At 41.8% G+C, this 143601-nt stretch overlaps 2 protein-coding genes and 1 long non-coding RNA gene across 14 annotated transcripts in view; 2 read left to right on the forward strand and 1 right to left on the reverse strand.

Annotated features, from left to right (window-relative positions):
* Positions 1-8374: 8374 nt before the first annotated feature.
* On the forward strand, positions 8375-114360 carry RBM20 (RNA binding motif protein 20). 6 transcript variants are annotated; one of them, XM_082054287.1, is made up of 15 exons: positions 76334-76439; positions 80791-81370; positions 87347-88499; positions 90114-90175; positions 90332-90423; positions 90778-90869; positions 95150-95293; positions 96101-96232; positions 98047-98126; positions 98944-99631; positions 101500-101598; positions 103045-103714; positions 106083-106202; positions 106943-107064; positions 110295-114360. In XM_082054287.1, exons 2-15 carry the CDS (start codon positions 81264-81266, stop codon positions 110403-110405), a joined length of 3672 nt encoding a protein of 1223 aa, XP_081910413.1. In that variant the 5' UTR covers positions 76334-76439; positions 80791-81263; the 3' UTR covers positions 110406-114360. The 6 variants fall into 6 exon arrangements, with proteins under 6 accessions (XP_081910415.1, XP_081910412.1, XP_081910414.1 ...); XM_082054289.1 differs by lacking the exons at positions 76334-76439; positions 80791-81370 and adding an exon at positions 8375-8923 and having other exon boundaries at positions 98947-99631; XM_082054286.1 differs by lacking the exons at positions 76334-76439; positions 80791-81370 and adding an exon at positions 8376-8923.
* Positions 26952-41013, reverse strand: LOC309440551. 2 transcript variants are annotated; one of them, XR_014184218.1, is made up of 4 exons: positions 40732-41013; positions 40490-40535; positions 34245-34417; positions 26952-28581 (listed from the first exon to the last, which is right to left on the reverse strand). It is a non-coding gene; the product is annotated as an uncharacterized lncRNA (long non-coding RNA). The 2 variants fall into 2 exon arrangements; XR_014184219.1 differs by lacking the exon at positions 26952-28581 and having other exon boundaries at positions 33764-34417.
* A 10504-nt stretch (positions 114361-124864) lies between the features above and the next one.
* PDCD4 (programmed cell death 4) overlaps positions 124865-143601 on the forward strand; it is a 19442-nt gene continuing 705 nt past the window's right edge. For 2 of the 6 annotated variants that reach the window (XM_082053535.1, XM_082053536.1), the window contains exons 1-12: positions 130251-130409; positions 130495-130591; positions 133918-134214; positions 134737-134831; positions 137047-137160; positions 137427-137648; positions 137920-138017; positions 139546-139660; positions 140276-140383; positions 141441-141551; positions 142179-142318; positions 143577-143601. The exon at positions 143577-143601 is cut by the window's right edge and continues 38 nt beyond it. In XM_082053535.1, coding sequence (XP_081909661.1) covers positions 130552-130591; positions 133918-134214; positions 134737-134831; positions 137047-137160; positions 137427-137648; positions 137920-138017; positions 139546-139660; positions 140276-140383; positions 141441-141551; positions 142179-142318; positions 143577-143601 — 1365 coding nt within the window. In that variant the 5' untranslated portion in view covers positions 130251-130409; positions 130495-130551. Of the gene's footprint in view, positions 125005-127781; positions 127922-129173; positions 129326-130250; positions 130410-130494; positions 130592-133917; positions 134215-134736; positions 134832-137046; positions 137161-137426; positions 137649-137919; positions 138018-139545; positions 139661-140275; positions 140384-141440; positions 141552-142178; positions 142319-143576 lie in introns of those variants that run through there. The other 4 variants (XM_082053532.1, XM_082053534.1, XM_082053533.1 and 1 more) reach the window with 4 other exon arrangements.

Consider the following 143601-nt stretch of genomic DNA (forward strand, 5'->3'; position numbering starts at 1 on the left):
AATGAGACACCTAGGAGTGATCTAATCCCTCCTCCTGCCCAAAAGGTGGATCATGTTTAAATCATTCCTGACAGATGTTTTGTGCAACCTATTTTTAAAACTGCTAGTGTCAGAGGTTTCAAAATTTGGCATACTCTCTCATTTGCCATTAAGAGGTTTAATCTGAACTTCTGTTGCTGTGATTTAAGCCTAATTTCTTCCATCTTTTCCACCCTGGGTATCTAAAACACTTTATTCCATTCTTCTTTAAAGGTTATTTTCTGCTTCTCCCTTCTGGACTGAACAATTGGCTTTTGACTAGCCCTTGCCTTTCTTCTGAATTGCTCAATCCACTTCCTACTTAAAGTCCAACTGCCAGACTGGATGTCGTTTCTTACTGAGGCCTTATCACCACCAAGAGAAATAAGGGCATTACATCAGATGAAATTCCTATTTGTAAAGCTCAGGTTGATGGACGCCTACTTTGCGACAGCATGATATTGTTGACTCATGTTCAGCTCTGATCCTCTGTAATACTCCCCAGGTCCTATTGAGAACAAGTGTTATCTGTCTAGTCATTTCTCATCCTGTACTTTCCCAGACAATACTTTACCTTCCTAAGCACAGGACTTAGCACCTGTCCTTGCTCAGCTGAATCCTGTGTTTTTCAGACTGTTTCTCTGATCTCTCAAAATCATTCTAAAATCTCTTTCTCTGCTCCAGCTTACCCCTCACGCAGATTTCGTATGTGTGATCTGTTCTGTTACTCAGACTGCCAAATAATAATATAGAAAAAGGACTTAACCCTTACAGATTCCCAAATCACACACCTTTCCCGTTTGACAGCAAACCGCTTACACCAGCTGAGTGAAGTTTTCCAAGAAGATGTGCATCCATGTTCTTGTAGCCTCATCTACAGTGTGTCACTAGTTTTCTTTTAAGAATTATTTTCTGAGGCAGTGAAGCTTTTGCTGTGTTACATGTGACCATGAGCTTCTGGTCTTCATGGTTTTTATCCCAACATTTGTGCTTGCTGTTCCTTTTCTATGTCCTTTCTCACAAGACACGGATAAAGAAAGAGGGAAACTTGCTCCTAAAGTGGGAAGAAAGGAGAAGCGCCCATAGTTCAAGTCAAAGTTCTGTTTATTCTTGTATTTTCCCTATTCTAGATGTCATATGTTTCAATAAACTGATCTCTTGTCACAGATAATACTGGTTATTTTTCTTCTGTGGTTACAATAAAAGGGTTTTTTTTTTTTCCCCTCCACAATCATCTGTCTCTCAAGACTGCTTTGCCGTTTTTCAGTCCATGTGATAAATATTTTCAAAATCTATTTCTACAATCCAAAGGAGATTCTTCAGATTCCTGGTAGGAATATGACTTAAAAAACCCTTTTAGCTTTTCTAAAGGGAAAAGACCTGGAGAAAGATTAGTAGCTGTGATAGTTCAGGAACCGTAGGTTCTGAACCGAAAGGCTCATTTTAGAAGACGACCTCCACAGGTGAGCAGATCATTTCGGGTAACTTCAGTGTCTTTTGCTCCTCTGCATTAAATGTCAATGTGAATTTGTCTGTTGACTCTTACCCTGAATATATAGGTCGCAGGAGCTGAGTTAGATTCCAGGTCAGCAAGATCATGTTTTCCACTGGCAGTGTTCCAGATGATGATAAACATCATCAAATAACTTCAGGCTCTGCATGAATGTCGATGAAAGCATACCTCAGACTCCAGGGACGTAGAGTCTCACCTACCTTATCTGAATGCCATGCGAGTTGTTTGAAATCAGTGTAGTATCTGTGTAGCAAAGGCCTTGTGGATTTAGCACTTTTTTGCAAGGTATCTTCTCTTTCAGCTGTAGACCTGGCCTCACTGCAGTAGTCTGCCTCTCCTTACAGGGCTGCGGGTCAGAACGTGAGAGGATTCCCCGCTCTTCTTGTTCACCCAGGGCCCATGGTTCCCTCAAGAAGGTTGTCTTAATGTAATGGCTCAGCGCCACTGTCTGGCATGCAGAACATTCCTGGTTTGTCTCTGGAGATCCGCAATGCAAGTGCTGACATGTAACACCACAGCTGTGCAATTTGTCAGCAGAGGAGGGGAAGGAGCCCTCCCCGGGTCCGGTCCCTGGGGAGGCGGCGCGGCGTCGGCGTCACGAGCCGTGCACCTTCCCCGAGTCCAGCACCGTGGCAGGTCACCCCGGCAGACGGGCCTCGGGACAAGTGGCTGTCAAAAACTCAGTCCTGCAGAACGTCTTTTGCAAGTGAGAGGTCCCAGGAATAGATCTGTTTGCCATAGGCCTGACCAGTGTGTGTCAGTCATTTTAGTCCAGACCAGCCTTCCTGACTGGGATATGTCTCATCCCTGGCTGCTTTCAGTTGTATTTGTCTTTTCCTACTGTCTGTCACAGGCTGGGCTCTAAGGACACCAAAGCAGAACTTAGGTTTCGTAACTCCATCAGTCACCAGGTTTTAACGATACGTGCATCTGAGAAAATTTCCATCAGAAAAATAATAGTAAAAAAATAAATCTGAATTTGTTTGTGTTGGGGACAGCATGCCAAGCACAAAACCCACAATGACCATACTTCATAAGGAAATGGGAGATTTTCTTGACAGCTATCCACTCTTCTTTCTTGTTTTAAACCCCAGATGCATTAAATGCTCAGCTTAGTCCCTGCTGGTGTTCAGCATCAGTAGAAGTGTACAAGAACTATCAGCAATCAAGTGCATCTCTAAGTGAAGAGGGGTTTGGTTTGGATATGAAAATGACTTGCAGCAAAATTAATGCAGGATTTTTACAATAAAATTAATATTTTGTTCGGTTAATAAGGACCCAGCTCTACATGATGATAAAATCACCATGGCCAAACACCAGTTACAGGCACATAAGGTGTGCAGTCTTTGGTACTGAACTACTCAGGTGTACTTCTAGAAATCAATTGTCTTCATATAATATTGAAATAGGCCCTACTTTGCATTCATGCATTTGCATTATGTTCAGTTTGTCCTTGAGCATCAGTAGTATTCATCCCTATCAAATGGTACTCAGCAGCTTGGCAAAAATCAATGTTTTTCCATGGAGAAATAAACCATTAAGGTTTAGACTTTGCCTCCAGCTCTGCATATATCCATCCAACTTGCATGCACGTAAAGAAGAATTTGTACTTAAAGGCTTGAAAAAATAAGCTTTGTAAGGGTTGGATACTATTTCAAATCTAATATGCTGAAAAATTAAAAGTGACTGAAGTAAAATCTGTACTAAGTATATTAATTATGGCTATATTCACTAATAGCAAAAGATTATTAGTTAATACCCACAGCTTTAGGCATGAGAGGGAAAAGTCCCCAATTTAAGTACATATGCATTAGAAAGGACTGGGGTAAACAAATAAATAAGCAATTATTTTAAATTATCTTGCACTTCTAGGGTCATGAAGGATGAGAACCAGAAGTGAGGATGACTGGAAACAGACCAGTTATGCCATGATAAGAATTCAAGTATGTAACAGTGAAGGCGTGGAAAGATAAGTTGGGTCATTAACATGCATATTTTGGTTATCTCAAGAGCTGAAAGTAACATCAAGTTTTATATTTAAAGTACAGTTGTTCTTCGCAGTAATATAACATTCATCTTTTACTGTGCCCTTTATGCTTTTTTTGGCTTCATTTTTGCTTTTATTCAAGCAGTTCACTAATGTAATTAAAACAGTAAACTTTCACCACTTTTGGAGCTAGAAAGGAGCATGACACAAGCCATTAATGACATAAGCCAGTATTTTGGGATCAAACAGCATGTGTAAACATCCAAGGTATGATCAGTTGCACATTCCAATCTTTTCTAAATTTACAGTTTGTGAATTGAGGATTACACTGTCACCGGCTTGAGGTGCTGAGGGGGTATACAGCTTTTTGCAGTAAATGGAAAGGGGCAACATTAATTTAATCCACATTGTTCCGCATCAGGAATACAATTCTGCAGTGTTTGCCCTTCATTAGCTGGCTGCCCCAGCATATTTGAAAGTCTCAGCTATCCATGGTTGAGTGTTACTAGCTTGTCTCCAAAGATTGTTCTTTTGCATCTTGATCTGATTAAATTTTGAAGGCACACGATCATCAGTGCAGCGGTCAGCCCAGCTCCTGAGTTTTGTCTTTCTCTATTCACAGATCCGGAAGCAGGCTGTCTTTCTCGGTGTGTTATTCATAAACTTGATTTTCTGGCTGTTTGTGGGATGATTATTCTGCTTCCAATCTAATGTGTTCAGTCAAATTCTTCAAATGATGCCGTTCCCCTATAAAAACATTAACTCTGTAACCAAATACTTTCAAAGCACTAGATCTCCCCTGTATTTTCCTTTCAAACCATTAGGAAAATTTATCGCACTTTCAAATGTCAGCCAATTTTTTGTTGGCTTTTTCCTTATAAAGAAACCTGCAGCCCTGAGTTAAATTTTACCTGGTCCTTTGTAAGTGTACCCTGGTTATTTCTGAACATCACCATCCCACTGACACACAGTTATGGGCAGTGCAGCCCGTGCAGGGACAGAAAAAGCAAAGCCAGAGTGACCACAAAAGAACCTGCCAGTTGTGACCACCTGTTTCCATTCACATCCAGTGAAAAGAAAGTCACCAAAGAGGAACGAGTGAAAAGTGGTGCTGACTGAAGTATTTTTTTCAGGAGAAGCTGATAGCAAAAGCTCATAGAAGTGAATAGAGACCTACCCAGAAGGCAGGTTTTGTATACCCAGGCACTGGAAAATTCTGCTTCAGTCTTCAGCTTCTCTATCCAAACAACGACCGGGGAGAACAAGAAGCAAACGTGCAGAGTGAGCTCTGGAAACAGGCTCCAGCATAACCTGGGGAAAGCTGATGTGTTAATAATCATAATTTACCAGGCCTGAAGTGTTTTTCATCCTTTTCCTGGAATTTGTAGGTATTTTTCTTCGTTAGTTTTGGAAGTTGAGAGTGCTTTCCCGCCTCCCTCCACAGTGTGTTGAGGAGTACGATGTTGCCATTCTCCCTAGATGAAGTCTTTCATTCCTGCAACTGGATACTTATGTTACTTCGATTCTATTTAAGAGCTGACATCTTATTCTTCATGAAATTATTTTTGTATTTTAATGACTATTTTATTGGTGCTTGCAAAACCATCACAACTCTCTCTAGATCACTACATCACACTTTACAAACATGAATTAAAATTCCTGCGCACTGTAGTAACAGTAAAAACCAGAGTTTATTCGCCATTATTTCTGGATGCCTGACTCAGTTTGGGAATAAGCCATGTTACACTTGCAGTGATGTCTAAACTGGTTCTGCACTTTGCAGCTTAACTGAGCAGGATGTTTACACTGGGGCACAGTGTTTATAAACACGACAACTCTAGCCCAGAAGTTCTTCTATTATCCAGGTTTTCCATCTTTCAGTTTTTTCAACCCCCTGTCTCCCCTGATAATGGAGGGTTGATTACATATTAATTTCACAGAGGATTACATCTAGGGTATTTAATTCACAAAAGATTAAATTTCAGGTCACAGAGCAAAAGACAGGTTCAGGCATGGACCAAAGAAAGGCCTTAGCTGGACATATCGACTTGATATAATCTTTTATTCTTAGATGTGTCTCCTTGCTACTGTGTAACTCCATGGTTAATTGAGCTCTTAAAGCAATGAAGTTATAGTTATTTTTGTTATTTGACGCTGAACTATTTGGGGACACAGTATCCTCTGTGTCCCTGGCTCCATCACTTTTCTATTTTACGATCCCTTTCTTTTTCCTGGGTTCTGCCTGTGCTTTTGCTAATCTGCCCTCCTAAAAATTAAACGTTCTGGCTGCGAGTTCATGTACACCAGACAGCTGCTCCTGATTTATACTCATGCAAATTAGAGCAGCAGTCAGATCAGGATTTCAGTGTTAGCATGCAGACTCCTACACTGGAAACCAAAAAAGGCATTTTAAAAGGTGGGTGTTGTTTTTAATAATATTTGGAGATGCAAGTAAGCAAATTAACTGAAATTATTAGTTAGGAGTGGGTTTTGCATGAGTGCTCATTAACACCCATGGCATAGATACACTGAAAAAATCAACAGTTTAAATCTAGAATCATAGACATTCAGTAAATTGGACATCAGCAACAGGGAAGTCAGTGTTTTGGCAAGTTCGTTGCCAAAATCACCATTTGCTGACAGTTACACTAACAGAGAATGAAGCTCCAGCCAGGGGAAAACCCTACAGATACAATTTCTCCACGGTGGCATAAGAAATCACCTTCTGTATTAGGAGAATAGGAAGCACTCGTGCAGCCGTTTGTGCTTTTTCAGTTCTGTTGCAAAATCCAGACCCTAAAACTACATTGTCTGGCCCACCTGCTGTTCTTCCTCTCTCTCATGGAAGAGTTCCAGAAATATCATAAGGCTTGGACAGCAAACTGTGTTAATGTCTTGAATAAGAAAGTCCATGAAGCTTGTGGTCAGTCTGTGCTCGTTCACAAGCAGTAATACACCTACTCATTTATTTCCACGTAGGACAGCCAGTGAAATACCTTGGCATCCAAGGGAGCCTTGTGTTAGTGTGTTCTGGTAAAACAGGGACAAGCTCAGGGTGGGGGCCATGGGGCAGCACTGGGTTGTGCCAAGTCAAACACTGTGGGATGCAGAAAGAGAGAAAAATCCTGGATGAAAAAGCAGACGTGGGGATGAGGACTGTGGCTTTAAAGAGAGTGAATGGACAAATCTTTGCAGATTTTCAAGATGCCATGCTGAGTCTGAATTATACACTGAGTGCGTTAAATGGAGAAATAGTAGTGCCTAGTAAAACACACTCGATCCATTTTTACAAGTGATGTAATGTAACTGTCTGCGCAAAGTAACACGTTCTTGTGAGTATCCACCTCCTAATCCAGGGCCAGGCGGTGGTGTCATAGCTGTGCTCCTGCTGCCCCTGAGCCATGAGTCACCATCTCTCACATCCTCACATAATTACAGGCAGCAGAAAGTGGCTGTCGCTTGGTCTCTCCAGGGCTTCCTCTGCTGCTGTAATGAGAAGGAACTTCAAGCAGAGCCACTTTTTCTGTGGATGATCAGTGGACACCTGAGACTCATTTTGAACCTCAGGCTAAGTTAGAGCCACATGCTAAACTCATTTCCCTGCATTGCCTCACCTGCCTGCCAGACCTTACCTTTCCTTGAAGATCAGCCATCTATCAGCTCCACAGCTCTGACCACCCCTTGGCTCTTGCTGAACCAGAAAACAAGCAATATTGCAAACTTTTCTTCCCCGGGGGAAAGGATGTAAGGCTCTGGTCTTTGTATTTCTCAGAATATTGTGTAAGTCAATGTGTATTAACAAGTAGTGACTGCTATTTGTTTTTAAAAGGTGCATTTGGTGTTACACTTGCTACTAAGTAACAGTGCAACCAACATAGGACCTGATTCTCGACTTCCCTGCATCTGGTTACTGTTATCCATCTGCAAAGTACGTGATAAATGCAAATAACTTAAAATTTTCCAGTCACTGATTGTAGTAATTTGTACCCATTTACGAGGCTACATACTTGTAAATGACTATACCAGGTGCACAGGGGAGGAGAACCTGACCCCCTTCAAAATTTATCTTTCCCCTGAATTAGGATTAATTGTTCAAAGAAGCCAGGATGTTTCTGCTTTCCTCGGTGCGTGTGTTGGGGAGAGGGTGCATGGCAGACAGAGGCAGCACAGGATCAAACACTGAAATGGTCTTTGACTCAGTTCTCTCTGACAGAGCACATTACGAAGAAAGCAACAAGACCTGGAAGGAATGTTTTCAGTGCTCCTTATTTGGTATGAGCAGTGCAACTTCTGCTCCATCGGTCATCTGAAATGTCCTCCCAAAACATGCGCAGGTAACACCTTTTTGTCGCACTGTATCATCATCCTGTAATTCTAGTCCTTAATCCTGTGTCATTACAGCAGTGGGTAAAGCCTTGTTGGGTAGGTCTTGATCCCGCTAATGTACGTGTTTGGAAGGAGGGAGCCTAAGACTGACAATCCTTTATTAAAAGCAGGTTCTTTGGTTGCGCCTAGACTGGGGATTTGCTTTAGGGATGACTCTGTTACCCGAGAAGGTTTATATTGTTGTCTGGGCCATACTCCTCGCTGGTTTTGTATCAGCTGACAGAGCCTATGTCTGATAAATGACTAATAGCATTTCTGCAGAGGTGTTACTGGTGAGGGATTAAAATAATATGCACACTTTTTCCCCCTGCCCTTGGGGAAAGGGGAAAGATTTGATGGTTGTAAATCACTGCCGGAGCCACTCACTCTTTACCGTACTGCCCTTTCTGTCCCAAGGGCGAGCCCCGGGCACGGCCAGGTGCACTCCGGCCGGGACACGGAGCGAAACCGCTCGTTCCGGCGGCCGGGCTGCCTGCGGCCGGGACCGGGCTGCCCGGGACCGGGGTCCGTCCCGCGGGGCAGGTGCCGCCGGAGGGAGGGAGCGGGGCCGGCGCCCAGGTGGGGCCGGCGGGTGCGGCCCGCGGGGGGGCCGGGCTGGGGGCACCGCCCGCCCCTCCGGCCCCGCCAGCGAAGCTCCCGTGCGGCGCCGGCCGCCCCCGGCCGGTAGCGGCTGCCCTCCCGCAGGGCGGGCTCAGCCACGGCGGCAGCCGCAGGGGGTTGCCTGTCCCGTCGTCGCCAGCCCGGTCGCAGCCCGGCGGGGGGGGCGGCGGGGGGAGCGCGGTTGCCTCCAGGGCTGGTCCTGTGCCCTCTCCCTCCCGCCGCCGCGGCGGAGGGCTGCACGGTCACCCGCGCCTCCCGCCGCAGGGGCCTCCCCGCATGGTCCCCGCCGCTGCCATGAGCCAGGCCCCGGCCCCCCGCGGCGCTGACCCGCCGGAGAGCGATGCCCGCAGCGGGGCCCCCAGCCGCGGCCCCGGCCGAGGGATGCCGCCGCCGTCCAGCCTGCCCCAGCTCCTCCACAAGTAAGAGCCGCCCCGCGTTCCGCCGGGCCGGGAGGGCGGGCGGGCAGGCGCGGGTCGCTTCCCCTCCCCGGCGGCGGTGCCCCCCTTCCCTCCCCCGCGCCCAGACTGACAGCCGGGCGGGCGGAGGGTCGGCCCGGCACCGGCCCTGGCCGAGCGCTGCTCCACGGGGCTGAGTCTCCCCTTCGGCGCAGCGGCCGTCCCCGCTGATGCGGGGCGCGTATCCCACTAAAGACCGGCACCGGTCCCGTATCCCAGCAGAAATTTACTGCCCGAAAAGCCGCTTGTGTCGGTCCTCCGGAGGTTCGCCCCGGCACCCCGTCTCCTCCAGGCAGCGGGTCGCTCGGTCGCGAAAGTTTTTCTTCTCCTTTCCGTGGTCGCCGCCGTGTGCCGGGCCCGGCAGCCGCTCCTCTGCTTGCGGGCTCGGGGGTCGCCTGGGGAGAGGGGTCGTGTTGTGTCCGGAGCGATCCCATCTCTGCAAAACTGTCACAGAAAAAGTAGACTGTGCATGCGTGGAAGGCTTATTAACGGGAGCAGTGATGCTAACGGCATTTTGCTGTTTTCGTTTTCTACCTGGAAAGGGAGAGGGAAAAGTACTTTTGCCGCACAGATACAGTAGTGTGAGCGATACTTTTCTGGCTGAGAAGCTTGAAGACAAACCGAATACTCCATAGTTAGTACGTGAAGCCTGAGTAACACATAAGTTGTTCCGTGCTGATTCAAGATGGTTGCATGCACTATATCTGCTTTTTCACAAATCGTAATAGGTTAAAAGAGAATAGAGGCTTTTCACAGAGCAGTGAATCTACTAACGAACGCCCCGTTATGGAGCCGTTAGAATTTGCCTTCTATTACTTTAAGGTTTACTGCTTGGCTTGACGAGCAGGACGCTGCGCAGTGGCGCAGGTTGAGAAACGCTTTTGTCATGATGTCCCAGGCCACCAACCGGCCTGAGCCTGTGTCCGGCCGCCGAGCAGGGCGACAGTGTGACAAAGCAGGGCCGGGCTGCGGCGGGCTCGCTGCGGGCCTTGCGCCGCTTCCCTGCGACAACCCCTTGGGAAAGGCGCTGCCTGAGGCTTCGCCTTTACCAGTTTGTCAACAAAACCCAGCAATGTGACTAACGGAGGACGTTATTCCAATCCTCTCACTTGTATTTTCAAAATACATACGTACATGTATACAAATATATATATATATATATGCATGTGCGCTTTAACTTTACGACAAACTTAGAGTATGACTTATTTTAAGTTAGGAATTGCGTTATCTTATTTATAAATATGTATGAAACTAGACTTTAACACTTCCTGTGGAATGTGGCCCATATATATATTGATACCTGGTTTTCTTTTTGTATATTTGCTTTTAAATGGTGTTTTTGTAACTTAATTATGAAAATATTAGCGGTTCTTGTTACCCACGTTTTTGTTCCTAACTGGAAATACAGACTTGGAAGTTTGCATTGAAACTGAAACATTAATGGTTGTTTCCTTAGCTTGCTGGGCTCCCACAGGGCTACATATGAATTATTGTGCAGCAGAAGGTAATTTACACTGACTCAAAATCAGTCTTAAACTGTAGTCTCTAAAGATGGCCATTTTTTTACGTTTCAAGACTTTAGGCGGATGTATATTGCAAGTCAGACGGGCAAAGCTGTCAAGACGGCTTCACGATTTTATTTCTATAATAACACGGCGCATGTTACATACAAAGGCGTCACATTTTTGCTGGTCACGCCTGCTAGCAAATTATATGTAGGAAAACTTGAAATTAGTTTCCTTTTGAGCCTATCTTTACTGGAAGGAGAGAGGTGCCATGTTTTAACCATTCTTTATCAGGGTAACGTGGCGCAGAATGGCAAATGTCGAATGTCTCCATCTAAGCTTCTGTAACTTGATCGTTTGGTTTTGTAACTGTGCGCCGCAATTTGGTGTGCGTCTCTTTGTTTACCTGATAATTAATACACTTCCACCTTGAATTTAATTTGAACCACGGGCAAATTATGTTTTGCTTTACTGGTAATAACGTGGTGTTTTATTATCTGAATTGGATATTCAGTAATTGTTAGAAACGGAGATGTTAGGAAATATCTTAAAATGCTCTTCAGAATATATTTCTAATATGTTAGAACAGGTATTATGATGGGGAAAATAGGATGGGAAAGAAAGCAGTGATTCTTCTACAAAACAAAGTCATGGTCTCATTACTAGGAAAGAAAACATTGACCTTTTTTCCCAAGCATTTTGATTTTCTTTACTTTTTTTTTTTTTTGCCATGTTTTTGCTTTGTGAGCTGCAGTAAACAAGTGTGCAGTTGCAGGATGCTAATTCAGAGCAGCGTAGGCCAGAATATTGTGTGGCGTTTAACTGTTTCAACACTTCTATTTTTCATTATACCATTGAAACTTTAAAAGCTCTCTGCGTTCCTTCTTTCTTCCCTCAGCGCTTTTGTTAGAAATATTTGCAGATATTAGGTGAGGGCCAATATAATTTTGAAAAATGACTTCCTACACGGGCAGCTGGTAAATGTCCACTGTGAACACTGAGCATTGAACAAGGATAAAAATTTAGTGAAACTGGAGATCTGAGATGTTTTTGGTAGCAGCTACATTGGCTGCACTCATTCACTGCAGGTAGCATGTACTGTACTGTTTAAATGTCTCTCTGCTTTAACATTTATAATGTAATTTTAGTATTAAAATATAACCGAATACCTAGTTTGAAATTCCTTGCTATTAGTTCCAAAATACAAGAAGATACAAATTGAAATACACTGCGTACATGTTGTATTTTTCACCCCGAGTGACAACGTCATTTCTGTTGATAATAAAGGTCCAATCATAAGATTTACAGAGCAGTTAAAGCTTTCTATCTATGCAAGTTGTTGTGATGTTGGGTGGGAAAAATACTTGTTATTTTCCGAAAGGACAAGCCTTATTGCAGTCACAGCCCTCAGGTTGCAAAGCTGAGAATGAAAAGTGGACGGGGAAGGCAAACTTGAATTTACACCCTACAAGGATGACTTACAAAAATATCCATTTGCATATGTAATAAAGCAGAAGACTGAGAAGAAGGAGAAGAACAGTTGTAATGGTGTTGTTTGGTGTTTGTAACTGGTTTCTACTGCGGTTTTGTGGAAGGAGTGGAAATGCGGGGTAGGGTCTGCAGTACCAGCAAGTGAGACACGTGTGGGAAATCTCTGAGAAGACCTCAAATACCTGTTCTACACAGAAAGGTTTTAACGTGTGGTTGGAACTGCTGGTTTGTTGGGTTTTTCCCCTCTCGGTAAGTTTGCTCTTATGAGAAAATGTTTGTTGATAGTTTGGAGGTTTTGTTTATAATTTGCAATTACACTGCAAAATGTAATTTTCAGCTGACAGCTCAGTGTGTGATGAGTTTTAGCACCTGCTATTGGATTGACTGGAGTGTCTAAGCAGCGTGAGAGAGTGGAGGGTTCTATTAATAATTCCAGGTGTGTGGTTCATTGCAGTCGGATGGAGCAACTAGCTGGAAATAAGTGAGACGAAGGACCGAGTGGTGGCTGTGGACTGACTGTAAAGATGTTGCATGAAGAGTGATTTCTGTGAAGGCTGTTGCTTAAAACATGCCACAAGTAAACCCCATAATTATAGGAGACCTAATGATGTTGAAATGCAGTCTCTTTGTATGTTTTAATGGCTGGTTGCATGCTTTCAGTTCTAAGGATTTGTCATGGCTAATATCTGTCCAGTGGACATGGAACTGTTTTTAACTCTCTGTGTTTGATATAGGGGCATACATTTGTTTTACAAATTGAATAAAGGTGTTTTAAAACAACAGAGAGAAAACCAAAGTGGGCTGCTTTTTTTAATTTCTTCCCTCTTTTTCCTCCTGAGTGGTTGTGTCCTGGAGATTTTCAGTTCCTCTGGAAGGAAGATGGAATTTCCAACATCTGTGCCTGAGTCGTCATCAGCTTGTGCCAGTTTTGGGGCAGACAGGAGTAAGCAGGCTGGTGCTGAGTGCTCTCTGTCCTTCATTTCTATAGCAGTGAGGAGGAAACTTGTCAGGAAATAATAAACAAAATGACCTCCAACTTTTTTTTAGGCTTAAACCTGTTTTGTTTAAGCATGTGCTTTTAAATTTTTTTCTTTGTGTAAAGTGTGGGGTTTTCTTTTCTCTTTTTATTTCTCTCCCCCCGCAACTCAAGGTCTCTCAGGAGAGATAAAATATGAAATGTACTCCCATTATATACATTAGTCATGGCAAATAGTTTGGCATATATGGCAAAGGCTAAACTGATACTTAACAAGGCGACATTAGGAGAAACACTGGTTTTACTGTTTCTTGTCTTACTGTTACTGATCCAGGCTTTCCATATTTATTTGCCTTTTAAAGTGCATCTCCAGAATCTGAGTTGTTTCTCTACCCAACAGAGCCCTCAAAACGCATCGAGTTTGTGTTGTAACAGCTGTAACAGCCCTGAACGGCGATGAAAATAAAACAGAAAGCGCTGTAGCTGTTTTAGCGGAGCAGCCTTAGCAAAACAAGGGACAGGAGCTGACAAAGCCAACTGCGTGGTGTGGGACGCGCCAGGGAACGTGGGAACCAAACCCGCCTTATTAAACTCCTCCTTGCGTTTCCCGCTCGTCGTCTCTGTATGTTATGAAACACACAGCGAGGGAATCTCGGTTTTCTCTGAATTGTCTGGCTCCTTGTTGTGTGGTTATGGAGACTTGTCAGACCTCACCTGACATTAAAATCAGAACTTTAAATCTGAGTACCAAATGTGTCTCTGCACAGGGGACAGGGATGCCTGGGGGTGCCTCACTTTTAAGTTTAGTTGCTTACAAAAAGTAGAATCAGTGATGATAACTACCTTCAAGGCAGGTAGTTGAAATTTCTCTTTTCTCTTAATATTTTCTTTTCTTATCATTTCTCATTTAAAATACTTGGTTTTTTATTGGCTTTTTTAAGTGGAAGTCAGCGACTCCTCCTGTATACCGGGTGTGACCCATAGCTTAAAGATGAATTCATCATATGAATGTTCTCTGTGTTAAACAAAAATGACTGAAAGTGTGGGCTTCTTTGTTCTGAAATCTTTTGTTTGTGTCTGTTTTGGTGTTGTGTTACTGCCCCCCGCCCAGTATTTTTTGTTTGTTTTGTGTGTGTGTGTTTGTTTGAAACTCTCATTTAAAACCCAGCATCTTATTGGGAGAAAAACACAACAAAATTGAATTTAAGGCTTGAAGAGGGAGCACAGATGTACAAAGTGGAAAGGGATCCGAAAAAAAGAATTTAGAAGGAATGCCTTGCATGCAAATATCTGCATGTAATCTGGCTTGTATTATTAGTTATCAATCAATTCTTAGTTGCTCAGAAATGTCAAAATTATTTCATATATTTTAGTGGAGAGAGAGATAACAGCAGTGATATCAAGTTTAGCAAAATGTTAAATAATACATACCTTATAAGAAGCAACACAAGTGGTTTTTGGACCACAACACATGGCAATGGAGTCTTCTTTACTGTAACTAAGTTGCTTGGAGGTTGCTCATTTATTGGAAATTTTTTACTCCTATTCCCATCAATGGGAAGACTGGGAAATGTGTTCTTTTGGTTTTCCTCTTAATTCAGCCCGTGTCCATTCAAAGCTACATGTACCTAACAGTGAGTAGTTCCGTGTGACCTGCTGCGCTACTGCTGCTCTGCAGATGATGCTAAAACCTTTCCGACCTCATTTGGAGGAAAGGAAAATGGAGATGGGTAAAAACCTCAATACATTTTAGTTCTGATCCTTTCCGGGGACTGTCAGAATGGGAGGAACTATGTCTTCAAAGATAGATTTATACTTCATAGAGGACTTCAGAAATTTATTTAGGAGGGTAAAAAAAATGGCTTATTTGCATGAAATAATAGTTTTAGTCACTTTAAAGTACTCCTTCAAATAGAATCTGCTTTTTCTGAAGAGTAAGCTGTCTTGATTTTTTTTTTTTTAATTTAAATGAACTGCTTTGATCTGATTTGCAGCTAGACACTTTATCAGATCGACTTTATTCCCCTGAATATACTCCCCCTGCTTTTTCCTCCTCTTCATGCTTTGTAACATTTTATAGTTGATTTAAGGATGTAATCGCTCTGTTAGCCTCTGCCCCTCTATGTCCAGCTGCTTTCTCTTTGTCACACTAATGACCCGTCACAGTGAAGCTGTCACTTGGCACACTGGGGAAACCAGAAAACCTGCCCTTTTGGGTTTTAGAAACCTTTAATATCTGTCTTGTTCTGACAACTCCAGCTCAGCCTGTTTTACAAATGCCTCTTGCCTATTTAGAAAAAAATGCCAAATAAAAGCACTGGGTATTCTGTTGCAGGAAGGGGCTCAGGCTTGTTTTCTTAAAGGATCAGTGTTTGTGAGTGCACAGGCAGTTATTTTCTTGCAGGCTTACTGCCTTTTTTTTTTTTGATGTGTGTATGTACACTTGTGAAATGTGAGTTTGACTGATGTTAACTGTACCAGAAGCTGCATATTTATCCCATGCATACAAAGAACTACAAGGAATAGGGATTTGTTGTTGGTTTTCTGCATGTCTGTGCTGGGAGATGAGCTGAACCAGCAGGTGTGTGGCGCTGGGGCGGAGTTGTGCTGAGTGACTGTAGCACTAAATGATGCTGTTCAGATCTGTCCTCCATCACCTCCATCATTTAAAGACGTGCTGGTGTCTCAGCAGCCTTTGCAGAGTGCTCCAGAGATGCCATGATTCTGCCTGTCTTGGGGGTTGATAGGAATCTGTAGCTACATGGGTTGTGAACTGTAGTCCATCTCCTGTGCTGTTGTAACTCTAAAGCCTGTGTTACGGCAAGTGTTAGTGATGATGACTGCTTGAAGAGGGATGGAGTAATTAATAGTTTGCTTCATCACTTCTGGATATACTTCTTACTAGGAGAAGGCAGGGACAGGATACAGAAGGGTTTAGCTGCTGTTACCTTGGGTAGTGAGTTCTGCTGGCCAGGATGGACACAGAAAACAGTGTTGTGGGCAGGTTCCGAGCCAGCTCCCCGGCTGACTGTGGGTCACCTGCTCCCTTCCCAGGCTTACTGGCTTTTGTGATACTAAAAGCATCTGATGTTGTCTAGTCTTAGCTTTCCTCAACTTGCCATCATTCTTGCGATTCTCTGTACTGCGGGCTGCAGAGTATTAGAATTCAGACAATGTAGAATGTCTTGAGTTTGGTAGTGTCGAAAGCTAAAGTTTTGTGTGTTGTGTGTTTTCTCCTGGAGGGAAGAGATTGAGTTGATGGTATCTGGGAGTTAGGGCCGCTTCTTTGGGGACAGGCAGGTGTTGCTCTTGCATTTTTACTTACGTTTGAATCTTTGTTTTAAGAAGTAGGTTTTATGTATCTCTGAAACAAGTGATTTGGTGGCTGACGTTTCCTTCACTTAGATAACAAATAAACTTCTGTGGGCAAAGCAGCAGTAAATTGACCACAGTCTGTTTCTGCAGTAAGAAATATTATTTGTCCCTGTTGATTAATGTGTTCTCCTCTTAGGGGAAGATGTGCTAAGTAATTTTATTAGGATGATTAAACACACAATTCATTACACTGACCAACTTTCATTGTTCTCTTTCTGGCCTCATTTTTAAAAAAAAAACTGTAAAATAAAATTCCGAAATACTTATTGAGAACAAAATGCCGTATAATGCTTTAATAATGTCTTGTTTTACCCTGTTTTCTGCTGTGCCTGGAACTGGAGTGAGAGCAGATTAACTTCTGGTGCAGAGAAGTTTGCTCCAGTCCCCGCAGAGCTGTGTGTGTTTGTGTTGTTTGCAGTCTGAATGCCACTCCAGAGGTTGTCAGAGATTTCCTCTGCTCTCCCCGCCATAAAATTCTTTGTCAGTGATTACGCACAGTTCAGTCTGAGGATGGGATTTGGAGAAAAGATGACACTTGTCTCCTAAAACTGTGGAGAGAAATATTAGCAAACTAGGGTGAGATTATTTTTTTTTTTTTTTTTTTTTCAGCCCTAGGCTCCTCTTATCTTCCAAACTCTTCTATTAACACATCTTAACATTCACACCCCTGCTATCCATGTGCTCTACACCATCCATTTGTGCCCCACTCATGGCACATTCTTGTAAGGTCACCTACAGCTTTCCACTGTCCTGCCAACCAACAACCAAACATTGGGCTCTTTTCTTTATTTACCATTTATTCAAGGTCACTGTTCTACCCTGTGGCAAGACCTTCTCCTCATGGTACAGGCAGGGCTCACCCTGCTGCTGGCATCTTTTTGTTGACCATCGGAGATGGCCCAAGAGGTTGGCCTCGGGTTACTCTGAGGTGCCTCATGCCGAAAAGAGAGTCATTGATGTGTCTGGAGGTGAACGCGTTTGGGAGTAACACAGAAGAATAGTGGGTGACTGTGATGGTGTTTATAGATACCTCTATTGGCAGCATGGGCAAACAGCAAACAGCAGCATGGTTCTACAAAAGTGATGTGAATAAAAGTTCTGTGGAACTCGAATCCAAGTCAATCTAGTCTTTCTGCACTGTTTTGGATTTTATTTGAACAGGTCTGTTCTCATTCCTGGAGAAGTAAAAAGCACTAGCTACTTCAAATTCGACAAAATTTAAGTTATTTACAAATCAGTGTATATTTTGTAGATCAGACTTCTAAAAGATATGGGATTGTTACTGTTCAACCTAGGTTTTGTAGGTTTTCTGTATTGCAAAGTGTTAAAGGATTGAATTTCCTTAAAAAAAAAAGAGGAGTAAAATGGAAATTTGCAAGGGCTAGATGTGATTTATTTGGGGGTTTTTTTGGGTGATTAAAGTATATCTTTGCAAAGTAAACCCAACATACCTTGTACATTACATAAATATGTTAGGTGGCCAAGCCCATTCACTTGTCAGTGTTAAATAAGACTTAAATTCCTCCTTGGATATAGTGTATATACTATGAGACTGATCTTGCAAAGCCTTATCCATGCACGTGAGGATTATTTATGTGTGTAAGGCTTTAGAGGATCAGATCCTATCACCTAAGTCTGCAAGACTTCATGACTATTGCTTATCTTTGCCAGGTCACTAGGAATCCTGCACAGAAATGTAGAGAACAGTAATTGCAGATAGCAGAAATCTGATACAGGAGAAGCCAAAGAAAAGAATAGAAAGTTACCTTGTGTTCTAGCATTGAAATGTCACTTTTTTAAAAGAGAGCATGAAGCTGTGCAAGGAGGAGTACGGATCCATGCTCCTTTGTGCTTCTTAATAGCGTACTAATAGTCTGACATGTTTTAAGACCAATACTCTGGAGTGTTAAAGCCTTACCAGCTGTAGGGATTTGTAGAGTCGGAGGTGGAGAGGGTACAAAGAGCCCATCGTGTCCTCTGCACAGCGTGGCACTCAGAGCGGCCATCACTGCTTCCTTCCAGTTTGCGCGGAGCATCTGGGAGAAAAAAGGCGCTGACTTGCATCTGGCATCTAAGTTGGCTACTTGCTTTGTTTTCTGTGTAGGTTCCCCGGATTTTTGTTGTTGTTGCTATGTTTGCTGCTGTTTTTTAATGTAATACCGTGAAAATAACAGATACAATTTTGTGGTGTTTCCCATTTTACTAAAAGGAGATTTTATAAGTTTTATGAAGATTCCATCCATATGGCAAGGAAATAAAATATCAACAACTAAGATAACTTTCTGGATTGCTGGCATAATTTAGGGGGGCAATCTGCTCTAGAGAGCCATTTGTAGCCTTTTCTGTACAACATATTGTCTCTTACTGTGCATTTCAGCAGCACTTGGCACTGGTCTGTTTGTAATCTTCCCCCTCTGTAGAATCTAAGACTCTTTTACACAAAGGTACAAACACAGAGAAGCAAGACTCCCCCCACATTTCTTAATGATCTGTTTAATATGATAGATTTTTCTTTTGTGTGTCCCTCCTTGAAGCATTAAAATCAACTATTTTGCTTTGGCGGTTCTTTAATTTCCAGCTGTATTACATGAAAGTTGGTAGCTGTGTTCCAAAGCTGAGGACTTGATTGGCAAGTTTTAGCTGTGAGTAAATTTTCACAGCTGATCCATAAATCCCCGACAGACCATTAGGAGCTTCAGAGCAGCTCTGGCAAGCTCCCCTACAATAATTGTAGTTTTAAGTTTGTTATATTTAGTTTTCTCACCTCCTAGCTAGATGCCAGAGGGACCTCACTAGCAGTGAATCACTATATCAGGTCTGTATCTACTTTTTCCTCCCAAGTTGGTGGTTTGTATAAACAGCGCAGTGTGGGAGGAGGGCTCATTGCTTGGCTCCCTGTGGACAAGGCAGAGACTGTCCAAGGGTGTCACTTGTGACACATGGACCCTAGATCTGGGCTTAGACATTTCAGTAATTCGAGGAGACCTGGAGTACATCACTTCTCACCCCCCATCTCCAGCCCCTGCTTTTAAGAAATAACCGAATCACCAAGGGAGGCAGAAAAAATGCTTAAACATGACAGAGTCATATATAACTCTGTGAGACAGAGAGATGGCTCTTAATTTAAATTCCCTGAGGTAATTTTACTTATTTATCTGTAGCGAAGCTGGCAGAGTGACCACGGCTCTAAGAACAGAACTGCACGGTTGGCCACGGTGAGAGCAGCTTCTTTTGGGTGCCAGGGTTTGATGGTGACGATGCTGCTGGAACAGCTGGAATCCTGGCTTGGAGAACACATCCCTTTCAGGCTCATTGCTCTATACATATGCAGTAGAGCCAGTGCTGTAGCAACTATATTGCATGCCCTGGAGAATGCTTCATATAGACGAGACCCCCACCTGGCTGCCTGATAAAGCTACAGGTGAAGTTCCTGTCGTTCCCCTGGATTTGGATCGTGTTGGATGGGCTCTGGGAGAAAACTCAGACTTGGCTGTTTTTTTGAGCAATTAATGAATATTTTGTACGTTTCCTTCTGAAATCTGAGCTGCTTTGCCAAAGATGTACTTACTGGCCACTTGGTGGAGTCTGGTGTGTTACCCTGCTGAAAGGACAAGGGGACTGTAGAAGAAAAGGCTGTGTCTGCATGGTGGACTCTTCCAAAGGCATATTTTTTCCCTTTCTATAAGAGGCAAAGATAAATTGAATCTCTATCTCCTGCTACACAAAACCAGCCTCTCATACCTACAGCTCATGAATGATTTCTTTACACAGGAGGGTGACAGAGAAGCACTATTTGAAATATTTATGAAATGGAAAGGAAGAAGAATTGGTGGTCTATTAATTGAATTTTCAGATAGTTTGTTTTTTTTTTTTAGAGCAAGAAAAGCAAGAAATTTCACTCATTAAAAGCTCCTTCAAATACAAATTCCTTCATGTTAAAATTTGAATTTGGGAGGGTCAGAAGCTTTGTTGATTAGGGTCTTGTTAGGATAAGGATAGAGTAAGTAACTATAAATAGTGATACAGTGAGTGATGATCTTGCCCTACAGACTTTGTGTTGAACTTAAGCAGGAGAAGGTGAAAATATCAGCTGACAACCTTCTTGCAAGGAGACATCTGATTAAAATAGAGGGATCTTTGGTAAAAGAAGTGGAATTGGTCACCTCTTCCATCCTTAGTTTCAAGTGCTTTAACTTCATTTGATGCAAGAAGTCAAGTGGAAGATGTCATTCCTGTGGTGGGAGAGAGTGTTGTTGGTGCCAGGGTCGGTTTTGGTATCTGACACTTAAACTAGAAATGCTAGGAGTGATAAGAGTGAATGCGCTAATTACATGTGTGCAAATGAAATGCAGAGCATCCTTCAGCTGGAAGAAAAGACGATGCCCTTCAGCTGTATATCATAGTGGAAAAAGGTTTTCAGGACAATAAGAAACTTCTAACATGATTTGGGATCAAGGTAGGATTGGAAAAAATAAAAAAGCAAAATATTTTGAAGATTAAAAACAAAATGTATGAGGTAAATAGCTGTAAGCAAACTGCTTCCTAGGTTCACCTGCATAAGTGTTGTGCTTTGCTTTATTTCCTTAAAAACTGAATGGATGGGAAGCAGATCACTGAGAGGATAGCATGGACTACTTACGCTTTTTGGCCAACAGTTCACCAAGATAGTGGGGCTATAGATCAGAATGGCTGGGCATCCTCGCCTGATACTTGCTGACCAGCAGGATGTTAATGCAAACTTGCACTAGCTCACGTCGTATGTCCCTGGCAAATAAAATTTGCAAATGCTTGTTCACAGAAGTAGCTGGAGTGAATCACTGACCAGTATTCAGGTGGAGCCTGCGATGGATCAATAATTACAGGCTAAACATAAGAGGGGGCGGATGGATCCAGAGTCTTGCTGCTGACTGTTGCTCTAAAATACAAGTGAGGGAATGCAGCTGTGGACCACAAGGGGAGAGTTTAGTCGTCTTGTTTTCACCACAGGGTTAACTCAGACTCCTGCCTAGACTTTAACTGTTACCATCTATCAAGCAAAATTAGTCTTTGTTAAAAAGGCACTTTTGATACAGTAGAGGATTTTGAGAAGAATCTCACCTTCACTTGGGTAGCTATCACTTCGGGAAGAATATATTGGAAAAATGATCTGCATGCTGGTTATCCTCCATTTCCACCATTCCCTGAAGGACAGAAGAGTTCTCCGTGTGATGCTATGGACCAGGAAGGGTTTCGGTCCTGCCCTGCTGCAAGAATCTCCCAGAGTGAAACAGTGTTAGCTGAGCTGGGATCTGCTCTGGGGAAGCTTGTGTTTGGGTCAGGTTAATCAGAGATGTGTCATGATGGTAAAATGTGTGAGGGAGGCGTACCCAGAAGAACCACCAATCTTTATGCAGAGAAAAGCCCATGTATTTCTCCCCAGCTGCTTTGGGAAAACCCAGACATCATGTTAGCATTACATCAAACAACTCTAATTTTTTTTTCCTATCTGCAATGTAGTCTTGATCTAGCTGGTATCAACATTTTCTTTTCCAGCTATTAATCAAAATAAGAATGAAATTAAATGTATCTCAAGGTGCAAACTCAGTTACTTGCATTTTCCTCCTTGTGAGAGAAGTGACACACTTACAGCTTTAGTAATTGCAAGAGGTGACTGATGGGAAAAATAAATGAGTGTCTTGTCCTGTGTGGGTTATTTACCGTGAAGTGGCCAGGGCAGTCGGGAGGTTCTCCAACTCTTATGTATGTCTTTGAGAGTACAAGTGATTTGGAGAAACGAACCAGAACTTTTTCCTGATTGTAAGAGTGCCTAGACTTATCTAGGGCTACAGCAGGTTATTAATAGAACATACTGCATTTCCTTCACATAAAAATACGAAGGGCACTTTGCTGAGAAAAAAATCCTGCTGTGCCTTTCTGTCTTTGGGACCAGCTCATCACCCAGCTAAAATTAAAAGGTGAAGTCAGGCAGTTCTTGCTCTCTATTTTTAAACTGCTTCAGCATATGAATGTGAGTGTGAAATCTTTCTTTAGCCTCTCTTAACTTAATTACCTACTTATTCAAAATATTCTCTTCTCCAATTGCTGAGCTATAATTATATTCATCTTTTCTGTAGACACCCTGTAGCTACTTGGTGTTTGTTTAATTAGTTTTATGCTTAATTTGTAGTTCCGTAGTTATTTACAGTGATGGCAGGCTCGTGGCATTTAAAATATATTTTGATCTATTAAAAAATTAGCAAGTAGATGATGTTTTTGTATATCTGTTCCATGTTTTTCTTCTGGAAAATATTGTGAGGAAGTCTGCTTAAAAACAAGCAAACAAGACCAGTAAAAAGTTCAAACAAGTAATTTTTCATTTGACCTTAGTAATAGAAAATGGCATAATAAATGAAAATGTTTTGTTACACTTTTGTTTCTTCAAATCTGTTGTTCTGTGCAAGCTTATTCCTATTTTATTTTGTTTATGCCTGTTCTTTTGTTTTTATGGAAGGCGTGGTGTGGCCCCAATCCAGGAATTGCAGTGGAACTGTTTATAAACTCTCTTTTTTTCTGCTGACTTGGATATGCTGAATCTTCTTCCTGCATTTGAGTGCATCTGTGAAAAACCCCTGTCAAGCACCTTTGAAATGAAATTGCGTGCTCTTTGCTTGCACAGAGAAGTAATGTTCTCCAGTCTCTTGGTTTCAGCCTGCAGAGGGTGTGCTTTCCTCCTGCAAACCATCACCTCCCAGCAGTGTCCCCAACACACCATCCCACCGACACTGTGCTGAGAACCTGGCATTGCACCCAGAGGTGTGAAGGGAAAAGGCCGTCTGTCTGTCCTCAGTGACATCTGTCCCTCGATTTCGTTGACTCTCAGCTGCTTGAAGCAGAGGCTGTGGGACCTCTTCCCAGCTGAGCCCTTTCACAGCGGCAAGGACACTCCTGAGGGAACACAGTGTTTCCTCTTTCGGGAATGGCTGTTGATCCTAAGCACAGTACAAAATGGAGATTTGTGCTCTTTCCTCCTCGGGGTTTTCCTGGTTCCTTTGCTTTTGCCACTGGGAGCAGCTGTGGTGTGGGGGATATTGAGAGTCGTCCCTGCAGTTTCCTGTGCCTGGTCAAGCAGCGATCAGGCTCTTCTATGCCAGGTCCTTTGTGTCTTGCCAGGTACCTGAAGCTGGGTGAGGTGCTGAGTTTTGAAAGGTGCTTCCTTCAGCATCCACATCCTCCTGGAGCATGCACATGGGAGTCTAGATGTAGTCCTACCTTTGACAGCTATATGAGTGAACCGCCTGCTGCAAACTGTCTTAGGGTGGCTGGGACCTGGGGATTTAAGTGTGGTTTCATCTCCCCAGGCAAATCCCACATGCTGTTGATCTTACTGGTAAACTTCCACATACCTCCCTCTCCCGCTTACCAGAAATACTAGAGATTTCACAGGCTTGGGTGTTAGATGACAGCGCATTTATATTGCTGGTGAGAAACATGTTGCTATTCACGGTGTTTGGTGGAAGTGTAGCTGGATAGCTAGACAGTGATGTGAAGTAACACAAACCTGGAGCTGTAGTCTTTTGGACACGTCTTCCCATGCCAGTCTTGGTGCCTGGAACAGTTTGCCCATTAATTTGCTCCAAGCTTCCACCCCCTCCCTGCCCTCCCCAGAAAACCCTTGGCAAACCTTCTCTTCTGTAAATCCTCCTGCCTGGGCTGGCCACTGCCCCTCTGCTCCTGCTGTCCTGTTGCCCATTTTTCACTTCAGATAGAAAATTTGTCAGCACAGAGATTTATGTGAGCATTTTATGTCCCATAAAGAAATACACAGACCCCGTATTCCTTTAGAAATGAAGAGTTGCATTTTAAGACTGAAGTGTGTGGACATGGTGTTTACCTAGACAGTGGGGTTTTTATAAGGCTAGTTATAGATTTTATTTTCTCCAACTGGAGACTGCAGTCCAATATTAGAAAAATTACACTAACAGTACCCACAAAACTTCTGCTGCTGTCATCTTTGCTTTATCTGCTAATGTTTAGCTTTCAAAACGGATCTTTTTGACGTGTGTTTTCATAAATGAACACAGTTATTATGCATTAGTGAAACATATGCTTGACAAAAGCATAGTGACAAAATCAGCGGGTTTTAATGGTGTTAACATACCTCTGTGCTTGAAATGGAGCCTGAAAAATTTGTCCTCTGGAATGTTACATTATGTTTTGGCCATTGGAAATGGAGCACCTGACAGCATTAAGCTATCAGAAGGATTTTCAGTCATGGGCAAGCAGCCATCGTGTATATGTTAATCCACAGTAGGAGATTTGGACAGCTTTTGATTTATGAGATCTCATCTGTTCAATATAAGCTGGAGATCAGCAGAGCAGTTACCTTTAAAATTCATTGAAAAGCTCTGAAAGGGAAAGGAGAATTTTATGGGTATGATGCAAATCTAGTGGAATTGCTAATTGTGCTTCTAGATAATTTGAACAGTGCATTTCTCAAGGTGGCTAAATGAACTATTTTGTAATTGCTGTTCGTCTTTAAAAATATCTTACCAGCTTTGTCTCATTTTAAAGCAGACACTAAATTCTCTAATGTTCTTTTCAATAGATTGGATTAAATAAGTGGAGAACTAGAATCTGTATCTGGTTTTTAGCAGCTTGAACCTTTCTACATCTGTTTGAATGTTGCAGAATTTACATGAACAGATTTATTAGCTGAGTTGAACATATGGTTTTAAAACTAGCCTATAAAAATTCTGAAGTTTTCTTCATATTGTGGCTTTAAATAGTTTTAATAGTAGTTTTTATTTGAAGAATTCGAAACATCCTCATTTTTATTTCCAAAAATGGCCCATGGAATGTATTTATTTAAGTGGGTGATAAAACTAAAGAACCAAGTCATAAAGTGGTGTTCACTAAAATGTACTAAATAATACAAAGATTCCTGTCATGGGACCTGATAATGAAACCAGAGAAAATATCTTTCTTGTGTAGCATATCATGCAGGTGGAATAGAAAACATCTCAACATTAGGAATAAATATGTAGGTAATGTATCAACATTTTTATGTGCACATGTGTTTTTTTGTATGTGTTTGTGCATTTATATACAGTTACACTTATTTAAGGAACTCCTATTATAGAGATCATTGACAATTTTAGTTATTAATATTGCGAACCTTTCCCAACTTATAAATACCCCGTTGTGGTCTCCCACACATCTGTTGCGTCCTCTAAAAAGACCTGTGCTCCTTTAACCAGGGTATTGTGTAGAAACAGTGTCAGGACGATTATGTGAATTATAAACTGTGTTGTCCAAGAGGTCTGTTGGTTTCTTACTACATTTCTGGGGCAGTCTGGGTCAAAGCATTGGTATGATGGAAACTGTCTTTATATTTTCAAGGCATAATTTTAAAAATAAACCAACCTCAGCAGTTCCAAATTCCCACCAGCACTTTGGCTTTTCTGTCAGCTGAGATTTCAGATAATTGCATGGCCTGTGGCATGACCTAACTTTTACAGCACCTTCTATGAGGTACTCCTTCTGTAGGTTTTACCACATTGATATTAAATCTGTGATGAGGTTAGCTTGACCTGACTGTTTGGAGGGCTGGGGGTTGCATGGCTTTGTATAGAGAGCGTGTGTGTATGTATGTATACGTATTTATGCATATATACACATACATAAATATGTTTTCTTGAGCTGTGGATAACAACCCTGTTGCATATCTCCTTAGGGATACCGAAGTCTTGAAAGTAAGATGTGAATGGCTGCCTGGGAAAGCCAGCTCAGAGGCTTCATTTGTTGAGCTCTCTGCTGGTTGCCCTTTCAAGGGCTTGACTTTGTCTTCCTGAACAAAATATCTCCAGGAACACAGTGGGATGTGTCAGCCCAGGGTTATCTGTGAAGAGGATCCACCGTGAAACTAAGCTGCTGCATGTTGGCCCTTGTTGGCTTTCAGCCATGGAGTAAATTTTACAGAAATGGATCTAAGTGCGGTTGTATAAACTTTGCTTCGCATATTGGAAGTGGTGCTGGATCCTCGCTGGCAAGGAGTGTGTCTGGCCTCTCTGGCAGCACGAGTGAGCCCTGCAGGACGTGCGTCACGGGCCAGAAGTAACACAGGTTGCTGGGCATTCCCGATGGGAGAAGTCGGTGATGCCAGAGGCAACTGTGACTACACAAAACACAATGCTTGGCTGCTGAGTTGCTCTCCGGTGCATTCTTCAGGGAACATTTCTCTTCAGCAGCTGTGAGCGCTGCCCCTACCAGCACAGGAATAATGTATAGCACAGGAATAACCTGTGGCCCCATGACTGCGGTGGCTCTGTCTGCTGCCAGCCTGTCCCACCCACTCACTGAGCTGTTTGGGGCAGTGACCTTAAATTTCTGTGTTACTGTCAAATGCCATCATACTTTTTGATCTCGCTGCATAACTAATAGAAGTTGCTAACCAGTTACTGGGGAGTCTTCAAATCATCTTGCTGGTCGTGGGGAGCTGTATCCCAGTATGGCTTTGCTGAGCTAACTATACTGCAGGAATGGATTTGAAGAGAATTTATTAGTGAAGATTTGTATCAGTATATAATTGGTTAAGGATATAAGCTGAAATTCAAATTTGTACTTAGATATGGTTTTTATTTAAAACAATATTGTAGTTAAGATTTCAGTAACATATTTTACAAATCATTCTTCAGATGCTCTTTCTGGAGCTCAAGTGGTTGTGTTATAAATGAAGAATGGATTCAGGATACTTCACAGTATTAGTGGTTATCTTATAATGTTTTCCAGATGGCAGAACATGATGTAATCCATACTGCTCAGTTTGTTTCACTGCACTGTGTACTCTGTCATACCCAATAAGTAACCAAGAGACTTTAAGAAGCTCATCAGTCTGTTACGACGATAGCTGGTTAATCCAACTGTTCTTTATTACATTATGAAAACTGCAGATTAACAAATCACTTGTTGGTGAATGTAGGAAGATTGATTGCTACTCAAAGCTCTGCAAAAACTAGATACACAACTCGGATTAGCGTAGCTCAAGCTACACTTTGGTGAATGAATTCAATTTTACTCAGGGCTATGAAGTAGTTCACATCTGTTCAATTGTAAATTTCTCTAGCAGAACCAGGTAATGGTGATTCCTCTCTGGAGAAGTGAGTGTAACTTTTGATAGTTGTTGTTTGCATTGGTCTGAAATAAAACCACAGCACTAGCATCACTGGTTGTGTGGGCATGGTGACTAAGGTCAAAGTAATTGCAGCTTGCAGTTGCTCATAATTCTGCCAGTGTTTGTGCAATAATGTTGTTTACTAACTAGTGCTTTTATTAGGCTGACAGACCATCTTTTAAATGGCAAACCCATCAAATTTAAGTAGGTACTTTGCTCAAGATTTTCTCAGCATTAATTGAAGGCGCCAGGCATCCTGCATTGGGACAGGTGCAGTCGTGCTGTGCAGAGGCAGGATTTGAGGAGTACATGGGGCGCAGCAGCTCCCCGTGCATCCCTACATCCAGCTGTGTTGGGTTTCTCATTTGAACCCATGTCCAAGAAGTCTTCAGGGGACATTAAGGCTGGTGTAGTAAATCTATTGACAGTTATCCTGTAGGGTGGGGTTTGTACACACTTTTTTAGGCTATCCTGCCCTTTCGCAAAACCCAGAAAAATGGGACGGAGATAAGAATAATAAGAAGCATAAATACGTGGCATTAACTAGCTTCCGAAAAGGAGGTGAAAATTTCCTGAAGTGGGTTTAGTATCTTGTGGTTGTCTCACCATCCATGGAGCAGCTGCCTTTGGTAGGACACACATCTCTGGGCTGGCTGATCTGATCTGGCATGGCGCTTTCTACCCTGTCTGTATGTGTTCAGGCAAGGAGGGTTGAGCAGGAGCTGAGAAACTCTGGGAAGAGCAGCAGTTTCCAACACAATCGTCATTTTGACAGCTTGTCATGTTTACTTGTCTTACTGTTTTAACCAGTGACTTCCTCATCTGGTTTTTATCATGCCTGGTGTTGCTTGGCTGGAAGCTGTTTTTATTTTTCCTTTACCCTGTCTCTGGGGAATTCCCCAGTTCAGTGTCAAAACACCCCCACGCAGGGGAGGTGGGAAAGAAGAGAGGTTTACGTTATGCACATGTCTCTCTTTACAGTTTCCTGATGATCTTCAGCTGCTTTTAAGGAGCATTTGTTGTTTATAGTCAGTCCACGCATGTTTGTTTGACTCAAGTTGTCTTTGCTCACTGCAGTGTTGCTGGTGGTTAATGGGCTTTGCTGTTCTGATTTCTATGGCTTGCCCTGTGAAACAAAATAAATGATAGTGGCTTTAGGAAATTGAAGAGTAGCAGAGAGATAATTACATTTTTCATTAAATATTCCTCCAAGTCCAGGGGACTCAGTTCTGCAGAGCCTCTTCGCCTCTTTCTCCACATCTTTTGCAAAGAGTATGTGAACATGGGCTCTCCAGTGAAATAAGGGCTGGGAAAGGGGACAGAGAAGGGGAAAGAGTCCTGAAAGGGTGATGTTTCCATGCCCTTCTTCCACAGCTCTTCTCCCTTTCCTCCCCTACTCCTCAGTAACTTTTCCTTCATGTTTTCTGCCACACAATATTTTTCTAGTATTCCTGATGCGCTGTTGTGCCCTGATCTGCCTGATCCCTAGTTTCTCCTCTACTAAGCCTTTGGTTTTAATGTTTTATGTAAGAATTGTCTGCTTCTTCCTCAGCAGTTTGACCTTGTGTATAAAGCACAAAGAAGAAATATCCATCACTTTTTTCTGTTTGGAAGAAACACCATAGAGAATCACAGCAGATTTGACACCTGGAGAGGTTTCTGCTCAGGAATCCAGACCACTGACTTGCTTTAAGGTGGTGGGAATGGGAAGTCAATATTTGTTTGTCTGAGAGAAGCCAGAGTTTTTCAGAGCTGATAGAAAGACAAAACTTTATGTACTGGAATTGTAACGTTAATAAAAGGCCTGAAAACGCTCTATTAAAGGTGTTTTTCTGGCACTATATGGTCTCTACTCCAAGAAAATTGGACTTTGATGAAGGAGGGAACGACTATAAAGGACATTGCCTTCCTGGGAGGAGTGGGGAGCCCTTTCCTGTGTTTTAAAGAGCCTGTATAAAACAAGTTGAAATCCTGCCTGGAAGGATTTTTGGCGTGCAGAGCGCTGCTGTAAGCGTAGACTTTGTGTTGGCTCAGCGCACAGACCGCGGGTCTCGGAGCCGTTAAGCGCAAAAGGTCAGGATTGCATTTAGCCCATAACTATCAACTCTGTGATACACTATTAGTCATAGAAACTTGAGAAATTTGTTAAGATGTTCCGAGTTTGGTTTCGATATGTTGGGACAGCTTTTTAAATTCCTCTGCAGTTTAAAGCGTCACTGCCAGTAGGAAAGTCAGTCGATCGAAATACAGCGTTTTTAAAAGATTATACCCCCTTTATGCTTTTTGTGATTTTTACAGTCTTCTTCTCATTTTAAGAGAAAGAAGTTGTCTGTAAGTGTAAAGGCTGTCTGGTTAGAAGTAAATTCTTTATGCATAATATGGTTACAACACTTCCATGCAGCTTTTCAGTTGCAGAAGTAGTACAAGATCATTTTAGCAGCAATTGGATAAAATAATATTCAGATGCAAGTAGGATTTTTTTAACATTGCAGACATTCCTTTGACATTCTTAATTATGTTTTTCTTCCTATCTCAGCCCCCAAGTTCTATTTAATTCAATTAGGCAATTTTTGTTAGTCAGTAATGCGGTACCATACTTTGTCATTGTTTCCTAGGAGCTATGTTTATCTAAATCAACTATGTCAAACCTTAACTTTTATAGGAAAGCGACAGAGTAAACCATAAGCCACTTCTGCATAAATCACTTATTTTAGTCTTTAAACGTCATGTTGTACATATTAACCTTGCCCTTTTTCCGTTGAAAGGTGGAGGTCTTTATGAAGTGACGGGGTCTATTCAGTCTTTTGTTCTACATACAGAAAAAGAATATTTTTTGCAAAAATCATAGAACATGATATCAGACTCCATTACTTATTTATCCCCATTGATAATAGATAAGAGTAAACTGATAACCATGCAGAAGTCTTGTTCTATGCAGAAACTCCTTTGAGTAGGTTATGGTGGAGTGATGGGACAAGCAAAATGGACAATCACCCATGTTTATCCATCGATCAACAATAACATACTGTGGCACATCAGACAATTCTACTGTAATTAAATATTTTCTATTTAGAGATCATTCAGTGAAATAGTGTCTCACATTTGTTCATACTATAGCTTTTTCTTGCTTACCATATCAGTGTATTCTGTTCTTGAAGGTGATTGCAAAAATTTCCCATTTTTGTGCTTAATCTCTAGGTATGTTGAGCACAGAAATTGAAGTCATGAGCTCAAGAAGCTATTACCTTCTGAGAGATACTGGCTTACTTTTGGTTTAAATTGTTTCACATTCTTGCATATACGTATAGGTAGTACAGAAGGAAAATACATGTTTTTGCCTGTATCCCATTGAAAGGATTGTGTATCATTGAAAAAGCTCCCTATGTTCCAAAAGCAGTTTACTTTTCTGGCAAAGGGAAGTCCCTTCAGGGTTAGAATCTGAGATTGGAGTCTGGCAGGTGAAATTATTTATCACTTCTAAACTAAAAATATATCATGTGAAAGAGATTTAGGGGTCTCTGAACCTTCATAACCTCGCTCTTTTTTTTTTTTTTTTAATATTCAATGGTTGTGGTTTGTTGATGTTGTTTGCGGGGGGGTGTGTGTGTGTGTTTGGTTTGTTTTGCTTTTGTTTAAATCAGGCTTGGAAATAACTACGTTATTTAAATTTGTGAATACTAATCTTTTAAATAAGAGGATACACACATTCAAGAATAAATTTCATGGAATAATGCTAATTTCATCTGGTGTCATAGGGATCCTGTTCTATATGCTGATACTTTGTTAATTGAGACTAGTGACGTATGACTGAATAATACCCGTCATTTCATTTACTATATACAGATGATTTTGCCCCTTGATGTAATGAAATTTTTGTTCTGTCTACAACTGTTCAGTACATCATAATCCCACTGTACCTGAAGGTATTGAAACTCAAATGTTAGTTATTTTCTAAACCTTTCTGTTTAACATCAAGGTTATTGGTAGAATTCTATTTTACTAAAAATTCTGAGTAAAATGCGAATATAAATTTTTTCTTGTACAGTTTAAAAAAAATCATCTTTCAATACTTCTTATAGTGAAAATGTCTCCATGCAACAATGGGATCTAGTAATGATGCAGAATTCTTAAGCTATTACAACTTTGTAAGGTGTTTTTAAAACTTGGTTTCTGACCTTGAATTTAAAAAACATTACAGAAATTGGTTATTGTATAGTCTTCGAGAAAAACCTATCAGTGCTCACTTTATAGAATCTAGAACAACCTATTTTTAAACAAAAGCAAAGGACTTTTCTCAAAAGAGAAAGAAAAAGGTTTCTTATGGAAGACAATCTTGCAATGGAAAAAGCTTTGTTCTGCTGTTTTGCAAAGAAATCTGCATGTTTCAGCTAAAAAGCACACCATCTTTTTATTAGTTAAATTGCATCTCTCAGAAATTAGCTTGTTTAATTTTGTTATGAAATTATAAAACACTGTGGTGAAGAAAATGCGGGCCCAATAACTGCCTGTTCGAAATAGATCAAACGAACTGATTAGTAATTGGTAACATCTAGTGGAACCTGGCATATCATCTCGTAAATGTATTTACTTGATCGTTAATCTACAACATATAACAAAACATTAATTTACAGACTGTCCTGGCCTTAAGTTGTGTTTCAAGCATCCTGTTCCCTTTCAAAAGATAAACTTTCCATAGGCCAGTGCTTATCTTGCTGGGCTTGCCGGCTGTCGCAGATTTAAGCTATACTGGCTGGGACGCGGCTTGCAGTCGAACCTTGCGAACTTACGTGAGTGCTCAGCAAGAACATGGGGAATTACTGAATTTCTGTCAGTAAGAGGAAAAGCTCAAAAGTAAGGATAATGGATCAGAAAAGGTAGGGTATTCATTTAACTTACTGATATTAGTTTGTTGTAATTATTTAGAATCATGTTTAATAGTTAATGAATTTTGTTTCCTATGGAAAGGAAGAGAACATAGGATATCTTACTGCTGTGCGTAGCTGTTCAATCTTTTGATAGAAGCAATTGTGTCTCCAGTGTGTTGTGTTATTGTGTTATTAGCAAAGGTAGATAGATGAAGGTTTATGGGTTTTGGTTTTAATTCTTGTGAATGGGATAGTGGTGGCATTCGTAAAGACGATATCTACTTCTGTTGAAAGCACAATGCACAGGCATAGGAGAAAGGACTCAGAGGTAGGATTTATTTTTCTTAATTGCTCCTATTGCCCTTGACAAATATGCTTTTTCTCGAGCATGATTCAGAGTTGTTGTTCCCAAATGGGTTACAGCAGGTAGGGGTGCCATTATGTGAAGTGCTTAATGTGGTTTGCAAAACAACTAACAATGAGATAACTGTGGAAATGTTCTCCGCTGCTGTCAGATGTAGACGGTCTATTTTTGACCTGGAGACCAATATCAAGCCCTGGATTTTGTCAGGGCAGGGGGTGGGCACTGAAGACCTTATCTTCTTTTTACCTTTGTTGACAACATATCTTTATCCTTCCCGGGTCTTGGGGTGACTGCTTGATAATGCTGGTATTTAAAACACTGAGATAGGAGAAGTCATGAACTTCTTTTTCTATTTTTAAGGATGCTCATTGAAGTTGCTAGTGAGGCTCAGTGAGCACAGGGCTGTGGGGTGAAACTGGGGGAGGACACGGCTGGTGGGACTGGAAAGCCATAGAAACACATGCCGCCTTCCACAGTGCTTTGTTAAATAGAGATGTATTAAAATCATAAATTAGCGTTACATAAGCATAAACAACTTGCAAGTATCAAATATTTGATACACCTCCTCATTTATGTATTTATTTATTTATTCCTTTTCTTTAATAGGTGTACTTTCAGGAAAAGTACATTTGGGAAAGTTTTAATTAAGCAGTTATTTTGTTTGTTTGTTTTAAGGAGAACCGCTGCAATTACATAGCGGTTTATTTAAGTAAAACTTTTTTACATGCAGTTTTTTTAAAGATTTACTATTAGCTAAGCAGCTAAAATGCAATTCTATGCCTTCCTAAAGGTAAGAAATTGAACGGAACTTCAAAATAGTGAATAGAAGGAGCACACTGAGTTCTGTGCAAACCGTTAGAACACATGAAGAGTGCTTGGTGTGTGCTGGGGGCTGGTAGTAGCCCGATTCACTCACATTATGTTCAATTATTTTTTTTGTTTAACCATTTAGTGTCTTGGGTGGACATTGCCCCCTGCCCCAAATTCTTGGAGCCCGCGCTGTTGAAAGAGCAAAGCAGTTTAACTGCAGAGTTACTACTCTGTTTGTAACTAACAAATTACATGTCGTAATTGGCTTTATTTATATTGGGGTTTAAAACAGAACAAAGTAGTGTAAACAAACCGTAACACTGTGAAAATTTAAGAAATCTGCAGCTAAATATAATGCACAGCTTTCCAGAAGAAATCAGTGTCAATTCAAAATTAAAAAAGAAACAAAAAAACTCCTAAGATGTCACGCATAGCCTTTTATTTTTACACTATCACTACGGATAAATATTGGTGGTTTGGGCAGAATGGTAGTTTGTCGTCTGTTTTCAGCCTCTTTCATATAATAACAACTCTTCTTTTACTGGAGGCAAGGAAGCAAAGAAAAGAAACAATTTGCTCAATATGGGTGTAAAACTTGTAAATGGTTCCCTATCTAAAGACACATTTGCAAAAATAAAGCATGACTTTGAAGGAGAAGGTGCAAATGCATGAGCTTATATGATAGCAGAAAACTGAATGCTCTTTAGTGCATTCGGTCTGTATAAATATGTAATTATTAATAATAGTTACCTCTGTCCTTCAGCTTAATCACACCATGGAGAACATTACAATAATACTTTTCTCATGTAGCAACATGGAGTTTTCTTTTTGTCAATGGTTACTGAGGGTTTTTTATGCTATTTGTTGGCACGCCTACTGACATGAAAAATCATTGTGTAATCAGCATTAGTGGTGAATTATACCTGAAAGACAAAAGGTGACAAATAATATCTATTTTATAAACTCTTAATTTGAGAAAACATGGTCATCACACTAGCAGTTCACACAGTCCTGTAGCTCATTTATGTCTTACCTGGATATCTTAAGTGTCTTAACTGATGTATGTCTAAATTTTCATTACCTGCAATATTAGTCTCATGAGGTTTTGTGTAAACTGGTTCAAAATGTTTGGAAAGAGTTTTATGAGAGGTGACTAATGATAATCTGACTCAAAATATTTCTGTAGCAAATGAAAACAAGTGTTACATGTTGGTATTGAGTAAGATTAAAAAGTAGTTAAAGAGCTGAACAGATATTCCTTGATATTGTACTTCTTATTTTTATCACTATAGATAATTTTTTCAGTTGCAGTCTCAGGTGAAAAACAGGAATTATGTTAAAACTAGAGAATAAATGGCAGCATAATTATGCCCGTATTTTCCTGTAGTGGCAAAGATCTTCACATCCTTTAGGAAAATGTTGACAGTGTATCTTATTATTTGCTCTCATGATAAATCATTTCTGTTGCAGTCATCCCCATGAGTGCCACTCCCGTATTAAGTAGGATACAATCCTACTTGTGTTAACTAAAACATCCAAATCACACACCTTGGTCACTCCTTGTCCTGGGAACTTGTAGTTCTGGCTACATAGATTTGTTAAATGCTCTTATAAAAATTACAAATTTAGCAGCACAGACTGCTCTGAAGCACTTTTTAATTTTATGGATTTTATGTGTAGATGAATCCCTGGTGATGCCCAGGGCTAGATGAGTAGATACAAAAATGTTTAAATGCTGAAAAGTGTACTATCTGTTATTCAGAGGATTGTATGTGTTTTCTGGTTAGAGATCTGTAGAGCTGCCGTATGGAAGTCTTTATCTTTTTTGGTGTCATTTACCTGTCTTGAAACTCACAAAAAGAAAAAAGTGTAGAGTGGAAAAAGAGAAGCAAAAGGAGCTGTGTTAAACAATGAGCTGCTTTGCTCCCAGCCGGATCCTTTCCACCTCTCCACTTGGAGAGCTGTGATTTCTTTAAGCCAGCTACCTTCAAGGATTTAAACAGCCAAAATGTTCTGTTTGGGTAGTAGAAATGGCTTAACATTCACAACATATCACGGTTGTCTTTGTTAAAATTTGTCATGGTGAATTTTTAAATTTACCAAAACCCAACTTTCAGGCTCTTAATGTATCAAACCAGTAATACAGGTCAGCAGAGTATTAGAATTGTGCTGAATGTGATGGATTACTTCAGTGGTATTTAGCTGTCCCTTCAATAGGAGTTTATTTTCTAAATCAATGACCCGTGTTTTTTTTCTAATTTTTATTTTACCTGGGGTGAAAGCTATAGAAATTTCTTTTTAATGGATTTTACTGCTGATCTTCAGTATAGTTTGAGTATAAAGTTTCCCAGTAAATGGAGTGGCAAAGAAAATCCAATAATCTTGTTGCTAATGCAGCGTTGTATGTCTTAAGACGGGAGCTGCTAAACTATGAGCTAAAGCTTTCTAGTTCTAGCAGTGACCTGCTGCATACAGCGCCATAAGGGAACCTGTGAAGGAGTTTCAGCTGCAAAATACTCATTTACGCAATGTATCAAATATCATCTTAATAGGACATGAGCTTTATTAATCTTTTAAAAATACTCTGAAGCCATTGTTAAGGTACACTAGTAGAATCAAGAAGGAATTCTATTCCTCAGGAATAATTAGCTCCGGAACAGTTCTTTATGTACTGGGTCAAAAGATACATGTAGGCATTATAGGCATACAACTAAGCAAATCATGCAGTTTTAGAAATCTTATTATACCAATAAATATGTTTCATCTTACTACCCCCAAAAAACAGCAAGGAGTGTTAAATCTTCTTTGCCAGGAACCTGCAAATACGTTTTATATTCCTTCTTGTCTCTTCATCATGTATCATGGTGGGCTTTTAGAAAACAATATTTTAGAGACTCCTGTTCATTTATCTCAGAACTGTATTCATGTGTGAAGTTTGGGGTTTTCTGTTTGTTATTTGTTAGTCCTTTTTAGCATTAACAGTTCTTTTTCTGAATCTTTGCTTGAGCGAACATGCCAGGTAACCCTCCCCACACGCCCCAATATCTGAGCAAAATAGATATTAATGTCCAGTATTAAGCTTTATTAAACAGCCCACTACTAGATGTCTCAGTAAAATGACTAAAGAAAGAATGGGAATCTTGGCTTTGTTGAGCAGGAAAGAAATTGCATTGGATTCAGTTAGTGATTTCAAGTACTACTTTATGAATAACTGACGTGGGACAATTTGAAGCCCAAGCCCAATTAATTCTCCGTGTCAGATCTTAAATCTTAGAGCTATTACCTTAGAGGGAATTTGTTGACTTATATTTTGGGGCTTGAGAGAAAAACAACAACAAAAAAATGACCTTAAAATCAACCAACTGACGGACTTGTGGAGGTGTTGGTGATCTTGGCCGCTCTTATCAAAAAGTGCCCCTAAAGAGCCTGTGGCATTAGTGATTTATTTTTCATTCGTAGCACAACTGGGACACAGAAACCCCATTTTCTTTAGCAAGAATACTTGGACGCCCTCCAGTCAAGTGGGAACAAAGAGTTGTCTGTCAGGGTCCCGGGAGCCCCCACATCTGCTTTTTAAAACAGGATGTGGGGAAGGGTAAAAATCCTCTCCATCTGTGATGCCAACACGGCTTTGAGAACACCTGGAATTACCAGACCCAGCATTTGAAGCTTATCGCTGGAGCTGATTTCTGATCGACTAAATGCCTTTCGGGGCTCAGTTTCCATGTGCTGTAGAAGGAAAGTGTTAGGGCAGATTTTCCACTGAAGGATCTGCACCCTAAAATCTTAACCCATTCCTCCTCTCTTTGGAAAGCTGTAAAATAATTTCAACAAATAAATTCTGGGTGGCTGTTTAGCCTGATTTTTGTTTTTATTTAAAAAAAGTTACCAAAAAATCCTTTGAGTAATTTTTAGTGCATTTCAGTATCCACTCAGAATTTCATAAACACATGTATATAATTTATGCCTTTATTTTTTGTTAATTGCCTTCAGTTTAAGTTGATTTCACTTGTGTAAATGTCCAACAGAGCCGAGAACACTAAGCACACAACCAGGTTGCTTAAGGAAATGTTGTTCTGTGCTTGAAAGTGAGCTGCAATAGCCATGCGTTTTCAGTAGAGCCTGCAAGTGTTTCCTGCAATCAACGTGCCATGAAAATGGCCCAAGTGCATCATACTGTCAGCCAGCTTTTAACAGAATGTGATTCGGCAGTTTCTCAGATAATTGGCCAACTAATTAAAAGAAGAAGAAATATTTTGGTGGAAAATTCGTGAAAGGAAAATTGTTTCTAGGCTTTGTCATATAAATTATTCATCTGTCTGTTTTCAACTAAAGATACTCTTGGTGAATCCTGTCAACAATTTCAAATGAGTAGTGATGTTTCATTTGATTAAAGCTGCTTTAGGACTCTGTATATAACGTCAAGAAGGTTTGTTTGGTTTCTTTTATTTTGTTTGTTTAATTTGCAATGGGGAAACAATAATGGGCTACAATGTCCTGACTCTAACACTTCTAGGTTTCAGGAACAGCAATAATAAAACTTGTCTGGGCAACTTACAAAAGCTCTGCTTTGTATTTCAAAGATTGTTTGTTTCAATCAGTGGCCTAACTAGCTGCATATTAATAAGTGTAGAAATTCTTGCTATAGTCATAAAGAGTCTGGTTCAGAATACATGTTACAATATATTTTTAGAAAGGAGTCATAGTAAAAAAAATGTGGTTACAGTCCTCTTTATTTCTGGAATTTTAAAGTTTGCAGGAAAACTCTGAAATGGGAAGGTTGACAGTAATTATGTGTTCTTGAAACTAGGAGGTGAGTATCTTAACGACTGCTTTTTGTATTCACTACTCATTGTTTATTGTAGCACATAATCTTAAAAGTTCATCAACTTGTGTTTGATGTTTTTAATATTGAAATGAACCCCCTGTCTATTAAGGAGGATATGCAGTGCGGATTGAGGGGCAACCGAGCGCATTAATTCTTGTTGTTTCATTTTTATGGTAAATACCAAACGTTAAGGATGTTCATGGCTTTTTTGGTCTGCTGAGTTTCTGCTGCTTTTTCTCAAGTACAAGTCTGAACAATGTGTTCAGAATTTTAAAGCTTGGTTGGTTTAGAAGTCAGTTTCGATTATTAAGAATGAAGGTTCAATTTAATCTCTTGTATAATTGTCATATTGAAAGAAAATCTTTAAATTCCCATGAACTACAGTAGAGTTAATGTGTCAGCTGGGCTGGTTACATCCTCCTCAACAGAGAAGTCTGCAAAATACTGAAACTCTAGCACAGGACATTCCTACTTCATCCGTTCAAATAAAGATAACAATAAGATTGTTTGAAGGATTACTTTTAAATATAAGAAGCAGAGAATATTTTGAATGGAAAAAACCCCTATGAAATTAGGTGGTGAGAGGAAAATCCAGGTGACAAAGCATTTGTGTTAATCTGGCTCACAGTTTGCCTTCACTCTTTCTTTTGACAGTCTTAACACTTTGTAATCCTTTGTAATCTAAAACTGGGTATGCACTGCTTTTTTTCTGTGAAACAAAATATCAAGCAGAGAGGGTGTGGGGGGAAAAAGTAACAATTAAAACCCAAAACACTTGTATGTAACAGAGATTTTTCTAATTACTTGGCAGACAGTAGCATAGAATATAACTGTATCTATAACTTGTAGAATAATTTTCCATTAGCGTACTGCTTGCAGTCTATTCAACATTTAAGAAATTTGATTTTCTATATTGCTGTTCTGAGAGGTTTGAGCTGCACGTGTAGTTAGAAGCTGCTACACCGTTGGCTTTTTGGAAAAATGTACAAGGAAATTTTCCCTAGAAGTTCACTGTTATAGAAGAAACAGCTTATTTAAAAGTCATCCCGTTCTTTGTGAATACCCTAAAAGTAAATTGTTTATGTTAGAATCTTGTTTTTTAAAACTAGTAAGATGTGCCTTGAATTGACACATTTTATCCTTTTCAGTCAAATATTTTTGAAGTAATTTTTTTAGTAGTTTTAAAGTATATTTTTCTATATTTCTAAGAGACACAGTATAACAAAAGGATAGCAAAGATGAAGGATCATTGAATGATGGTGAGGAAAAACACTGAATCGCTTGAACAGGGCACTTCAGCAGTCTATGAGAGTAGTTAAAATGTTACAAAATTTCTGTTTCTTTGAGGTTAATACATTCATATTAATGCTGGCAATGAAGTAAATTTTCTGGAAATCCTCACTGAGTTCAGTAAGTCTTTTTCTGTGCTGTCCAGAGGGTACACGCAATGAATGCAAAAGTATTTGGATGTTATAACTCCATGTCAGTATAATACCACAGTTGCACAATATGAGATTTTAATGTCAGCCAAATCTTTGATGTGTTTGGCATTAGATTTTTTGGGGGGATGTGTAAAAGCTGTATTACATAAATATTGTAAATTATCATTAATCCGCAGGTTATAAAACAGAAGTCAACTAATGTTTATGTTTAGTTATTAAAATGTTTTTAATGTCAAATTTTAAAGGTTAAAAACTTTGTTTAACTTTGCGTGCATTTAAATATATTGAAAGGAGTTTAATTTTCTTTCAGTTGTATAGCTATACTTTTCCTTTATGGAGCCAGTTTTGTTCTTCTAACTTAAGGGAAAGCGTTCACCATACAAAAATTCCATAGTGTGTTACCCGTACCCTTTAAAATGGAATGGAAATACAGAACCGTTGCATGTGTCACGAACACGAATTTCCTGTCTAGATACACATATATCATACAATCTCTTCTTTCTTTTGTACATGATGTTTGTTTTGGGGTTGTTTGTTTTGGTTTTTTTTTTTTTTTGAGGTGAGTTTAGGAGGCTTGGACTAGCTGGCTTTTTTTGAAAAATAGAGTTTGCATTAGATTTCTTTTGATTTTTTCTTTTTAATTATTTTGGTTTTAAATATATCCTTGACCGATTATCAGTGCTTTTTTTTCTAGTAGTTTTAAGGGATGAACAAAACAAAAATACCTGGGAAATAGCTGATAACTCCTGTGAGATCTGTGAAGAGTAATGCCTGGAATATAAAGAATTAGGATATAGAGAGGACGAAATTACAGACAATGCAATAATCTGCCGTTATACTGCAATAAGTAATTAAAAATGTAATAACTCAGTAAAAATATTATCTTTCCTAGGTTGTTTAGGGGCGGAACAGTCTGTTGATGGTAGAAAAAAGTGGGCAGTTGTGACAAACCTGCTGTGTGACCCACCTGGCCATAGGTGTGCGCAGGGGACCCTGGGCACAGGGTCCACGGCAGCATCGCGTGAGAGGTGGCGGGCAGGACAGGCAGGACAGGCAGGACAGTGGGGCATCCCAGGGCACGGGGCTGCAGCGATGGCCTCGCAGCCGGAGCTCTCGGCGTTGCGGGGATGCGATCGCGCCGGCGTGAGCGGTGCTGTTCCCGTAGGCGCTGTGCACGTCTAGCGGGGGCGGCCGCCTCCACCTCAAAGACTTTGTCAAGGATTAGAGGGCTTTAGCGAGGATCGTGTGGTTTCGTTGCTCCGCGTGTTGGGAAATGCAGTTGTGGCTTTACGCGGGTAGAGGTTACAGTCCGGTTTGAAAGATGAGCTACAAGAGGTTCCCATAATATTAGGAATTAAATAATGCAAGTTGAAACACAATAGAGAAGATAATAAATGTGGAGAGAACAAATGGGAGGAATTACAGTGACAAGAGAACTGGACTCACAGACTAGTTCTGGGAGTACTCAAGTTGCCTTGAGACAATAGTAAACAATTGAATGGTAATTTGCCAATATATGTATTTGGCTACTGGTAAGGCTTTACAAGATCTTGCATCCTTTTTTGTTTACATATTGATTAAAAATAGAACATATTACTCTCTCTCACGTGAATGAACTGGGATACTCCCTGAGTGCAGTTTAAAAGATCAGTATTATAATTTAAACTGTAAAAAACACAGGTGCAAAGAACATAAATAAGATTGCACATGCTTTAGCCATTCCATATCATGAGCTGCTTAATTATCCTTCTTTGCTTGTAACTGAATATAGCCAAACCAGTGTCAGGTTTATGAACACCTATAGGTGACATTTCTTAGGAGATTCCTCGATGAGATTGATGAGATTGCCATATCGTCTGACACTCTGGACCAAAAGTCATTTTCTTACCTTCTAGCCTGTCAAGAGCAGCAGACTTTTTTTTTGCAGCTTGATGACAGATGAAACGAGTGTTCTGCATATGGGAATCTTCTTTGTGCTAAGATGTAAGTTTTATGGCAGAGAATTAAGAAGCCTTGAAGGCTTGTGCCTTTTGGTTTTGCTTTTTTTTTTCCAAATGAGCATGAAAAGCATTGATGTGGGTCATTAATAGTAATAGTCAGCTCTAAGAAAAAGGCACCTGCCTGGATGCTTCATGGGGGTAGGGAAATGCTGTCTGTGCTCAGGCCATGGTTTTGAGTGTACAGCCTCATTGGAAATATCTGAGGTTGGGCATTTTGGGTGACTCTTGCACAGCAAACTGATAGGTCTGATTTGGATTCCCAGTGAATGAGCATCTGTGTCACAAAGCCAGGTTATTGGTCTCAGCAAAGGGAGACTGCATTACTTTAATCTCTGGAACGAGTCAACGTTCTCCATTATGTGGGAGTTACTTGTATTTACTTCATGTTCCTGGCTGTGTTGCTGCTGTTTGGTGGATCAGTAGGATCCTGGTGGCCTGGTTGGATTTCCCTGTAGACTGAGTGAGGATCTCTCTATTTCAGCTTTCTAGACAACCAGTATTTACCTTGGTTTTCAGTGGCCTTCTCAAGGTTTTGTTCTGAGGTTGCCCATCTCAGCCAGTCACAACTGGGGGTTCTCCATAACTCATACAGAAAGTGTTAGAAAGGAAATATGAAAGAGGGATGAAACCCTTGTTGAAATTAGTGGACTTCTGAAGTCAGTGTCAGAATTGTGGTCAACTTGCTTACTAGTAATTGAGAGTGACATTTGAGAAATACCCACCCTCCAAAGCCAGACCTGCCATCCCAAACAACAATAGAAACATCACCTGTTCTGGAAGTTTGCTACCTGGAGGCAACTTACAGGCTTTTGCATATATATTTTTTTTTTCCAGTTTGTGGAAGAGCTAGGTTTATTCAGGCCTGCGTTAGGCTAGAGAGAGGTTTGTGAAGAGGTCACCAAGTTGTTGGGAGAATTAGTGTGACATCGCTGCAGTTAATGGGCTTGTCACTTTGGGGCACTGGAGTGACAATGTGGCTGCTTGATCCCTTCCAGAAACCTCTGGACTCCAAGAATAAGTTTAAAGGTGATTATAGTATGTTGTATCATTTACATAACTTACCTATCAGTAACACTTCCCATATTGTCAAATGTGTGTGTTTATATACATCTATGCCTGCTGAAAGGATTGGGTTCAAAGGATAAACTCTGACAGTGATGTGGACTCAATTTGACCTCGTACATAGTAAGTATCTCCTCATTGGTTGTACAGCTTTTCTTAAAAGAAAAAGCAAAACCCTACACTGGCCATTTCTTCTTCCACTGCACAGGCTATGCAGGGTTTCTTGTAAGAAAAAGGAGCAAATCTGATTCTATCCCTTGACTTAAGATTTTGACAACAATGCTTTGGGTTTTGTTCATAAGCATTTTCTGTTGCTGAAGAGTCATTGCTAGGATAAATGGCTGGAATAACAAGGGCTTGGGTTGCTGTTGATAGTCAGCAATGTCCGTAACTGGGGCTTTTCACCCGTCTTCATGCCATATTAATCACAACGTCTGAGAGCAGTGGTGGGACCTGTCTCCTCGCTGTTGGTCCCCGCAGCCTCTGCACTGGATGTGTCAGAACAACAGCACTGGCAGGTGGAAGAGTTGCAGTAAATATGCACAGTTATGGTTTAAGTGAAAAAACTGTGGGAAAGGAAATACATTAATCCATTGCGGCTGGTTTTCTTTTAAGTAAGCCTCTGTAGTAAATTGCAAGTTTTTCCTGGACTTAATATTTCTGGATTCCTTTCTTGCGTGGGGGAGGGAATGGAATAGAAATTTAACTGAAGCATAAAAAATATTGAAATACAGAAGCAACTGAAAATTAAATTAAGTTGTGCATATGGAAGTAAATCCTCACCCCTGTGGTCTCTTTCATGAACACGCTTCAGGAAATCCTGGTCTACCAAATCATAAAACATGCACTATACATATGAGTGCATTGTTTGTTCAGGTGGTGGTGTGGAGGTGATGTTTAGGAAGTGCTTTAAAGCCACAAAAAGATGGATCCCCAAATCTGGGAAGAGCTAAACTTAATGAATTATTGAGTATGGGCTTGCTATTTGAATGTACGCTAAACATATTGTCTTTTCACTCTTTGGGTTTTACAGACTTTCATCCCACATAATCAGGAATTTCATGTCTGATTCCCTTTCTTTGATTTTTGCAGTTTTAGAGGATTTAGCATATATTTACTCTGGCCAAAAAGGAGAGGATGTTGAGTATTATACAAAACATTTTTTTTAAATTAAAAGCAATTAGTATAATTTCAAAAATCCTTTTGTTTCTCAGATGCTGAATTTTCATTTCAATTTTTATGTCATCATTTTGCTATTTTTCCAGTTGTTACAATTTTTATACCCAGAAGATATAAAGAAGAACCAGATATCCAAAGAAGGCACTTTCCTGTGCCATACAGATGGGGAGAAAAAGAATGAATTTTTCTCTCCCATTTCCACATGTCTCTTAGCTGTAAATCACCTTTGAGGTGCATAAAATCTTTATTCCTTACTCTTAAAAATACGGTGACCCCAGCCCAACATGGCAGGGATGCAGGATGCCCACTGTTCCAGGACAATGTCCCCATACAGCTCTGTAGTGTCTCCATAGTGTTACGAGGGAGGGTTCAGGTTCCTGCTCTCTGCAGACACCACAGCTGCTGTCACGGTGTGTGGCACAGTGAACTTGCCCTGTTTGATGCTGATGTGCGTGTTGCTGCAAGGGCTGGTGACAAGTGGTTGTGCACTGAGGACGTGGGTAAGCAGGAGTCTACGCTTTCTCTCCAGAAGTGCTGTTAAAGTTGAATAAAATGCCAGCTCGAAGATGGAGTGGGACAGCCAGGGCCTGAGCACGAAGCTGAGCTCAGAGGTGGGCACTGATCCAAGCCTAATGTGACTCCAAGCTGTGCCAGTTGCGTTTGGTCCTTGATGGGGTAGATGGAGGCATGGCAGAACTCCATGTTGTTACCTCTAGACCCATTTCTCGTGCTCAAGCCAGTTTATTTTAAGCTAGCTTGAAATATCTCTGTGCTGCACCATAGTGGGTAATGTATGCAAAGTCATGTATTTCAGTGGTATCAGTTGCAAATTACTCTTCTGTCACATGGAAATCTTACAGGGGAAAAAAAGATAAATACAAGTGAATAGCACAGAACTCCAGCGAAACTGTTGCTGACTCTTAAATACTGGTCTCTTGCTTTCCAGAAATTTTGTGGAAGCTGGAAATACTCTAGGAAAAGGTAGCCAGCTAAGGACACTTGGCTGAATTAAGTCATGGCTTATGTGGGTTCTGTTGTGTCAGTAATTCCATATCCTTCTAAGAGCTGGTTGATCTTCTTACAAGGCTGAACAAAGTTGGGGCAGAAGCTAATGCAAAATATGTATTACACAGCCAAGTCATGCACAGCGAAATGGGTAAACCCACATGCATTTGTCCTGCGGGCGCCTGCTTGTTGGTTAACTGTTATTTTTGCCAGGTCTTTCATGGTACTTATATATGCACGATCAGGTTTGGTTTTTTTTTGCCTTCTGGTGGCTTTCCAACATTGAAAACACGTTGAAAAAGTGTGAATTTTACCATAATAATTTAACATTCAGAAAAACTGTAGCAGAGCTGATTTTTTTTTTTTTTCTTATGTCACTGAAGTGTTATACATTGTGATCAGTATTGCTTCAAGTTCAACTCTCAAAGCAGCTTTTGTCCTTAGAGAAAAAATCCCTTCCAGAGGAAAACTGTGTGCTGGCTAGCTCTAGCTCTAATGGAGATGGGGCACCTAATTCCTTCATGAAGGAGAAATTGTAGCCATGTAAACAGGAGGAAATGCAGATGTTTTCCATGTTCAGATCCGCTCCTCAGATAATGCTGTACTGTGCACCATGTGTGCACTGTGCCATGGGGATCCTGCAATTCTCAGAAGGACTTTCTTTAAACGTACATTGCAGCATTCCAGAGCTGTGCCCACCATAACTTTCCTCTTTCATGCATCTTTTCTGGTGCTTGATCCATGCCAGATACATAAGTATGTTAGGAATGAAGTTTTTTCGGACTATTTTCCCCTACTGATTATTTTCTCATGTAGATTTTATTTTTTTCTTGCATGTGTTGTATTTGTTCATTGTTAGATAAAATGTGTGATTTCTTATTCACAACTGAGGGACTGCAATCTGAAGTTTCACTGATGTTTGTGCAACTTTCTGTCCCCGCTGCATTTTGAGATGCAAAATGTATCAGAGTAAAGGAGAAGTTTCCTTGACCTCAAGAAAACAGATTCCTGTTTCTCTCAAGAAACAGCCTAATGTTTTGTTGGAGCAGTAAACAGTGATTCTGGCCTCTTGTCCAAGTGCTTTGTGCACAGTGTACCTAATGGAAATACCTGCTGGCGTATGTGGAGGCTGAGAGGAGGGATAATACCATGTTTCTGAGACTATTTCAGCATCAATGGAACAACTTCATCAACTGGAGGAATGAAATCCTCATTCTGTTGTATTTTGGAAAATAGGCTTCAACTTAATTATTTAAAAACATTTTTAAAGTACTTTTTATTGCATTGGGGCAGAGACCATAGCAATCTTATACCAGCTGTCTTTTTGATAAATGTCCCTACATAGCCTAGCAGAGGCTGTGACATTCCTCTTACCCTGTCTTGATAATCTGAAAATCTTCTGTGCAGGAGCATCTGCTCCAGGGCAGTAATGCAGGAACGTCGGATTCTCTATTTCATTCCTGGTGGATATCGTAGCCAGCAAATTATACAACAAGCCTGTGTGGGGGAAAAGGGTTACACCTAAGCCTAATGGGATGTCTTCCCTAGGAATCAGGAAATTAGGAATGTATTAATGACAGTGCAGAAATATATTGATGACTAGAAGAAATGGGACTGACTCATGACATGGTTATATTATCTAAGAAGGAAATCTTATACTAATCTTCAGAAAGAGTATTATAAGCCTGCTGCTTAATCCCTGTATATTGTATCAGAGTCTTAGCTCTGCTGCACTGGAGCTGGAGAACTCCATTCTGCTGGGTGTTCAGTTTTCCGAGGACTCTAAATATCAGAAGCTTTTCTTGGGCCATACTGAAATTTGGGGCCTCATCGCATGATAGGATTAACCTTCTAGGTTTGGGGATCTTCTGCTGTTGTGTTTCCCAAATACAGCATCCCTCCACTATAAAAGCTTTTCTTTCAGCAGATGTTACTGCTTTATTTTATAGGAACACGTGGGAATAGCGCTATTGTTCTGAGCACACTCCAAAAGCAGCAGGAGCTCTGCATGTTCACCTGTGTATCCTGGAACCCCTTTCATCCTCAGCAGAGCAGAATGGAAAGCTTGAAAATGAGTTTGGGGGACAACAGAGGCAGAAGTCTGATGTGCGGGAGATACAGATGATACCTGTAAAGATCATACTGCCAAAAGGACTTTTAGTCTCCTGGACATCGTGGGAGCTGGATAGTCTGAGGGGATGTACAGAAGCCAGCTGAACATCATTTTTAACCAGCCAGTTTCAGTTCCTTACTGGTGGTTGTCTCAATGTGTTTCAGCATGTTCATCAGAGGGCTGTGAGACTTTTAGCATTCCTCTGAAGAACGGACTGTTGCTGACAAATATAACAGAAGGTTTATTTATCAGTAAGTGAATATTCATTGTAATGAATGAAATCAATTATGCTGATTAAATAGTAATTGCAGCAATCAGTAAATTCTAACAAAATCAGCAACAAAGGCCCTATTTTTGCTCTTGAGGAATCAGATTTCTGAAAGCCTGTTACCACAGTCTCTTTCTTACAAGTTCCCCTGCTTTTCTGTAGACACCTACCTCAAGGTGTCTGTGACATCTTGCCTTTATTCACCTCTCCTGTGCTCTGTTAGCGTTCAAAAGCTCCCCAGAGCCCATGGTGTTGCTCTTCAGCCGGTTGTTCAAGTGTGCCGGAATGCAAAGTGATCTTCGCTCTTAACTAATGCTATGGAGATCAGTGGAAATGCAGCAGCATATCCCAGCAGTAAATCTGGCATCCTTAATTTCAGTTACAATTTTTCTAAATCACTTGCGCAACCAGGCTGAAGTTTGGTCTCCATGTGGCTCAATAGTGTAAGTTAATTGTGGAATGATGGACAAATCGTATTTTTCAAAGTATTTTTCAGTTCAGGCTGGGTTGACAGGAACATGGATTTTGAAGATGTTTAACTGTGTCAATAGGCAAGTGAATGCAACAGCCTACAAACTGATTCACTTAAAATATTTTTTTAATAAACTTGGCACAAGACCTTGATAGCATAAAAGTATGTGAGAATGATGCATGATTATGTTGTTGCACAATCCAAGGTGTTTGCCAAGGAGTACAGAACTATAATCTTCCTAGAAGAGGGAGACATTAAGCTGCTAATATATCTGTTGTCCCATCTGCTAATATGTGCAAACATCAGATTATTTTGACAGGTACATATGTATGTGGATATATGTAATAAATAATTCCTTCCACATTCCATTCCAGGACAAGATGATTATAATGTGCTGGATTTGGCACAGAACATGAAATCATTTAGAAGATAAAGCCAGTGCAGAATGTGTCAGCTTGCTTTTTAAAGCAGTGTCGCTCCAAGGAAAAATGCAGCCTGTATTCTGTGATCTGAACTAATGGGCTTTTTCTTGCAAGCATTTAAGATATGAAATTTCTGGCTGGTCATTTTTTCCCCTCAAATGATCCAAGCAGGACCTCCCTGCTTGAGAAAGACACTGCACTGTATCTGCTGCTGTGTTGCCACTGAGATGTTGAGTTGCTTTGGCCCTTTGCCTCAGGAGGCTGAGAGTGGAGGAGCTCCCTGCAGAGAAGCTGCAGTTCCTGGTGGCTCCAGCAGCATCTTCCTGGGCTCCAGGGACACCCACCCTCAGTCAGGAGCTGAGTCTTGGCTGCAGCTTCAGGTTCCTGCCTCCACAAATGCTAGACTCAATTGTGCATCACCTAGCTCTTTGCTGAAGATTCAAAAGACCGGCCCCAATAGTCTTGTCTACAGCCAGATGCCCCAGGGCTTGGTAGTTTTGCTGCTCGGTTGTAGAGAACCAGCAGCCTGACCTTGGAGGCTGAAGACTACCATAGTCTGGCAAGAAACCTCAGGAGACCTGCCGGCGTTGTCATGCCCAGTACTTGTGCGCTGAATATTTTGATTGCAAATGAATTAAGGACTCAGGGGTCAGAGACATTAAGGTAGGAGTGTATGATTAAAAGACTTGATTGTTTTCCATAAAAATAAGCAGAAATTTTTCTCTTGGCTTCAGCAAGTTTTGGAATAGCATCGGGATAGTTGTTTTTAATTGCCCCGAGTATCCTGAGGTAGTTGAGGAGGTCATGGTAATTATTTACATAGTAGATATTAATTCACTGTGTAAAATTATTTACATTAGTATTCATCTAAGCATGACAAGAGATACAGACCACGCTTGGGTTCTCTGGATATTGATTGCTGAGGAATTGTATCCACACAAATAACAAATGAAAATTCATCAGGAATAATTTATATTTGTGAACTAGACTGGGTGAGAAACAAGGTGATAGTTCTGTTTTGGAAGTCAGATTTCAACATTTTTTTCTGTTTAGAGAGTGGATTGCAGGTGAGGTTGTGTACCTGGTCTAGATGCAATATGATCTATGCTTTATTTAACATGAATTAATTATGCAGATAAGAAAAACAAGAATCTAACTGTTTCATCTTCAGAAGCTCAGATTCTGTTAATTAGCCTTATAAAGAAAAGACCAAACTTGTTTATATTTGTTCTGGTAATTAGTCATAGTGAAATGTTACATTGTTCCCAATCTAGGCAATTGTTGAGCATCAATTTTGTCTGTTGACTATGAAGGAAACCAAGGGTGACTATGAATCAAGGCTTATCATATTTGTAGTGTGCTGGGCAACTATAATAATGCGGTACTCCCAGGGAGAATTACCTTGATTTGAAAAAACATGCTGTTTCTTCCTCCATCCTTTCTGTTATTACTAGATTGAATGGTAGAGCAGCTTTTCTGGGCTAAAATGCAGTCACTGTTTAATAAAGCAGAAAAGACCCACCACAGAGCAACTGAGCCCTGATCCTGTAAATCACTACCTGTGGTCAAATTCTTGTATATGCCCAAACTTGTTGAACTAAGATCTTGTTGGCCTCTAGAGCTTCCCTCAGCCTCCTACCCAAAGTAGTCAGCAAGGGGGAGGTGAGACAGGAGACTTCTTTGGGAGGTTCTTTGTGAGTTTGCATTAGGGACATAGAGAGATGATGACAGACAACAGGAAACTACTACAAACTTAACAGGTAATAAACGCGGCAGAGGAGATATTTAAAAATGCTGCACGAAATAAATTTCATATCTGAATCTTTCACAGGCATTTACAATTACCTGCAGGGTTAATTTGAGGTGAAATAATACTGAAATGTATAGATTGTGAAGTGGTAGATATTCAGTAATTTATCCAGTTCTCTCGTCTGGCTTCTTGACTTCTTTCCACTATCTTCTGCAGATGGGCTTGTTTTGTTTTCCGGATAATTTCTCTGCTGTCTCTGGAAGGTCTCCTGGGGAGTTTTGGCTCTGCGTGTCAAATTGGCACTTCCCACTTGAAGACCTGAGCAGAGCGGAAAGCTTGTAAATCTGGTCAGCAATTCCCCTGTATGTTTCTGTAGGCACAAGGATTAAAAGACATACTTGAGAGACACCACAAGAATCACTGCAGTAGTGTCTGCTGGGGAGCTTTATGACTGATAGAGAAGGGTTAAATTTATTTGCCTGTTGGAGAGTAATAAACAGTTGTCACTGATAATAAATTATCTAAACTGCAGGTGGTCTTTGGTAATGACAAATGCAGACTTTATGACCTATGTTCAAGCTAGTAAACACTTCAGTGCATCTCTGTGCTAGATGGGCTAAAAATAGTCCCTAACCCCAGTAAAATCTACTTTAAGGGTTCCTGTACTTAAATAACATTTGTGTTCTACTGTCTGCACTGCAAGAGAGAAATGAGTAAGGGGGGAAGTTCAAACTAGGTAAAATGATTATGGAAAATTGGAAAAGTCTAGGAGAGAAGTGATTGCAGCAGCCATGTGTGAAGGCTGATGGGTAACACTATAAAGATTTGTTTATATTTCTATCTTAAAATTATGGCAGTGCTAGAAGCAAGGAAGCAATTTCCCTGTAACATCTGTAAAACCTCAATCAGCAAGACCGCCATTTGCTTTAAATTGTTTCTCAGTGTTTAGATTATTTTTATGCTGCAAGATACTTATGTGATGATGATTCCAATTAACTGTTAGAAATCTTATAACTTCTGCATAATGCTATTAATTGTAGCTACAAGACAAAGAAATGCAACAAGCCTTAGAATAGGCAAGCAGGCCTCATTTCCTGGGATGTTTCTAGAAGTTGCTGTTATCTGCTGTGTGCACTGTTTCAGTCTGTATCTAGATAAGCTTAAATGAGCAATGAACACCTTTGCTCCAGAGCACTATTTATTTAACTTGTGGAGGGCTCCCTGAAGTCGTGTGGGTACAGCTCCTGCTAGTTAAGCACATGTGCTAACCCTATTTGTTTAAAAAAATGCCAGGGTCATGGTTCTGCTTGTAGTGGGTTAGCTCAGTTTCTGTGTCTTCCCTCTCTTTGCTCACCTGTAAAAAGTATATTACACTCAATAGTCAACAATCTAAAACTGTGAAACATAATTGAGCACCTTGGAATTCTTGAATAAAGAAAATACTTTGGAGAAGACTGAAACACCAAAGGTTAATTTTGGGGAGGCAAGATTAGCAATACAAATCTTTAATGTGGTAAATCCAGATTGAAATGATTACTTAACCTCTTATGATGTTGCAAGAGAGAGAGGAGCGGGACACCAAGAACTTCATTCATTGTATGTTTGCATAGTACCTACCAAACGCTCGGCGTTTCGCCGTGGGTGCTAGGTGCTAGGGCAGGGTGAAATATTTTGCCTGGAATCTGTCTTATTATTTCACCAGGAAGTGCTACCCCATGCAAACAAGGATGTTTGCAGAAGGGGTGGGATTCAGTTGCATCCTTCTTCAGCAAGATGCTGAGGCCGTTGCTTATCTCCTGATGAGAGTAGGAAGGAAGAAGGAAAGTTTCTAAAACTCAGCGTAGGGAAGTGCTGAGAATATTTCTGAACAGTGTGTGATTTTGTTTGTTTTGAGGATTTTTTTGAATTTTTTTTTAAATTTGCATTCTCTACATTCTCTATTATGAATTAAAATTTCCTGAAGTATTTGGCCTAACAGACAGGTTTGTCTACTCACAATTCCATATTCTAAAGACTCTCTACCTGCTAGATTGACATTGTGTTTGTTCCAGTACCTAGAAGTGTGTGTCCATGCTTCCCCTTCTAATAAACACTATAGGATGCCTATAGTCGTTGACAGGCGTGCGGTCCAGTTCTCTGTGGTTCTCAGTAATCCGTGCCCGACTCTATCTACAAAACTAAGTCATTGTATCGTAAAAGCAGAGACACAATATATGTTAGTTGGAGTTATTTAATTTGGGTTACATATGCTACAGTATGCCCAGTTCTGTAAGTATGTATGTACACCTGCTCCAACAAGGATCTGTAAGACGGGTTGTGGAAATAAAACTATTCCTGTGCTTTTGTCTCTGCAGGGTAAGATTCTAGGTATTGAACTACTCACAAATGGGTTTAAAATAACCCAAAGAGAAGAGGGGAGGTACGCCATTCCTATTGTAAGGTTGGCCACAAAGAATTTTTGAAAAGGGTTACTTAAATTATAGCACTCAGAATAATTTCTCTTCCAATAACTACTCTGAATAGGGAAATGGAGAGAAAGAAAAAGGTTCCTTACATTCTTTTTTGGATTTCTGTTTTGTCAATGTACTGAATTATCTTATTCGTTATGCTCTGCAGCTTGCAACAATCACCTGCTGCCCTTCTTGTGGGAATGCGCAATCCAGTTCTATTAGGTCTGTCCTGACTTCTGGGAAGCTAAAAACAGCTTGCCCATCCATGTGTAAATGTTACACACTGCAAATTGCCCAGGGGCAAGTGAATCCCTTTTTTGCATCTGTTTCTCTGAAAAGGTTTGATGTTCCAGGTTATTTATATCCTGCAGTTATTGCCAAATATATGATGTAATTTCCTAACTTGCAGCCTCATGACTGCTTGCTGACGCTATTCCATTTCACAAATAGCATGAATGAAATACAAACTTCATACACCTAAAAGAAAACTTGTCTCGTCTGCTTCTCCCACCTGTTGTCTCTCTGTACCCATAGACGATGCTGGTGCCATCACTGGCTTTAGAGATCACGTGGTGAACTGCTCCTCCAAGGACAGTTCCTGTAAGAAATACAAAATACCTCTTCTCTTTCGTGGTTATATGTTTGCTGTAGGGTCAGGGTTTGAACACGTCCCAAGATGCTGGTGTACGTAGTTCTACCCATTGACGTATGTATTTCTCTTGGTCCAATAGCTTTGCATTTCCTGAGTTGGCGGGGTCAGGCAATTTTAAATCCACAGCCCTTGTAAAAACAATACTTTCACAGTTTATAGCTATGTGGCGTGTGCACAGTAGGCTAAGCTGATTGGTAACACCAGGGTTTCCCGTGAAGCTGGTGGGATTGACAGCCACAGCTTGATGATGCGGACAGATGGAAATCTGCTGTGTCTGCAGGCAGTCACGCCCAGCAGGTTTTAAGGCTGCAGCTCTGAGAACACCCGTCACACCACGAAGTCAAGGCCCCAAACCCCAGGTCCCTGGAACCGGTGGGATATGGAGGAATTAAAAGAGCATTCCCTAAACGCCTTTTATTGTTACGCTTCTTGGCATGCTGCTCTGGAGAGCTAATGCAAAGATGCTGATGTTAAGACAAGCTGCAATTAGTGCAGCAATGGTGTGAAGGTGAGGAGTGAAGTCTGGATATATTTATCCTTCTTTCCCCAGTGAAGATGTAACCTACATCTGCTTCACTTCTTTTGTTGACTCATTTGCTGAGAACATGTCAGGAAAAACTGCTGTCGCCGGGCTTTGTTTTTCTGGGACAACTGTCACCTCCTCCCCTGAGCTGGGCTGGGGCGGGTGACAGCCAGGGTTAGTCAGTGTTCGTATCTGGTGCAGTATCATGGTTGTCTCTTCTGAGGCGCTGGGACATTAATGCCTTTTTTAATCAATATGAAGAAAGTTTCTCTTAATCCTCTGTGTATTTTAAGACAGATAACCAGAAGTGACACATTTTTCCCAGCCAAGAATAGGAAAAATTTTGTTTCATCCCTATCTCTCACCTGCCAGAACATTTAAAAAATATATCATTCTCATTTTACTTTGTTTCACGTATTTTGTTTGATTTTTTGCTTTCTGCCAATTTTAAATCACAATATGGGCCATGTCAATAGGAAAATATATGTTTAATTTATTTATATTTGCCTCCTTCTTTTAACATACAGATGCAATCACTGGAAGTATATGACATTGTGATGCAATGAAGTTATTTACCTTTACACATTACTATCCACCCCTCAATTCTGGTAGCTGGCTTTAGTCTATCATCTTGTAATTTCAGGTTTGCAGATTGGGCCCTTTTACCTTTCTACTCTTATCCACACAAGATGCCTCCACACGTAGCTAAGAAAAAAAATCTTGTCATTCTTCTTAGTTCTGATCTGTAACTGAACTATAATTGTCAGGAGAAAGGAAGAAAATATGCTCAGCAGCTTGTAAACTGTTTTCTTATAAGCCCACAAAATTAATCCAGATAGTAGAGTCCAAGCACAACTTTGGGCCATGTTCCAGGGAGCTGCAGAGCTCTCTGCGTGCAGCAGCCTGTACCTCAGAAACTGGAAGGCAAGGCCTGTCTGGACATTATAAGAAGCAAATATGAAAGCATAGAATTAACATTTAATCGACAAGATTCTGTGCTGTTGCTAAGTCAAATATACAAACTGAGCTCAGCTTGCTGTGAACAAATTGATCCCTGTTACAAAATACATGAGAGAGGAATGACATAGCACTGATGGGCTGTGGAAGTCCAGCAAGAGGGAACTGATACTCTCAGTGATTTTAAGAAATGTGTATTGCTGAAACCTTGGGGGGACTATTTGCATGACTGGGGTCGTAAAACTTACGAGATACTCCAACGGTTGAGCCAGTGCCAGGTCAGGTTGTCTTGGAAGAACAGTGGTGTTGAGCACTAGATGCACCTCTTGCAAGGCTGCTTACCCAGCCCTGATGGAAGAAAATTTACATCTGCTTAAGCTGGGGCTCTGTCATCACGCTTTCTGGTCTTTCTACATGGTGCCCATTCATTTCTCATACTTTCAAATGTACTGCTTGTTTATGTGTGTCTGGTGCAATGAGGTTTCCTACAGGGTATGCTCGGTAACTTCCCTCTTTGCTTGTGTGGTCATCTGTACTCTTAGAAAGAACGAACATAAAAAAAGGAAATTGTGCTATGTGTTCTAGTATTAAAGAATTTGTTAGTGACTTGTATCCACGGAGTTTTGGCTGTGTAAGGATTGATTTGATAACCAAGTTCTGGAAAAGAATCCATTAAATAAAACGAGAGACTGGTGAGAACTAGTCCGTTGTATAGCAGTGTGTGGGAGGAGAAGGAAAATGGATATGGAATATTTAAAAATGGGCCATTCAATATACCAGAGATCTGATGCAGCCAACAGCAGCATACTTAGTATTGCTAAAAACAGATAATAGTCTTTTAATATAAAAACCATAGCACGCAATACCAGCTGCATCCATTTCAGACGTCACGAACAGGGATGCAGATGAATTGATCAAGGGAGTGAGGTTCGGTGGTTGCCTAGGGACCAGCAAGCATGACCTACTTCACGTCGAAGCGGCATATGCTGGTTTGGATGGGTAACACACTGATTTGGTGTTTCAGAAAGGCTAAATTTCATGACTCTGGGGAAAATTGTAGAGCAAAGTTTGTTGAGAAGAAAAATTTGGAAGTGTATGAATTAAATTTGGATTTTTGTTAAGAAAGACTTGCAAAATAGCAATTGCACTCCTCCTACTCAATAACTGAAAAAAACCCAACAGGGGTATTCTGGCCGGGAAGTTAAAAATAGACTAAAATCAATGGTTGATGGAAGAATTTAAATGTTTCACGAGAATGATGCTAGAAAGGAGGGAGACCCAGTAGCAGATAAAGACCATGAAGGGGCTAGAATTGGTGAAAAAAAAGGACAGAACTGTAATACATACTGCATTTTCTATTTGGAAAGGAGCAGAACAACATTTGTATCAAATGTAGCTGATAAAATACTCTGAAGTCAATATTTAATGAGGCCATGATAATGTTTATCTTAGCAGAACTGCACTAACAAACTGTCTGGTTAGCTGCACCGAAGAATCCTAAGAACAGGATCCAGAAGACCTCAGAGATGTTTGTTCTGATGGTTATAGAATACGGAAATAAATCCAGATGTTGACAAAGGTCTAACAGGTGAAAAACGGTGACTGGGCTGGTCTGTGTAACTGTAGTGTGGTTAGTCTGATACTAACAAGGGACAAAATAACAGGCATGTTTAAAGTAAATACAATTGAGAAAGACTAAAACAACAAAAGCTTAGTGAGTAGAAGTATAATTTTGTCAGTCAGCATAGTTGTCTCTTAAAAGGAGTTTGAATATTTTATTCTTTGAGATTTTTAGTTTTGTTTTATGCAGGTAGGTAAATAGATAATAAGCTTTTGATTTTTTTTTTTTTTTTTGCAAGGTATTTTGCTTTATATCTCCAAGTCTTCTGAGTTCTAGAGAAAAAACACATTATCGGTACAGTAACTCCTAGCTGGAAGAAAAAATATACAACACAACCTTAAAGAAATGTCTGAAGGCCATTGGCAGCAGTGAATTTTCTTCAAATAGGGATCTTTTCGGTGTGATACCATAGAGACTTGGAAGCAGTCTTATTTGCACCAGCAGTTATGAGTAACCCTAGCTGCTGTTCACTAGTGGCATAAAGATTACTGCAGTTTTCAATAACAGTAGGACTGTAACTTCAGTTTGTGTGGCAAGTTGGGTCCTTGCTAACATGACATGTTTAAATGCCAAATTCAAAGTAGTGAGTTTGGAAATGGATATTTAAATAGGAATAAAAATTATATTTTAATACTATGAGTAATTAGCTATGGCAACATATCAAAAGGAGACAAACCCAATTAATTTTCCTTCTCTTGACCAACTTAAATCAAGACTACAGTGTTTGTTGGAAAGTCCTGCTTTCTGGCAAATACAGTGAGATGTGAGTGGGATCCCTGGGTGAAGCACCGCGGGCTGTGGCACACGGGGTAGTGCCGCTGGCTCTGTGGCACGTCACACTGTGTGACTTTGTGCAGTGCTACGGAGGAGGAGTGGAAAAGGCAGATGAGGCAGAGAGTGAAGATTGAACCAAAGCTTGCAAAGATGAGGAAAGCCTTGAACAAGCGGTTTCCAGGTAGGGATAGGAAACTTGAATTGTGTTTATCCAGCAGGGAGGCAGTGAAAGGATTAGAAAGACAGAAGTGGTGTGGTATAAAAATGGTATAAATCTCTCATTATCCCCAACTGCTTTTTCTCCCTCTCCTACTTTGTCTTCTGGCTCATGAACAGAGTTCCTCTTTGAAATCCTGTTTCAAATCCTTTTAATGTCATGGAAACAACTTGATCACTATTAGTCAGCACTGGGCACGGGCTCCTCATGCCGTGGCGTTGTATCCTTGTGTGTTGCCCATACCTGTGTCAGAACTAAAACTGAGACAGGTTGAGGATGACCCCGATTTGTCTGTCTCAGTAAAGCAAAACAAGCACTGGGTGAGGAATGCTGAGATATTTGACGGTTCAGGTATGCTGGTCTCCAGGCTCTCAAACAGGGGCTAACTTGCAGTGATTTGTTGTCACCATAAATAGGGTTGTCCACTCGCTGGCGAGCTGTCTGTGATGGGCTGTAATCATAAAGGTCACAAGTCTGTGAGTCTGTCTGGATCTTGTGTGTTCGTTGTCGCAGTATCGGAGACTTGTCTGTAGTTTGCTCTCGGGCCAAAGATCTTTAGGTTCTATAAAGGCATTTGCTTGGACAAGTGGACATTGCATAAATGCTGTATACGACTCAGTTGTCATATGCTGTCTTTGATATGGAGGAGGCTCATAACTTAATGGAGTGTGAAGAGATGCTTATCTAGCTCATTTTGTTCATACTGAAAGATTAGCTCCTCTAAACTGAGAGTGTGTACATGTCACCGCCAGGATTTCTACTTTCTTTTCTTGAACACTTTATCCTACAGTAAGGGTGGAGCAAATGCTGCTCTGGAGTGAACATGTAAATGTAATACCACGCTACAGAGCTTCATTGACTTGTAGTGACCAGGGCTTAAATCCACCAAGAATTTCAGTATTGCTATACTGGGAGCAGCAGCAGTGGTTATTTGAGTTATTCCACTAGCTTAAACCTGTCAGTAGCCCATTGAACATTAAACATATGTTTCAGTGGCCTAGAAGAATTAGTGGTTAAGCAAATAACCACAAGATTTCTTTTTTTTTTTTTTTTTTTAAAGTTAAAGTGTACTACAGCTTTTTCTTTGACAAGTCCTCAGCTCTAACCATGGGTGGTAATGGTGCATCAAAGACACTGGAAAATCTTGTGAGGGGATTTTATAAAAATTTGACAATGAAATCTTAAATTTGTGGGCCAAGTAGGGTGTTCAATTCAGTGTTTGGAAAAGGAAAAACGTGTTCATAAGGTGTGAAACATCAGAACACAATTCGTAAGGTTCCTCTGTGCTTCACCTAAAGCAATTTACACTGAGCTGAATGGGAGTCTTGGGCTGAAATTGCTCCAATGGTGTAGGGGAGCCTGTGCTTTTGCTGAGGATGTAGATGTTGTGGAGCGGTGTGAAGCCCGTGGGCTTTGCCCAGGGACTGGCAGGTGACACATTAGCTATTGGAAGACCAAAAAGATAGTTTTAATTCAGAGGTCTGAAATCTTTCACAGGTACAACCTCCACGTTCTCATTAGGCGTCTTGAAAACCGTGAGATCTTTTGCACACTCCACTTCTTAATAAGGACTTAATTTGCAGCCTTCAAACAAGTTCTTCCTCATTTCTCTTTTGACAATGCTATGGATATCTAAAGGAAGAGCAGAAGGTGTGGGTATCTAACACAGTGGTAATGAGTGGCTCAGACTATACTTCAGGCAGGCTTATTTGGTGAAGGTGCAAGCTCCCTGACCTTCAGAGAACACCACGGTTCTACAAAGCATCACCCCTCAAAATGAGTAAAGCTGCCTGGGAGGACCAAGTTAGCCAGCGCTACACTGTCTGCAGCTACACCAGGTGATCTGTGTACCTAAACATCATGTCTTAATCTATTTTGTGTATGTGTCTATAAATGTGTGTGTTATAGCTGTAATTGTTTATGTAAAGGTATCCATATGCATGTGCATATTTCATCACAGGGACTTTTCTATTCCGTTTCTAGAATTTCTAAGAGGTATTTCAGTTGCTCATTGTTGTATACATGGAAAAGTATTAATAAAAACCATCTTAAAATAACTTCCAGTATTTAAAACTCTGTCTATATAGAAAATTTCTAGAGTTTGCTTTGCACACATACTATTGATATCAACTTTAAATGGGCTTAGCCCTTTCACTGCTCCAAAGACAAGACTCCTTGTTAGAAGCAGCAGTTGTTGCCCTGGCTGACATCAGGTGACTTGTCCAAATGTACAGCTTTTCCCTGTCCCTTAATAATTTCCTCTTAACTATTTTTTTTGGGTTCAAGCAAATAAAACTTGATGAGATACTATGCTGCATCCAGCCCATCTGCATGGCATCTAATGTTCTGGTGCTAATAGAGAGCTTTTCCTTTCCCTTCTGTTTCTGCAGTAAATGGCTGTTAAGCGATGGGTCTTTTAAAAAGTAGAAAAGGTCAAATATGTGTACAGAGTACTTCAAAATTACAAGAGAAATGAATCTACAACTTTATTCAGCTGAAGAGAAGTTGCATTGTTTGTAAGCATTTTCAGTCACTGCGTGCAAGTCCCATATTGGAACAAGAGGGCACAAGGGCAGGACTGTTGGCAAGTTCTGGTGTAAATCTCTGTCTTTGCTGCCCCAGCCCTCTGGAGCGATGAGGAGGTGATGGCAGCGCTGTAGGCAAATCGCTTTTTGCAAGAATTTCAGCTGCTGCTCATGAGAAACAGAACCGCAGTAGCGGTTGGACTGGCTTTCATATAAATGAAGCGTGGTCAGAAGACATTTGTCGTGGGGGTTTGGGTCCAGAAGATTTCACACTTCCGCACTGCCCGGTGCAGATGCCTGGGTCCTGATCCTGAATGTAAGCCCCAAATTCCCAGAGGGCTGGTGCCAAAGTGCTGGATGCAAGTTATGAGACTTCTACAGATGGCTGCAAGGTGGTTTTTAAGGCACTTTCGGGAATGCGAGAGCTGGCACCAAAATTATTTTGGAATGCAGTCCGTCAGAAAGACATTATATAAACCAGATTGCTTTGTGCTGTTACAAGTTAGCACAATATTAATCTGGTTTAATTTGTATCATTCAATGTATAGAGATTGTGTTGTGGTTTCTCATTGCTTTTTACAAAAGTCTCTGAAACACAACAAGGTATAACAGTATATTTGGAGTTGAGCTTTATTTGTATACTGGGTAGTGTGTGAAGAGAAGGCACTTAAAGAGCTGACTTCCTCCGTGGCGTGAATGGTACAATTTCACTGAAATTATGGCTGCTTAACCAATGGTAACCTTGATCAAAAAGCTGGTCTAACAAACCTTTGTTCATTTTGGGCCTGATCCAAAGACCAGAAAGGGAACTGGAAATAGTTCTTCCAATCAGTGTTCTGGGTCAAACCCTCTACAAAAGCCATTTTCTTAGCTCAATTTTTATAGCTTCGTGTGTCCTGTAAATCACTAGGAGCTGACATCCTTGGGTGTAAAATGATTTATCAATGTACCTTTTCACATCTGGGACATGGAGTGTTTTAAAGTTTGAAACAGCATCTTTGGTAGAAGAGTTTAAACAATGAGCATTTGAGAACTTCAGTGAGGTTCAGAGCTTTGCAAAGGCTCGGCAGGAAGAGAAAGCTTTTCTGTGGCAGAAAGTCTAAATCAAGATAAAATTCTGTGTCCCAAAGAGCCATCCAAATCACATGCTGCAGCTTGCTTCTTTTCTGGTAATGCTATTTGACATACCGTCAGCAACACCAAGTGTGTTTTTTCCCTTCCTCACCCTGTATGTGTCAACACATACAGCTGTGATTAAGAATCCTCTGTTTTAGGTTTCATAGGGTTTTGGATTATATTACACTGAAATAAGCCAGTCTTCATCCGATGGTGCTAAACTGCTTATACATCTAATTGCTTTTCTATCATAAAATGAGAATGAACCATATGTGAAATAATAGAATCATGTATGAGCATACCTAGGGGAAAGATCGATGAGAAAGCTAAAGAGGAGTATAGCAGAGCAGGAGTTTACTTCTACAGTGTGTTGAAAAATGCCACAAATGTATTCACTAATTCTTTCAATTTTGGAGTGAGACTGGAGGGTCTGTAATGTGAGAAGTGAAGATTTACTGCCATCTACCGTGCAGCTGAATGCTGTTATGCATAACACATTAAAATAAAAAATAATAAGTTGGGTTAGTGTATGCTGTTTTGAAGGGGGATATGGGCTAGGATTTAAGTTGTTATCCCAAATAGACAGTGGGGTTTTGCAGTTCTGCTCCAGCGATTGGCAGAGCGATGGCGCAGGCCAGAGGCTGCTGCATTAACTGTTGCACCATGTGCGTGACTGAGCGGCCGGGTACAGCCCTGGGTGCACCCACAGGGGGTTACAGCTACAGATGCTGGGGGTTTCTTTAAAGACATGGTCCTTCAAACACTAGAAGAACCTGCAGCTGTTTCTAACGGATCTGATTTTTGTTATCTTCATAAGGTAGGTAATTAATCTTAAAAAGCCTTCTGCAGGTGGTATCTCTTAGCAAATTTGTTACTAAAAAGACTCTTACGCAGAGGTAGGAATTCCTCAAAATTTCTGAATGTTTGTTAAGGCAAAAGGCAAAAGACTGAGTGGGAAATAGTTAAAAAGTGTCTTGATGCCATGGCAGGGAGACAAAACCTAGAAAGTAGATTCTTGTTATTTACTACCCTCCTGCGTGTATCAAGGAGCCTTTTGAACTTCTCTTGCACACGTTTTGCCATGATTTGCGACTTGTTACTACACCATAAATCTCTACTTGGTACTTAAGTGAACGGGCTTCTGGGCACCTGCATCCTCCAATTGGGGCCGTGGGTCCCTTCACAGGAATAGCCCTTCGGGTTACTGAGTTCCTGCTGCCTCCCGCCTTAAACCTGCTTCAGGCTTCGCCCTTCCTCCTGTCACTGCAGGCTTGCTCCAAAATTTGGAAGATGCAGCAGCCAGTCAGGGTGCCTGTGCCGGCTGCTGAATCCACACCAGCTCACTGTGGTGGCCGTCCGAGAGAAGCCAGGGGGTGTTTGGATGCAGGTGCTGCCATTCAGACTTTCCTTTTGGGATCTTTATTGTGCTTCAGACCTTTGCTAGACAGGTCTTTGCAATCTACGAGAGAAGAGAAATAGTCCTCCTGTATTAATACATTATTTTTTCTTTACATCAAAACCCTGATGTCTTTAAGAATTAAGAATTAGTTAATTAATTGCCTTAAAGCCAATTCTAGGCAATGGGGAAGTTGCAGTGAAATGATCTCAGGTGGAACTCAGATGGCTGTGAAATACTCTTCCCTCTCAAGCACAGAAGACCCCAGACTTCTTTCCGCATCTTCACCTACTTAAGTGCAATGTTATTTGGGATCAAAACTTAAAACCTAGTTTAATACATAGAAAAACACCCATAGGCTTATATTCTTACAGTGGAAGGGAAAGAGTCATTTAGGCAAGAATCAGGAAGCTTTCTACCTTTCGCTCCTTGTGAGCTTGTAATTTCTTCTGAAAAATTCTTACATGTGGGCTTGCAAATGAGTTGATGCCTTGCAGCGTTTTGGTGGAGTGAGGAGTTTAATTTTCTGCTGGTTAATAGTATGCTGCTTTATAGGATCTGTGGTACTGGTCTTACTACAACTGTGTACTACTACAGCTCTTCTGCATCTAGTTTTACATCTTTTATTGTAAAGGTGGAGTAAATTCTAGTAGTAATAACGCAGATTATATTAAGGAGGAAAACAAACACAGGACTGGCACTAGACAGGAGTCCTTTTCTACACTCCCAAGACACCATTACAGAGAGGTGAAATTTCTTATGAAATTGTGTGAAAAAAAATCGCATCTCTCTCCTTCTACTCTTTCTACCATCTAGTGTAATAATTTATTTAGCAATTTGCTACAATTAGAGAAGATTTCTGAAAGGATAAAAATGTGTGGTTTCTATTTAAGGCTGCTCTCATCCTCTGTTGTGTTGTAGGATGTGTCTGTGCTCTTTGTAGCCCAGGAAAAATCAGTCACTGAAACTGATGGATACTTGTATGTGCATGTCAGATGTTAATTTAATTTCTCCTAATTCATTATCAAATTTCTTCATACATCATTCCTGAAACCTGTATATAAAGCATGTTAAAAAAAATACCATTGTTTCTAGAGAACAGATCCTGGGACTCTCATGAAGTATTCAGGTTGTCATGAAGGACAGTGTGGAAAGAGATTTTTCTGGCTCAGCTGTATCTTAAGGCTTTTTGCTGCAGTATTGGAGTTCAGTGTGAAACTATGCAGTAACTATTATGTTATTAATATGGTTTGCTCATAGGAACAACTCGGGGTGCAAACTGTAAATAAGTTTCTAAGATAACAGTAGGACTCATGTTTTCAGGTTGTAAGGGAGCAAGATGTTCCAGAAATACCACTGTATAATTTTCGCTGGACTACTAAAACCAGTGCTGGTTAAGACTGATGAGTATTTTTAATCATATTTTGGGTTTTCACGCTCAAAACTCAGTAGTGTGAAATGCATTGATTTGGGGGGAATCTTACAGCATCTGTTCATCTTTTCTCCCTAGCTGAGCACCCTGCTGCTGTAAAACCTGCAGTTCCCAGAGCACGTTGGGGTTGCAGCATCCAGATGTAGAAGAGGGACAAGGATTCTTTGCGCAGTGGAATTTGTCTTTTTGGCAGGCGCTATAGGCAGACAGGTGTGGGCAACTTCGGAGCTGGCTTTAGGTCTGTCACTCGATAGGGCTGCTAATGAGCTGTTTTATGCTTCCTTGCTGTAGTGGATGATGTTGTAATTCCGAGCATGGTCTCGAGTTTCCTTTTGGGAGTATTGTCCACAGCTCCTCAAGAGATCTCTGCACAGGATCTTTCATGGAGCTATAGTTAAAGTATTTTCTGATGCTCCATATAGTTATTCTTTTTAATAAATCGGAGTGGCCACCCGGATACTGGTATGCTTAAGCATAATGTACTGAATTATTTTCTTCATGCCTGATGGGAAGGAATTCTACAGCATAACTGATGGCACAGAGCAGGACCAGAGCACAGGGCAATGCTGTGCCTTGCAAATGGTGAGATGCCCTTTACAGTCAGATACATTATGTGTGAGAGTCCGTTCCGAGCCTGTCTGAGTGCTCACCAGTGCCAGTCGGGAGGTATGGAAGTTCTAGAATTGCAACCAGTGTCTGTAGCTGAAAACAAGCTGGAGGAGCAATTTAAGACATCTTGATTTGGTCTCAATCACTTTATAGAGTGACCTTGTTTTGAGGTTTATTCTGAATATGTCTTTGAGAAGCAGATTAAAATGAGGTCTTTTATTACCTAAATATGTATTCTAAATGTATTTTTAATTATAGTGATTCTTTTTTTCTATCACTATGGCGTGACATGTTGATGTGCAAATTTGGGACTAAATCTTGCATTGTAAGTGCACTGGGGCTCCCACGTGAACATTAACAGCATCTTCTCAGATCTCCAATATGTTACAGCAGATTCCCAGTGGAGGCTGAGTCTGTGCTGCTGAGATCAATATGTATTTTATCTTTGGCTGAGATGAATGGTAGATCAAGAAGACAGCCTGCAGTGCTTTCTGTATTTACCTTTACTTTCCAGTAAGTTGAAATCCATGACAAAACATATTGGACATTAACTATTTCTTTTTTGTTGTTTTCTCAGAGTTTGAGAACCTGACAAAATGTGTCATCTCTGAAATGCAGCTTTAGAAAAAGTCCAAGATTTTGCACATGAAGTTGAGGGAAAGGGGGTTTTTAATAACCATTTTTCTTAGTACGTTACCATTTTTCACTCTCACACAATGGTGTTTTAAAAAGAGATGCCCAGGCACTTTCAAAGCAATAAACAGTGGTGTTCTGTTTGTAATCTTCTACTATGGGACAAAGAAAAGCAATCAATGAGAAGTTTCAAAGATCGGATGTCTTTTTTTAGTGCATACAAATATTGGTTAGAAAGTTTTTATGTGAGTAAATAGTTTTTAGCTGGGGAAAAAAAAGAAGAAGAAGATCTGGTTTTCTTGAAATATCCCCAAATCTTCCTGTATTTCTCAGAGGATTCCCCAGGTGTCTTCTTTGGGTTTGTTCTTAGGCATACGAAAAGCTGTTTTGAACTTCTCATGTGCTTATTTGAAGAAAGTAGTTATGTCCAGGTATACATTGTTCCTGCACATGGTTGTCTGCATCTATGGAAAGGCGTAATCAGATTTCCTTGCAATTACAAGCCAAAACCAACAACATATGAAGATGAGCACACAGGAGGAGTCTGACTGCAGTGTGCATCCTTCTCTTGACATATACAAGAATTTTAAAATGCTGTATGAAGTATTTCAAGTATCTCTAAGTAGTTCCCATCTGATCTACTCCTCTGTGTTAATTTGGCCACTTGCTTTTAGGCACTGGGGAGAGGGAAACATTACAAGAGGGGATTTGGAGATGGAGGGAAAAGGGGCCTTTAGATTTCAATGCAGAGGGCATTGTGCTCATGAGGAGAAAGGGGGACAAGTAAGCAGGTTGGCTCCAAACCTGACAAAGTGGGGAGGAAAAGAGCCTTGCCAGTGCTGGGAAGAGTTTGAAGGTGAAGACTAAGACCACAGGCTTCACACCCTGGGACCTACAGAACCGTGTGAAGAGGGGGAACACACGTGCAGAAGCTCTGTCTTGCGTTGAAAGGGTGGGGGCCATGCAAATGTTACAAAGGAGTGGGGATCCCATTAATCAAGCCAAGAGACACATGTCGAAGTTCTAGTTGTAACCTCAAAGGAAAAATACATGGGGAGGGAAGCAGGCTGGAAGGGAGAGGAGAGGACCCATAAGGGTAGCAGGTGGAAAAGAGGACAAGCAGACAAGGAGGACCAAGAGGAGGTGAAGTCCCAAAAGTTACCTTGTCAGAGAAGAGATGGGGGCAGGAGTGTGAGAATCTCTAAGGAGGTTAGAGGAGACGCACCAACAGTTTGGTATTGTCCGGATATTTGTTGAAGTCGTTTAGGAATACCCACATTGACCTGTGCTGTTTTCTACCTATTTTATCTCGGACTGTTGTATAGTATCCTTATCTGTCCCTTGCACAATATGAATTGATTAATTGTTTTTTCAGTCTGGAGAAAGACAAGGAAAAGGCAAGTGCGTGGACTCTTTCCTCTTTTCCCTCCTCTTTCTCCCCCTCTTCTCCCCTAATGTTCTGAAAAAAGCATTCCCAGAGGGTGTCCGAGGCTCCCCTTGTGTTTGTTACATTTTGAAGCCAGACATCCCCATCTAGTGGTTGTTCCACTTTCACTCACCAAGTACCAGTTTTGTGAGAAGGATGCCCCGCACACACACACCACAATGAGACCAGTTGTAGCCCCCCTGTTATCTCAGTGTTTTCCTTGTGGATGTCTTAAACTGTTGTGAATATAAAATAAAGTACTTAAATATCTTTTCCAAAAGGAAAATAATCATTTTTTACTATTTATAATTTGTATGTGGGGAAAAAAAATGCTGCTATATTGAGGGGAATTATTTCACTACTGTTTCAGACACGGCAAATGTGCATGAGAATGTTTGACTGTACATAGACTGAGAAAATAAAGCAGGATCAGATCTGTTCATTAACAACAAAATGACAAAAAGAATAGGCTACCTAACAGTACAGTACTTTGTGAATTAAATTATTACATTAAAGTAAAATCACCAGGACCTTGTAGCATGTATAATAAAGCAGAATCATATTTCTGCTGCACGTAGCCCTTTGTGGCCTTTCAGAGGAAAACGTAATCACTTGTTTTTCTTGTTGGAGTCTTGCTCCCTACAGGTTTCACCACAACTCCCATGCTGCTGGTGGGTGTTGGTTTTTACTGTGAGTCAGGAGCAGCTCGAGGCTGGTGTTTGTCTGAGATTTGTCCTGGTGAGGGCTGCGGTGGAGCCCTCTGGCCCTCCCTGGCTGCAAGGGAAATAGAATAGTGTTCAGAAGTGTGGTTGTGCTGTCACGTCCTAAGGTGAGGAGACATTTTTAGGACCACTTGGGCCTGGAAAAGGAAACAAGAAAGGAAACACCCTTGTTAGGCAAAGGCCAACTCAAGGTGTGTTTCAGGTTGGCCATGATAACCTTCCTGGCTCCTTTTGTAGTTCTTACTCCACCATGGGGGCCCCACCACCTGTGGGTGGGCAGCATCTCCCCATGGGACACCTGGTTCAGCAGGGGCTCCTGCCATTCCCCAGGGAGGGAGCCACCACAAAGTGCCTGCCTTTCCTTCCTCCCTTTGCCATGGGCCCCTCTGTTGGGTGCTCTTTGCTTGATGATGAAATCCTCAGAAGTAGAGCTAATATTTTTCAGCCTTTAGATAATTAATTTATGCCTAGCCAACTCATACAGTAATATATCAGTGTGAACAGAGCCTGGCTTAAGGCACTAATCCTGTGGTCAAAGAAATAAATCTCTCCTGGACTTGGTTGCAGGAATGGAGCCAGAGTTTTTTATTTCTCCTCAATCTTGGCCTTTTAATTCCTTTTGCTTCTCTTCTTGAAGACACCCTTTTTTTTTCTCTACATAGAGACAACATTCTTCCCTGAATTAAATCCTCTCAAGGGCACTCAGTGTTTGCTTTATGTCCTGTAGGGCTAAAGTGCAGCCAGGCTTACAGATGCCTGCAGAGTTTTTGGGGGTATTATCCACACGGCTTTCCCTGGCTGATACCCAGCGCCTGGCACAGCACCTGGGAATAAGTGTTTTCTTGCTGCGTAAACTGAGCACTGAGTTTCTCCATCTGAAAATTTCGGTTGATTCTTGAATGTCTGGGGAAAAGAATTGCCTGGAGGCAGCTGCAGTCACTGGTGAGGGGTTGGGCTGCAAGGGGAAGGAGAAAGCGGCTGCTCATCCCTTCTCCTGCAGTGTGGGAACATTTGCAGAAGTGCTGGCTGAGCACTGGCTGCAGGAGCTGGTGGCCGAGCGAGTGAATCACTCACCCATGTTTATTGCTGGAGATGAGAGTAAGAATATTCAGCTGAAGTTCTGAGAACTTGCTTCATTTCCATCTTCCGCAAATGAGTGTTTTTAAGGTGTACTTTATGTAGCCATTTTTAATAAGATCTGTTTAGTGGAAGTGTCCTACCCAGGCACTTTCTGTTCCCATAGCAGTAGCAGAACTGGTTCCATATAACATATGTGCTTTTTTTTTTTTCTTTTTTTCAAGCTGTTAACGACTAAAAAGCCATTGGGTGGCAGCATCAGCCAGTGAGCATCTCAAATTGTTGCTGAGCTAAATGCAAAAGTGTAGGTAGGAAAGATTAGAAATGACGAGTTACTTTGTAAGGAAAAAATGCTTTGGTTTGTATTTGAAGAGGCTGTGTTTAACTGCACACTGTGTATGTTTTGAAAATATGAAAATACATCTTTTCATTAGTTAAAATTATTTTTAAAAATAATACATTAGCTTTGTAGTTGCATGTAAGGATTTTGAACCTGAAGTTTTGTTCTTTTGTGTGCACAAATTCAAGCAGAAAGTAAGAGAGCTTCCTCCGATTTTTTTTTTTTTTGGTCTAAATGAAGTGAAGTGCCAAAAAAAAACCCAACAACCAACAACAAACGGACCAACAAAACCAAAACCAACCAACCAAAAAACCCACCAATCCCCTCCCCGCAACACTTGAAAACTCAAAAACAGCCCCAACAAAAACCCCACCAAGAAGAATATAATTAACTTTCTGATTATATCAGATTTGGGAAGGTAGTTACTACCAAGACATGTGAGTTCTTTGGAAGGACTTGGCAATAAAAAGTCAGCTGGTGTCATTACTTCAGAGTTGTTAAAGGAATTATTCTGATGCCCAGAGCTCAGACCCAGCTTTCTATTTTTAATCCTTTTTCCTCAAATTTCTTCAAAAGTAGAAGCCTTAGTTTGTAACCTTGAGGTTTTTGTTTGTTTGTTTTGTTTGTTTTTTAAGTCCCTATGAATGAAGCATAAAGTGAATCAGATGTTGAGGATAGAAGCTGCCATGCAGGAGCTCTGAGCGGTGAACGGGGAATCTTTAGGCTGCGCTTGCACAGGGGCTTAAGTGCTGTTTGATCTTGGTGTTCCCGAGCTGTGTGCACACAGCAGGGTAACAGCCTCTGGGTTTCACATCATACATTTATTTCAATTTTCCTTTTATTCACTTTTCAGTTAATACAAAGCTCAATGATGTCTTCAGCTTTCGGTTTGGAAAGTAGTATTTGTGATAACGCACTATTTCATCCTGCATTGGGAATGAGTGAACTTTAAATATCCATGTATTTGTAATGACGTAAAACTTGCAAAACTGACTAAGAGTGCCCACTTTAGGCTTTATTTCTGGGTAAGGATGTGTTTTCTGTAGTAGGACTTGTAGTTATTTTTGTCCTGGTATATGGTGTCAGCTCAATTATAGGCATTTTCACAGAACTGCTGTTCTTTATGTTCCTGTTGTTAACTCTCAGCACTCTCTTCTAAGCTCAGCCTGGCAAGACTATAAAAGCCACAGATAAATTTTAACTTTTTCGTAATATCCTTCCCTTCACAAACCATATCCAAACAGCAACATTTTGTGTGGTACCAAGAAAAGCCTCACGATCATGCTGTTCACATCTTGCTTTCAAATGCACCAGATAATACCACTTGTTTAAGCTTAGTCACGTCTTGGGGAATGTCAGAAGTCTGCATCACATGAGCTGCTCCTCAGATTTCCCAGCCAGTATCAGCATGTTTTCCTGGGGAGAAGCAGAGTGGAGATCTTATTAAAATGCCTCATCCTATATGTTAGTGTTGATATTCAAATTTTGGGCTTATTCCTGTGATTTTCATGCAGTTTTTCACATTTACATTTAAGCTGCCTTATGTAAAAATACCTTTATATCTTTCTTTTCTTAAGGTGTAGGTATCAGATGGAAGAACATACATTCTAACTAACCTTGTTGATGTTTTCATTTCACGCTCAGCCCCCAGACTTGCCATCTTAGGGCATCTTTGAGCCTGCCTTTAGTTTAATTTTAAACACTTCTATCCTCTCTGCTGCATGATCTGTTTATAGACCTGGTGTTGCTTGTCCCCCTTCCCTCCTTGGAGCTCAGGAGGCCAAGAGGGCCACTGGTGTGTCCTCACTTACGCTCTGGGTCAGCAGCCTTCCCCAGAGCAAATATAGCATGTGGTGGACGGGAGAAGTGCCCGATACAACCTGGCTTTTTTCCCCTCTTTCCTCCTGCCTTCCTGCTGCTTGTGATAAATGCACCACATACAGAACGTGTAGGTGCTCCAAACCAGGGAGATCATTGAGCCTTTCCTCATCAGCATCACTTTCTGCTGCTCAAGGGCCACTGTACTCACCAAATCAGCTGTACAACCCCTAGAGAGAATGAGAGATGAGGAACCAAAAAGGCTGGCAGCACTGGAGTGCTGGGCTGCCTTACACCTTGCTGTCAGGAGACTTTTACTCAGGACAAAATCTGCTCAGCGTGTCTGACTCTGCCCCATGGGAAGGTGCTGGCCCCATTCCCAGGGACTCTGATCCTGTTTCAAGAGTCAGAAATGGATTGGCGTTGCTTCCCAAGGCCTCCAGCGTGTGCTTTGTCTGTCCCACCCCCCCAGTTCCTCCCCTGTGGTGCGTATGGAGTTGGACACCCTGCATGTGCCCATATAGGGAACGGTGTCAACTCTCTTGTTGACACGGGCTAATCCAGCCAGGCATGCACAGGGGCAGCAGGGTGTGATGCTCACATGTAGCGTGGCAGATGGCACTTGGGACTGGCTGTCTCCATCACACCCCTGAGACAGCCACACAAGACAGGGAAAGAGTTTTTTTGTGTGCCTCTGCATGTTCCTGACTAAGCTTCTGAGGAGCTGGGCTGTGGTAGCCCCATCTATTGAGCCACACTCATTCCTAGAGGAGAAAATTGACTCTTTCCTCTGCTGCAAATTAATGGCAGCTCTGCAACACTTTTAATTTGTACAAAGTCTGTGCATTGTATCAGGTGAAAAGAGCTGAGCAGGACAAGAAGTCTTACAGCAAACACTTTGGTGAAAGCCTGGTTGACCACGTCCTTCTTTGCCAGATGTTTGGCCAAATGGGATAAATCTCAACTAAATGCCTTGTTAGTGAGTTTTCATCAGTGAGATATAGGTAGCCCTCTTTAAGGTATCCACATCCTAATGTTGGAGTGGGCAGCAGAGGTTATTGTGTGAATTATTCTTTTTCAAATTCCAATGGTGCAAAGGAACCCACTACAGGAATGGAGATACCAGCTTTGCCTTCAATAGACAAATCAAGGGATGAAAGCACCTGAGAGTATTGCTGATACAGACACCACAGGCCAGGTCACAGCCAGAAGACCTGAGTGAAGGTTCAAACTGCTCAAGATCGTGCTTAACACACGATCTTCAGCTGCCGTCCCATCCACCAGATTGTTTCCTTTTGTAGTAACAAACCACTGCATTCACTGTGGACTACAGTACAAAACCCAGTAGAAATTACAGAGAAGTAGGCAAAACAACATTAAAGCAGGTGACGGTTCCTCTGCCCGTAGATGGGAACTGGCTGGCAGTACTGCAGGAGGCCAGCATTTCTCTGCAGTGAAAACTGACCTTCCGCTCATGTTGCACGCATGGGCAACTGGTCCTGTTTAAAATCTATTTTCTCTTCTAATTAATATTTTTTACAGAGCTAAAATACTTGTGTTAAAATATTTGATTAGCTCAGGAGCTGAATCAGCTGCAGAGCGAGTGTGGATGGTGACATGCAAGCAAATCCTGCACGCTCTCTTTTTGCCTCAGCTTCTTAGAGGTTTTTTCGACTAGAAAAAACTATTAAACAGTCTGACCTTAAGTGTAGCACAGATGTCTCATGCTGCGAGATTCAGAGGGTGCTCTGACCCTCCCCAAACCAGGTTTTACAGCTCATCCCAGCAGCTCCGATGCCTGATCCTGGCAGCAACGCTACACTGTGGTGTGAATAGTGTATATCAGCAATTAGATTTGGTGCTGCCTATCGCTGGAGCCTCACTCTATACAGACACCTGAGCAACTAAAAAAAAGAAGAGAAATGCGGATATGGGCTTGTTTAAATATCTAACAGCAATTGCACCTGTAGTCCTAGCAGACGATGATAAGGTTTGTCACCGTTCCTTGATATCATGTTAAAAAGTATTAGTGAATTTTGAATGCGTTTGCTAGTGAACCGTGAAAAACGTCGAGGCCCAGGCACCCAAAACTTTTGGAATCACAGTTCTGTGAACTATTTCTGGTCTTTAATTTATTAGTTCAAATATAGACATGTGAACCAGAGATTCAGTTTTCCTGTCTCTCATAAAGAAGCTGTAGATGAAGTTGTCTGCTTCTGGTTCCAGTAAGGAAGCTGCTTTGCTGTCCTGGGCAAATCAGGCTGCAATGCTGGTTGCAAAAAGAATCGTAGCTGGATTTTTTTAGTAATTTGTTTGAATATATATGGAGCAGGATGAGAACTCAGGAGGAGTGACTGGCTGCAAGTAAAAGCAGGAAAAAATACATGTGAAGTTTGCTGCATGAACTGTGAAGACAACTTCTTTCTCTTCTTTCTTCAGGGAAGAAAACACTGCTCTGTTTTATGCATATGTCATAAAAATTGAGATGGATATAGCAAACTCATTTAAAATAACTTATTTGATTGTTACAGAAATACAGGAACTCTTATAGCAGATCCAACCACAATTCTGTCTGTCTGCCAGTGTCTCATTTCTTAGGGTATTACAGAAAGCAAGACTATAAAGCTCATTTTTGTGGAATATGGAGATAATCTTCTTCCAGCCCCTACCCTATAGATGGTGGTTTATGCATGGAGATTTTCAGGCTCATATTCCATCCAGACATCAGGATGTGTCATTTATTCAGTAGTCTTCTCTGAGCGGGGATGCTCTAATATCTGGAGATCTCTATCCTTTTTTTTTTTCTTTCTTTTTTCTAATTCTGCTGTTTAAATATTCAAATTGATCCGTCACATCCCTGCTTGGCTTGCATTGATGCATCTGACATTTCAGGATGTTTTCCAAATGACGTACTGATGGGTTTTGTTACAGTAATCCAGAAGCTCTGGAGATAGGAACAGAATCCGAATTTTTTTGTGCTTGCTGTAATAAAAAGAGATTTTAAAAAGCATTAAAAGATATCAGAGTCCAGAGATGATGCTAGGCAATTGATATGAAAAGATTGACCTCTGAATTAGAAAGTCATGCCTAAACAATCCCTAAGGAGAGTGCTAGAGAGCAAAATTTCCTGACAAGCTACACCACAGGACTTACAGCATAGGACTTATATCAGATATATTACTGCCTTTGACTCAGTGATTTTGCTCCACGTGTGCCATCTGCTCAGTTAAAAGTTCTTCTCAGCTGCATTACTTCATCTTTGCTTCCCAACCTCCCTGTGATGCAAGAGATCTGAATGATTTATTTATTTATTTATTCATTTTTTCCTTACCTCCCACTAGTACCCAAAGACGAGCCTTTCTAGTCCCACCAGCCCCTGGAAGCATCATATTACCTTAGCAGAGGGTGGCAGGAGGGTGGGAGACCTTGCAGGTGCCTGCAAGGTGGGTATTGAGACCAGCACATCCTTCCTCTGTGAAAACAACGGAGAGGCTCCCAGCTGAACTTTAACCAGTTGAGAAGCTCCACTGTCTCTCTCTCAAGTGGATTTACTTTTAAATAACATTATTTTTTAGTTGCTTTTAATTAAGGTGGCAAAAACACTGGAAAAAGCACATTATAGTGAAAGTTAACTGATTTATTCTGAATGGCAGGTCTTTCCTTGGGGGGAAAAGAACTAGCCGCTGGTTATTTCCATTTGGTTGGTTTGTTTTTGTTTTCTTTCTCTCTTTTTTCTGTCTTTTCTTTTTTTCCCCAGCTCAGCAGATAGATGAAGCAAAGACATGCCATAGGGATGAGATTTGCCAGATTGCCTGGAACGCTGTCGTTTTGGGGCAAGTTCTTTCCCTGAGTGTGAAGCGAAACAGGAGTATCTGATGACAGATCAAAATGCGAGTTAGGGGAAAAAAATGGAGCTGAGACAGTGAATCTTTTCCCCCTCTGTGGAGATCAACAAGTGTGCAGTCTGAATGCTAGGTAGCATTTTCTAAAATCAAATTGCCTGTGTTACTTACCTCGCTTCCCTTCGCCTTTGGCCTGCTCTGTCTCGGTGGAAAAAACGCACGTCTATCTGCTGACACAGTGCAGTTGGCCGCCCCTGCCCGTCCTGCCCGTTGTGGCGGCAGCTGCAGGCAGGGAGGAACCTGCAGCCTTCAGTCAGCAGCCATATGCGGGCAGCGGTGAGGATTAACTCTGCTCCTGGCCGGAAAGGTCCCAACGTGGTTCCCAGGCTGAGCTCACCATATGTGTTTCACGTGATTGTCCTGAGGGTGACACGAAATGGAGAGTTCAGATTCGAGCGAAAGTCGGTTTGGGTTTCTTCATCCCGTTTAATGCAATGCAGATGCAGAGGAGAATGTGAGGACGTCTGTGCCGGGTGGGGGGGAGATGTGACAGGCTGTGGAAAAGCCCCGTAGGTTTTACTAATGCCTTCTCCTTCCTCTGAATTTTCTGCTGTTTCCTGATGGGAGTTGCATGTGTGAAGGAACACCCTTGAACCACCTGTTAGGCGCCTTTCCCCTTTCAGTCACAGTCTTTGCCATCTCTTAAAGATATGGGGCTTTTTATTTGGAGAAAAGGCAGAAACTTGAACAGTAGTTTTCTCCTTTGGAGAGGTGGGGAGAGCGGTCTGACGTGGCATGGGAAGGAAGAAAGAAGGCAAGAAAGAAATTAGAAAACAGGGATAGAGACCCCTCCAAGCTCCGCTTTGAGCGAGTGTGAAATATTGCAGAATTATCGCTGGGTTTTTTTTAAGTGAAATGCGCATATTCACAGGCCAATTTAATTTGTGGTTTGCCTTACTGCAAAGTAATTTTGGAAATGGCATCTTCCATAGAAGGATCATGTCACACATACAGAATGCCACTGCTACTGTGAAAGGTTTCCAGAGTAATGCTGTTAATTGCAAAAAGAAGGTTTAACAAGCTCTTGCTGTGTCCCAGGAGGGTAGTAGAGTGGCCAGCTAACCACTGTGAGTTTTCTGATGGGCTGAAGGGGCTAATGTAGCCTAGGCAAAAATAGGAATATTTGGCTTGTGTTTATCTTTGGATGCGGTAGAACAGCTCATTTATTTAATAGATGTGTATACTGTGATATGTTAGGAGTAGGGACAGGAAAATGGAATTTTTTTGTGTTTATGTTAATTTTTGGATAATGTGAAATGTAGGGAAGATCAATAATTCTTCCACTCAGATGTAAAGCATAAAATATTCTGGTTTAGGAAGGTGCAAAGCTTTGATTTTATAAGGCTGGATCAGCAATGAGAAGACACGTGCCAAGTTAACTCATCAAATGCTGCATTAAGGATGTGCAGGTTTTGCATTGCCCCTTGCCCTGGCTCTGTAGCCCCAGCAGAGCCTGTGATGCAGGTCAGTGCTCGTGTGTTTTTGGAGCAGTGGATTAGCGCTGGGTGATGAATTTCCTTTCTGTTGTCTGTCTCTGAGCTGGCAGATAACTGACTTGAGCAGTAATATTAGCCCAAATAACATTAGTGTTTTTCCTCAACACCTCAACTGTCTTTAGGAGGCAGCCAGTCTGAACATGGGCAAATTGCTCAGGGGCTAAAATATGATGTATTTGAGTGCGCGTTTTAAGAAATTGTTAAAACTTTAGCTGGGTAATGCTTGTTGCCTTCCAGAGCAAAGGCTTGCTTTGTAAAAGTCAGTGCCTCTTGGTCTTCGTTAGTGTGCCGTGATTTTTCCACTTCTTGCCAGATTAGACTGTAACCCTCTCCCTGGTGGGATCCCATGGCGTTACACTGTGTAGAAACAGGATTTTGGTGCTGATACGCAAAGAGACCGAGAACATATGGCATAAACATCAACCGATATTGTTTGCCATCCACACTTGCTGAGTGTAACGCAACAAGACCAGCTCCCGGCAGCCACGTGATCCGCCTTCCAGTCCTCCATTGGGGTGGGGTGGGTCTTTTTATTTTTTTTCATTCCTAAAGTTGTGACTTTCTGAAAGGAAGCTTGTAAATAGCTGGGGCGCAGAGAGCAGGTAGAATGTCAGTGGGATGTTACCGGGAGGCATGTGCGCAACGCTGACATCGGCTCCTGGCCGCGCTCCCTCCGCACCGGCTCCCCGTTCCCGGCTGCCCTATATGTTGCAAGAAGGTAGGATCGCGTCGTGCCACCCGCGTCCTCCCGCCATCGCCCCAAAATGCCTGGCTCCCCTGGCTCTAGCAAGGAAGGACGCTAATCTGCCAAGCGGAATATCATAGTGATCTTTAAACTTTAATTTTAAAGTCCAGCTCTTTGCGTAGCGAGGTGAAAGGCAGGCATGCGCAGCTCTAGCGGTAACAGCTAACTGGGATTTCAGATCAACGATACGATCTGGTTTGTGCAGTAGCTTCTTATAGTGCTTAGCTTTTTTGTAATACCGGGGCTTTTATACTTTAAAGGACATTCCATACTGAATTGAATCCTGTTAATTTGCCATGGTTAACCACCCTGTAATAAGCCTCATAGTGTATGAGTAGACACGAAGCAGAATTATATTAATGTCATTTGCAACCAGTGGGCACAGAATTATTTGCAAAATGTGAAAGAAGTCAAAGTACCTAAATGTTTCAAAGATGGTTGAATTTGGAAATGCTTTCATTAGTCTGTAAAGAAAGAAAGAAAGAAAGAGAATCAGAGCAACATTATTAATAACTGGGGTTTTCAGTTGTTTGGTTTTTGTTTTGTTTTATAGTTGGTACTTTATAGTTCAAGACAGCTTTTTATTTTCAAAGGTAAAGCCTGGGAAATAAATAAGGTAATTTTAAAGAAAATAACATTTTTTAAAAACTAATAGTACTCAACTTTCTTAGACATCTTTTCACACAGAAAACTGAATCGGAGTCCCCGAGTGTTTTGAGAGTAAAAGATCCATCAGTAACACAAGGTGAAACATCTACTATGCAGGCCAGTGGAATGAATTAAAACCTATTTTCCCTTAGATGTATAAGCTGCTTAGTCATACAGACCAGAGCTACTGAGCAGAGCATGTGCATTATAGTAAAAATGGACAAAACGAGCAAGCAAAAGTTAAGGGGCAATAACACACTGCTTAACCAAAAAGTCGTGGCGGCCGCCTGCATTGACAGTTTTGTCAGCAGGGCTGGGCAAGTGCCCAGCTGAGTGTTGTGGACGGGCTAATATCTTCACACTTTTCCCGTCCCCCCAGCTGCCACACGCAGTGCTCTGAAACCTGATATTTTTCATCAAAAACTGATTCTTATTTTCTGACTTAGTACACTAATCAATTTTACCATGCAGAGCTTGGAGCATATTAACTGTCAGTTACTCCTAATTAATACTGAAGGCAGACAAAAAGGGAGAATAAAATAATTGATGTTATTTAATATAAAATGCCTCTACCAATTTTATTTCCTTTGTGCAAAACTCTTTTGGTCCCTGTTCAAGATTTAAGCACCGTCCTGTTTTATGTTTTGTTTCACAAGGTTGATTGAATGGCAGTTTATTATTCAAGACAATAAATTAAACTTTTCAAAGCCAAAGAGTTCCAGCAGTCTGGCACAGGCTGTTTTCTGCCAGAAGGAACATGCTCAGGTCTGATTCATCCCAACTGCTTCCCTTTAACCTAAGGAAAATAAATAAAGCCTCCTATATATCTTTCAAGATTCACATTAAAATTTCTTTAGCATAGAAATTGGGATGCATTACAGAAAAAGTGAGCAACATTCATTGCAAAATAGATAATGAAAGCTCCTAGGCCACAATATGCCACGTATTACTTCCATATAACAGTATGAGTATTATGGCTTAATATTAAAGGCTGATTTCAAAGAGATCATGAAAAGAGAGCAGTATTCTTTGATGTTTTATGTTTAAATTAAATATAACCAAAAAGGGATACAGAAGCCTTGCTCTGCTCCACTGAAATCAGGAAAGGCTTTGCAGCACACTTCAGTAACAGCTGAATTAGATCTGAGCTTTGTAAGATTCATGTGTAATTTATGTATACCAGTAATGTGTGTGGGTATGTAAACAGTGGGAATTTGTACCATTTATGTCCTTTTAAGATATATATAAAAAGAAAACTGAAAAACAGGCCTAAGTATATAGTTATGTAATATATATATATATCTTATGAAATCCACAGAGGTTCTGTTTTTCTAATCACAAAACTGACTTTAAAATAAGTGAAGTTTTCTTTCTTGATGTATTACTTTAAATTTCTTACTTTTAAATATTAGCAGTAAAGAGAAACTAAATCATACCGACTGCTTCAGGTCGGGGCTGTTCCAGCATTTCTCCTTGAGTACTCCTGCGCTGTGGTGGTTTGTAACACATTTAAACAAGCTTTTAGAGGAGGTGATGCCACTAGATTAATTATGAAATGATTTTCATGCTCCTGGGTGACTTTTGGTCCCAAGCTGTTGCTTTTCAGCTGACCTAGGGTACAAAGAGAAGAGCTCAGGTTTGTGCGCGATTTCTGTAGCCTGTGCCATGTCCATTACAAATGCTGACTAGTGTTCTCTTAGAGAATTTCCTAGTACGCTTTTTCATTAAACTTTTCAAATAAATCATTGGGACTAATATTTAAAAATAAAAGGATAAAAAAGGGGAATTTAATATTTTTGTGGGGTTTTCTCCATTAATGGCAATCCTTTCTTTGAACACGAATAAGCTACTTAGAAATAAAAATCCTTCTTAGTGCCTTAACCTTTCCACAGTTGTAGGTTTTTTCTGTCTACAAACTGAAGATATTACCTTTGTAAAAAGGCTTTTATATTTTGTAATATTACTGTGAAATAGAAATTATTTATTCAAATGAGGAATTATCTTCCTACCACATTATGCTTCCTACTTTCAACACACAAATGAAAACGGCTGTGCCTCCAGGCGGTGCGAGATATTGATACACTCAAACTTATTATTTTTGTAGTGGTTAACAATACCATGCAGAAAACACATTAGCAGAAGGTGCAGTGAGATATTACTGTAATATCTTTTCTATTAAGTACTATATGCCAAGGATTATTTTTCAGTTGGGTATTTGCTTATGTGCTCATATAAAAAGCCTTTGAAGGATTCCTGATTTGATTTTTTTTTTTTTAAGGCTGCCTTTTTCTTTATTTTTTTTTTTTTTTTCCCTGAAGTTATAATAAGCTTTCCAGATAATTTCTCCCCAGATTTCTTCTATTTTCAAGGGGAGGCTGTGTGCAGCGAGCTGTGCGGCAGAGCAGCAGATGTGGCCCTGAAGCCGGGGCGCATTTGCGGGAGCCACTCGCCCTGTTCCCGCTGGGGTTACCTACCTGTGCCAATGCTACTCCCTGTCCTTTCGCTCACCCTATGGACTTACGTTACTGCTCACACCCCCTTTTCCCCTGCTCCCCCCCTCCCAAAAGTCTTCCTGTGCCCCTCAGTCTGCCAGCACGCCCTCGGGAGCAGGAGGGGGCTCGGGACACGGCCGCGCAGCTCCTAGCACCGTCGTCTGCATGGGGTGCACGGCTGTTGGCACGGTGAGATTATTGGGGAGCCCCATCACCCTGTCTTACAGGAGTCCTGCTGGGATGCTGGTGGGTAGGGATAGTCTGGCCTGAGGACTTTGTACAGTAAGGGGTATTTAAAACCTAGAAGACAAGAGCTGTTGCAGGGAGGTGCTGGGGAGGCAGGTGTGGGTAGCGGGGCACTGCCAGGCCGTCATGGCTTGCCCTGAGAGCTCCATAAACTGTGACATGAATTCTCTTTGCAACGTGTTACAGTGGGGACTGACCTGGTGTTATAGTTACTTTTGATGTTTTTTAGCATACATTTAAAATACATTTTTTAAAATAATTTTTTTTTAACTTCAGCAAATAATGAACTATGTTTCCTTGGGAAGCAGTTGCAGATAGATGGTTGCAGTATAGCCAAACGAGTTTGTATGGCTCCCTGTTGAAATTTAAAATGTAGACCTGTGTTCCTGTGCACGCACTAATCCTCAGAGGCATCTTTGACATACTGTGGCACATCATCAAAACAAAAGAACATTTAAGTGTCACGGAAGAAAATGATAGGTTTTCCAACTTCTGAAAATCATTACCTATAACCTTGCCTTTAGGTGGTACATTCATTAAACTACGTCACTTACTTGAAAGGAGTTGAACTTTGCCTCATTAAATATTTATGGTGAGATGCATTGCATAAAGGAAAGCAGAAATAAGCGCATTATACAATCTGGAGTTCAACACAACATGAGAAACATATTTCTAGGGTCAAATGTACTGTATAAAAGGGGGAGGAATTGTGAAGGCCAGTCCAGGCTTTGGTGATACCTCGTTTTCAAATGTTATTGTGAAGAAACAAGAATATACAGTTGATTTTAAACAACAATCCAAAACAATTCTCTCAGAACTATAGAGCGAGAGTTGTTAATAAGAAATCAGTCTCACCAGAGATGGTCCACCCTTTTATTCTTGCAACTGCAAATAGGCCAGTTGCCTTTTTTTGTTTTGTTTTGTTTTGTTTTTAGCAGAAGTGACTGTCAGGGTGTGGTCTCTTCAGCAAGCAAAGCAAAGCTGCGAGATAAGATGTCCTTGAATTACTGGTGTTTGGAGAGAAAATGGAAAAGTGCATCACTGTTCCCTTCTTGGGAACAGCCTTTACTCTATTTGAGACTTTCATTGATGACTTGGTTGAACAAAGCATCCATTAAATCTGCAGCTAGTGCCAAGAGGAGAGGATTTACAACTGCTCTGGAGGCAGCATGGGAATCCAGAGTAATCCTGACAAACTGGATCTGACATAACCTGGATGCAGTATTGATGAGGACAATATGAAATGGTGATGCGATAAATCCATTGGACAGTCAAAAGGAGAAAGGATTGAACTGGCCTTTCCTGTGCGGGAAGTCAGACCTGCTGACCTCCAGAGATCTCTCCCAACCAACATCTCTGGGCTCTCCAGGACAGGGGCTGGGTGCAACAGGGACCTCAGGGCTGTCCTGTTATGAAGAAAAGCAATCAAACTGGGCATTGTGAACAAATGCAACAGCAAAATGTGCAGAGAAAGGAGCTGGGATGGTTGTATAGAAGATTGATAGCAGCTGCAGGAAGGTAAGAGTAGCCTTTCTCAGTGTGCATGAGAAGAGTGCTTGGTGCTGTCAGCAGAGAGTCACCATGGGCTTTAAGAGGAGCTTTGCAAGACTGAGGGGATTTGAGTAATTAATTCTTCCTAGAGGTCATGAAATCTCCACCAAAGAAGGTTCCTAAGAGCAGATTAAATAAACATGTCATGAGTGGCTGAATTCAGGTTGATCTTTCCTCAGGAGCTGCTCTCACTGTCATCCTAAGATCACTTCCAATTTTATCTTGGTGATCGCAGCCATTATGCAAGATACAGCCACTGTGTCTGCCCCTTCAACTTGTCCCTTTCCCAGTGGAAATTCTGACTCTCTGCATGTAACCAAAGACAGAGAACATTTTGGCTGAAAGTTTCATTTGAGCGAAAAGGATTCTCAGTAACAGACAGGCACTTAACTCCTATCAGCTTTGTAAACCTTGAATTTTGCAGCTCTGTAATAACATTTTACATTTCATCTTCCAGCTAACTGTTAGGTTGGATGATTGTCCAGATAATGGAGTTTACCATTGCCAAACATACGCAAAACTCACTTGGCAGAGCACATGTATACGTTGGCTGAAGTTTTATTTTATGCCCTCAATAGTATAATGGAGGGATTTAAAAATCGTTATTTGGGATAAGAAGGGTTTTACTTGCAGCTTATAAACATATTAAAGTAGCTTAAGGTTTTTAGTGCTCCCCATCATTAGCTGAACTTACTGTGAAAAATGATCTCTTTTTTTAATTATTTCCAAACAGAAGTCAGCAAAAAAAGTTCAGCGACAGATGATTTCAGAGCTTGAATTATAAAGGTGGAGGGGTTTTCTTCTTTCAGCAGATTTTCCAAGCTTTGCTGATCAAGAAGGTCATTTTACTAAAATTCAAAGAATATACTTCTTGTGGAGCTGAAGAGAAAGTAAACAGTCATCCAGTATCAGCCAGATGCAGAGTATAGGAAAAAGTTCCTGTGTCCATTTTTTTAACCAAGGCTCCGGTCTTTATTGACGTGAGCGCTGGGTTTATTCAACAAGCAAAAATGAACGTAAACCCTGTATTCTTAATGGGGTCAGCGAAACAGCGTAACGTATCATTATAAAGAATAGTTATTCTAATAATTAATGTATGTTGTTGGGATTGCTGAACTTTGTCTATAATTCTAGCTGTGTTTGAAATACAGCTTTGCAGTTCCCTTGAATTCAAGAGGCTGAATTCTGTCCTCACATACAAACATGCGATCTCACTGAAGTACTGTCAGATGGTGCGTTTTTATTTGAAGAGCAAGTTTACCCCTAATATCTTATGAATTTCATCTGTATAACAATTATTTGTTTATTTTTAAGGGTTTTTTTAATTTGCTTTTTTAGTATTGCAGCAATTGTTTTGGATGCATTTAAAGGAGGCAGCCCCATGTGTTTTGAATAAATAATACATTACAGGGCAGGGATGTTCACACTTCTGCATGACAGAATGTAATTGATTTTGTGCTTGGATAATTAGGAAACAGATCTCTTTGATGTATTCAGGAGTCCTGAATTAAAAACATAAAGTTTGCTAACTGTTAGAAAAATGTATTCAGAAACAGCTTGAATGGATGAAAAAACACCAAGCTATTGCAAATATGGTCTCAAATCTAATACTGGGCTAATGCAGAATAGTCGTATATCTAGGGTAGTTGTGCATCTCAATATCTTTGGCCATTTTGATTCTGAAATCCACACAGTAATATAGACAGACTGGGAAAAAGTGAACATTTTGGAACAAAAAATATTGAAAATATATCTTTCAAAGATTTTGACAGGTAGATGTAATTATAAGTAAAAGCAAACCTGTCATAGGGTAGGAATGCAAAAATTTTAGAAAATGTGCTAGATTCAAGGAAAGTGGAAGAAAACAAATTCTGAACTGCTATGAATTAGTCTTTTTTTTTAAAAAAAAAAAGTACTGAAATTCATACCCTATGCAGCATTTCAAAAATTTGTGAGTATAAATACTTCCTAAGTAAATGGTTGCAGCTAAGATCATAACTTTACTAGTTCATATTTTTAAAGTTATTTCCTAATTTTTGAAGGTGCTGGTCAGCACTTTAAAATCCTTAACTTTATAATTTGAAAATCAAGCTCCAAGTTGTTGGTCTGTTCTAATAAACATGTTTTGTGTTCAGCCTTTTCATCACTCCTGTAGACCGGATTACTCAAATAATCCAGCCATCTAGATACTTCACCTCTGACACTGTGTGCCACTCGCTGTTCTTGGATGCTAAAAGCATAATAAGGATGACAGGGGTAGCAGATGGGTGGAATTGATTTATAGCAATATAGCCTTGCCAGTGCTTGCAACTTCATTGTGAGTATTGCAGTAGTTGATGCACATCTTCAACTCCTATTTTCTGGAGCTGTGTGAAAACTCTCCTGGTTAAAGGGTTGCTTTGTGAAAACTGTACGGCAGCGCTCCTGCCTGTCATTATTTTGGTAAAAAAAGACCATTTCTGCTTTCCTAGTTGTGCAAAGAGACTGCTGGTGTAGTCCAGCTGTATAGCTAATGTTAAATAAATAAGTGAGGAGGGCAACTTCTGTTTACTTTTTACATCGCTGACCTTATAATTGGGAATGTTTTGCACGGCACAGAGCTAGCTTGGGCTGACGCAGGCTAATTCCCTGGGTGCTCAATGGGGAATGAGAGCTTCATTCAGCTGCTTTGAATCATCTTGCAGCAGAGACCCCCCACGAGCAGGCGGGGGCTGCGCTTTGGTAACCCGAGGACGAGCTGGGGTGGGAGGTGTGTGTGTAGGAGTGGTGAACGGCCCCCACAAAATGCCTTAGCTGAATGCTGTCTCCACGTTTGCAGTTTTCAATAGTTTAGTAAATCTGTAGCAGGGTTATTTGTAAACTTATGCTGTCAAGTACATAAATATTATGATTGTAGAACAGAAAGAGGGAAAGAAATTTTCAAACCTGTTCTTGCCAGTCCTCTTATGTCCTGTATTTCATAGCAGAAAATAAATCCTCAAATTTGGGTGTTGCACTAAAAGGTGCTTTATACACAGCTCTTCTCCCAGCCTCCCATCTGTGCATCTGCTTTTCCCACTGACCCATGAACATGCCCTTCCCTCTTTGCCTTGATTAGATGATAAAATATTCCATTTCTGCTGTGGGAGAATAGAGCATGCAACCTGAAACACCCTGAAATCTGGAAATTCTTAACAGACATCTGGATTTTGAAGCTGTGGCTGTTCCCAAACCTATCAATGTATGGGAGCAACCCTCCTCACTAATTCTATCTCCCCATGAGTGGCTTGGGAGCTGCAGCTTCTCCTTACGGCATTCATTTTTCTGCAGGTAAGGTGGGTCCGCAGTTCTCCCAGCTGCTGACCTGCAGTTTCTTAGAGACAGTGCTCCAAAGTTGATCAAAACATGAGGACGCTGAGGGAGCTTCAGGGCTTGCGGTGGTGTCAGATGAGCTGGTTTCACTGGAAAGAGGGAGCCCATGCCCGCGTCCAGCAGGTAGCTGCCAGGGTAGGGAAGCAGCTGCAGCTGTCGGGATGTGCGCGCTGCTGCGTAGGCTTGCAGCACAGTGGAATTACATTGGTGGGAACAGGAGTCATCTGTGGCTCCTGAGCCTGAAAACGTCATATGCTGGCTTCTGGCTTTTCTTTTTATTTTAAGACCACCAGGCAGTTCCTATTTGCATGCTCTATAAAACTTTTTAAAAGAGCTTTACAGCTTACTTTGCATAAAAAATAAAAAGGTATAACCAGCTATAGAATGAAACATTTGTCAGGAGTGTGGCAAGTCACATGCAGCACATTGTAAGCCAGGACACTCTAGATGCTGGTGGCACAATACAGCCTGGGCACTGGGTCGTGCCATGTCCCTTGATGGTCATGACAGTGCGTACACCAGCATGTGACCCTCTGCTTGCCGTGATCCTCACACACCACAGGGCTCCTTGGCAGATTTTCTGGGTCCTCAGGATCTCACAGACTGTGGTTTCTGAGTTGTTTTCATTGTACTTGTGCCCTGGCTCTCATCCGTAATCAAATAAATAGCAAACTGCACTGTAAGTGCAAGTCAGAGAGAAAACGATAGAAACCACACAGGAAAACAAAGACACCTCAGCCCCAAAGCGCTGGTGTCAGCTTGTGCTAGCAGGGATCTCGTCATTACATAATGATGCACTTATCCAAACGGCGTTTTGTGTTTTGGGAGACAGATGTGCCTTGCAGTTGCTAGTGGAAGTTAAACGTTAAATATGAAACCCATTCATTTTCTCTTAGTCATACTTTGGATTTAAGCAGATGTTTTCCTAATTTGTGGTTTTCAAATGCAGCATGCTGACAAGACATATATCATTAACTACAGCTTCATCCATGCAGTTGGGCAAATTGGCCAATTATTAACAGTGAGGGTTGCATGGTGGTTGATGCATAACTCCTGCTGCTTTGAAAGGCCTAAAAATTGAAACCAAATACATTTTTACAATATAAATTAATTGAGCTTTGGACCACATCCCTGTTATTTGAGTGCTCTCTGCTCTCATTTTCGGAATGAACAGCCATTTGTAATGTGCTGAGTAGCTGCGCCGTCTGTGAGCAGAGGCTCCTGGTGGTGGAAAAAGTGATGGTTAACATTTTTCTGGTATGGGCATGAAAATGGCTGATAGTATCCAAGTGTAGGCAGCAGGACATACAGAGGGACAGTGCCCATGGGATACTATATGTACATGCGGACCAGGCTGGCTCTGTCACAGATGATGCAGGAGGCATCCCGTAAGGGTACAGGGGGAACAGGAACAGTAAGGTGGGTGCAGCTGCCTGGAAGCTACTGCTGCCTAATAGTTTCCATTATAACATTCCACTTGCTTGTAACTTAGCTAGAGTTTACCTGCTTTTATTTCTTTTTTTCCTGGTTTGTGTTTTCAGGGTTTGACAGGGTGAGGAGAGGAAGCGTTGGTGGTAGTGCTGGGAACTGGGGAGATGTCCCAAAGGTGCTTCCCAAAGCCAGGAACCACCATATGCCTGAAAATATCATCTCCTGTTTTCCCAGCTCTGGAATTCAGGCAGGCAATCTATTCATCATTTATTCACCCAATGTATGAGACTTGAAGGAGAACATTCAATGCACCTCTGATTTCTAGACAGTATAAAGATCTTGACTTTCACCATCTGGCACTGCAGAAATTTTATCTTATGTTCCAGCTGAACTGGGAAAACTCTTTGGAATGGTTTGTTCATAGTTGCTCCAGCTTCTGTAAAATCATTTGGTGTTTTTTTTTTTTCTCCTCTATATTTGCATCTGGACAACAGGGAAACTGTACAGTTTGTTACAGAACAGGGTGCCATGCAGATTAATTAATTGAGAACTGTAAACAACTAAAATAAATACATTGTGGTGTATTTAATGTTGATTTATGCAACCAGATGTGCTAGATGTGATGTAACTGTGTGGCTGGCTTTACAATCCCATTTGCTGTCCTTTTCTTTACATCCCCCTGCTCTGCAGGAAAAGGGGGTAATGGTAACATCACAAAATCGGTCAGGGTGGTGATGTCACAGCAGGGAGGCTAAAGGTTGCATGAATTGCATAAAACGGGAAAAACTGTAGATTTGGGGATTGTGTGGGATGACTTGTATTGCCTCTGTTTCTAGTCTGCATCAAAGGCATGAGTCCTACAGGTCCTTAAAATGAGCTGAAGGCCTGATCCAGAGGTTGATGAGGGATACAATGGGGGTTTTAAAGAGAGATCTTTGGCATAGTTGTCTCCCTAGTAGCTTTTTGATTGAAAGGGGTGCGGCAGCGGGTGTGGAAAGGAAGACGTAGGCTTATGACTGCACTGTCAACCACCACCTTGCTTTCACTGGGTTTAGATAAGCTACATCTCCAGAAGTGGCCGTGTAACCCACGCCAGGCTTTAGTGGGAGCGCAGGGTGACACTGGGCGAGTTCAGCTAACCCAAGTCCTGATCCTTTGCAGTGCTGCCAAGCTCCTGGAGAAGAGTCCATTCTCCGTTGGTGCCCCAAGCCCCCTGCTCCCCTCGCCGGCCAGCCTGCAGCTGGCACAGCTCCAGGCGCAGCTCACGCTCCACAGGCTGAAGTTGGCTCAGACTGCCGTCACCAACAACCCGGCTGCCGCCACCGTCCTCAACCAGGTGCTCTCCAAAGTGGCCATGTCCCAGCCACTCTTCAACCAGCTGAGGCACCCCACTGTGATGAACACCCCGCAGGGACACGCTGCGGGGCCGCCGCAGGGGCCCGGCATGGCTGGCGCGACGTTCCCCTCCGGCGGCATCGCTTTTCCCGCACAAAACCCAGCCTTAGCTGCGCCAGGGGGCGGCCTGGGGCCTGTCCAGGCCCAGACCCCCAACGCCATCGTCATGAGTCCCTTTGGCGGTGTCATGGCTCCCACCTCCAGCCAGCAACTGGTGGTGGGTCTCAACAAGGCAGGCACCTCCGCCTCCGCAGGGGGGTTTTACGAGTACAACAAGCAGAACGCTGCCAACACCGCCCCTCAGGCGTACGCCTCGGAAGGGGACCAGCCCGGCCAGCATGGCTTCCTCACTGCTGGGGCCCACGCGGGCTCCTCGGCGGCAGGGCCACGCTACGAGGGTCCCTTTGGGGCTCCCACCCAGCTGCAGCATGAGGCAGTGGCCGCCTTTCCCAAGGAGGCCTACGGGGCAGCGCGGGCCTTCCCCAGCGACCCGAACGCGGGCTCCCATCCGAAAGGAGATCCTGGCCCTGTCTTGCATGCCAGTGGTGCAAGCAACCAGTGGGAAAATATCCCTAATTTTGCCAGCCAAAACAAGCCTGACCTCGTGCCCAGCGACAGCCTGTGGCCGTCAGCGAGTCAGCAGCAGTATGAAATAAGAAACGAGCTCTACAACCCCGAAGAGCCGACACCTGACACAAAGTTCAGCGCGGCCGCCCCCCCCGCCTTCGGCCGCCTCAACCACAGCCAGCAGAGCTTCGGCAGCCCTCGCATGAGGCAGAAGGAGGAGCGGGGCGGCGGCGTGCCCGACCTGCCTGCCCGCTCCCTGCCGCCACACCAGCTGGGTGACCTCCGCGGCGTGGCCCCCCTCCACTTCCCCCACGTCTGCACCCTATGCGACAAGAAGATCTTCGACCTGAAGGTGAGTTGTTTTAAGGCACCCCCAGGGCACAGTGTGGACCCTCGAACGGGCTGTCTGGTGATCGATCTGGCCACCGGCTCCTGCCACCATTTGCCAAAAGCATCTGTCACCACGGAGGTGCCTCAAGAAAAGCAGAGACAAAGGGCCATAGTTTGGCTTAGGGTGCTGTATGTCTGTTTCATGGTGATTGCTGGTTTTGTTCTGCATGTCATTGTGAAAAGTGGCTACACGTGGCATGAGAAACGCAAGATCTAGGCTGGGGTCGTGGTTCATCTCGTGGGCCCAAAGTGAGGGGAGGAGGAGCTCGAAGCTGATCCCTGGCTTCTCAAGGCAGTGTTGTAACCGCACATCTGAAGTTTCATCTGCTTCTCCCTTTCTCCTGACACTTCTGAGCCCAAAGCCTTCCCCCTAACAGCCTTGTGGAAACAGCTTGCTTAAACAAAACAGTGCATTTTGATTAAATGATTTTAATAATTTCTCTGTTGGGCTCTTCCTTCTTCTAGTAGCTCTAAGGAAAATTTAGGACTCAGGCTCCCCAGTGACTTTGGCCTGGAAGTAAGAAGCTGCTCAGCACGTGTGGTGCAGACCATGGTCCCGCTTCTCTGTTCATACTCTGCCAAGGCAGGTCAACCTTACCCTTGAGAAGAAGTTTCCTGGTTGCCCAGAGAACCTGTGTGCTTGGCTGTGTTATGTAGGTCAGGTCTGGAGAAGGCCATTTGCGTGGTCCTCTGAGCCCCACAGCCATTCGTGGGCTCTGGCTGGCGTTGTTCTGCCCTCCTGCTGAGCCCCACTCAACAAGTCCTCAGGACCCTTTCCATCGCATCACCTAACGGCAAAAGAGTATGTTTTCATGCTGATGGTGACTTCACAAAAACATTACAACAGAGTTTATACAGGAAGGAAGATGGCAAATTAAATAATACCTGATATTCACACACCCTGGGGCTTTGGGATATTTGAATGTATTTGCTCTTTCATGTTTCCCCTTTCCTCTCTGTGCAGCTGCTTGCAAAAGGCTTTGCTGTGCTTACTGCAGCTGCAGGGCTGGTCTAAAGTAGCCCCCGTCTAGGGCAGGCTGGCCATTTCTTTTTTTCACTAAACATTTTAAAAGGACAGGGAAAATGTAATTACAGTTAATTTTGATGGTTCTGTCTGTCGGTGTTTAATACACTGCCTCATTTGGATCATACAAGTGTAAATAGATAAATGTACTTCGACAAATTTCGCTGATCTATTGAAGTGAATAAGCGTTGTCCTGGCTGCCCCGTGTGCTGAGCACCTTCTTTATGGACATTGCAGGAGTCGAGGGTGCTGAGGGCCTTGCAGGATAAGCTCTTCAGGTTGAACAAAGTAACTGAATTAGTAGAAATATACTGGATTTAAAAACCAATACAGAAAAGCTCTCCTTTTTTAAAGTAACTCATAATTTAACCTACAAATGACAAATCAGTAAATGCATTGGATGAGGGTGCGCTTGGCTTCAGCATCATACAGTTTGATCTTCAGCATCTCAGTATTGCTTTCAGAATCAGGTAAACTGAATGGAGAGGCAATCTCATGTAAATTTGTCTCAGGATTTTTCTTATGCTCATCATCTCTTTTGTTTCAACATAGGACTGGGATCAGCACATTAAGGGAAGTCTTCACATCCAAAAATGTATGGCTCTTTCAGATAAGTAAGTATTATTTTAGAGAGTCTCTTTCATCTGAATTTCTAACAGAGCATCCCTTACTTCAGTGGCTTTACATTGGGAATTTACTGTATAATAATTATGCTTTAATATTTATGGCACATTATGCATGGTCCTGAAGTTCTTTTCTTTCTTTTCCAGCACTGGTATCCGGTGTGTATTAAGCTCAGCAGATGGAACGTTGCATTTATCACCAAATAATGCAGCAGTTTTCAATCCATCTAGTATTGAAGGTGAATTGTTTTATCTGCAGCAGTTAAAAACACTTTTTTTTTTTTTTAACTGAAAGGGAAGTCAGTCTCTGGGGAAAAGTGGACATTTTAAATGAAATGTGATACAAGTTTCCAACAAAAACTTTTTAGAGGTTTTGCACAGAAAGGCCAAAAGCCAATACTGTGACTTTCAAAGTATGAATTTATTTTTCTTTCAAACAATGACTTGTTTTCACAGTACAACGAAACAGTGTATAATTGGGCTAAGAGACTATGAAATTAATTATTATGTAAATGGCACATTACTTGCTAAGCACACTAATGCAATTAATATGAATCAAGATTTTAATGAAATGTGTATAATCCATTATTTAGATTATCCACCGAATGTTGGCTCATCTTTCATCACTACGTCAGCAAGATCCTTTGGCCAGCCGGGTCCTACATTTTCTTCTCCTCTGTCAGGGGTAAGAGTGAGTACCTAAGCAAGCTGATCTCTGTGTCAACATTCTTGTGGAAACCACTTCTGCTTACTGGAATTAAAACTGCAAAGGCTTCCTTTTAGACAATAATCTGAACATTCAGTTTGTTATTTCAACTTTCCTGAAGCTTTTATACTTTTGATTTTGGCCAAAACATAACTTGATTGCATTTTCTTTTTTCCAGTGCTAAAAGTTGTTTACCTGATAGAGAGATTTGGGGAGGAGGGTAGATGGTTTTCTGTGTCTCTCATTGACTTTTTAACTTCCAATTTTCTGAGTCTTTTCAACCCAGAAAGGTCAACTTCAGCTTGGAATGAAGATTTAGCTTAGTTTTTACTTTCAGTATCGATCCCAGCAAGCAGCCGGCTCTCTATTTATTTGTAGTAATTGCTCTCTGCCTCTCCCATGCTGGAGTCCAGGTAGCAATAGTGGCACAGACAGTGGCTGCACCTACACTAACCATTACTCATCCGGGAGTCCCAGATCAATTAACTATACTGGACTATTTTTTTTTTTTTTTTATGTACTATTTATATCATCTGTTGCCACTGATAACCTTTCAGCAAGTTGCTTTGGTGTACAGCCTTGCATGATTTAGGTTTATCCGCCTCTCCTGCATTCAACACAGATCCCCAATTATATTGCTCTAATGCACGCTTGAATTCCTAGCCCAATAATCAAAAAATGACAGAAAAAAAAAAAGATAACAATAAAAGAGGTTCTTACACTGACAAAGCAGAAAGATTCTAAGAGAAAAAAAAAAAAAAAAGGCAAATAGAAGCAAATCATACATAATGGAAACACAAAGTTGTTAGGGTTAAAGCTCAGTATATATTGGAAAGCTACAATTTAAAGCTGGAGACATCAGGGACTCATGTTAGGGCGTTCAAGGAATAGCAGCAGTAATCCAGGGGTTCAAGTTTTCACCTTGTTAGCTTTCGTGTTTATATTCCAGTGTGGTCAGACACTCTGGAAAGCCAGGCTGAGCTGCATCCCTGTGTCACGTCAGGCATTGCTTATAGAAACATCACCCAGATTTGTTTAATCCAACTAATTTTCTACTGTGTGCTTTTGCTATGACAGAGGTTATTTAAAGGGGTTTTAGCTTCTGCCTGTCACAGACACTGTGTGTGCAGGGGAGCAAAGAGCAGAGCCGCTCACGACGGCTGCCTCCAAGGTCAGAGGTGGAGTAGCAGCGGGTGCAGAGGAATGTTCCTTTTCATCATGTCTGTCAGCCTCGCAACAAACGAAATTACTGCTAATACCAGTATCATTTCTCTTTAGAATCTGTCACTATTTATCATTTGAGCTGCCTGCAGAAGTACTCCTGAATGACCTGCAGTACTGTAAGAGAGAAAAGAAACAATAACACTGATTTTCCTGGACACTGTAAATCCTCTTTTTCTTCAGGACCTCCTCGTGTGGACAGGGAGCTATATTAGAGGTGTTAAGATTGAGTTTGCCAGCTGTCATTCATCTGCAACCCAGGTGGCTTGTAATTTATTACACCTTTGCACGGCAGTATTCACTTTCAACATAGCTGCTGCCATTTAACTGAGCAGTGGGAGATTATACTTGACCCTGCATGTAATCATAAACAAAGTGTTCAGATTTCTGGAAGAGCTTGTTCTGTGCTATCCATCTGCAAATAACTATCCCTCTTCAAAAGGCAGATACAGTGGTATAAGTCTTCACTTGGGCCTGGAAAGCCATTAGCACTGGAGGGATGGACTGTCAGTTTCTTGTTATCTTTAGAAATAATTCATGGGAAGCTCAAGAAAGGGGTAAAGAACTTGAAAAACAAGAAACAAGAACAAAAAAAAACACAAAACAAAACACACAAACAAACAAAAAAGACCACACAACCAAACAAACCAAAAACAAAGGTGTAATAAAAACCAATCAAACTGGGTTGGTGAAATAATATGGCCAATGGTATGAGGTGCATTTCACTGCTATGCATCAAATTATTTTCATAGTAGTTGTAAAACTGCATTAATAAACCCCTGTAGACATCGGTTGCAAAGAAAGTTGACTTAGAATCTTATTGAAAATTACATTCAACACTTCACGAACAACAGCTCTTCTAACTTCCCAACTGTGGATATGGAAGGTGTATATTCCTTTTCTGGCCGTGATTTACAGCTCTGTTTAATGAATGGATCCAATTTAACTTCAATCAGCTGACAAGATTATTGCTTGGTACGGCCCATCAACTTCTGTTATGAGTGTGTGACCACTTCTTAAACATAAATTACAGCAGATTTATGGTGTAGCATTTTAATTTAAGCCGTTGCCAATTATGGGGAGGTGGTAACGTCTTACAGTCATTTGATTTAATGTACTGCTGAGTGCGTGTCTGAACACGCGCTCTGGAACCTCTGCAGGGAACAGCAAAGTCTTTCTAGTCCAATAGTCTCTTAACTTACCATGTCTTAATAGATCTAACAAAACAAACAGAAGGTACCAGGTGATTTGGAGTGTTGCTACACTGGGTTTGCATTTGCTGGCAGGGAAGTTTCCTTTTCCTCTGCTAGCTGTAGTTGTATTCTTCTGTTGTGTGCTACCTGCTGCCTTGCCAGATGCACGCAGCCATCACTTCCTTTTCTATTCAAGTGAAGTTGAGTTGCTTCAGCTTTTTCAGGATGAGGTCTTTATTATTTTTCTGCTAGAGAAAACATCTTATTTCTGGACTTTGGCACTTCTTCGACTTACCTTATGCACCCAGGCAGACTCTGTAAGATGCAAGCTAAATACCAGATGGCTGTATGATGCAGGGTCTTGCTGCAGTAAAAATACACAAATGGTTAAGTGATGAAGCCTGGAGGGAAGGTAATGGGTTGAAGGTGTAAATAAGATAACATTAGCTCTGTAACTTGTGAACTTGCTGACAAGCCAAACATTTGTGATGGCTCTGGTGAACTTGATCCCACAAGATTACATGATTTGCATCTTCCCTTGAATGGCACAATTTTAACTGAAGGTAGAGTTACTACTTCAATAAAATCCCAACAGCAGAGGTCATAAACAAGGAAGCAGTCTGGGAAGACTTAATCCTATGTAAGCGATGTTTTGTGTGTCATTGGCTGGGATAAATTATGTTCCTCTCTGAGTATAGCCTGATGCCTCTTTGCACAAGGAGTGTAGAGCCTGCTTTCCATGTCAGGGAGACAGGCAGCTCTTTGGGAACTGCCCCAGTACTCCAAAATAGACTTCCACCCTTGGGAAGCAATTACCACATCAGTGGCTGTGTGCCTGTGCCAGCCCAATTTGGAACCTCAGCCTCCTACGTGTACAGTGGTCACTGTGCCCCCAGGGAAAAGTCCCTCCTACTGTGTGTTGTTGCAATGAGAGGGGAAAGTAGTAGGGTTTACAACTTGAGGTATAGCCATGTGTATTCTCTCAGATTAAATGGGGTCACTTTTACCCCTGGCCCAGTGTGTTCTGCCAGGGCAGGAGGAGGATTTAAATTAAGCCTCGGCTATCCCCAACACTTCTGTAGTCACCTAAACTGATTTCTAACATCCTCAAATTCAGCCGGGACCGCTGCAGTGAGCATCTGTTTCAATCCACTAGCACCACATAAATGGGCATTTATGGAACACTTGAAAACACTAATTTCTGGTGCATTGCTTGCAAATTATCTGTTAAGGGCTTTTTACTCAGCAACAGTGCATGACGCCTTTGTGGGCAGGGAAGGCACAGAGCACCCAGTGGGGCAGACAGGCTGGGGAAGGCTGTCTGACTTGGCAGAGGTGCCGTAGGGGTTGTACCAGATGGGTACTGGCCCTGCAGGGAGCTCGTCAGGAGGGGCTGGGACCTCCCCATGGCAGGGGCACCCTCTGTCTCCAAACTCTTGTTGGTGTTTGGTACAGTCCAGCAGCCCGTGCCCGTGGCAGCCCAGCCTCTGCTGTGACATGCCAGGGATTTGAAGCCCTGGAGTCCGTAAGGTTTGGATTGGCAAGTGAGCTTTTGCAGCAGTACTATTATACCAGTTTGAACGAGGGCATGCCTTCTAGAAATTTTCTCTGGACTTTGTAATGTCCAAGGGCAGAGACTTCTTTGCAAGCTGCACTACAGTTAAATGTTTCCCTTCCTTTCTAAACCAGGATGTTAATATACAAGGTTTTAAAGAAGGATATTTGTCCTTAATAACAGGTATGCAGAACAGAACATATCAATTTTTTGCAGAAATATGAGGTCTTACCTAGAGGCTGGAATATCTAAGATAAAAACATCATTTTGAGTTATTTCTTTTTCCCCAGTTTCCCCAGAGGAAATCTACACTGGGTCGAGTTGTACACATCTGCAACCTCCCCGAGGGAAGCTGCACAGAGAATGATGTCATTAACCTGGGCCTCCCGTTTGGGAAGGTCACCAACTACATCCTCATGAAATCCACTAATCAGGTACTGTGCGTTTGGAGTCACTGGTATTGACATCTATTGACATAAAGACAATGTCTTTGGGGAATATCTCTTATTTTATAAAAGAAACTAAAATATAGGAAGCCTGCTCTTAAAGTAAAAAAAAAATAAATTGGTGCTCACTGAATGAGATGATGGCATAAATATGACCGCTGCCTCATAGTTCTTGTTAAAATACCCTGGAAACCTCAGTGATCAAGTATTGTAAAACTGGTTCTTTTTTTTTTTTTTTTTTTTTTTTAATAATAATAATTTTGAAAAACCTATTAATTTGGCCTCTCAGCCATTTATGCTAGTTAACCTTGTTCAGGTTTTTTAACTCCTTTTTTGGCTTTGTTCTTGCTGCTCATTCTCTGATGTTCTGCTTTTGTCTGGATCTCTTGCAATTCTGCAAGACACAGCTGACAATCTTGGGAGCAGTGCATGCTGCAGCACTGCAGTTCTGCATCCTGTCAGCAGCTGACCACGGTGTAGAAGCACCAGTGAGGAAGTGCAGGAAAGGTTGTGTTTTTGTACATTGAGAAAGATTTTATTCCAGTCATTTAGTTTTTAGCTAATTTAGCTTCTGAAGTGGCATATGGGCTTGCATAGCTGTGTTGAAATGGTTATTTGCACTTAAAAAGAGGCTGAGTGTTACTATTTCAGTTCCAGGGATGGAAGGTTACCAAGCTTGTCAAGACATTATGCATGAGAATAATCCAAACAAATACTATTGTCCTGCTTTTTTTCTCTTATACTTTGTATTTTTAATTCTGTAGTAGATTTTAAAGCTCTCCCCTTTTTTGCTAGGCCTTTCTGGAAATGGCTTACAGTGAAGCAGCACAAGCCATGGTGCAGTACTACAAAGAAAAACCTGCAATGATAAATGATGACAAGCTCCTTATTAGGATGTCTAAAAGATACAAGGAATTGCAGCTGAAGGTAAGATAGTAATTCCTGATCAGACTTACTGAGTTTCCATGGCACATCCTGGAAAAAACTTTGCACATCTAAAAATCTTTGCTGATTACTGATTTCTAATTAATGTTTTAATATTATGGAAAAAAAAAAAAAGAGATAAATTAATGAATGTAGGTTAATGGTCTTTTATACTTAGCTACTTGCTCTTGTTCTAGATATTAACTCTTGGAACAGATCCCATTTTCTCTGGTCTTCTCATGCCATTATTTCAAATACCTCTTCTGACCTTCTTTCTGACCTGCCTTCCCACATTGCTTGGTCTAACGAAGGTCTAAACCACAGCCATGTGTAATATACAACATGTCAGCAAAATAAGATGGTCCTATCCTTTTAGTCAAGCATTAAGCTTTTCACTGCTTGCATGCTTGAGCCGTAATACAATCTCTATACCAAGCAGTGATGGCAGCAACAAACATCACACTGATTTCTTTCTCTTTCTTTCTTGTCAATGACCTAAATTAAAAAGCTAGATTTTTTTTTTATTTTTTTACGTAGAGTCAGAACAGAGCAACAGTCTTTGGACATTCTGTAGAGTGTGTGACACCTCTGATGTGGACACCTGAGTGATGTCCAAAAATCAGTGTTCTTGTGAACATATTAATGGAAGTTTATGTACTGCCATTTGTAATTCTAATAAAGTATTTTTTTTCATGGTGACTTGAACTGGAAATGGCAATGCAGAGCTGAAAAGCTTCATATTATGTTATCTAACACAGGACAAAGTTATTTTAGAAAATAACTCTGTAATGTTCCAAGTTAAGAGGCTAAGCAGCCTTTTATGAGCCTTGAGGAAAAACAAGTAATTCAGATGGTTTGGTTTGACCTTTGGAGAAGTCTCTTTCTCTCCTGTATGTGTATAATAGTTTAAGGAGACTTCAAAGAGTTACCAGAAGTCCATAAAACAGGGCAGTCTTAGTGTGGTGGAGTGAAGGGGTTCAAATGTAAGGTGGAACGGGAATTAATTAGGAGAGTGTGGGAGCTTGCCTGGATTTCAGGAAGATTTTCAGCTTTTTAGGTCATGGAATTATTTTTCTATGCACAAGCAAAAGCCCTTTCTCTTTGTTAAAAACTAAACAAAACGAAGAAAGTGCATCATTGAAAGGGGAATATGCATGAGCTCTTTTTACCACTACAAACTGCTCCGAGTTCCTGCATGATTATGTTGCTCAGCTGTGCATGCTCCAAGTGTTTGATGAATTGCATGCACTCCAGCCTGGAGTAGTGCATCTTTTATAAATGATCTTGAAACTCAAGTAATCAGCACTTCCTGTACACGTCTTTCTTGCACTTAGCGTTTCTGAAGCTCGTGTGTCTGAACAGAGTCTTTTAGAGCTATGTACTCCAGAATGAGCTAAACTCTGAGATGGAGATAAGGCAGTTCAGTCCTAGAGGCTCGGAGATAGAACGCATATTCAATTCAGATACTAGAAAACTTACCTGATTTGTTTCCTCTTACATCCAATTCCTAGAAAATACTCTGTAGTGAATGTGTATCAGGGAAGGACAAGCTAGTTTTCAAAGCCTGTTAGAGCAGCCAAGTGTGAAGCAGTGCTACAACGTAATGGAGCAAATTTTCCGTTTGTATCATTTTACTGCTTTGATCGTGTTATTGAGTACCAGCTACAGGAAGGACTGTAACCACAACACTGAAACCAAATATTTCTTAGAAGTAGTATGATTAAATGATATATGGATGCTGTTTCTTGAAGGACAAATCACCCATACTAGCTTGGAGAGTAGTGCCACACGCTAAATGCTGTCTTTGTCTTATTTAGAAACCAGGTAAGAATGTGGCTGCTATCATCCAGGACATCCACTCGCAGAGGGAGAGGGACCTGCTGCGTGAAGTGGACAGGTAAAGTTTCTCCATGGTTTGGAAGTGGGACCTGGATAAGTCTGTAAACCTGCAGGTAGAAAAGGCATTATCTGTGTGCTTCCTTCTCTTACCTCATTTACTTTCTTAATGTGGATTTCACTTCAAATCACTGTAAAAATATAACTGGGTACAATAGTAGGTGCAGGACCCATATAATGATCAGATTGAAACTGTGCATGTTATGAAAATACATGAACTCTTTCCTACTGATGATGGTGACTCAGAAAATAGGCCTGGCATGAGAAGAACACACAAACGAAGCCATTTGCGTCTCCTTCCCCTTGAGTGAAAAGTGCAAAGGCTGGGAGTGCTGTGAGACCTAAAGGGAAGGAGCCGGTTCACATTACAGTGTATTTGGGTGTATTTCTGATCTGCCTGGCTTCTGGACCTTCCAACAAAACCAAAGAGGAATCCACAGACCTACAACATCTCTTTTAAACAGGTGAACTTTACCACTTTTGTCTCAGAGATGCCCCAGATGAGTGAGTATTAAGAGTACAGACACTAGGGTCATTGTAGAGGTATTAAAATATTATAAGCTTTTAATGCTAAACCCCTACAAAATGCTTTTAAGAACAAATGAATATATTCTTGACAGATCTGTGGGGATTTAGTTAAGCTCTGTGGATATGACAGTGCCTTTTCTCCCGTTCACTGTGTTTGCAGCTGTGTGGTGCATGTCTGTGAAAGGCCTGGGGTCTCAGGTTTGCTGGGCAGTCCTCATGTGTTCCCAGTGTACAAGAACTCAGTAGACCACAGTGGGTCAACTATTTACAGCTGCCTTATCCCTCTGCAGCAGGTACGGCACGGAGAGACCCCGCTCCCGCAGCCCCATAAGCCGCTCCCTGTCGCCCCGATCCCACACTCCCAGCTTTACTTCCTGCAGTTCACCCCACAGCCCAATGGGGACCAGCAGGACCGACTGGGGAAATGGGAGAGAGTCGTGGGATCAGTCCCCATATTCTCGACGGGAAGAGGAAAGAGACGGCAGAGAATGGCGAGAGAATGGGGATGAGAAGAGGGACAGGACTGACACGTGGATACATGAGCGGAAACATTATTCCCGACAGCTGGACAAGTTTGATTTGGATGAACGGCTTGAAGTAGGCAGAGGGCACAGAGAAAAATATTTAAGGAGCAGTTCCCCTGGCTCCCTTCACCCTTTATCTGGCTACAAGAGCAGGGAAGATGACTATTACCGAAAAACCTCTAAGTCAAAATCTGACAAGTTTCAGAGGCAGCTGCAGGATTTACCTGGGAGATCTAAGAGAAAGGAAGAGGCAAAGTTAAGGGAACGCAGGCATTCTTACAGCGAGGACACTGCCAGGGAGGAGGCAGCTGAACAGAAGCATAGCAAAGCATCCGAGGGCTCCAGGCAAAAACAAAGCGATAAGAATAAGGTGAAGAAAGCTGAAAAAGACCAAGAGGAAGATGCTGCTGCTGAAGGCAGTGATGGGAAGGAAACCAAACCTCTCGAGAATGAGGTAAATAGACATCTTGAACTGTATGTAAGAAGGAGGTAAAAGCTTAACTAATATATCTTCTGAAATATTTTAGATAAGTTGTTGTGAGTGTGGTGCTGTTGATAAATAACGTTTTGCCATGATAGAATCAGGGAAGATAGTCCTAGAAGAGACCTTGTGAGGTCATCTCATCCACCTCTTTGCCTAGATTCATGAAGATCTATTATTGCAGTGTTGGGGACGTGGACATTGTATTTCTGTGTCAAGCACAGAACCTCTGGGTAATCAGACAACTGAAAATAAAACCAAGTGCCAATCTGCTGTTTGCATGCAGGTTGTGTGTGAAGGGGCAATTGGTTTACTGCTCTCTCTCCTAATTCTGTGCAAAATACCCCATAGCTGCTGTTTCTGCATCCATTACCTCCTTCCACTGCCTGTGATGTGGATTGAGTTACGTGGGAACTAAGTGGTATTTTACAGGCACATGCAATATTTTTAGGACAATACAGGGACCTCGTTCAGCTGCTAAAATGGGGAATGAACTTTTAATAAGGAACATTTTCTTTTGGTCAGCTCAGCAATTGGTTTCTGTTAAACACGTGGCACTCCCTCAGCTGTGGCAGGGATCATTCACAGCACTCCTTTCAGTGTGCTGGCAGGAATCACTTCCCATAGCAGAACCACTCAGTGAACTCACCTGGAAAATTATGAGATCTCTGGAGAAGTACTCCCAATTGGTAAACCAGCAGTGTTTGTGGATTTGATCCTCCACTGGGAAAAAGTGGAGAGTGGCAGACAAAGGTGCCTCATTCTCTCAGTCCCAGTACAGCCCATGCTCATATCTCCACCCTGCAGGGATCTTGTTACTGGCTTTTGGCCACCTTGCCTCCCCCAGACCCCCTGGTGATACACGGCTGCCATCCACCCCCAGGGATGCTGGCACGGGAGGCTGCAGAGCTGCTTTGCTGACCATGGGTCCATCTCTAGCTTGTGACTTAGTGCTGCCAGGGCCACCTTTGGTTGTTTTTAGTTGACCTTGCATTCATTATTCTCATGTAGGGGCAAGGCTGGTGGAAATGTCTAGATCTTGTAACTCAGCAAGTGTCTGTAACAGGCAGCAGCACCACCTCATGCCATAGATATGTGTGCCTGTACCACATTTCATCATCTTTCTCCTTTAGCTGGTATTTCACTGTGATGGATGGTTCCTTGGGAGGAGATGTCAGAGGGAAATGTCAGGCAGCATCCTAAATCACCAGTCTTGCACACTGCTCTGGCCATGTTTTTCAAGTTATTTTAAAGTTCCTTTGTTAAAGGCACATCTCTCCAGGGACTACTGCTAATATATTTTTTAAAAGGAAGTAATAGGTTTGAATGTCTTGAACTCACGCTTTTGCTTCACCCCTCTTTTACCAAGTGCGAGGTAGTACTGTGGTTTTGTTCTTCCAAAGTATGAACTGTGCAAGCAGTTGCATTCTCAACTGATCTGACATCAATAAACAAAACAGTTGAGGTCTTTCAGAGTTTTAGCACTGCTGCTCTCCCTTACCATGTCTGAGCCAACGTAACAGATGTGTGTACAGAACAGAGGAGTGGAGGCTGGAAATTTTAATGAATTCACATTCTCCCCCACCTGTCTTCTAGCCAGTTCTATGATATAAATTACATCTCTCTCGTTTTGTTTAAATGTCTTTTTCTTAATTCTTATTGGTGCACTTTTGCTAATGAAATCCAATTCTTGGGTCTTTTCCCACAGCCTAGCTGACTTGCACAAACTTTAGAAATAAAGAATGTGACCTTGTGAGTGACTTTGCTTCCCTAAAACCAAAATAGAAACATACTAGAGCACCAATGTGTTGCTATACATGTATATGTTGTATTTATTTTAGCTTGCAAAAGAGGAGCAAGTTCCAGAGAAGAACTCACCTTCAGCTAATAAACAAGGAAAAGAATCTGGAGAGATTCTGGAAAACACAAGAAAAGAGAAGGTGGGTGACACGTTGTTGGTGCAGCTTCCACAACAAAATGAGTGAAACCACAGGTTTGGTTGCGCGTTCTCCCAAATGAAATATTAAACCCCAACGGAAAGGCTTGTAAAGGGGTTATAGAAGGGGGTTGTCTAAATTAACTTGCCTTATCTTGACTTCGGCTGTAAGAGAGAGCTTTTCCTGAAGTCTCCAGAACTCTTTTTTTAGTTGCTCTTTGCCCACATACATTGCTTCGCATGCATAGCCCTTGGCACTGGCAACTCTAAGTAACATAGGCCTGTGAACTGTGTAACCACGTCCAAAACCAGGACATGTGGTCAGTTAGTGGAGAAGGAGGGAACTAATGATGGAAACTTTTCAGAACACTGGCCTTAGATGGACTGTAGATAGTAGCCTCTTCTGATTGTCTCAGTTTTTAATTAAATAATGTCTTTACAGCACCCCTACTGCAGCATCACAGTCGGGGACAGCAATGTCCTTGGAATTCCTCCAGCTTCATATCTGTAGGGTCATGGGTTGATGGTCAGATATGGAAGCTATTGATATCAGTTGCTGTAGAAAACTGATCTCCTGGCAAGAACAGTGTCAACTCCCAGAGTTTTCGTGCTGTTTTAGGATTCTAGGAGGGGAAGTGTGGGAATGGCCAAACAGGAGGAGAATACAGATTATTAATAGATTATGTGCACATGATGAGTCTGGGAGTTGAAATCTAAGCTGCAAGTATGTCTTCAAAGTAACATATACCTTATAATTTCAATACTTCTGAAGTCCAGTATTAGCGTCTGAGTCCTATAACTGCATGGATGAGGTATTTCAAATTATAAAACTTGGAGTATAACTACAAAACTGATTTTTCTCAAGGTCTAGGCCAGTCTCCACCAACACAGTCCCTGGCAGAGGGCTCTTGCTGGTGGAAGGCAATAACTACAGAAGGTAGTAGCCATGTTTTCTCAGTCACCGTAAGAATTTAAAGGACCCAGTTCAGCAAAGTGAAAGCCACAGTGGCTAGACTAGGGCTCAGTATATTCTCATTGTGCTGCCTATTTCTTGCTACCCTGAGCTGGAGGTAGAGGAAGGGGAGAGATTAGTTTCCTTAGGGATCACACAGTGGAGTCAGTTGCATAATAAAGTATAAAAGATTGTGCCTTGTTCTACTGCTTACAGAAAAGTAAGAAGCAGGAGATTGGAGAGACTGTAATCCCCAAGGGAGTTACAGCATCTACACAAAGCGACGTTTATGTGATAATTAAAAAGAGATTGCTTGTCCTTTTACATAAGGTTTAAAATCACAGCACCAAAGCGTATTGTTCTTTGAAATTAAAATACAAGAGGGGGGTCGGCAAGGCCAGGTCAAGTTCTTCCTGGTTACTGATGTTCAAGGCCCGCTTTTTAACTATGATGATCTGTAATCACTGATCTCTCAAATGTTTTACATCTTCGTGACAGGACCGAGACTGGGAGAGTGGAAGTGAGATAGAAGGTGAGACCTGGTATCCTGCTAACATGGAAGAATTAGTGACAGTAGATGAAGTGGGAGAAGATGATTTAATTATGGAGCCTGATATAACTGAGCTTGAAGAAATAGTACCAGTTGATCAAAAAAATAAAACTGCTTCAGAAATGTGTGCCTGTATGTCAACCATGTTAGAACTGAAAAACAATCACAGCCACTCAACCAGGAGTGAAGACAAATTTACACATAAACCTTTAGAAACAAACCTCAGATCAGCAAAGGGCAGTGTAGCTTCTAGCGGCTGTCAGGATGATGATGAGGATGATGATAATGATGATGCTGTAACTGAAGCATCAAGCCTAAATCTGGACCCTGAGCAGAAGCCAGAGGAATTACGGGAAGACCAATCTGCTAAGGAGTCTGATCCCCAGCAGAAGGAAGGAAAAATTGATAAGAGTTCTGACACTCGTTCAGAGCCCGAAGATCACCATATACCTTCTGTTCATCTGAAAGAAGAGACTCTCCAGCTCCCTGATACATTTATAGATGATTACAAACAGATGGGATCACAAGGAGCTGAGAGCAGAGAAGTTATGGAAATGCTTGTTAAAAACGCTAGTGAAGAAACAAGACACGGAAGCCAAGAGTGTCCGGAGGCCAAGGGTAACTACTGTTGTTTTCTTTTTCCTTTTCAGCCCACAGAGAGCCTTGCATGTTTTCTCTGACAGTAGACTGAAATTTATTGCTAACAAGACTAAATGTTGCTAATAGTATCAAGACTTGTCCTTGGAGCAGCTCAGTAAAAGAACTCCAGTGCCTTTCGCCAAGCTAAACCATTAGAGGCTCTTAGCTGAATAGTGTAAAGGAAATATGATAAGCAGCTTGCAAGCTTTCTGAAAGGCATAAGCTGCTATAATTGTCATGTCAAGGTTCACATGAGTTTAGCTTGAACTCTTTCAGTGCCCTGCTAAATTTATTTTGAATTGTCAATGAAATGAGTGACAGTCTCTGAAGGTCAACAGAAAAGTATCTGTAATGTCTGGCTGGCTCCTGGACAAGGTGGGTATTCTTATACACTGTACTGAAGCGTTAGGAACATGGAAATCATCCGCAGATCGTTACTTCTCAATCCCTCTTCACTCAAATACATGCTTTTTGTCAGGGCTTGCCTTATTATCTCCTGTTATCAACTGCATGCTGCCTTTAATATAACTGATAGGACATGCTGTGAGGTAATGCAAATAAATGTAATCTTAGCTGCCTATTAATATTTTAGCTGCCTGGCAAAAAGAGATCTCGAGTGTCTGAAAGTGAGTTGAGTTCCTCACCACACTTTTAAATGAAAGTTGAGTGAATGGGCTGTGTATAGTGAGGTGAAGTGGCAAACAACATAGAGCATGTTGGCCTGGTCTTTTTTGTTGCTACCACAGCCCATGTGATGCAGAAGGATTTGTGAATAGAAGTTGCTGGAAGATTTTTGAGGGTGCAATTTTCCACTAGAAAATGCTGGAACATTTAATGTGTATGTCTGATTCTGAACTAACTTATTGCTCCAGGACAGATATGAAACTTGCTTAGTTTTCAATATCTACCTGTTTGGCCTGAAGACACCTTGCCAGGCTTTGCATATTAGGAGATGATGCTGCCATGCAAACTCCCTGGGACTGGGGATGGCAAGGCAGTCTTCCTTGGGCTGCCCGCTTCACAGACAGTTGACGAAAGAGTTGTGTATCCCAAGAGCATAGTTACTTCAGTGTTTTCAGCATCTCAGCTTCCAACATGCCAGCATGGAGCCTGGAAGCTCCAAGGGAGCTTCTGCTTCCCGCGTTTTGTGCCACAGACTTGATATCTGGAATCTGCAGTGCAAGGCTCTAGGCTCTCTGCAAATGCAGTTGCCAGTTCAGAAGCCCAGAAATCAACTTAAGTGGCACTTAAGTTGTCACAAAGGCCCTGGGTGTCTTAAAAACAGCCAACTGAAGCTTTTGGGTTTTACAGGATCTCTGCTGCTGATTTGGAAACCTGGGATGGGCTAAAGTTAACTTGAAAGTTGACCAGTCAGGATGGTATATTATTTTCTTTTAAATAATGTAATAGATGTGTTTAAAACAATGAAGAAAAATTCATTCTCATAGCCAGAAATTGCAGGTCTTTGAACTACAGACTTGAAAGGCAGGAAGGGTTTCGTTTGGGCAAAAATATGTTTGTTTTATGAGAAAATGTATCCCTTATCTAGGTGAAATTTGCAATGCAACAGAAATTTTGTCAGGGGAAGGGAACTAGTTTTTTGATGTGGGAACTGAAGATTAGGAATCAGACCAGTTTGTCAGTAATTCTGTTGCTCTGTGATAACAAATTTCTCTTTTCTGAACTAAAAATTCACATGTTGGGAAGGGAGAGCATCTGTTCTTTTGACTGGCTTTATCTGCCTCAGCAAATCAATCCACTGTTTCCCACACCTTGAATCTCCCACTTGTGCCCATTAATGTCAGTTGGCAGGGACCAACCATCCCATCCCTACTGGCCAGGAACCAAAGTCTTCAAGTGGCCAAGAGCCATAAAGGAGAACCTGTCCCTTGGAGACCTGAGGTTGGGAGAAGAGTGGCTGCAGGGAGAAGATGATAATGATGCTGCAGGGTCCTACAAAAAGCAGATTTGCATAGCACGCCCAGCTCCTTAGGCTGTTGGGGGATTTGCTCTCAAGAGGTCCTGCTGGCCCCCACTTCCTCAGCAGCCCCTGTGTTAGCTAATGTATGTTATAGATCTATTTAGAGATTAAAATATGAAAAGAAAAAATAGAATGAACATGAAATTAGAAATAGAAAAATGGTCTACTGGGAGAAATAGGGTGATTGCACAGTGTAGTAAGGCTGTTGGAGTTGCATTGAGTAGGCCTCTGATTTGAATGGAAAAGCATTTTTTGCAGGTTTTACTTCATTTATAGATCCACCCAGAAAGTGTTCCCAAGAACTTTACAAATGCCTCTTTAAACTAATAAACTGTTTTCATTCAATACATTTATTCATTTGTTAAGCAAATTCTAGGTACCTGGAAATGCGATCTCTGGAATACCCGGAGGTAGAATCTAAAGGAAGGCACTCACCACCAGGCTGGGAACAAGAGGACGTCTTCACCGAACTCAGCATTCCCCTGGGTATGTTCGGACGTCCTCAGCCTGCGATGCCGCCCACTGCAATACCGCGAGCTTACAACAAGATGTCACTTTAAGGCTACTTGCTGTATTTATTTTTCAGAACAGATGTGAGGCTAGTGAAGGAACAGAGGAGTTGCTATTGAAAGAAATGGGCTTTTGGTTATAGATCATTGCTAGTTTCATTCCAGATGAATGGCAAAAATGTAGCTGTTAATGTTGCTGAGGAGATGAAATAAGTTTCCTTGGACTATATGTGAAATGTATGTGAAAAACACTTTGTAATTTAAAAGTCTTTGTCATAAAAGTATTGCTTATACTTTCAGTATAAGCAAAAGTATTGGTTTTACTTTGTAAACACCTATCATGAGTAAAACACATGGAAGAACTACATCCTAAAGAGCAATCCATGTAACTCAAGCGTGGAACTTACTGCTAATAAGTACTATCACTACTATGTGAGGTTGCACAGGGCATTTTTCAGTCAATATTATGCATGAGAAGGTACATTTTTAAATATGTATAATCTCTGAGGGAGAAATGGAAGATGTATTTCCAATGCACAGGATTTTAAACTGTAGCTCAGTATTGCAGTATTAGGGAAATCAGAGAAGTAAATCCATGGTTCAGTCTTCATATCTATGTCGTTTAACTAAACAGCAACTTTTTCTTTGAAAGCAAGTTTATTGTGGCAGGAGAGGGTTTCAAGTGACATTTTAATGTAATTCAGAATTTCTCAACAGGTGTGGAATTTGTGGTCCCTAGAACTGGATTTTACTGCAAGCTCTGTGGACTCTTCTACACAAATGAAGAGACAGCAAAGACAAGTCACTGCAGAAGTACTGTTCACTACAAAAATCTTCAGGTAAAAACGCACTTGAAACTAGCTAACAACTAGCTCATGGGGTGGATTGTGCATAAGATAGATGAGGCTACAAAAAATTAGTTTTTATTCTGTGGATGGAATTCAGACTAAGTGAAATTTAGATAAGCAAAACATTTCAGTAGTTCCAAATATTAGCACACTAATTTCTGACTCCCAGATCCTTGAAATCAACTTCTGGATCATAAATAAAATGGGACCAGGTGATAATTTTTTCTTCTCATCTATATTTGATTCTTGTCAGTAGCACAGCATGCAGCTCAGATCTTTAATTCTCTGTTCTTGAGGGTGCCAGACATTTCTATCACTGGGAGCAAGCCCAGCAGCAGCCTTTCTTATTTCTTTATTTCAGGAGCACTAAGCATGCCACTTGTTTAATAATGTCACCAGACTTATTTTTGCATTAGCGTGAATTTCTGCAGCATGTTTCGGCACGCAGTTATTTGTGATGCACGGGACCTCCAAGACATTTCCTGGGACCCACTGAAATCTTCTCCCTGTGCTACAGAACAGTGCAGTGGTTCAGCCACACAGAACACCAATGTTGAATCATTTCTGTAAGGATAAGGAGAAGTTGTATGGTTTCCATAGGAACACACCATATCAGCACTTGATAGCAGCACACCAAAGCCATGAGTGCTTGCAGTTCAATCAAAAGGCCTCACCTGATTTCTTTTCAGATGCAGAGTTAATAGCATCAGTCATGACAGCATTAGCATTGCCTGCCCTGTGCTGAGGACTCCTCAGAGGGGATAGACTTCCCTCTCATCTCCTTGAGTCCCTGCCTGTGTGCAGGGTGTGTACACTGTGCAAGACACTTTTGTTGACATTCACCTACTCTTAGCAAAAGGCATGAAAGAGCAAGGCTGCTCCTTCTTTCTCCGTTCCTTCTGCCCATAGTAAACACTGCAGCTCTGCTTCTCTTCTCAAGTAATAGCTATCTTTTCCCATTGGCTTTGCTGATGACGCTCAGAGTCAAATCATTTCTCTGTGAGAATTTTCTTCTTGACTTTCCTGAAGTTATGTAGGTGTAATCATACAAAGGCCTCTGGCTTTCAGAGACTGTGCCTGCAGAGCTGTGATGCTTGCTAGTAATGGATCCTCCAAGTGGAAGCTTGAAAAACAGGTGCCCAGTTTGCATGTCTGTTTTTTTGCTTCACACAAAAGAATCCAGAAGGATCCACCAAAGGTGATACCATTCAATGTAGTCTGTGTATCCCGTGCGAGTCTGTCCCAAAGAAACTCATACTAAAGCAGAGATTGTAACTTCAGTCCCTGCCCGTGGCAACTGGTCCCATGGGAAGAAGAGGTATTTTTTCATTCTCTAAGTTATTTTGTTACAGTCAGGAAAAAAGATCCAACTAAAACTGAGTCCGTGTGAAAAAAACTCTTTTTTTCTTCTCGTTAAGACATTTCCCATGAGCACTGTGGTAGATATCTAACACTGACTAGAGATAAAAGAACGAAGGCCAGGAAAGCTGTTGAAATTAAATCTGTCAAATATGGTAATGAAAACAGACTGTTCTGTTGAGCTGTACCTCTTATCTAACTAAATGGAGGATGTAAATGTCTCATCCAGCTCTTGCCCACTCAAATGGAAACTCAGCGTATTTTAAATAATTGTTCCGTATTACTAGAACACTTTTAGTTGCAATTATGCTCATTTATGCACTCTGCAAGAAATGTCAGTCTTCTCCTATGATGATGCAATTTAGTGAGTGTATCCACTGACATAAGGACTACAGAGTCTCACTTTTACTGTCTGTGAAGCTACAGGACTGCTGCTGCAGACTGTCTTTCTGTTTTCTCACCTACATGACAAATACCATTGTTCAATGACAACAACATTGTCCCAAATGCTCTCATGGCTATGACTCATTTATAGTTTTTTCACTATTTGCCATCTTTCATGTGATCTCTTTGGAGCCCCATCCAATATATACGTTTGGTGTTTCAGTTTGAACACAAACCTAAACAGTTTGGTTACAAGTTTACTTCCAAAAGCCTTGCTTAGGTGATGGGAATTTTGTCTGGAAGTAAAATAATCAGCTTCACCTGATTATGGTGCCTCTTAAAGAGCAGCAATCACTGAAAAAAAAATTCAACTGTTTCTTTGTAAACCTTGCAAAATTCTTGTAATTTTCTATTCTCTTCAGCTTAACACATTATTTTTCCCAGGTGGTATTTGTATTTACAGACCCACTGCATTTTCCACATCCAAAAAATCTGTCATTTGGCCACCCCTCCCACCACTACCACAAAAATCTGACAGATTCATCTGGTATAAGCTACCTTGGCAACTTGCTGCAGCATTTTACCCCATTTTCCACTGTCTTTCTGCAGTATTCATCAAAACTTATATTTCAATGAAAAAAATACTTTTCCCTGTCATTATGCTATAAATTGACCTGAATGTCTGGTCTGTGAACTTCATAACTGATGTTTGTGTTACTCATGATAGCTGATATCAGCTCAATGCAGTGGCTAAACCTCAGTTCTATTTTGGTGGGTAATCATTAAAAAACAGAAATGCCTGGGTTATCTGATCCCATGCCAAGCGTTAGCGATTTATTACAGTTCGTGGTGTACAGATCACTTCTCCCAACCATTATGAACCCTATATCTCTGTATACTACTGTAACATTTACTCTGGCTTTCTGCCACATGGAATTTTGTACCCAGGGATCAAGATTGAGAGTTATGTAATTTCCACAACCAAGTCTCTATGTTCAGAGCCTCACTGACTACATCCGTGTTTTTAAATCACACTGAGTACTTTAAGCACCAAAAAGTCTATCTTAGTGAAACACAATAAATGTAAATACTCTAGCCAGACTGCTAAACTGTGTTAATTACTACTGAATTTCTTTACTCAATGGAGTTAGTTCCTGCCCTATAGCATATGGGGATAGAGAGTTTGGGAGGATAAAAGGTGAGGTCTGATGGGGAGTCATGGTCCTCCTGGTTCTGTCACCAGCTTCTCTTGTGGCACAGATTAAATCACTGAACTTTTGAGGCTTTCCATGTATTAAGCTAGTTTGCCAGACACAGCTATATTTTCTGGCTTGAATTTTCACCAAAATGAGGCTTTTATGTATTTTCTACCTTTTTGAATTGCTGGGAGAGTGTAAGAGCTCTGAAAAGGCATAAAGCATCCCATGTCAAATATTTTCAGTTTTGGTAATGATGCTTTGTTTTTCATGTGATTGCAGAAGTATCTATCCCAGCTTGCAGAAGAGAGTCTGAAAATGAAGGAAGAAGGCAGCCCTCTACCGCAGGATGACACTGGCATTGTTCCTCACTTCGCAAAGAAGAAACTATGATGCGGATGAACTGGAAGAGCTACAAGGAGTGAATGCTGATACCTTTTTTTTTTATTTCTATGATATAACTGTCAATTTGCACTGTACAGACGAGGGGAAATAAAGAGCATGTTCCATGCATCTATGCCCAGAGTGCCATTAAAAACCAAAATGCCTGAAACTGTTTCCCACGGTGAAGCAATGCTGGCATATCTGTAAGAAGTGGAGCAATTCTTTCTCACACTCTGCATGCTGGGAGTGGTTCCTAGATTAAATCAGAATTCTCAGGGATTCTTAAAGTTTTAATTCTGATGTGACACATCAGGTCAGGCAGAGTATTTAGAAGCACTCAGCATCCTCCAGTGGACGCTGGAAGGAAAGGAGATGTGACTATAAATAGGCTTTAATATTGCTTTAAATATCTTCAGCCATTTTGCTCATTGCCCCAGTGAGAAGTAGGATTTGCATAAGACATCTAAAGCCACTGTGCTAAAACTAGTCAGTAGATGGCATGATATAAACCCCAGCAGCATCCACCTCCATGTGTCTTAGAGCTTGGTGAAATGATAAGTGTTTGTGTTGTTAAGCACTGACTGTGTTGTACGAATGCAGAGGGAGCCACAGTCTGTCCCAGGGACCTTATAGCCTGAATCCAGCACAGCGAGAGCAATTCAGACAGACGTGCTGACAGACAGTCAACCTGCTCTGGTTTTCAGCATTTTCCATGGTGTGATCAGGATGTTCTCCAGGTACCGTTGTGTTTGAAGCTCTTCTTTTTGATAATTTTAAAGGGTGCCAACTTTGAGTCTTACAGACTTGAAACTCTCATGAGAGGCTTTTTAAAGTGCCATGGACCATGTCTCTTTTAGACATTTTCTTCAAGATCTTTGCTTTTAGGGTCTTTTTGTTTTCCTTCAAGCTTGCTTTTCCTCAGCTTGGCAATGTTGAATTTTCCTGGTTTTCATGGAAAGATGCCAGACTTTTAATATTGTTCCTGTATTTTATTTCCCTGAATTTTTTAAGGCGAATACAACAACTGATGGCTCACAGACTGCTGCACTGAGAACACAGGATGCACCAGCAGCTCTGGCATTATTATGAGCTATTGTTTCTGCAGAGTTGTTGCTCAGTATTTTGCAGAGTCCCTTTGAAATGCACGGTACAAGTTTCTGGTTTATTTCAATAGGGCTTTGTGCAGTAAAGTGAATACATAGTCAAACCGTTGCCAGGATTGATCCTGGAGTTATGCTTTTATAAATACCCCATGCAATCTAGATAGATGAGGATTTGCAGATGTATTTCCATTTTTATCTGACTCTAATATTCATCACAGCATTTTCTGTAAAAATTGCTGGTGCTGGATGTCCTGTTTAGATTTGTGCAGAGGAAATAGTTTCCCAGAAGGTTCTAGCCATCCCTAAGAATGACATGGATGTGGCAAAATATTGCAGAGTGACTAAACTGCCAAAACTCTTTCCACCAAAGTATTTGTTCCATTATGTCTTGTGCCAGCAGCAATGCTTGTTCTCTGAAGTACCCTGTAGCCAGAGGTGCCTGGTGTTGTTGCCTGAAGCCCTTGTTCCTTTTCATGGCCTGTGCTTTCCACTCATTTTTTACCAGAGGTGCGTTCAGATTTCATATTTGGAATTCCAGCTTCTCACAAGTTGACCGATTCATTGCATCCCAGATTCAGACATGGCCTATCCAAAAGACAAGGGGAAATGAAAAACATTACAGCCGAAATCCTCCTTTGTCCAGACTTGAAGTATGTTAAGAATTGGGTCCATCTGTCATTTAAAACAGCTTTTGTTGTTGTTGGTTTTCCCTATGGAAAAAAAAAAAATAATATTGTAAACCAGGTATTTTTTCCTTCAAGGTTTGGGGTTTTCTTTGACTGTTTGTTTTTCACATTGCACTGAAATTTGAGCACAGGGCTCTTCTGGCAAGAGCTTGTATTGCAAGCTGTAAAAATATGAAAATGGCGGTAAAGATTGTGCAATTGTCTTCTAAAGCACAGCTCTTAAGCTGGTCATGTATCATCTGAATATGAAGTTCCCTTCATGCCCTTCAGCACAATCCGAGCACAAGGGAAGGAAATCACTACAAATGCAAGCATCAAATCTTTGATGCTAACCCTGCTATCAAACTGGGGCTCTCACCGGCCTAATGGGAGCTTGTTAAACCATGTGGTTAAGCTTAATTGGATGTGAGACATAGCTGACTGTATATCAAAGTCATATGCCTCCAGCAAACTCTATCCCCAGATAACCTCAAATGAGAAAAGTATCACTGTTATTATTCTTTATTTGTATTGCAGTAGAAGCTACAGGTCCACTGTCTTTATTATAGGCATGGCACAAATCCACAACAAAGACTTTCCCAGGCCAAAGCGCTTTAAATCAGACTTTCCAAAAACAGACAACAGGTGGATACAGGCAGGCAGGGAAAGCAGTAGGTAACCATGAGATTCTGACTGGCAGCAGAAGAATAATTAAAATGAGTGTTTACCCAGGGGCCTATTTTTGGATTTACGGGAGGTGATTCAAACTACTTTCTACCTTCTCTGGTTCTGAACCAGGTTCACTCCCATTATTCACAGCTTGCATATTTAACCTCCTTTTTTTTTTTTTTTTTTTTTTTTCCTGGCCAGTTGCATTAGACACCAAAATCTCTTATTGAGAGAGTGGGCCTTGGCATCCTTCAGTCCCCGATCGCTTAAGTTCCAGTCTCCATCCAGGGCTCCAAAAGCTGGAGTCCTGTCTTAGGCTCACCAGGAACTGCCCTGGCTCCAGGTACCTTGTTTGGGTCACAGGGACAGGCCCTTGCTTGCCACTGAGGAAGGAGGAGGCTCCAGATGGCATCTCTGCCCTGTGAGTTCCCTCTTCTGGAGGGTGATGACTCAGGTGAGTGATGCAGCTGCAGTGCCCAGCCCCACAGATGTGATCAGACCCAGACATTTGGAGAGTTGGTTTGGACACCCCATCCCTTTGGGCTCTGTCCTGACAAAACAGCAATCTGCAAAATCCTGGGTATGGCAAAACACGCAATTCCCCTTTTGAGAAGGTCTTTTCTTCCTGTAAGGCTCAACATTTGAAAGCTGTTAAATGCAATCCCAAGTCTCAACTAGCTCCTGACAATCCCTATGATCAGTTTTCAGCCTGATGCACTTTGAGAACGCAGAGATAATCTCCTTCCCTCTCCAACAGGCCATCATGCAATGCTGACAGGCACTCAACTCCTCAACTTCTCTCTACTACCTATTCTGCTGAGGAAGAAGGCCACTGTAGGCAGCCGCTTACCTTTCTCAGCTTGTGTAAAAATGTGTTCTTTCTTTTGGTTTATTATATTTAAAATCTTGACTTCTTTTTTAGCTGGCATAATTCATCATCACTATAACCCACGCTGTTTATTAATACATATATATATATATATAGCACAAAGCAGGCTCAGGTCTAGCCAAACAAATATTGATATTTAAAAGGAGCTTCCTTAATATATTCAAACCATTTCAACACATCTCAACCCAAGATTGCACTTTTTGAATAGGGACTATATTTTTCATCTTTGTGAGATCTGTATTGATCTCAAATAGTCTTTAATGTCAATTTGAAACTTACTTGCTTTAAAGTAAAAAACAAAAAAATTAAACATTTGCCCCATAAGGTGAGACAAAGTTTCATATTGGCTTAAACACTAAATTAGTGTTAGGCTGGTTATATTCAGGGTTTTTCTATTCTCTAAGGATTAAGGCTGTGATTTGTTGAATTATACTTGAACTGGACCAGATGTACTATTTATTGAGCTTATATATTCTTGTTAATTTAAGTTTTGGCTTGTAAACAAATGGAATTTGTTAGTACTTGTTTAATTATGTAGGAACTGTCACCAATATTAACTGATCTGTGTAACTGATTGCAAAGTGTTTCAATTTGTGTTTCTTAAAAGGAAAGATTTTAATAAAGAGAATCATAAAGCATTGGTGGGCAGTTGTCCCAGCAACAACATCCTTCCAGCTTCCCAGGGGATCCACTAAAAACCAAAATGAATAAAAGATAGTTTGGGGGATAAGAAGGAAGCAGAAAGCCAAAATGTTTGCTTTTAAATATAATTCCCAGAAACTGTGATTCTTGCCAGGTAGCTCCTGCCGTACAGATGGCAGGGACTGCCGTCGTCTGGTGCTGAAGCTGAACATATCTCAGCAGTTCACTCTGTAATTATTATTAATTCTTGTTACCCATTCTCATCCCTGTATATTTGTCCTCACTTCTTTCTTATTTTGGGCAAGCTGTCTGTTCCCCCTCACTTTTCTCTGTCTCCATCCAGGTTGTCTTATCCTCCTTCTGAAAGCACCATATAAAACCACTCCCAGCCAAGCACCTTCTCCAACTCACCTCAACACCAGTCTCCCTGTTTGCCCATTTCCCTTATGGTCTCCTTCTACCTTTGCTGATTTTTCTTCTTCTTTTTGGCAGACCGCCCTCCCCAGTGCCCTCCCAGCTTCCCAGGGACCCTTCCCACTCCCTGGCCTTCTCCCTGGCTCACCTCCATCACCAGCAACCGGAGCTCCTGGGAGGAAATACCCAACCTCAGTCAGGGTGCTGTAAAGACATGCTTGTACTAAATATTTAAAGAATGCAATGAGGACAAAAGCCAAGGGGAAACTTCACCTTCAGCTTTGATGAATTCACTCAGTGGAAAACAGTAGGGGAAAGCTGAGGCAAGGCAATGTCCAGCCCATGTGCAGAGCAGGGCATGGAGCACCACCAAAGCATGAGCTATGCCTCTCACCACCTGCTGAGGGAGGAAAATGGGTCCTTCTGCCCCACTGAAGGGCTGGGGAAATGGGTCATGGGCGAAAAGACTGGCACTCAGGTTTTCTGACTCCCCAGTTCATTAAATCAGTGCTTTCGCATCTTTTAAGTAACTGTTTTGCAGCTGAAGCACACGTGTAATGCATTTTAAGCACAAATGGTTTTGGTTCCTCTGTCCTGGATGTACTGAAACCTTCATACGTGTGATTTTGATACCAGCTCATTGCAGGTATGAATCCACCTCGCTCTAGAAATTGGGTAAATCAATTTTGTAAGTGTTAGCTTGGCACCATACACTCCTAGCAAAAATAATCCAAACTGTGATGTTCAAAGCATAATGAGTTTCCAGTCCAGATTTTGTCACGCTTAATTTCCTTGGTGAACTCAGGTGTGAAAGTCTTCACAAGTGAACACCAGCCCACACCCAAATATCAGCTTGGCCTTTTGACACAAGGCTGTGACCGACCTTGTGTGGACAGCCAGGCCGTAACTCCTCCATCCTGCCTGACTGGCAGAGTTGACCAGGTCAAGGCTGCCCAAAAACAGGAGCCAACCCCGGGCAGCTGGCCGGGAGGGCAGGCAGGGGTGTGCAGGGGGCCAGGACGGTTCTGCTTGCTCTGCAGGGCTCAGCCGGTGGACAGGCAGCCCTGGAACAAGGCGGGCTGGGCTGGTGGGCAGCTTTTCATCAGCTTTTCAGCGCTGATGCAGCCTGGGACCCTGCCGTGTTTGTGCAGGTGGCAGCCCAAGAGAACAGGTTTGCCTTTGCTTGCTTTTCTACATCCGACTCCGCCAATCTCTGCTTATCTGTGTCAATACATTGAGCACTCCTCGTGCTTGGCTTGCCTGATTCAATGTGCAATGTGAAGCCACGCGGTACATGTTCCTGGAGGAAAAGTTCCACCTGTTGTGAAGAGGGAAGCTGGACAAGAACTGGGGATTATCCCTACAATGTCTTAGTGGAGCTGCGTAATGCACTGGTGAGACTAAAAAAATACCCTTTTCCCTTGCACAAAATAAATATCCATAAGGATCAGCCTTCTCACTGCAGAGCCTGAGCTGGCCTTACTGACCTGCTGATCTGGAATCCCTTCCACCTTCCCCAGTGTGTCACACCTGCCCTTTGCTTGCCTCCCGCAGAGCTACAGTGTGTCACAGCGCTGGCAGCCTGGCCCCAATCTTTATGAAACACGCTGTCTCATACTAACCTAATTTATTCACAGCACCATGGAAACACGACTCCCCAGATGTTGAAGTGAAAGCAGCAGACGTAGTTTCCATCTCTTCCTTCTTAGCTGTCCCCTTTTATAGCCAACATGAGGCTCAGAAGGGCTCTGCTGGGTGTCACTATGAGCTTGGGAGTGGTGGGGCCAGCAGGACTCATTGTCCATATTGTGAAGATGGTTTTCTTGTGGCTCATCTGCACACAATTGCATCAGCCTGCTGCAGGGTGAGGTTTCTAATCAGACACCCAAAGTGATTAAAGCCAGTGAGCTCTCTCCTTTCAGTTCACATCAGGTTTATACCAGTTAAACAGCCGTCTGTTGGGAGCAGCGTTTAGCCACCTGAAGTAGCTTAATTTAAACCGAAGTAGGAGCATACGTCAACTTTTAATTAACTGGGTCAGATGTGAATGAGTGGGAATGTCCAGAATCTTTTTTGTGAGCTAGAAAGCTGTGTAGGGCAGGCTGAATCCAGCCTATTAAACGTTTAAATAATTGCCAGGCAGAGTCTTGGCCCATATTCCTCAAGGTAAGACAGTGAGTAGCAGCAGCACAGCCCTGGCTCAGGAGGCAGCGTTTCCAGCCTGATTTCTGCCCGGTGCCTCAGAAATGAGGGTTCCTGTTTATAAGCTGTCCTCCCCTTGTTCCTGAGCCTTGTTTGAGGACATGCATATTAGTTCCACCTCCTTAAACACCATCTTGGTGTCTCTAGAGGACACAGGAAGCCTGTTTTGTTTGTGGGTTTCTTCTCCGGCTGGGCCGGGTTTGCATTGCAGCTCGTTTATCTTTGGCAGAGAGCAACATGTTCTTGGCAGCAAACTTTCACCTTGAGCTCAGGGGTGTAGCCACACTGTATTTTGCACACCTGTGGTGGGGAACCAGGAAAAATTTGCCTGCTTGTATCCCTGCTGAGTTGTTAAAACCAGTTTCACGTAAGTGCTATTAGTGCTTCGCAGAGGTCCCAGCTCCCAAACTGTGGGCACAATGGTGGGCAGCAAGCGTGTGTGTGCACAAGCAAGATTTGTGCTGCCTCGCATGGACTTTAGCATTAAGCAGCTGGCAATCAGACCTACTTTGCCAACATTACAATCACAAGTAATACTGTTTTGGTGTGTTTCCTTATTTACCCTGTTTTATTATTACTTCCTATAATGCTGTCTGTAGGTATGAACTACCATGGCAAGCTTGCTGAGCCACTGGCTGCACTGAGACATACATGGGGACTGCTATCGCTGTTCCCTTGCCACAAAGTGCAGGGTCTCTGGAAACAAGGCAGCCCTTAAACAGGCCTGATCTTAGCAGATTTGGCTGAGTAAAAAAAAAAAGTACACTGAGACCAACAAGAAGAGCTGCCCAGGTCTGTCCAGATTGCTAATGGAGATCAGCACTGCTCCAGCCGGGCTATTGCAGTGCCTATTTCCATGTGATTGCAATTGGGAAAGAAAGATAACTCAGGCAGGATATGCTACATCTTAGTGTGCCAACAAATCAGCAAGGCAGCCAGGATGCTGTAAATGATCCCAGATGCCTTCTCTTTCCTTTTCTCTCACGAATTAGCCTGGCTGGGGGCGGGGGGGCAGCAAGGGGTACTTCAGTGAGGCAGGGTAGGGATTTGGGGTTGGATGTTCCCCCCCGTGCCAGGCACAGAAGGAAGCTCGCTGCCGCAGCAGCACACAGAGACCTGGCAGTGCCTTGTGTGACTGGTGCCAGGCTGCGTGTGAAATGGACCCAAGAGGTCTGAAATAAATCAGTAGGACTGTGTTCATGGGTATTTCCCACCAGCAAGCTGATGTTCCTGTGACCGCATGTTCGTAGGCTGTGTGTTATCTGCTCTGCTGCTTTTCTCTTCCTGCAAAAGCAAATGCTGATTCATGAGCTGCTGCTGTTCAGCCATTGGCAATGTCTCTTCCCAAACCCCCTCCATGGGGTCTGATCCCAAAGCCAGTGGCGAGGGTCTAGTTGAATCGAAGGCTACTTGAGCCTTAAGATCAGTTGAGTACTTCTTTAAAACAGCTTCAAACGCAATCAGTGCCCAGCAGTGTTGAGAAAGCACTGGGCTCCATCAGCTCAGCCAAATGAGAAAAAGAAAAAAAAACAAGTGAAAGAAATCTGTCAGAAATACGGTTTGGGTATGTTCCGTCTAGGAGCTGCTCCTTCTGTCTACACTCAGGGCATGTTCACACCATGGCAAGAAATGGCGTGAACTCACTTTCATGAATTACTTCTTGTCAGCCAAGCAAAGAGGGAAGTAAATTATGTTTGCTTAAACCACCATGCTGGTGTTTTGAGTGGCTGTTAGCTCGGAAGGAGCAGGGGAGGTATGTGCATCAGAGCTATTTTGGGTCAGCTGATACACGACAACCAGCATCACTGGTATATTTTGGTTGCTTGTGATTGTGTGAACATGCCTGAAGATGCAGGCGATATAAAGCAGAGCGGTGCTTATGAAATTTTTGAATCTCACAGCTCTTATTTGGTCCTGGAGGCTTTCAGCAAAGACCACCCCCTGAAATGAAGAATCATCATCTTCCTGAAACGCAAGGGAGCAAGACCTTGTTCAACCTTGTTCAACGCCTGTGATCTTGTGGAGCCTTTGAATTCCTCTCTACCTACAAGAGGTTTACTACAGTGCAAAATGAACTCCTGGAGCAAAAAGACACTCCTTTCTAAGGGAATATAGGTTGTTGAGGCTCCAGGTATTCTGTCTTTAAACATTAGTGCTTCAAGGTAAGTTGTCACAGGTTGCTAAAATAATCTTTTCCCACCACTTTCCTCATGTCAGCACTTCTACAGCTCCAGTGCGTTGTGGCTGCTGTTGTTATGTAAGGATTTATGAATGGCTGCAAAGTTCAAAGGCATATTGGCAACCCCAGTTCCCGAAAAGCCAGGAGTCAGCCCAAGCCCTGCCCCATTTCCCAAGAAGTTGTTTGCCAACTATTTGTTTTCCCAACTTTTTTTTTATTATTGTTAGCCAGCAAACTTTAGGATCTCTTTATTCACCTCCCAGTTTTTTGAGCATTTAGGTTGCACAAGTTTCATGTTTTCAAATCTTTCATCCACATCCTTAAGGGCTAAGGACATACTTTGTTTATAAATGAAAGCTATAATTCCTTTGTTTCAAGGAGCTGGGATTTTAGGATAAATTCCCCAAAGCATAAAAGTTGTGATAAAATCACAGGAACTGCCAGCAGTGCACAAAGTCTCCTCTGTTTGGAAGAGGAGGCATTGGACTGCAGCGAGCTGCAGGCATCACTGGCTACTGTCGTATTAGTGAGTCAAATTAAAATAACATTGTGGTTAAACATCAGCTCTTCAGGCCTAACTAAAGAAGAGAAACTCATCTCTTTCTAGCTTTGGCGCTTCACAAAAGCACTGCCTTTGAAATCCTCCGGATTAATGTTCCCACTCAAGCTCTCTGCCCCAGAAGCCGCTGCACCCCTGGCAGAGTGCATTTCGGAGTAAAAAGCGCTCCCTGGGACGCAGGGGAGGCTGGTGCCAGCCAGGCACCTCCTGGGACATGTGGCTGTGGCTGCTTCCAAACCAGGAGCATTTCAGCCCAAGTGATCTTCCTTTCTTCCGTCTCCTTCCTCTTCACTGTTGCTTTAGTTTCAGCTTCGTGCCGCCTTTCACGTAGCCCCCCTCAGCTTGAATCAGATCCCTGTTGCCTGTGTTCTCAACGCAGCTGTTTAAATCCCTTCCCCCAAATACCCCTGCTTTACAGAGAGCTCCTGCCCACAAAGGCCAGGCGCTTGTTCTGAGTTTGCAGCTTTTTGTCAGGTCCTGGGCTGAGCTCAAATTCCTATTTGGACCAGCATGAGGTCAAACTGGAGATGAATTCAGGAAAATCCTCCATTTCAGCAAAGCCTGATGCTCACTGGCTGCATGCTGGTGGCTGCTGCAGCACCCCAGCCCGAGCAATACAGGGCGAAGCGAATGATTAGCATTATTTAAACGGCTTTGCAATTATACAGCACCTTTTCATCTAAAGATTTCAAAGTTTCATAGCACTCACACACAGTTACTTATTATCCCTGGCGTTTAGCAGAGTCAGGAAATGAAGGCAGGCAGCTCAGTGACTCTTGCCTTAGGTGGTGCAGTGAGTCGGCATCAGAGGTGGGAACCCGGCCCCGAAGTGCTGACTCCACGGCTCATGCCCCAACGTGAGGGCACACCTCGCCTTCTCCTGTGCCAGGACAGTCCTTGGGGGGTGCAGGGATGGGGAAAACACTCGGCCCACCCAGAGGGTCAGGACAGCACGGGCAGTGCTGAGCTGGGAGCAGCACCTCCCGTTCCCAAGCCCTGCTCCTTCCCCGGGAGCCCCGGGCACAGCGTCGAGGCGATGCCGTGGGCTCTATTGTGCCCCAGGCTCTGGTCTCACTTGCCATGGCACAGCATGGCTGAGTCCGCAGGAGCCAGTGACCTGGAAGGCAAGACGTGCTGTGGTGTGCCCCTGTGCTGTATCACCCCTGCAGGCCCTGTCTCCAGCATGCGCCTCCAGCCCGCTGGCTGCACGCACGTGGGAAGGCTACAAGGACCTCCCTTGACGGGGACACCTCTAGAGCCACTTCAGCCTTGATACCTGAGAACACACTGTGCAGGATCTGATGAGGACCAGAGGTGGATTTGTTTATCTCAGCACTACACCAGTTGCTACTCTCCCACCAGCTGAGCCCTGGCTACAGTGGAGATGTGTCAGCACTGACTCCCTCCAGACCAGGTGGTCCAAGCCTGCCAAGGAGCCTCAATATACATGCAGACACCTGCCAGGAGATCAGAAATACATTTCTAAGATGTAACACTCTTTGGCTGGCTCAGCCGGCTGTGCTGCGGAATGCACTCGGTGCCAAACCTCTGTGCCTTGCAGCAAGAGAGCTGAAAACGTCAAGCCCTTGTACACCATCGCTGCTCTGACTTCAGCCCAGTGCTGGGACTTTGGGACAGTGTGTCAGCAGGGAGGGAAGGAGGACTGAAGAGTGAGAGGAGGCAGAGAAAAAAGCAGATGTGTTAACAGGGTGAGGAGAGGCAAGCAAACTACTAGACCTCGCTGGCCAGGAGAAGGCCTTGGCTGAGGTAAAACACCTTTTTGGCATTTACCGCAAAAGGTGACTTGCAGTTATACTTTTAAGGAAAAAATTTCTAAAAAGAGCAACTAATCTACTTCTGCTCTTCCACTGTTGCTTGTTTTTACCACAGAAATATCAGGAAAATCCACTTAGTTAAAGTTTTTTTCTGAGAAACTTGAGATGCTTCAGGTTTTCTAATGATAAACAGTACTCCATTTACACAATTATAACCCTGTGATCAAGGCAGGTGTGACTGATACACCTACAGATGTCCAAGGGGTGAATTTAAATGAATAATAGAAACCAATCCATATACTCAGCTTTTCTTAGGAACTTAGAGATTTACACATCTAAACTTTACTGGGATGAGACTCCAGGACTGGGGATAAAACTCTAGTTAATTAAATATAATTTCAGTGGGGATAAAATCCAGGAAAGGAGAAAAACTTAAAGGCAGAGGCTGCAGCTGAATTTATTTCAACCTCAGAAATTACCCTAAGCTGTCATTACGAGGGATCATTTTAAAAAGCAGAATAACCAATTGGATATAAAAGCTATGTCTCAAAACTGAGTCTGAGTTTCATCTTTTAAAGTATATTAATAAAAATGGAGAAATGTTTTTCCTGGTGACATACAGCTGAAGACAACAGGGAAGGAAAAAGAGAGATTACATGGGACAGGGTTTAATGTACAGCAGGTGTGTGCAAACCCCAAACTCATACTTTGCCTTAACTTTCACTGAAGATGGGGATGTTAATCATGTGGCTGTGGATGAGAAGGATAATGGGATGGGGGTACGGAAATGCTCACAGCCAGGATAGAAGCAAATCTCAGGGCTCCTTCCTGCGCTGGAGGCAGAGGAACGGGCTAATCTGCATGCCAGAGCTCTGGAAGAACTGGCCCGATGTCTTTAACAGGTCCCTCAGTCAGGGACAGGAGCACTGTGAGCCTGTATGGGAGAAGTGAACCGATCTGGACAAGAACAGGCATGAAGGTTTCAGCCTAATGGTGTATGGAAAACTTCAGAACAAACGGTGGAGGAAAGGCTAGCAAAAGAGAGAGGTAAATGGCATGAGATTAAATGGGTTTATCAAACCCATTTATCTTTCTTGGGTAAGGTAAGCTGCAAGCCATTTGCTTAGTGAAGAAAATGAGGTCAATCTCACCTATCTGAACTGAAATTGCACATTTCATATGGTGTCATTTGGAAAGTTCTTAAGAAAAGGGAGAAGTGATTTAACACAAGGTATAAGCCTCATAAAGACCTGTTGTGAGAGCAGCACGGCTGTCAGGCTGGAGGGCAGTTACCGGGGGAGTGTTAGACATCACTCCTGGAGATCTGGCAAAGTGCATTTGTAAATGAGCTTGGCACTAATGTTAGTGGAGAACTGGTGAAATTGCTGATGGCAGAAAATATGAAGCAACCTCAAGACAAAGGAGGCTTGAGATATTACACAGAAAAAAAGGTGTCAGCAGCAGAAAGTGATGATCATGGGCACAAATGACCAAACTCTTTCCTACAAGCTAGCTGGCAGCTTGCACTTTGATCACCAATAGCTGACATGAAGTGAGAAATGCAGTTCTGGGGGCTGCAGAAAAGGTGCAGCCCAGGCTGCAGCAAGGGCTGGGGTGTGCTGTAAGAGAGTTTACATCTCACTTCATTTTCGAACGTGAATGCCAGGAGCAGGAGGGTTTCTCTGCTTAGATACTCCCAGGAAGGTAGAAGGAAGAGCTGATGGTGCTAAGGGCCAGTGCTGGTACAGAATAAATGATCAGCAAGAGGTGTCAGACATTTTGGATAGAAGATCATTACTAACCATTTGACAATGTGGTTCTGGAATAGCAGTTGTGCATGCAAAATACTAAACCACTTTGAGGACAGAACTCAAGACATTTATGAAAAGGATTGCATCAGGCGGTGCCTGTGATAGGAGACCTGGTAGCACAGAAGTTCCTGCCAGTCCTATGCACAGAGGTAAATATTCTGTAACCTTCTGTCAATACAAAGATGGAGCATGTGATTATACACACACAAAAGCAGGCACATGATTTGTTAATCACAGGACCTCAGCTTGTTAAATAATAATTACAAGGCAATAACACACCTTGTTTTAATAAATGGCCCCATAAGATTTTCTCCCACAGTAAACCAGTAAAAAAGGACAATTATTCTGAGGTAAAGGCAGTATTTCATGTTTCTGATTGTTACCTTTTAAATGAACTCACTGTTTGGAACTCTTAAATCAAGTACTCCCATTTTTCTACACATTTTACAAGTTCAGCCCTATCCTGTAAAGCATCTTTTCAAATGCGTGATTACCTTTTGTTAAGGCAAGAACAAACAGGTGACAACTGCAGCACAGAGACATGCTCGGAACAGTTCGACAAAGCAAACCCAACTCTAACGCTTCTGCCAGGAGGGCGTACTCAGAAATATGAAGAGGAAAGGCTTTTTGTGAGGGGCAAGTCCTGGAAAGCCACACTAGAGACAGGCAAGCTGTGGTTCAGCAAGGTGTTTATCCGAAGCCATCACAGTGGGTGATACTTCTGTTTCCACAGGCAAATGTGAGCCAATCCTCCCCCAGCTCCCAAGGGTGCCCAGGTCTGCAGCACAGCCCCGTTCCCAGGTCTGCAGCATAGCCCTGTTCCCAGCTCACGGACAGACCTGCAGGAGGATGTTCAAAAGCAACTCTAATTACTGAGCATCAAAAAAAGAGAAGGCGTGTTTCAGTATCCTTTCAACCTAAAGCTGACGCTGCCGGATGAGGAAGGGGACTGCTGTGCTGGCAGTTCATTTTATGAAGGCACCTTTGCAGAAGACGCAAAAATAAAAGTAGGGTGAAGGAAAAGAAAGCAGAAGGCCAAGAGACAGGCAACTGAACAGAGCAGATTGATTTTGCAGATAAAGATACACTTTTGCTCTCTGCATTATGTGTGGAAATTCATATTCCAAGTGCCACAGTAACAGACTCGATTGTAATCAAACAGAACTGCTGAGGTGTCAGGAGCACAGATGCTGCCTCTCAAAAAAATTTCAAGCAGAAAGCGAAACTTTGAAAAATCCGCAGTGCGGAGCGGAACAAAAATGTGGTATTTCTAACCCAACACAACTCTCTGCTTTTCACAGCTCTGTCTGGTGCTGGAGGTCGGGTCACCTACGTGAGTCACCCCAGCTGCAGCTCACATAAACCCTGATGAAAAGCGAAGGCCGGCAGCAAGCCGGGGACACGCGGTGCCCATTGTGTTCCAGCCATGGGCCGGGGGAAGGGCTGTTCCACGCGTTTTGGGGAACCTCAGCCAATGGATCCCTCCCCTGGGTGTTACGGGAGGGCTTGGCCAGCGTGTGAGAAAGGGAGGGGAGAGTTTGAAAACAACCCAGCAGGCTGGAAGGAAAGGAAGACGGCTAGAAAGCGCCCTGCTCGCCTCCCTGCGAAGCCTTTTGCTCCAGGTGGTCGGTGGTGCCCGGGCTGGCAGCGCAGAGGGGCCGGGAGCTCCGGCGGGTCCCGCGGGGCGCGGGCGGGCGCAGGTACCGGGGGGCCGGGGGGCGGGCGCGGAGCCCGCACAGGTTGTGTGGGGCTGCGGAGGGGCCAGAAACGATGCAAAGAGGGTCTTTTGTTTTGTTTTGTTTTCTATGGGAGGAGGAATCCTGCTCTTTTGATGGGGGTTTTGGTGGTATGTTTGCTATCAATGTGGCGGGGGGAGGGAGCAAGCGGGTCTCCGCAGCTCAGAGGTTCGCATGCGATCAGCTGTCTTGTAAATGCGACAGGCGTTTTTGAGGTTAGAAAGGCAAGAAGAGGCAGTATCTGTTAGCAGACCGGTTGATGCAATGGAAAAATACAAATAATCTTTCGTGTGCGTTCAGCCCTTTTTTTCAGGTCACGGTGTTTAAAAAATCAGAAAGTCCAAGCAGTCAAATCTAGAGAAGATTTTCAGTGATTGATAAGCCAGCTGCTAATAGAGACATTCAGCAGAAGAAGGAAAAAACACACTATTTTCTTATCTGGAGGTGTGCTGGATGGCTTAGGGGTTTTCATCTTTTGATTACTGAGACAGCTTTTGGGCCTCTTGAAAGTGATCCAGTCCTATATTTTACCAGAAAATCCTCTAGCGATTTTCCACGGTGCTTTAAAACGTGTAACTGGCATGATGCACTGGTGTGGTATTTTGTGGCATCTTCTCTTGTGCAGGTTCTGGTTACTGTTTCAGTTTCTCTGCCTCCTTCCTCCTCCTTGCAAAATCTTTTTAAAGCCCATTTGCATGGGAACCTGCTCCATGATCTATATTATTAGCTAGGATTTATTTTCCAAATGTCACTGATGACACTGTAGTGGTTTGCTTGGTAGATGCTAGTCAGCACAACCCAGAAAACAGTTTTTGATTGATGGGGAAACAACATCTTTTGAGGCTGCCTCCAGGTTGCATGTGAAAAAAAGTCTTGTGTGAGCATGTTGAACTGTCCTGACTTGAAAATGTCTGCAACTTAGTGTCTTCATGAACAAGAAAGATTTTCTGTCATTTGTCTGATGGGGAAAGTATTTATCATTAGAAATGCAGCAATCATGTTGCACAGTCTTTTAAGAGATCACTGTTGTTTTAATTCTTGAACCCAGTGTTGATGATTCATGCAGAGCTTGGCCAGTAAATGAATTTAGAGGCTCTTACACCAGGAAAGTTTGGCTCTTATTGCAGTCAAAAGTACACTGATTTGGAGTAGAATGATACTGAAAATGTATGTAAAACTGCTACAAAAGACAAGTCATAATCTGTTAACTGAGGATTCTTTCACTGGCAGCTGAAAAATCCTGCGATGCAAATGTATTAAAGCAGAAGGGATCTGTATTTTCTTCTCTCAGAGCATGGACTGCAATTGCTTGGGGTCTCCAGAGTCACAAATTACAGAGAGAAAACAAAGGGTTAGCTGAGTGTTTAGGAGAAGATTGTGAATGGAGGTAAAATACAAGACAGTGAAGGGAGACTACCATCTCTAATTAGGTGTCTGGCCTCAGGCAGCGCATGTAGAATAAACAGGGTAAATGTAAACTAAAAGAAGGTAGAAAGTTTGGAGGGTAGTGGATGGATAGGCATGGGTTAGCTGTCAACCCTGAAGGCGCAGCGTGTTAAGGGTTTGAGCAGTGGAGAAGGCAGCTGCAGCACCTTTATATCTGTTGGGTGTCCTGACCAGTAGGGATTCTGTCTGCCAGCTCCCAGGCAGTTGTGTTTCCCCGTCCTTCTGCCTCAACCCCTCTCCTCCAACACCCAACGCTGAAGAAGGTGCCAAGAGGCAGCAAAAAGTCTGAAACCCAAGTTAGCTGAGAGCAACACAAATACAGGATAATAAATTGTTTTTCTGATGGTTTTGCTTAAAAAAAAAAAAAAAAAAAGTTTCTGACTAAAGGAGGAGGACACAGCGTTGAAGAGGAGCCCAGCACAGCTGCCGCGGTTCCTGCGCTGCCCGTGGGTCCGGGGATGCGGGGCTCTCCTCTTCCCACTGCTGCTCTGTCACTGGGCCCCCAAACGCCCTCCATCCCCTCACGGGGTCCCTGGGTGCAGCCGATTTTCCACATCCTGGGCTCTGTTGTTCCAGATCTCGCCTAAAACCTGCCCAAGGTGTTGCTGCTCGACACTAATGATGCCCCTTGATGTTAATGAGTCAGATGATGGCACCATGTGCTTTGGCAAGTAGGCTGGGTTATGTTAGATGGGGAAATGCGTGTTGTTGGCCTGGTGTGTGTGTGACAGCCCCCAGGGACACTTCTTCATGCACCTACACAGCAAAAAACAGCTTTATTTTCACCACCAGCCCGGAGGGCCTGCAGGACCGGGCTTGAGCATGAGGGAGCCAAGCACGCAGCGCTACAGGGAGGAGTCTCTCTGCCTCCCTCACGCACCGAGGCATTTCCTCCACCTCCGCCCGGGAAGGCTGCGCTGGCCGCGGGTCACAGCCGGGCCGGGCCGCGCCAGCAGCCGCCCAGCAACCGGGCACCGCCGAGCGCTGCGGGGCCCCCCTCCCCACGAATGGTTCCTTCCCACTCCCCCACCCCCCCCCGCCGACACCTTCGAGATGGTTTCACCCTCCCCCTCTCTTCTCCTGTTTTTTTTCTTGAGGGCTGAACAACCCCACTGTCCCCACCCACCGGCATCCCCGCACGCCGATTGGCTGCGACGGCGGGCGGGAGCCAGCCAATCCGCGGCGTCGCTGGCTGCCGTGTCGCTGGGGGGAAGAAAACAAAAACAAGCAGGCCGGGGCGCGCGCGGCCGAGGGGGCGGGGCCGAGCGGCGGGAGCGGCGGGGCCGCCGGTAACGGTCCCGCGGGCGGGGAGAGGGGACGCGGCCCGGCCCGGGCGGCTCTGCTGGGTGTGTGGGGGCGGCCAGGCCGCGGGGCGAGCGCTGCGGGGCGCTTGGCGCCGTGAGGAGCTGCTCCCCCCGACTGACCCCCTGGCCAGGTAGCCCGCCCCGCTCTCGCAGCCCCGTCGCCTCCGGTTGCTCGCCGGTGGCAGGCGGGCTTGGCTGCCCAGCGAGCACCGGTTCGGCGCCTTTGGCCGTGCAGCGTTGCTGAGGGCGCGTCCCGTGAGGCGCGGGTGCTCCTCGGCCGCAGCCGGGCTGGATCAACGGCTGCCGGGCCTGAGCCGTGCGGGCGTGTGGCGGCGGGGCCGGGGCAGCCGCTCCCGCCGGGCCTCAGCCCCGCTCCCGCCTTCCCTGAGGGCCGCCTGGCTCCGCCGATCGTCTCCTCCGCACCACAGCGTCGTAGGAGTACCTAGGGCTTACCTGGCTGGTTTTGCATGTCTTTGCAGAATAGCGGGTGGCATTTGCAGGTCCCGAAAGCCTTAGTGGTGAGGAGTGTTGGCTTAGGGGGAGGACAAAAATCCTGTAAGCTGTGTGGAAGCTCTTCAGGGATGTTTTGTATAGGTGTAAGGTCTTGAGAAGTTTTGGAAGCTTTGTTGGGCAGCATGTGTTGTTCCTAAATGTTGGTGTGCTGGTATTCACCTCCTGGGGTAAAATTGCTTATTTAGATGAAGTACCTGCAGTGGTGGTGGGTACAATGTCTGTATGTAGCTGAGTATATTTTGCTTGTGGTTTCCAGTGACTTAGAAAATACCCTTGTCAGCTGAACTACTTCAAAAGTACTGTTTGTATTGCTGAGTAATCTTAAAATCTCTTTGTGGTGTTCTTGTTCTGCAGATACTTAAATTATCTCAATTTTGTTCCTGTATTATCTCTTCTAATATAACAATTTGAGGTTATTTATTCTGATGTTATTAAAGCGGGTTTTCAAATTGTGTTCTGTAGTTGATTTGTAGTACTGTGTGGTATAGCTCTGCAAAATATAAAATGATTTTTTTGATAATGGTGATAAATACCAGCATCCTGAAGTCCCAGCAGACCTATTGGCTTGGGTTCACAAGAGGGTGCATTGCTAAATTGAGATTATGTCTTCTGATCAGTATGACAACATGAATTGTAAAGCTCAGTTATTCCCTCATCCTTGTTACAAACAAAACAGGATGCTGCATCTCAAAAAGACAGCATATGAACATTGCATTGTTATCTATTACATGCTATAGATGGAGAATCTCAACTAGGGCCGTATATGGGAAAAATATATTTCTCCATTTGAATGTTAGGACTTGATTACAAATTATGTAACACATTATTGTTATTTAATACAGGTTTTGTCCTTTGTCTTCTTTTTCAAAGAGGTGAACAACTGATGGAACATTACACTAGGAAGAATAAAACTGTTCTGACAGGGTAGATTGCTCAGATTAGACTGAGATCTGTACCAAAAAAAAAATCTGTCAACAAACAGTAGCTGGGAACACTTGAGAACTCCTGGATGATTGATTGAGGTAACTTAAAAAAAATGATGCGAGGCAGGGAGGACTTCTTGTTACACAAAGCTGTTAACTGCTTGCGGTGACATTAGGAAATGCAAGATCATGACAGCTTGATGGTGTGCCCTAAACCAGAGTTTCTTTATTGCCAACGGTCTGTGATGAATCATTGGGAGTTAATACGTTTGTGGTAGGCAAGTGGGCTTAAGAAGGGAAAACAAGGAAGGAGAAAAAAAGGGGAAGGGAGTGCTGTTTGGTGTCACAATCTTGCCACTCAACGGTAAGCTGTTTTCAGGGCAGAAAAGGATGAGAAAGGGGTAAAAAGAGCCACTAGAGTCTTATGGGGTGGACACAAATACCAGTAATATTCACAGCACTATAGAGTGATTTGTGAATATCTTGCAAATTAAAAAGTGTATGTGACATTCTGGAGCTGCTGACTTTTTTTGTGTACATAAAGGAGAGGTGGATGATGCCATGTCCTTCACAGTGGCATGCGGTTGTTTTTATTATAGCAGCTGTCAGGAAGAGGGAGAAAGAGAGAGTAACAGAAAAAGAGAAGTGTTGGACTTTACTCCTTGCAGATTGAATGGTGGTTGTAAGGAGTGTTTGAAGGGTGCAGAAGCACAGATGTGAAAGCTTGACAGCTGTATGTACACATACAGTAAAACATAATGTTCTCAACAGAAGGAACAAAAACCAGCTTGTTTTCTAAGGGCTGGCCTGAACTCGATAAATTGGTACCATTTTATCAGTGTAGTTCACCTGAAGAATATTTCTCCTGTGGATGCAATTGTAACATTGATATTGTATGTTCAAATAGATAAGCACTTTGCAGAATATGATAGTCTAAGTTGATAGAGATGGCTTTTATCAACTATAAAAAGCTGCACACACAGGGCTTTTACCCTTAAAATAACGGCTTTTATCCTTATGTCTCCTTTATAAGCAACAGGACCGACGGCTGCTAAGACATTGAGGCTTAGATGTGTTTGAGGGTGGTGCTGTCTCACATTACACCATTTACCTTCCCAGGAACTTCTCAGTGGTTACTGATAGTTAATTACAACTTAAAAAAAATAAAAAAGCGTTGTATTTTGTGAGTGGAGCCTTTGCAGCTTTTTACCTCTTTTAAGATTTGGTCTAGTGCTTTTCTTCCCCTAAGCTTCTCCCTTTCTGTTTAGGTCTTGGAGGGAAAACATTAAGACTCTACATTTCACGGTCAGTTCTGTTAAGCAACTATGGAAATAGAAAAGGAGCACATTTATATTACCCCAACAGGTGAGTAATCAGTATTGTTTTACTTACAGTTGCTTAGCTGACCTCAAGTGTTCTCTGTAGAAAAATTATGTTATCTGTTCATTTTTTAACAGTACTGGTTAAAAAATAAAATCTTCACCAGAAATTTAAAGAATAGTTCTTTCAGTTATATATCATAGTAGCCTGTTTGATTACATTTATTTCAAAATGTGTTAAAATCATGAAGTTAACATTTCTTTAACTTACTAAATAATACTGACTCTGGACTCAGCAACTGACTTCAGTAGGGCTGGTGCAAAGAAATTAATAAGCTCAAAAGTAAAACATAAAATGTACAAATTCTGTATATGTTTAGCTTAAAATTAGAGGAAAGAAATTATGAAAGGCTTGACTGGAAGTGAGCTGGCATGGGAAAAATTTACCAAATAAGTGTTAGAGACTGTGCTGAAATTGACTGTTTTGTCCATATCACAAGGTGTATTATGATGCTTAGTCAAGTTAACACAGTTTCAAGTTATTCTCTGTATTCCAAAGGTTGTGATGATCTGCACTGACCTTTGTATACCAAAGAGTTTTTGTAGCTTTTAAATACTTTTCAGAAAAAATCTTATCTCTGTTAAGGTAGCATGTAATGCAGTTGAAGTGGCAACATGCTCCATATGACCTCTTATTTTAAACCAGAATTAGTTTGGTGTAGAAGATACATTGCTTCACAGCATTTTAGAATTATATTTGGATAGTAGGTGTGATACTGGTGGATATCTAAATTGACCTGGTTTGGTCAAATGAAATTTGTGTGTAGGTAAGTATTTGCTGAAGGCTTTGTTAATTAAGGTAGCACCATAAAAGCACAGATTTTAAGTGTACCTGCTGGGCTTAATAGCAGAATAGTAAGATAAATTTGGAGAACTTTTTAATATGTAATAAGCGTAGTCTTAAATTTTATAGAACCTTGTTATTGCTTATATATCTATATGTTATATAATGTAAAATTGAGGAGCTGAAAGGAATATTTGTATCATTTTATGTGTACTTTAAAAAAAAATAATTTAGAAATTGTTGAAAACTAGTACATCTGTTTAACCTGTTTTTTCAGCCTAACTGGGAAACTAGTAGTGTAAGGGCAGTTGGTTATAGCATTATGGAGAAAGAGGTTGATAGTGTCATATAAAAAAATATTAAAAAATGCATTGAGAAATATTGTCTTATGGGTAGGATGTTTCCTGTGGAGGATTTCCTTTAGTCTGGAACCTGGGATCAGGCTTGTGTAAGGAGGTTGGACTGTAGCCTCCCTTTTTATCCTTAGTTGCCAGATTCTGGACTGACTTGTGTTAATTGTTGGCCATTTTCTTTGGAGATAGAGACAGAAGTAAATGGTCATTGAAGAGCATAGTTCTTGGACAGCCAGATTGCAGGTCTGAACTGGAGAAATTAATGGGAAGAATTTAAGTTCACTTGTCTGAGATGTGCTTGTTGTGCCGATGTGGCCTCCCTGGGGAGTGAGAGGAAGGAAACCTGTTCTGTTTGGTTTTGCTTTTTTTCCCCTGCTGCTAGCTTTATGCAAATCTCTCATTGTTTTATTAAAATGTGAGACAAGCTGAGAAAGTTTGTTGTGGGGAATCTTTTCCTGGACATGATGCATGCTTTTCTTTTTTCGCTTGCTGGAAGCATAAAAGGAATGCTTTTGTGGGAGTAATGAGTGGAAAGATGAAGCTTAGACTGGAGTGGCTGCATTATTGTTCAGCTATAGCATTCACATCTGTGAACACTAGTGTCTGAATGTTATTTCTTTGATCATGAAGGAGGCAGTTGCATCAAACTTTATTAGTTTTGTAGTGTGATATCCTCTTTGATACGGTTAAATACTTTGAGGCTGGAAATATTTTATTAGCGGACTTCACTTTCAAAACAACTTTTCATGAACCTGTTTTGAATTGAAAAAATACAGTTCTGAGAAGTATTGCCAAATGATGTTGCTAATTAGAGTGTATTGGAATGGTGAAGTAATACATTCAGCTAAGTTCAAATACAAATTTAAAATACTGGTCATATTCTGGGCTTATGGCAGTGAACTTTTCTGTAAAGCAGGCTTGGCACAGCTGGAAAAGCAGCAGCTTCTGTGTGCCTCGTCATTGTGCTTCTTAGGGTTGGGGCTATAGGCTGGATCTTTAAGACTCTACTAAATCCTCAAGAAAAGAAGGGCTATGGAACAGAGCCAAGGCTGTTACCTTTCCATGTGTGTGTTTCAGTTTGCGAGGGCTCTCAGGGTATTAACTGGAATGTAAAGTTGTCCCCAGGTGCTTTTTTTAAATCTTGATGTTTAAGAAGGGGAAGAAGAACTTTAAACGGCTTCCGCCTATGATGCTCTCAGTAAGACATTCTGCTGAACCATACAGCTCAGGTGGGAGATATCCTAACTTTGTGAAATAAAAGACTTTATATCCAGTTTTAAATGTCCATTAAGTTCCCAGAAGAGTGAAACTGTTGCACTTCTCAGTGCTCTGAGACACTTACAGATCCTTAAGTTGTGAGGGAGTTATTTGTTGAGTATGAAACAAAGCTAGTTACCTATTATATGTGATTGTGCTGGGGAATAAACCATGGCCATTTTAGAAACAGTCTTGACAGAAGCTACAGTGAGGGGCAATCCATAGGGGAAAAAGAAAGATCACACTGTTTCAAAAGACTTCATTTATTCTATGAGCCTTTGTTACCGAACTCCCAAGGCTTTGTACTAAACAGCATTTTTTTTCCCCATAACTTCAAGAACAAAAAATAAAAGTAGTGATGGTTTTGTGTTCTTGTGAGTCTAAATCATTGCTTTTCCAGCTGGCAAGCTGTGCTTGAAATTCCTTGCATGAGGGGTATGTTGGTTGATGATTTAGGAAATTAATTTCACTTTGGTGTGACTAGTCTGTTAACATTAGTGAGTTCTTACGGAATTTACCGTGTTGGCAGTTTTGTCTGTTTCTAAATCATGAGATGAGTGGGTGGAGTGAGAACTAGGCACTTGGATCTTATGCACTGAGGAGTTCTGGTAGTTTTTGTTTAACAAGGGTGGGGTCTTCTGTGGTTTACCTGTTTATAAATGGTTTATTCATTCACTTTCCAGCACTTGACATATGCTCTGTTTAAACTGTGGATAGTTTGTGCTGGGGAATAAGGAACTCCTTATTGCTGTAGTGTGTAGACATATTTTAAAAACACCACCATTGCCTTAGCACTTTTGGAAATAAGAGTTCTGTTTAATGTCGTAATCCTTTTAAAATGCAATATGTTTGGGTATTCTAACATAAAACTGTTTAAAACTGTAACAGGTTTTTTTTTTTCTCTGTCTCCTTTTTAAGAGCTTGAGAATCTAAGTGACGCTCCATTTTCCGGTGATGAAGAAAATGGTGGGTCTGAGGAACGAAAGACTGAAATCAATGGAAATTGGATTCCCGCAACTTCAATTACTGAAGCCAAAATAAATGCTAAAGCAAAGAGACGATTGAGGAAAAATTCTTCTAGAGATTCTGGGAGAGGAGACTCTGTTAGTGACAACGGAGAGACACTGAAGATTGGAGCTGTACCAACGAGCCCAAAGGGGAAACTCCTGGACAGGCGATCCCGGTCTGGAAAGGGAAGAGGTCTGCCAAAGAAAGGTTGGTGTAGCTTAGTGAAGAGAGTAGCACATAAAGATTCTGTCCAAAACATTTTTTTTTTTTTTTTTCCACTGGGAATAATTTTCATAAACTGCAATCTCTGAGGAGGCATTTGGTTCTTTATGTTAGATAGTAAGTGGCATTCTTATCAGAAAATGTTATATATGTATTGCCAATTAACTTTTGTCTTTAAGTAGCTTTTCTTAGCAAATTTAATACACAAATTTGAACTGTTGGTGGTTTACAGGACTGTTATTAATGCAAACTTACAGCCTGGTTATATTTGAAAGTACAATTTCAACCTTCAGTAATTCTTCTGCAGTTTCATACTATTTCTAGTATCTTACTGAAAAGTGATTGAAAAGACCAGTTGCTGAAGTGGGAACATGTCATACGAATACGTGCTTTTCAGTGTGTCGTGTTAGAGTCAGGAGATGGGCACAGTGATCCATCACTCTTAAGTGAACAAATGTTGAGTTGAACCCAGAAGTATTCTTTGTAAACTGTCCCATATTTTGCCAGGTGGAGCAGGTGGTAAAGGAGTTTGGGGAACACCAGGTCAAGTGTATGATGTGGAAGAAGTAGACATTAAAGACCCTAATTATGATGATGACCAGGTAGGCAAATAATTTCTTTGCAGCATTGGCTTTGATTTCCTTTATTGATTTCAATTGCCGTGATACTTATATTAATGGAAGTTTGACCTTGTGAGTTATGTGAATGTCAGCCTGGCTGTACTAAATGTTCATTTTTATGTTGAAGAATGGTTTATTGGCTAGTTAAAAGATAACTGGTGTTAAAGTGTCACAGCCAAATACTCACAAATCTTACCACACAGGCCCTCTTTCTGTGCCTTTTCACAGGCATGTTCCTCACTGCTGGTTCCCGTGGAGGTGAATGTTGCAGTGCTGCTCTGTATTGCAAACAGGCACCATGTTAAAAATGCAACACAGACTTTATCAAGTTGGGAGTTCAGTCTGTGACTTCATGGATTTTTCTCTTTCATGTGTTCCCAGCCCTCACAATGTCGTGTGTCTACTTGGTATAAACACATCAAACTAGTGCAAAGTTCATAGCCTGGATATTTTGTCTACATTTAGAATATGTTGTGGAAGATTGCACCTTATTATATATTATGTATTATGTATTATCGGGGTGGGGGGATATAAATATCATTGCGCAAAGGGTGCTTTATAACATTAAATCACTGAGGAAAGGAAACACTGGTTACGAATAAAAATTACTAAAGTCTCTGAAATCAATACAATTGTGAGACTGTAAGTAAATTCTGTATAACTTAAGCAGAGTGACGGCAGTGTCCTTTGAGCAGAGGCTGTTTGCTGCACCGATAGCTGCTGAGAGGATGGTATGTGGGAATATCAAAACCTTCATCCAGTATCATTTTTTTTCTTGCAATTCAGCACTTCACATGGGCAGAGATAGCTGTTAAAAAATAAAGCTCACGAGTGCATAAAAGACAATTTTAATGAAGAATGAATAATCTGTGGAACTTCTGTATGCTTAGCTTTTCCAAAGTTGTAAACTAATGTGATGGAAGGATAGGCTTTTGGACTTCTGCTATACTTCTTTATAATGGAAAGCTTATTTCCAGTAGCCATTAGCTGGAAAACTTATTTTTTCAGATTTCTGTGATCTGTAATATTGCTTTGAATGTTACGTCTGTAGTCTGTGAGGAATAAATAGGGAACTGAATTACAGCGATGAGATCTGGCCATGCTGGAACTCTGCAGGACCTGGTTATACAGGAGGCAGTTGCTCTGTGATTCTTTTTTCCCTTTATGGAATGCCTTTGCTCACAAATATTCTGAAAATGCCTTTTCTTTGATTTGTACATGCTATCACCTGCCTGGTCACGCAGTCGTTAAGGAAGAGGGAAAACAGGCAGGCTGGGTGTTGGGGACTGAAGTGCCACTTGCAGGGAAAGGTGCTGAAATCTAAATCTGGTGCTGTGGCACAACTGACTGCTGGTCTGGGCCAGGGGCTTCTGTCGCTTTGCCTTCAGTGCACAGGCAGTTGGGCTGTTTTCGTGTGGTGTCAGCAGAATCCTAGGAACAGTTCGGAGCGTTCACCATTGTTTAACAGTAAATTTAGTCTTTCAGTTGAATTCAGCTAACAGTAAATCCAAAATATAAGAAGCATGACATTTAGCCAGCTTGTCCACACTTCGACTGTAGAGACGATCTGATGTTTTCTGGCAGAACACTGACTACCAAGACTAAAGCATTAAGGATTTCGAAGATAGAATCATAGAATGGTTTGGGTTAGAAAGAACCTTAAAGGTCATCTAGTTCCAACCCCACTGCCATGGGACACCTTCCACTAGACCAGGTTGCTTAAAGCCCCATCCAGCCTGGCCTTGAACACTTTCAAGGATGGGGCATCCACAGCTTCTCTGGGCAGCCTGTTCCAGAGCCTCACCACCCTTGTGGTGAAGAATTTCTTCCTTATATCTAATCTAAATCTGCACAGTTTAAAGCCCTTACCCTTTGTACTATTGCTATGTGCCCTTGTATAAAGTCTCTCTCCAGCTTTCTTGTAGGGCCCCTTTAGGTACTGGGAGGCTGCTATAAGGTCTCAGCCTTCTTCAGGCTGAACAACCCAAACTCTCCCAGCCTGTCCTCACAGGAGAGGCACTCCAGCCCTCTGATCATCCTCCTCTGGACTTGTTCCAACAGGTCCATGTCCCTCTTATGTTGGGGACCCCAGAGCTGAGTCCAGTATGTATTTTGACACTATTAGCCCTGCATGAGATGTGAGAAGGGGCAGGACTTTTGTAAAAAGATTATATGCTTTTGTTGTCTTTTAAAACAGGAGAACTGTGTCTATGAAACAGTAGTTTTGCCTCTGGATGAAAGAGCATTTGAAAAAACTTTAACACCAATCATACAGGAGTATTTTGAACATGGAGATACTAACGAAGTTTCGGTATGTCACATGTCTTTTTACTTTTTTATTGTCGGGGGGAAACCTGTAGCAAACGAAGGAATCCCAACTGCTAGCTATAAATGTGTGTATAGAGATGTTGGCAAGACATGTGCAAGAAGGATACCTAAGTAGTTATAGTTATTACATGAGCAGAAGCATATATGTAAATATATAAAAATAAGCATATATATAAAAATATATTTGTAATATAATATATAACAAAATTATGAAATCTTAATCTGTTTTGTTTTCCAAATCTTATTTAGGAGATGCTGAAGGATTTAAACCTTGGCGAAATGAAATACAGTGTGCCAGTGTTGGCTGTTTCCTTGGCATTAGAGGGGAAGGCTAGTCACAGGGAAATGACATCGAAACTTATCTCTGACCTTTGCGGGACAGTAGTAAGCAAAACCGATGTGGAAAAGTCCTTTGATAGACTGCTTAAAGAGCTACCTGAATTGGTGTTGGATTCTCCCAGGGCACCACAGGTATGTTTGTAAAGATTTATGCTAGTAGTCAAAAGGTTTTCTTTTAATTTGTGGCTAAAATTGATCAAGTAAGCTGAAACAGACTCTATATCTTGAAAGATATGTATGAATTATCTTGCTGTCTGTAATCCCCTACCAATTTCCCAGGCTGTGTTTTTACTTTGAGATGCCTCATTTAAATAGAATCTGAAAACCAAGCACGCTACAGTAGTCTACTTAGAACTACTTTGAAATTCAACATTTAATTAAAAATTCTTTTGTTCTGTTTCAGTTGGTGGGCCAATTTATTGCTAGAGCTGTTGGAGATGGGATTTTAAGCAGTACCTACATAGATGGCTACAAAGGCACTGTGGATTGCATCCAAGCTCGGTAACTTTATTGTTTTCTCTGTATAGCTACAGTTTTCCAAATGCCAAAGCCAATAATGATCAGGAATTTATGATTTCAGAAAAAATCATGTGGTTCTCTATAACTTCTTATTTTTTTTTAATTTAATATGATAAAAAAGAAGCCTACGAAGTCTGCAACAACAACAACATCATCTAGAATTACTCCAGTCACAGGAGAAATATTGAAAGTGCCTGAAAATGTATAAATACATTTGAGTTCAGTTTGTCGGGTTTGTTGTCCAGCTTATGGTTGAGGGTAAAAAAAAAAAAAGGGAGCTGAAACAGGAAGTGATTAGAGAAGGTTTTGTCTTTAGAAAAAGCTTTAAGGTGATTACTGGGTAAATATAGCATCAGGACAGCTGCTGTAAATATGTTGTGAAATACAGAAAGGATTAACTGTTTTGCCTTATAAAGGTTTGAAGCTCGTGCAGTGCTTTCCCAGATTTTCTCTGTAATGCTTTATTCATCACGAAGCATAATTGTTTTCCATGTCAGGGTGAGAAGTTTGAAGCAGCAATCTCTGACAAAGAGGGACATTTTAATAACTAGCTGTGTTTTATTACTTTCCCCCGCGAAAGCATATGTTTCAGGCTTGATGTGGAAGTGCTGAAATCTTGCAGCTTCTAAAGCTTCATTTGTAACAATCATAGCTGGGCACTTTCAGAAGGAAGGGAAACGCTTAGCTGCCTGACTTGGGCATTCAAATGGTGAAAATTATCTGTCAGTTCTAGAAATGTCCCCTGTGATTTGAAGGATTGTAGCCTCCTTACTGCACATCTGGGATGCTTTGCTGCCTTTGCTATTTCTTGGCCAGTCTGTTCTGCTCGTTTAATCTTGGTGAACAGAGTTATTGGTATTGGCTAGCCCCAGTATGAGGGTTGGAAAAACTGTTCCTTCTTTAGCTGGATGGTGCTTAACTGGATCTGAGATTTTTTTTTTTCACCTTATTTCCTTTTTCATTCTTTCCTCAATGAACTGACAAACTTCCCTAGTTCACACCATCTTTTTTCAGCTACATATTTGCCTTCTGAAGTGCTGTTTTGGCTTAAATTCTCCAGTTTTCGTAATCTTTTTAGACCCAAACAGAAGAGAGTATTTCAGTAGAAAAGCTGTTCTTCAGTGTGGAAACAACTCAACCCTCTTTTGTTTAAGATACACATGCCAAGCTGCATTCTTGGAGGAGCCTGGATACAATGCATAAGAACATACTAAATTCTTTCTCGTGAGGATGTTTCAGATTCTGCACTGATGATTCAGATCTGCTGCCATCACAGGATTGTTAGCTGTCCTTAGCATGGTATAACTAGAAGTGTGAAGGTGGCAGAAAGAGATGTGGGGGGGTAGCTTACTGGCTTCTTGATACACATGTTCCCATGGAGTTGCTAACCTTGACCTCTTCCCAGGGACCTGGTTGCTTTGTCCAAAAATGAATGGCAGTGGGGGAAGTCACAGATACCTTTTAATGAAGTTTTGTAATAACTCTTTGAAACACAAACTTTGCTTTCTAGAGCTGCACTGGACCGAGCTACTGTGTTGCTGAGCATGACAAAGGGTGGAAAGCGTATAGACAACGTATGGGGGTCAGGAGGTGGCCAGCAGTCTGTGAAACACCTTGTCAAAGAGGTAGCTGACTTCTACAAAACTTTTCTCTCAAGTGTTTAGTTTGTCTAAGCTTATCTTGTTTGGCATGGTGCTGAGAGATACATATATCCTGTAGCAAAATGATGTCTTGAGTGTTTTGCCTTTTTTGATTGTTTTGGGTTTTTTTTTTTCATTTATACAAAGTATTTTTTAAAAACAGTTGTACATCATGTAGAGGTGGTAGGTGCCCCATCCCTGGAGACATTCAAGGCCAGGCTGGACGGGGCTCCAAGCAACTTGATCTGGTTGAAGATGTCCCAGCTCATTGCAGGGGGGTTGGACTAGGTTACCTTTGAAAGTCCCTTCCAACCCAAACTGTTCTATTAATCGTATTCATATTAACCTTTTATGGTGATAACACATCTAAAACTATGTTTTTGGTGCTTGTGTGTCTGTATTAACACTATGGATAGTCATTTGGCTGACGCTGTTTCAGGTCACTGGTTACGTCTCAATTTAATTACATTGATAAAAACACTAGCAGCGAGTTTCAGGAACTAACTGCTGGGCTAATTGCAGATTATCAAAATAGTTGATAACTTTTAAATTTTATATCTAATTAGTGTTGGGCTTTTTGTTTGTTTTAAAATTCAATAGATCGATATGTTGCTGAAAGAGTATTTGCTTTCCGGAGATGTACTGGAAGCTGAACGCTGCCTTCAGGAACTGGAAGTACCCCATTTTCATCATGAACTTGTATATGAAGTAAGGAGAAATCAGAGTCCCTTTAATAATTGTCAGTAATATCAACAGGTTTGGTTTTGTTTTGATGTGGGCATGCAAATAATATAACTGGGATCTGACGCTCAGATTGCAAGTTCTGATGTTATTTGAATAACTAAATTGTTTCATGTAAAGTTAATGGTTTATGTGCTCATTTGTGTGCACATTGTGCAACAAGTAAGCTGCTGCTAACTCCACAAGATCCAGAATTAATTTTTGTTTATTGGGTAAACAGCTGAATTTGGATTGATTACTGAAAAAGAAGAGCTCCATTTGTTTTCTGCTGAGGAATATCAGCAAAAAGCCATGCTTTGTTTTGGTGTTTTATTGCCTTTTCATTTCAGATATCTGAGTATTCTAATGGGTGTTACCTATTTTTGTAAAGTTGCAGAGTTCCTTTTCAGGGTCGAATTGTTCCATCTCTAGTATGTTTGTAAAAGCTCTGCGATATTTCAGAACCAGACTACATGAGAGAAAGATAATCTCTGCTGGATCTGGGAGACTGTTCCCCCATGTACTCTTTTGTCTGCCAAACTGGGAAATGGTTGTTCACCATAAAGCTGAGCACCCACAATCCACAAAATTTTCTTTTCAGTAAACTGACTCCTTTTAGAAAATCCCTTCACGATAGAAAAACAGAAGCCTTTTAGTTGATGGGGGTTGTGGAGATTTGTGGATTTTAAACTTCTAGGTGTTTCTAAAATCACAGATAAAAAAAATCGTAGATACAAAATTAATTTCACAAAATTAATGAACTGCCATCTGTACTGCAGCAACCATGTGGATATAGCACATAACTCTCAAACCAGAGCCAGAAAAGCAATGCTTTTCACTCTCTCTAGTTCTTTCTGGTTTGTTGTACCTTTTATCTTTATCCAAATAATTTTAATCAGTTTTTCTTTTCAAATAAGGTACTGAAATTGTGAGTGCCTGTAACAAATGGACTTGTCTTCTCCAGAAGATGCATAATCGTGGTCTCCTTTTGGCACCTTATGCTTATACAACATGTACTTGAACCACTTGTATGATTTCTTTTTAGGCTGTTGTGATGGTTTTGGAGTCAACTGGAGAAAAGACCTTTAAAATGATGCTGGATTTATTGAAATCTCTCTGGAGGTCTTCTGTCATTACTATGGACCAAATGAAAAGAGTAAGTGTGGCATTCGGAGAATTTCATGTAAGGTCTTCCAAAATTTGTATAGTTTTTACCTTTAAGTATCATTTGTAGTCTACTGCTGACTCTTTTAAATTCTCCATAGTCATTCTGTATTTCATACAAATAATCTGTCACTGAGGTAGCTACAATACTTCTCATGTACTGGAAGAAGTACAAATTCTGAGCAGAACTGTGAGGTACAGAATATTTCTGTCTTCAGTCAAAAATTTCCAACTGCTTTTATGCAACTAAATGGTTAATAATTGTAAATACTGCAGTATAGCTTCATTTTTCTTAAACTTGATTTTCCTTTTTATCCTGTAGTTCTTCATAATTGAAGTAGAATAAGAACCCACTTAATTACAAATGGCTTCTAAAGAAGTTAAAAGTTCAGCTGGTGTTTTTATGTAGAAGTAGGTGTGTAACGCTGTGGTATTGTTTGGTATTATACTGTGTTTTTCCACTGACTTGCAGCGGCTCTCCTTTAGGTTTGTTGAAACTGTCCATAGTATATGTGAAACTATATTGAAAAGGAAATCCTGCAGGTGCAAAAGGGTATTTAAAAAAATGTAATAAAAGCATAGAATAACCAGATATATTGGTAAAATTTTTACATTGCAGGGCTATGAACGAGTTTACTGTGAAATCCCAGATATTAACCTGGATGTGCCACACTCCTATTCTGTGCTTGAGCGGTTTGTAGAGGAATGCTTTCGAGCTGGAATAATCTCCAAACCACTCAGAGACCTGTGTCCTTCAAGGTACTTATTTTATTGTAGATAGGTGGTTTTTGTCTCCATTGTAGGTAACTGAAATCAGGATTTTATGACCAAAGTATTACAGACTGGAACTATAAACTATGGAGCATGGAGAAATAGAGGGGTTGGACTGGTAAAAAGTTTATTAAGAAGCTGTGCTGATGTGAAACCTGTTATATGGAGGCTGGGATAAATACTTGAGGAAAGTGAGTACACCTCTCCAGAGCATGCAGTTTGGCCTTACTCTCTTTTGCAGATTTGCTTGGTAGAGATCAGGGAGTACTGAGAAGGAAGGTTCAGGGGTCACAATGATCCATGTAGGTGACAGTGGGGAAAAAAAAAAAAAAAAAAAGGAAAAAAAACCCTTAAAATTGTTTAAACATACCAAACTGCATAATAGAGTAAGATAAGACAACCAATTCTAATGTTTATGTCCAAAGGAGCAGGACACTTGTGTGGAATAAGCTCTACACACCTGATCCCTTTGTATCTGCCAGGTGGTTTGTATAGTACTTTTTGTTTTGTTATTGTTTACTTATTCACAGCATAAATTATGCTCTTTGAACTGTAGCTAATCTGTTCTCTCCTTATTGGTCACAATACGATTCGCAAGTTTCATTTCCTGTGGGGAATACATGTAAATTTTAATATACTTTGTTGAAACTATTATTCGCCATTTTATGCATTGGGAATACTATTTGTTAGACAGATCTTTTCCAGTTTGGGTGCTTTGTTGGGCTTGTTAAACCCTCTTGACAGCTTGTGGTGAACTCAGATTTTGAAATGTTATCAAAACCAGCCTCTATTTGTGGACTTTGAAAGTGAGTTTGGGTGTATCTTGGTATCAAGTATTTTGCAGGCTTGGGATGTGAGAGGTTGAAAGTCACTGCAACAAAAGCTTGACTACATTTCAGTTACCATTAATACACTGAAGAGACATTTTTGGCTTATGTACTTTAGTTTTGGGTAGAAAAACACCATTCCTAGGCTTTCAAACCTTTTGCAAATGTGAACATTAAAATGTGAGCGAAGTAGAAAGCACTTGACAATGCAAATTTTTAAAAGCTCCTTACAAAGAAACCTAGATGTGAGATTTTAAGCCATTTATCAATGATCAAGAAATCAGCTAATTTTACTGAAGTTACACAGCTTAGATTTGGCTCTCAAGACCAAGAGAAGATTCTTCATTGTGATGGATAAGAAAAAAACCAAGCAATGCTACTTTGAACTTACTGAAAATGTACTTTCTGCTTTCTTACAGAGGCAGAAAGCGCTTTGTGAGTGAA

The sequence above is a fragment of the Streptopelia decaocto genome (genome assembly GCF_964273445.1).
Source record: "Streptopelia decaocto genome assembly, chromosome: 5".
NCBI classification, from domain to species: Eukaryota; Metazoa; Chordata; class Aves; order Columbiformes; family Columbidae; genus Streptopelia; species Streptopelia decaocto.

What these genes read in the sequence shown, in the direction of transcription:
- RBM20 (XM_082054284.1), top strand. Translation starts at nt 74,490, where the DNA reads ATGCGGGCAGCGGTGAGGATTAACTCTGCTCCTGGCCGGAAAGGTCCC. An exon ending in TCATGAAATCCACTAATCAG is followed by an intron (nt 95,294 to 96,100) that starts GTACTGTGCGTT and finishes CTTTTTTGCTAG; the next exon opens with GCCTTTCTGGAAATGGCTTA. An exon ending in CTGCTGCGTGAAGTGGACAG is followed by an intron (nt 98,127 to 98,943) that starts GTAAAGTTTCTC and finishes ATCCCTCTGCAG; the next exon opens with CAGGTACGGCACGGAGAGAC.